The sequence below is a fragment of the Megalopta genalis genome, unplaced genomic scaffold, assembly GCF_051020955.1.
Source record: "Megalopta genalis isolate 19385.01 unplaced genomic scaffold, iyMegGena1_principal scaffold0031, whole genome shotgun sequence".
In the NCBI taxonomy this organism is placed as follows: Eukaryota; Metazoa; Arthropoda; class Insecta; order Hymenoptera; family Halictidae; genus Megalopta; species Megalopta genalis.
Genome location: NW_027476100.1, coordinates 1,552,387 through 1,667,550, shown reverse-complemented (window position 1 = coordinate 1,667,550; position 115,164 = coordinate 1,552,387). Strand labels below are relative to the sequence as shown.

Here is a 115,164-nt window from a genome sequence, read left to right as displayed (position 1 = left end):
TTTGAGAGCTTAATTTATTGAGAGCTTCCATCTCTATAGCTCTGGTCACCGTAGCTCTAAGAGATGTAAAACTTTCATATCTTAACATTCTCCTCATCTCTTCATTGGCCAACGCCGTCACAAACTGAGAGGCGGCCATACGATCCCGAACATCCATTGGACATTCTGAGAAAGCGTATTGCGCCAGCCTCTCAATCTCCGCGGCCAATGCAGAAATTGACTCCCCTTGCCGCTGTTTATAATTTTGAAAAAGAACGTAATTTAGCTTCGAAAAGATTTTTCTACCAAACCGAAACTCGATTGCCGAAACTATTTCTTGGAAGTCAAAATACTTATCGGCGGGAAGAGAAGTCAGTACTCCTCGAGCCGGACCATCCAACGAAGCAATTAAAGCCGCAGCTTTCTTTGCTTCGTCCCGGCCATTTACATTCGCAACCATTTCAAATAGAATTCGGTACTCATCCCATGACGTGGAACCGTCATAACGTGTCGGCTTCACGGAATATCCTAATCCAGTTACGAAGCGTGTAGATTCACGACACGCAGGCAAGGATGACACCGACTGTGAAGCAAATACAGGAACACTCGGAGCAATAGGTATACTCGCGTTATATACACTATTAACATTATTTACAACAGTGTCCGCACTATTTACACGCGCCTCCGAGTGTTCCACAGACGAGAATGCCGCAGAATTTAAGACAGAATTTCGCAATGAATCCGATAGCACCTGTGGCATTGGTTCTCAAGACCCTTGCTATCCTCTCTTCCATGCGAGCCTCTCGTTCGGAAGCAGCGGACTGTTCCCGTTCCTCGCGCTGAAGCCTGTCCGCTTCCAGTCGCGCCTCGAACTGTCTCTGCTGCACCTGCAGTTGCTCGCATAATTCTTGTCGGAGGTTTGCAAACAGGATCTCCAATGTCGGCGTGACATTTCCGATCGATTCTTCGATCCCGGACGAGCCCACAACGTTGCGAATTACTGCACTTCTCTCGCGTCGCGGCATTTTATTTACAATAGAGTACATAAACTATAATACAACTAATTCGATTATGTTAGAGATCTTTGAATTAGATGGTGTTGATCGCTCGACGGTCCGATCCCGACTCTTCGATTGTCCGTTGATAACACACCTCCGTGGCAACCCCTCTCTTCTATTTTTCTTTAAGGAGTTGCTCACAACAGGGCCGTTTCACATTACAGCGACTTGATTTGGACAAGTCGCCGTAACAATACTATTACGTTGCTTTACGTTGTTATACATTGTTCTTACGATGTTTAGTATTGTTTTACATTGATTGACGTTGTGTTACGTTGTTTTTCTTTGTGTCGCATTGATAATTAACGTTGTTTTACGTTTATGTACTTTGTTTCACGAGGTTCTTTGAAATAGTATTACGTTGTTTTACGTTGTTATACATTGTTTTCATATTGCTTTATATTGTTTTACATTACCTTTATCTTGTGTTACGATGTTTTACTTCGTTTCGCATTTACGATTTACGTTGTTTTACGATGCTTTCCGTTTTTTGCATTGTTCCGCGTTGTTGTTTAAAATAGTATTACGTTGTTTTACGTTGTTATAAATTGTTTTTACGTTGTTTTATATTGTATTATATTGATTTACGTTGTGTTACGTTGCTTTTCTTTGTGTCCTATTGATAATTAACGTTATTTCACGTTGATATACTTTGCTTCACGTGGTTCATTAAAATAGTATTACGTTGTTTTACGTTGTTATACATTGTTTTTAAGTTGTTTTATATTGTTTTACTTTCTTTTACGTAGTGTTACGCTGAAACGACGTGAAAACAATGTATAACAACGTAAAACAACGTAATACTGTTTTAAACAACAACGAGGAACAATGCAAAGTACGTAAAGCATCGTAAAACAACGCAAATCATCAATGCGAAACAAAGTAAAACAAGGTAACACGACGTAAATCAATGTAAAACAATATAAAACAACGTAAAGTCAATGCATAACAATGCAGATCAACATAGTACTGTGATAAACAACAACGTGAGGCAACGTAAAACAACGTAAAGCAAGGTAAAAGAAAGTAAAACAACGTAAAAACAATGTAAAACAACGTAACATAATGAAGAAAAGCATAGAACAACCTGAAAAGCAATGAATAGCAACGTAAAGCAATGTAATACTCTTTTAAAAACAACGCCAAACAAGGCAAACGACGTAAAACAATATAAAACAACGTAAAAACGATGTATAACAGCGTAGAGCAACGTAATACTGTTTTAAACAACAACGTGAGACAACGTAAAACAACGAAAAGCAAGGTAAAAGAACGTAAAACGAGTAAAAACAAAGTAAAACAACGTAAAATAATTTAAACCAACAATGCGTGACAAAGTAAAGCAACTTGACGCAACGTAAGACAACGTAAAGCAATATAAAACAACCAAAAAACAAAGCATAACAACGCAGAAGAACATAAAACTGTTATAAACAACAACGTGAGACAAGGTGAAATAACGTAAAGCAAGGTAAAACACGTAAAACAACGTAAATGATGAATGCGAAACGAAGTGAAACAACGTAAAGGAGGAGGTTGGTAAGGTGGAGGGAGGTAACAGGCGGAGGTAGAGATAGAGATAGAGGTACATACGTAGCGGTAGAGGTAGAGGTACATGCGTAGAGGTAGCGTTTGAGGTAAATGCGTCGAGGTAGAGTCAGAGGTACATGCGTATAAGTAGAGGTAGAGAAACATGCCTAGAGGTGGAGGTGGGGGTACAGGTTTAGAGATAGAGGTAGAGGCAGAGGGAGAAGTACAGGCGTAGAGATAGAGATAGAGGTAGAGGTAGAGGTAGAGGTACGGCCGTAGAAAAAGTGGTAGAGGTAGAGGTAGAGGTACATTTGTAGAGGTAGAAGTAGAGGTACAGGCGTAGAGGTCGAAGTAGGGGTACAGGCGTAGAGGTACATACGTAAAGATAGAGTTAGTGGTACACGTAGGAGTAGAGGTAGAGCCAGAGCTAGAGGTAGATGTAGAGGTACAGGCGTAGAAGTTGGGGTAGAGTTATAGGCCTAGAGTTAGTGGTACCGGCGTAGAAGAAGAGGTAGAGGTAGAGCTACAGGCGTAGACGTAGAGGTAGAGGTTGAGGTCGAAGTAGGGGTACAGGCGTAGAGGTACATACGTAAAGATAGAGTTAGTGGTACACGTAGGGGTAGAGGTAGAGCCAGAGCTAGAGGTAGATGTAGAGGTACAGGCGTAGAAGTTGGGGTAGAGTTATAGGCCGAGAGTTAGTGGTACCGGCGTAGAAGAAGAGGTAGAGGTAGAGCTACAGGCGTAGACGTAGAGGTAGAGGTTGAGGTAGAGGTGGAGGTACAGACGTAGACGTAGAGGTAGAGGTACAGGCGTATAGGTTGGAGTAGAGGTAGAGTTGGAGGTAGAGGTAGAGTTGGAGGTAGAGGTAGAGGTGGAGGTAGAGGTAGAGGTAGAGGTAGATGTAGAGGTACAGTAGTAGAGGTTGAGGTAGGGGTAGAGGTAGAGGTACAGGTACAGGCGTAGATATAGTGGTAGAGGTACATGTGTACTGGTAGAGGTCGAGATACAAGCGAAAAGATAGAGGTAGAGGTAGAGGTACATGCGTAGAGGTAGCATTTGAGGTAAATGCGTCGAGGTAGAGTTAGAGGTACATGCGTAGAGGTAGAGGTAGAGGTACAGGCGTAGAGGTAGAGGTAGAGGTACAGGGGTAGAAGTAGAGGTATATGTACAGACGTAGACGTAGAAGTAGAGCTAGAGGGAGAATTGCAGGCGTAGATATAGAGGTAGAGGTAGAGGTTCATGCGTAGAGGAAGAGGTAGAGGTTCAAGCGTAGAGGTAAGGGTAGAGGTAGAGGTAGTGGGACAGACGTAGAGGTAGAAGTCGAGTTGTAAGCGTAAATGTAGAGGTAGAGGTAGAGGTGGAGGCACATGCGTAGAGGTAGAGGTTGAGGTAGAGTTAGAGGTGGCGGCACATGCGTAGAGGTAGAAGTTGAGGTGGAGGTACATGCGTAGTGGTAGAGGTAGTGGTGGAGATAGAGGTAGAGGTAGATGTACAGGCGTTGAGGTAGTGGTAGAGGTACCTGGCGCAAGGGTAGAGGTAGAGGTAGAGGTAGGGGTACAGGCGTAGGGGTAGAGGGGATGTTCGGACACTTTTGGAAAATGTAATGACATTGAAACGTTAAGAGGCTCAATTTAGCAGACAATCGCCGAAACAATATTTTCATAAATTAAAATTGGTTGAAATGGTAAAGAGAAATTTAAAACAGAAACCATACCTTTTTAACTTTTTTTATTTGAGTGATTAAATTATGTATAACATGTCATAAAAGGAATCCAATTGTTAATTCAATCTATTGGTTAACTCTATAAAGAAATAATTGTACCGTACGAAGAAATAATTGCGTAATTATGAAGAAATAATTGCGCATGAGGTACAGTAAATTCTCTCCAATTGTCCCTCAGCTTCGAAATGAAAATGGACAATTTAGGAAGAGGAGATACGATTATTCGAGCATCGTGGCTCGTTTTTATAGTAAACAATTGTAAAAACAAGCCACAAGATCTTTTATTACTCGTGTTTAATAATCGTAATAATCGAAATTAATAATCGTAATAAATATCGTATTTAATAATCATATCTCCTCTCCCAAATTGCCCATTTTTGTGCACAATCTGTGCGTCAATTAGGTAGAATTTACTACAGTTTCGACTAATAAATGTACAATCCTATATTCCACGGTCGGCTAATAGCAAACCCGGAATCAAGGACGCATTTCCCAGAATCCTCTTAACGAAGGAAGCGGAACCCTTCCGGAGGTGGAAATTTCCACGGTGGCCTGGATCCTCGGAGCGAGGGTGGTGCGAGAAGGGGCTGGGCGAAGGGGACGGAGACAGCAATCCGCGAAGGAGGACGCGAAAAGCGATGGGAAAACGTGGCGTCGTACGGGAGTACCGAGGATTGGTCGAAGAAGAGGGGCGAGCGAGATCGCGAGGGTGGGAGATGTGGAAAGAAGATAAAAGTAAGACTTACCCTTGCCAGAGTTCCGCTTCCTCGCCCGTGTTTCCATGACGTTGACCCGAGAGGTTCCTCCGTCGTCGACGAAGAGAACGACGCCCCGCGCCACGCTGCCCGGAGGCGTCGTCCCGCTGACGTTCGAACTCGCCGCCGACGCGCGAATACGTGCCTCGATCGCGTGTGTCGTAGCCTCATACCAGACCTCCCGCTCTGCGAACAGACATTTTTCTCCATTCAGGGAATGATTTGTATCGTAATCCCCTCTCCCCCCACGAGCATCGAACCTATCTTAATTGAATCTATAGTCCGGGCGCGCTCGAATGAGCTATGAATTTACGTGGAAAAGGATCACTCGTCGGAAACGGCTTCTTATCTTAGCTTGTAATGATGTTGATAACGGAGAAAATTTACTTTGGCGAGTTTCTCGATTTTCATTACCCGTAGAACTCCGTTTTTGCGAGGTCGACGGCAGGCTATAGAATCTGCGCAGGGTGGTGGGGCCAGTTACTGAGTGCTAGTAAATTACTTTGTGTTTTGTTTATATTCGAACGTAATTAACTTCTTTTTTTTATTAAGCTGTGTAACACCCTACGGGTTTATTAACAACATATTTTGTAATATATTATTACAAAATTAATATCACGTGTACAATATATTGTACAATATTATTACATATTACTTTGGATATATGAAACTTGTCAAGTATTGTATCTAACGCTCAAGGATAACAATTAACTTCATGTTTGTCGAATAAGGTATATCACATTTTTGTATTTAAATTGAAATTGATTGTTTATTTGTTAAAATAAAACATGCAAAAGACAAAAGTTCTTAAAATACGGAAAATGTTTGAATTTTTAGTACTGAATTAGCGAGACCTCCTGTCAAGAGCTTGCGAAAAAGCTTAACAAAATGGCGAACGAATGAAGATCAATGTTCGGTAAAATAAATCGTTGCAGTCCCTTTGAAAGGTGTAAGTTATTGTAATTGTACTGTATATGTTTGATTTTCTTCATATTTTGTTTAAATACTTCTATGAATTACAAATATGATATAAATATCGATGTATATATCCTTCTTTAAACAGTTAGTTGTCTTCGACAAGTATACTCGTCATGAAGAAATGGCCATAATCTATGTTACGACGAGTATACTCGTTACGAAGAAATAGCAAAAATTCATGTCACGACGAGTATACTCGTCACGAAGAAATAGCAAGAATTTATGTCACGATGAGTACGTTTGTCATGAAGGAATCACAAAAATTTATGTTACGACGAGTATACTCGCCATAAAGAAATAACAAGAATTTAGGTTACGAGTATACTCGTCACAAACAAGTAACCGATTAACAGTGCTGTTAGATTGCTTTCAACTTACCAAAAATCGCAAAAATTAAAACGAACGTATAGTCAACTCTTGTTTGTTGCTCTCAAGATAGTGAATGTTTATATCGTATAAATAAAATATTGCATAAAATTCTCTGCATTTAGTGTTTCATATTCCGCCGATCGCTCTCGCCACACACGCATAAAATCCGCAGCCCGCTCGTTACACTGTCAGCCATATTGAATCTCCGTCTGTTCCGCCGATTCCCTCGACGCTAATGTATTAAACGTTTAAATATTTTAATGCGGCAAATGGACATTCTCGATAACGGAAACCGAACTGTATCAAGATGTTATTAGCTGCCGAGGGGGATTCGCGAGCGCTGAAAACGTGGAACGACGATGATGCTAATCTTTAAGTACCGTGCTTCTTCCCGGGCCAGCTCGGCTACGTTGGAATTGTCATGTTGCAGGCTGAAATCGCGCCCCCTGTCTGCGACAGAAGCGTTTCTCGTTTGAATGCTGCCGAAGGGGCTGGATATATTAATTGAATCTGTTAGTAAAACGGACCGAGTCCAAATGATTCCGCGGAAGTCGTTTGCCGCTGTTACCCGAGGAAAAAAGATCGCCTCGCCAGCGCGACGAAAGCCGCCCTGAGACCCCTAACGGTCATATGAGCGCTGGCTTTTAATACGGGAAAATTACGTTAACCGAGTCAAAAAAGGAACAGAACGACGGAGATTAGAGTCTTCTAAGGGTCGCGTAAAAATCGTGGAATTTCGCCGAGAGTCTGATAACATTCAGGGCGACTCGAAGGGAGAATAACCAACGGAAATCGTCGACTCTTAAAGCGTCCGATAAAATGGGAAAATAGAATGCATCGAACGGACAAAATTCTTATCAATTATCACAACGTTAAATTAATTTCTCCGGCCGTGTTTCACTCGATTATTATGTCTGACCGCTTCGCCGTACACAGATGCAACTAATTTTACATAATTAAATTGTACTTAACATTACTCGTGTTATACGAATTCATTTGATAATTAACCAACCGGCACGGAAATAATCAACGATCTAATTGTACGAAATTCTTTTCTTTTCTTTTTTGCAATTATGTGGAGCGGATTTGTTAAACTCACTAATTATTTTAATTGTGCACACTCGTTATACGTCTACGATAAATTGTCTGAAAATTTTATGAAAAATTGAAATTGTAAGCATTAATTGCAAGATTCTGGAGCTACGTAGAGATTTCATTCGTTTTCGAATTATTTTATTCTGTTGAAAATAAAATAACGGTATTTTTGTATCATTTACTTAATTTTTCTTCTCCGTTTTCCGTTTGACCTACTCATTTTTGTCACAAATGCATAAAATCCGCGCTCTAATGATAAGAGCACACGTTCCAACCGGCGTAAAATAACTTTTGTTCGTCCTCGCTGTATCCTTCGTTTTATTAGTTTATAAAAGTAACAATGCGATATTTGTTCTGATTTTTAACAAATATTATTGCAACGTTTGCTGCAAGTAACATATAAATTGAATAAATAACTCGTAAATGTATCTCTATACGATATAAATAATCGTAAATTAAAGAATTAGAGACCCATCATTTTTACAGGATCCGTAAATCTAATGTTAACCCTTTGCACTCGAAACTATTTAAACTGTAAATATAATCATTTTTCTCACTTACAGTATTTTTTATTTTATATGATAAAATGCATTTTATGCATATGAAATTGATTCTTGGAACTCACACAACAGTTATTGTTATTATATAATTATTATATAACTATTATATATTATATAATTTTTTTAATCTAAACTTTGTTAATATAAACATTATCTTTAAACGTGATGTAACAAATTTTAGTGGTGCCTCTGAGTCACCACTCGAGTGCAAAGGGTTAATCAAATACATTTACTAGCAGTGTCAAATTTTGTCACGAAGTATTATTTCCGTTCCGTTGCCTACGTGACGGAAGAGAGACCATTCTGGCCGAACATGATAATGTGATTATCAGACAGTGGCTTGTTATACCATCGCAGCGTGTTTAGGGCAACCTGATGTGCAACTAGACGGAACAGTTGACGCAGAAAGTTGGCCAGATTTGTGCAGGCGGAGATTTTGTTCGATGGCAGCGTCGCAGAAAATGTATTATGGTGAACGACTGTTTCCTGGAAACTGCGCCACTCCAGGATCTCGTCGTTACGGTTTGCTTATAAACACATTGCCGGCTAGTAGCCACTAATGGGTAAGTTTAAACTGCGCCCTACCTACCAAACTACCATATCCTGTCGCGATATTGGCCAACCCCGTATCTCCATGAAAGCAAGATCCGATACACGTCGTGCTACAGAGTTACAATCTGTGCACCCCTTCGGAGACATGTTTCTACTCCGGAACTACATTAAGGAAAGCACCTGCCGTGTAAATGGCGCTACAGTACTATCAACGGAGTGTTCGCGTGTCTACAGAGTGGCCCGAAAGTAACGATAATATTTTCTACTAAATCTTGAAGTTATATCGAAGTTATATATATATATTACTAACGAGCCCACAAAATCTTGAATCTCTCAGGGTGTCCCGAAAATGTCTCGTAATCCGGATATGGGAGGTTCCTGAGGTCATTTGAAGCAACTTTTTCCTTTGCGAAAATTTTCTCCGAACCTTCGTTTACGAGTTATTAACGAAAAACACTGACCAATAAGAGGCGAGCTCGGCCGGCGCGCGGTGGCCCAGCCAACGAGTGCACGGTGCCCAGTTCCGCTCATTGGCTCGGCCGCCTCGCGTCAAATGATTTCGCCTCTGATTGGTCATTGTTTTTCGTTAATAACTCATAAACGAAGCCGCGGATTGCATCTTCGCTAAGGAAAAAGTTGCTTCAAATAACTTCAGGAATTCTCTACTTTCGGATTGCGAGACATTTTTGGGACACCCTGTATTTGCTATTCGTTTCAACTGCACTTTGCACTTTCTTCTGTTCCTCAACATCACAGCCTGGCGAAAGAACGGTTCAACAAAATGAATTGAATATATTATTGATATATAATTGAATATTTGAATCCGCAAATATTTGACAGTATTAACCAGTTAGAATTAACGTGCGCTACAAATTAAAAACACGAAATCTCGTTTTTTTACGTGACAAAGATCAATGTTCGAAAGTTTAACGTTGTCAATAAATATAACGGGATAAATCGAAATTTTCTTCTTTATTAACATGTGTGCTATCAACATTACAAATCGATAACGATTCCGTATTTTCTGCAAAGAGAATTAAATTAATTTTACGAAGGCAGTTAATTACAGTCACATAAACCCTACCGTTAATATTCAGAAAATTTGCGATTCTACTTGATTCGACATTTTCCATATTTCGTGCAACGGACGTGGCGCATTTAATAAAATATTGTATGCCATGCTTCTACTAAGTTTGTTTTTGTTTTTGAAAACGATGAATCGACGAGAGAAACTGCAGATATGTAAATTACTCTCTTCGTGCACAAAGGAGAGAGGGAATACGTGTAGTTTCATTTTTACTAGGAAACATTTAAATCACGCAACACGGTGCACGGAATAGTTATGAAACAATACTGAAGTTATTCTTTTATTGTGCTCAGCATTGCAGAATATATTGCAATGCCCGAAACGCGTGTATAAACTTTTATTCAGGAATATGCATCACTTTTGTCCGCATGAAGCAACAACTTTTATCAAGATCAGTGAAACGAAATGAATCCTCTTTTGATAATCACTTCGGAATCAATGCAAAACTGTATGAAAAGTTTGTACTGTTGCACTGAGCAACAAGGTTCAAATGGATATTTTATAAGGAATATAGACAAAAGGCATTATTAAAAAATATTGAATATAAAACATAAAGTGCAATACTTTGACCATTATTTCTGCAGAGTGTAAATGGTACGGTATAAATTACTTCAAATATTATTTATTTTGTATTATATACATAATATAAATATATTTGTATACTATTGTATTATATATATGTTACCGTGAATGACCGAAATTGGAGAATGTCGACTTTCACCGGTGAATGTCAACAGATACCAAATACGTCGGTGAAAAATCCAATATTTCATTACATTGTTGTACATTCGGACCCTCTCCGGTGTGTGTCGACAATCACAGATATGTTCTGGTAGAGGTCCAAAACCTGTGTTGAAGACACCTGTGTGAAGTGTTCCACAAATAAATGCAATTTTAAAAGCAAGGGACTCTTGTGCAATTCAAAGTGTCATAATAGTTTAAGTTGTTGCAATAAATAAGATTTGAATCACATAAGTAAGTAATTTTTTTATTACTATTATTTTCTTTTCTCATGTAGAATGTACCGTGTATTTTAAATTCTTGGTCATTCCTTTCAGAAAGAGAGGCGAAAAAGTTACGTCACCCTTGTGGCGTTTTATAGCAACTGAATTACGGAGAAGAAAATATAAATCTCCAACATGTTCAACATTCACCATTAGTGCATGGTGAATGTCATCATTTACCGGTGTAAGGCAGAAATAAGGGTATTTAGCAAATATGTCGGACATACACCAAGCGACTATGTGAATGTTGACATTCACCGGTGAAAGTCGACATTCTCCAGATTTCGGTGTTTCACTGTAACATATACAGTACAAAATAAATAATACTTGAAATATATAATTAAAATGTATAGTATAATATATAATAAAATATTATATATATTACAATATTATAATATTATACTATATAATATATATAATAAAATATACACTATAATATATATTTCTTATAGTATAAACAGAATTAGTAACAAATGATAAATAAACGAAATTGATAACAACTGATCGCCAATATTTATGCAGCATAATTTATTATTCCATTCTTACATAGCAGTGAATCGTGTAAAAAGAAACAATCGCTGCTGTATATTGTAACATAATTGCATTGGAACCTCACTAGTTGCAGTTTCGATACCGGCACGTGATTCGCCTCGGTTGAATGTGATCAAAATACGTCGGTGGCTGTTGTGTAATTACGGGAAACACGTGGCACAAGGTACTACGTTGTCTAACATAGTAGCATCGATAGTATATAGTGGAGATGAGTGATTCCGTGTAGTTGAATGATCGCCTCGATAATTCCAGGAACTTGGTCACTTGCAGATTTCATGTGCTTTTGTGCAACTATCGGGGCTCTACCGCGCAATAGATGAAATTCCATTGAAACAGGAATGCCAATAATGTTCAATTTATAGAATGATTCGTTTACTTTCCAGACGACACGAAAATAAACGAATATTTATTTGCTGTAGCTCGTACATTATTGTTAGACTGCGGATCTTCAGGCGAAATAAAAATTGTTCGTATCAATTGCAAGAGAGTCGAAATCGAATGATTATATTTTTTCTAAACTAAACCTACCAAGCCGGTCAGGATGACCGGTTTTACATTTTGTATTTTAAAATTCCTGAAGTTATAGAGACTTTTTCATAAGAAATTATTAAATGAATTTCACAGTCCGAGTATTCGTTGTAATAACAATTATGGGAAGTCTAAATAGATTCGGTTTTATCGTTCTTACAGAGAAATTCGTCGCTTTTAGTGCTCGGTAGGTATAGTGTTAAAAAATCTAATAAGCTAAAACTATAATACATTGACATTCATAAATACTTTTAATTTGTCTGCTGATTTAAATTCGTTGCTGGGCTAGTAATAACTCAGCTTTCACATAGAGATGTACCAAGGAAAATGGCTATTTCAAAATGACCGTACAAAATTCTCGAGATTTTAACAAAACAAATCATCATTCGAAATTCTGAATCAACGGCGGCAACATGGAATGCCTCAGGGCCTTTCCTTCGCGTGATTGGACTGCGACAGCTCGCAAATAGTAGATTTCATTTCCGAACTCCCTGCAGTAGTATCATAGCTGATTCTACGCAATTTGGATCCTGAACCTCTTCTCGGCGCCGCTCAAGTGTCGCAGGAATGGTCGAATGTCTGTAGGTCGGATCCGAACCTGGGATGAACCGCAATGCGTTAAAAAGAACGCGCGGAGAGGAAAATGAAAGAACGTTTCCTTGGTGAAGGTATTGAGGAGCTGAGAGTGACGGTTCGAAGGAATCTACCTAATCCCGCGCTGGTGCAAAGAATTGTGGCTCACGCTTGGATCAAAGCCGAGGAGGTATTTCGACGAATACCGCGAGGTTTTTCAAACCATGCTGACAATAGGAATGGGGTGAAGACTGTTGCAATAAGACGCGGCAGATGTATTAGAATGGCGTACAATAGAATATTCTATTTTGACAAGCTTGCGGTAGCAAGGAAACTTTCGTGAATTTTTGTACAAAAATGGCAAAAGAAAGGCGAAATTTCTTACGTCAACTATAAAATGCATTCTGGTCAACGTGCGACAATATTACAAAGATATTATGAATTAATCTTTGAATTGCTACAGAAAGATAATGAATCAATTTTTGTTATGCACGTTTATGTGAATTTTAATGGGTAAAAATCAGTTCAATAGTAGTAAAAACGCAGATTTTGCTGTTCCGTAACGTGGAGCAAAGAGAACTTGTCACCAATTTTATTTTGATTTGCTCGAGGCAACTTTTTCTATCATCTCCAATTTATTGTCTAAAAGGAAGAATATTTCAAGCTTATTGTGTAGAATATAGTACAAAATCAGGACACGCGTTCAAAAATACCAATTTTACCCTTTATAAAATAATGTTACTGAAAATTTTAATTTGTCGAGCTTGCAGCGGACAAGTATTCGTATTATTTTTAATATTTCTGTTACAGAAGTTTTGCATAAAATGCAAAAGCTTCATTCTGTAATACGCCACGATGCATTTATTTTACATTGACGATCTTTCTAACTAAGAACGGCTTTTCAAGCTTGACGAAATAATTCCGTGTCAGTTCTATATATCCCCACATGTTTGACATGGAACTGTCGAAATTATTTCTACAATTATACGCCCGGAAATAATAAGGAATTTGTATAGCTACGTATCACGGTCCCAGCTCGCATGCACTCGTGATATTGAGAGCTCCGAAGCCACATTCGTAGAACACAACTTACGGAGAGGAGTTTCACCTCCGGTCAAGTTCTATGTGGTCGGGTCGCAGTGGAAACTGCTGAGCTCCGCGCAGGTGCGAAAAGTTGCTCTACATATGAGGTACGAAGCCAGGGCAGTGTTTCCGACAATTCCTCGAAATCTGCCAAAACGGATTTAGGATAACATAAGCTCCTTAGTAGTAATACGTAGAAAATGCATCAGAATGTTGTACCACTCTTCGGAGAACATATTTCAGCAGAATGCTTAAACGCGATTGTTGAAATAAATTATTACAGTCTTCGTTGAAAACGAAGATTATTTTTAACTTTAACATGGAAATAATTGCTGTCACTGTGAAAGTTTCTAACGTTGATCGACGCGAATAAGAAAAGAGTGGAAAATTGATTGAAGAATAAATCAAACGGTACAAAATATTGGATGTTCTTCTGTTTACACGTCAGAAACTATATCACATAATTTCTTTATTCCGTATCTTATAAAAATATATATAATTTTATATTAATATTGTCTTTATATATATAGTGTTATTAAACAGTATATTACTATAATAATTATAATAATATTGTATATATGTTCCGGCCGAATCGCGGACCGCGGGTCAACGCACGTTCGACATTCGATGTACGCCGTCTCGCCGTTTTTGTCGAATAAATGGCGAGGCGGCAAGACAATAACACGATCGACGTGCGTTGGCCCGACCGTCAAACGCTCGCCTCGGCCGAAATGTATACGCGGTGTTTTTGCCTTAGGAGGCAATGACCGGCCTTCGACGCCTGACGATGCTTCTCCTTGAACATCGGCCAGGTGTCTGTATATACTGCCGCAAATTTGATAACGGGGGATTTTTGTCGACAACATTATCGCTTATAGACCAGTATTATTCTGCGCCCTTGCGCCCATACGAAGCCGTGCTTCCATTTTATAGTCTAAGTGAAGCCGTGCTTCACTTCGTAACAAATTCGTAGCCGTGCTACACTTTATACGTCGAACGGAGCCGTGCTCCAAGAATTGTAAATGAGGACTGTGGAGTGCAACAAATAAATCGTGTCGTCTCCTCACGACTTCCGGCGGTTATTTTGTGCCGTGCGCAACAATATATATACAAACAAAGTTAGTATAAAATTTAATATATACCTTTATAATTATTATAATAATATACTGTAATATAATATATTATACTTATATATATATATACTATATTATAATAATATAATAAGTTATTAGACACTGTATAATTATAGTAATTATAAAGCCAGACGTCCGTTCTATCGAATAGAATACATTTTACCAATAGTGACAGTAACCCTACAACAATTGCATTCTCATTTCACAGTATGCCTGAATGCAAGTTTCTTCTAAATTAAGTACAATTCGATAGAATTATGTGGAAAGTGTATGTCCAGTCGAACTCGCTCCTGATTGGTCGAATCACTGTTCCGGAACGGTCACCGAAGCGTGAAGCGTGACCAGGGATATATATATATATATATATACCCCAAATTTTGGCAAATGGCTCATTCGTCGCCTTGTATCTGCATCAGCAATATGGAGTACTTCAGGAAATTCCTTAATGTGATGGGATCGCTCGACCCTACTAAGGTGGATTTTATTTCCGAACTTCCGCCGGAGGTGTCGCAGTTGATCCTACGCATGTTGGATCCTCGATCTCTGCTTTGCGCTGCTCGAGTGTCAGGTAAGTGGTTGAATGTCTGCAAGGATGATCCTATACTCAGACGAACCGCGAGACACTACAAGCAGCGCATAGTGCAGAGAAAGAGAGAACGTTTTGCTGCGGCTGTTGTTAAAGAACCGAGGGCGACGGTACAGAGAGCAGTTCCATTTCCTGCTCAGGTGAGAATGGTCGCACCTCATGTACGAGCTCGGCCAGCTTTGACAAATTCGACGTGTGCTCGAATGCGTTGCAGGTCTATTAGATTGTAGTGTTTTTTGTATTAATAAATTGTTTGACCTGACATTTGCTCCTTTCAGCAAATAAATACTATTATTATTATTATTTAGTTAAGTAAGTGTACATAACTTTTAATTTTTTGATGTATCTTGACCAGTTTCTTTAATAGAAGCAATATTTTTTTAGGTTTATCATAGGACTATTAATAATAAATTGTATCTTGTATAGTTGTATTTTGACCAGCTGCTTCTATAGTAACAATTTTTTTCTAATTAGTTCTAATATGACGTAACTAAGATTAACTTAACACCATATTTGACGATCTCTGCAGCCAATGCGAGTAAAGAGCAACTATAGCAGATCTCTACACCGACAGAATGAAAGTTCACTTATCCGCATTTCATACGTATATACAGAGTGTTTAAAACGTTTTAAAGACGTCTGGTGTAGAACATTCGCGACAATCAGAACAATCAGAACTTTCAGAAGAGTTCTCCAAACATTAACGGCAGTCACTGTATCGCCATTAACGTTCGTACAACTATTAAAACACAATAACTTTTTTAGAACTGGACCAATCGACTCGAATTTTATTAAAATGATTTTGCTATTGCTTGAAATGACAAAAAAACGAATAAAAAAGCTCATGTTCGATCATTCAAACTCGATTTACTCGGAAACTACGTGCCGTACAAAAAGTAGCTATTTTATATTTTGTTTCATGTTTTTCACAAAGAATCACCTGGCGCCCGGTTGTGCACATCTTTCAGGGAGTTTACATTTTATGTCATGTGAAAGTACAAAGGGCCCTCTTTCAATCCATCCCGAGGTGAATTTTTGGCGGAAGAAGGACGAAGGAATAAATTCTGGTACGTTCAAATTCATTTAAATGCAGGAGGATCAACTGCATGAAAGTCCAATTTATGCAGTGCAATTGCTGCTACTGGGCTACGAGGAGCGAATAGAGGAACTTTTGAAGATTTGAATTCTCTTAATCCGTGGATCCGCGTGCAGCTGTAACGGCAACACGAGTCCTATCCGCGCATTACGTCGACTCGTTGCGATTAATCCACCGAAAAACAAGGCAGCGCAATTTGTATCTCTCCGTATATCTCGTATTTATACGGGAACGTGTAACCAGCATGCATTCCGGCGGACAGGCGATGTACGCTGTGTTTCGCGTTACACAAGGTGTTTATACATGTACGATTTAGATCTGTCTCAGGAGAAAAAAAAAGTAGGAGTACGCTTCTCGCACGCATACAATGTTTGCAGACTTTTATGCGAAATAAATTTCTTTTAGAAAACACGTCTTACAGCAAAGTATCTTCGCCGATAACTTTAGTTAGTTACAAACGACGCGCGAATCTTTTTAAACTATCCTCTTATCGTTCTCAGTCATAAAAATATCGTGAAACTATCAATCTGAATTCGAAACGGTCGTCAAACGTCTAACAAGTTCGCGCGAAATGATTATTAGATTTACCGGAAAGTTCTGTCCGTTTTTGAATTGAAATATAACACAATTTTCATACATTTAATACTATTTATTGTAGAATATACTTTCCATCGTTACTTATGACTTCATGCCAGCGCGATGGCAACTTCTAAATGCCATTTTTAAAAAATGATTTATTTCTAGAAGCAAAAAACTCAACTAGTGCTTGGTTGACATCAGCTTCAATTTTGAATTTTTTTTCCTGTAAAAATGTTTTGCAAAGAGAGAAACAAGTGATAATCGGAGGGTGCTAGGTCTGGAGAGTATGGTAGATGTGACAGAATTTGCCAGCCTAGCTCTGCGATTTTCTAACGAGTCGCCAAAGCAGCATGTGGTCTGGCAATATCATCGGTAGCCATGTTTTCACGATCGCGTCTCGCTTAATAATGACATGAGACATCTTTTTTCATTTTATTTAGGAGAGTACATGTGTGTAAATGCGATGGTAATGAGAGATAGTCATATATGTCTCAAATCAACATGTGCATATGGATTGAAACTTGAAGTGACACTATCGGACAGAACATTCCGGTAGACCTAATAAAACGGAACGTGGTCCGTTGCTGCTGCAAACGAAGACGCTACATCGAGTGATCGAAGCCGATTATAAAAACGAGCGTACACGGCGCGATCCATAGAATATTTTAGCCGACGGTTTACCGTCCGAACGATTTTTTCGCCGTGTCGTTAACCTGAACACTGTGAATGGTTGATGCTTGGACGACGAGAGCTACGGATTTATGGCCGCTTGGTAGTCGGTGATGCACGTGTGCACGGTCCGGCACCGGAATTTATTATGACGTTCTTTACTGCGTCTCTCGATCTCCTCTAATCTTTCTCTTGCGGCCTGAATCAACTGGTCGTGTCGTTTCCTCCATTTGGTTACCAAGGTTACATAGGTTGTGCCTGGAGTGGAGCTAACTGCTGATGGTACGTTAGCCGTTCGTCCAAACGTCAGTTCGAAAGTTGTCCGTCCGGTAGATTCGTGGACACTAGTGTTGTAGGCGAGTGTGATGGGCTTTACAACTTCGTCCCATTCGAGTTCTGTGTGCTCCGCTGTGGCTGTTTTTAGGAGATCTTGAATCACTACATGAGCTCGTTCAAGCGATCCGTTGCTCTGTGGGTGCCAAGAGGTTGTCTGGATATGTTGTATCCCGAGATTCTCCTAAAACTCTTGCATTACCTGGCCGATAAAGTTTGCACCTTGATTGGTGAGTATAGCTTTTGGTGTTGAAAATGTGTATACATAGTTTTCGAGTAACCCGTTGACCACGTCTTCTGCTCTGGTCGCAGTGAGGGGAACGAGTATGAGGTATTTCGTGAGCTGATCCTGGATGCTGAGGATATGTCGGTTGTTTCTCCGTGTGACTGGCAGTGATCCGAATATATCCATAGCGATTTTGTCATTAGGTTGTAGTGGTGTATCTGTAATAATGTCGGGGTGTGCGAATGGCGTACGTTGTGTTTTGTTGCGTTGACACACGTCGCAGGTCGTAATGTATCGCCTTACGTCCTCGTCCATTCCTCTCCAATCGTAGTTCATTTTGATTCTTCGAAGTGTCCTTGTGTCTCCAAAGTGTCCACTTGTCGGCGTACCATGATTTTCTGAGATGATCAGTTGCTTTTCTTCTGATGTGAGCCTTGTGTTTCGCTTGGTTGGGACAGCGGTGTTCTTCTTTTCTTCAGCCGTGAATTGCAGCATCGCAAACAGGCGGTCTTGCTCTCGCGGCGTGATAGATTTTGTTTCTCCGCTGTTTCCAAAATGAGGCTTCGTGAAGGTAATTAATCCACGCTTCCTCGTTGAACGTTTCTCGTGGGGTGAGAATCACGTCTTGCTTGGCAGTGGCCACGTAGCTGGCCATTGAAGGCGTCTCGACTGCCTCCCAAGCGACCATGGGGTTGAACTCTGTCGTTGTATGAGTTCGTCCAGTTCTTCTTCATTGGTCATGTTCACCCTGGACAGGGCGTCGGCGGCTTGGTTTTCTTTGCCCTTTTTGTAGTCGATCTCGTAATCGTAGCTCTCGAGGAGCAGTGTTAGTGCACAGCACTAATGTCTTTATGACACGGACGTGCATAACCGGCTGTTTTTCGAGCCCAGGTTTTTTGGGAAATCGTTTCTCTCGGTCTCGATGGCCGGGACTAGTTATAGAGAAGGAAAGGTTCCGAAGGGTCAGCCTGACATTGTTTTATGACGGTCATGCCTGGAGGAACTTTCCTGTCTTTGCCGGGGCCTTGCGCTCGTCTGCTTTGAAACGGACCAGCTGATTGGCTATTGCCAAAATCGGGCAGGACCAATCGGCGAATAGTGTAGGTGCGTTGGAGGGATGGTAGTCTGCTACGAGCGAGGGTATTCTCTGATAGAGCTTCAGAGTTGTAATAGAAGTCGTAGCATCAAGACATCCTGACCAAGGGTGTACTGTAGTCAGGGGCTCAATACAAAATAGCAGGCAGAATCCGGTTCTTTATTTTATACAGTCCACAAATATAGCGTCATAATTCGTCGCTATTATTGACGACGCTGTGACGTCCCAACATTTTGGTCCTTCGTGCCGGATACTTGCGGATCGAAACTTTAGTCCTTGGGTTTTCTCAAGCTGGTATTCGGCCTCTGTTTTCAACTGGTGATCTTTAGAGGAAGATTTCATCAAGCACGTTACAACCTACGCCTCTTGGATATTTTGGAGACCACGAAGCTGCCGTTCAGACACGGACATCCTCGTTGACGGAACAGTGGGACTCTCCGAAGGATACAACTCTCGCATGGTCAAGAAGTCTACGATTAGTCAACTACGCTAACAAGGCTCGTTTCTAGGAAATCTCAAAACATCGTTGAGATTTCATCAAGAACCTCACAACCTACGCCTCTTGGATATTTTGGAGACCACGAAGCTGCCGTTCAGACACGGACATCCTCGTTGACGGAACAGCAACACCAAGGCTCCTTTCTACGAAATCTGAAATCATCGTTGAGTGAGTAAACGAATCATCTTCCACTCCCAATTTCCTTCCTGTCGTATTCTACTTCCATTAAAATGGCATCTGAAAGTAATAAATCACAAGTTTTGAAAAACTTGAAAAGGAAGCGTGCTACCATTAAGTCGCAAGTAACGCGTTTAGGAGCGCGCGTTGAAACTACGGAAGGTTCAACGCTCAACTCCCTCGAAACCCTCACCACTAGATTAGATCAGCTTCTTAGTGCGTATGAGGACACACAATTTGAGATAGAAGGCGAAGATGTTTCCTCAGATCATGACGCGGAGAGAGACACCTTTGAGAAGCATCACGCTACCATCATGAATTCAATAAATTTACGCAAAAATTCATTGAGAAACACGCATAGACCCAATCTCGCAATTAGGAATTCAACAGAATCTCCAAATACTAATAAGGTGACACAAGCTAGCTCTTTACTGCCACAAATTCAAATTAGGCCATTCGACGGCAACCCATTAGAATGGAACAGCTTTCGCGATACATTTGATTCGCTGGTCCACCAGAACGAAGATCTACCGGCCGTACAGAAATTCCACTTACTTAAAAACGCCTTATGTGGAGAAATAGCGTCGGTGATCACCCCGCTGACTGCATCAGAGGAGAATTATATAGTTGCTTGAGAATTATTGCAAAAACGTTGCAACAAACGTCGGCAAATTGTGTATGCACATTTAAAGTCTTTGTTGGAATTACAAGACGTTAAGGTAGATTCCCCGGACAGATTGCGCGTGTTAGCCGAGCAAGCTGAAGTGCACGTAAACGCTCTGAAGGCTCTGGAACAACCTGTGCAACATTGGAGCACATTTTTAGTTTATCTAATCAGTAACAAGTTAGATAGGAATACCCGCAGAGCTTGGGATCGCACGTTAGAAAATCACGAGTTGCCGCAATTTGGACAGCTAGTCGAATTTATAAATAAACATGCGCGCGGAGACGAACGGGACAATAGCTTTGCTCGCCCGAATCAGCAAACCCAAATAGTAACGCGTTCACGCGAAAAACAACGCCATTTAGGGCAAACTTTCGTAACCACCAATTCGCGAATTGCGTGCAAAATTTGCAAAGGAGAACATTTTGTTTCAAGCTGTCCGAAACTTTTAGAAGTAACCCCTGGAGATCGCTTAGGCATCGTCAAAAGGGGAAAATTATGCATCAATTGCTTGCGGAGCGGCCACACAGTCGCCTATTGTAGATACACTAACTGCAAAAAGTGTGGTAAAAAACATCATACTCTTCTACATATTGCGGAAAGGGAAACTAATAGTCAATCAGAGATTGAGAGACCCTCCTCCCCATCACCCACGCCACAAACTTCGAGATCCTTTGCCGTTAATAGTTGCAACGAAGTATTATTAGGGACAGCGATCGTTACCTTTGTAGCTCGCGATAAGAGTGAACACGATTGTCGTGTGCTGTTAGATAGCGGTTCACAAACAAATTTCATAACCGAAAGAATGGCCGATAAGCTACAATTGAGAAAACGGGAAATAGATTCTTCGGTAGGTGGAATTGCCAATGTCGAGACCCGCGTCAAATATCTGGTCAATGCCGTAATTAAATCACGCACCACCCAATTTAATGATACGGTAACTTTAGTGACGCTTCCTTCCATCACTGGAATGCTACCTTCGCGCCAGGTAAAACGTACCGAAATTGATATTCCGACCGAAATAACGTTAGCTGATCCTGAGTTCAATATTCCGGGCCCAATAGATGCAATTCTCGGGAATCAACTGTCTTTCACACTTTTATGTTTGGACGAATCAAACTTTGTGCACAAAATATTATCATTCAAGAAACATTAGTAGGTTGGATAGTCACGGGAGCTACAACCAAACAAGAACAAGTAGCAAAGGGAAAACCCTCAAGATCACTGCACGCATCCTCCTTAGACAATGCGCTAACAAAGTTTTGGGAGATAGAAGAAATAGCAGAGCGCAAAAATTTATCTAGCGAAGAACAGGCATGTGAAAATCACTTCGTTGAAAATACAGTTCGCGATGTACATGGACGCTATATCGTGCGCTTGCCATTTAACGATAGGAAAAATTTCATAGGCGAATCTCGAGGTCTTGCTCTCAAGAGATTTTATTCACTCGAACGCAAATTCTGCAAAGACCCTGATCTTCTTATACATTATAAACAATTCCTGTCAGAATATCTAGCATTAGGCCACATGACAGAAGTCAGTGATGCACGAGATGGCAAGGAGTTTTACTTACCGCACCACGCGGTAATAAAGGAGTGCAGCTTCACTACTAAGGTCAGGGTAGTTTTCGATGCCTCGGCTAAATCCTCATCGGGCGTATCCTTAAATGACGCACTTTTGGTCGGTCCCACCATTCAAGATAACTTATGGGCAATTTTACTACGATTTCGCTTTCACATGTTCGTCCTGACAGCAGACATAGAAAAAATGTTTAGGCAGATTAAAATGCATCCCGATGATGCGAAATTTCAAAAAATATTATGGCGCGATTCGAAGGAAGAGTCAATCAAAACGTTCCAATTAAATACGGTCACGTATGGAACCGCTTCGGCTCCTTTTTTAGCGGTACGATGTCTACAGCAACTAGCCGAAGATGAACAGATCAGATTTCCGAATGCGTCGCGAACCTTTAAAGAAGATTTCTATGTCGATGATTTGCTCACCGGCGCATCTACCTTCAATGAAGCAATCAACTTACGCAATGAGTTGATTGATTTAGCTAGAAATGGGGGCTTCCATCTACGTCAATGGGCCTCAAATAACCAACCATAAGTTGATTAGCGATTTAAAGGACCATGACGATCGACAAGCGATATGCTTAGATCTCAGTCAGACAAAGAAAACTCTGGGAGTTTTTTGGAATCCATCCAGTGATTCCGTAACTTACGCGGTAAACTCCTTTAGCGAAACTAGACTCACTAAGCGACTAGTTTTATCTCAAATAGCGCAATTATTCGACCCCCTTGGACTTCTCGTGATTATACGGGCAAAAATAATTATGCAAGACATTTGGAAGTCGAAAGTCACTTGGGATCAACCAATTCCGCAGGATATAGCCGAGGTGTGGTTAGAAACCAGAAATGAACTGGCTCAATTAGACAATTTTTCGTGCCCTCGGAGGGTAATGTTAGAAACCTCACGAGAAATACAACTCCACGGCTACTGCGATGCTAGTGAAAGGGCCTACGGCGCTTGCATATACATTCGTACCCTAGACCACTCAGGTAGGGTACGGGTCTCTCTATTATGCGCAAAATCCAAAAAAAGTAGCCCCTCTTTAAATCCTATCATTACCGCGGTTAGAGCTTTGCGCGGCTAGGTTATTAACGTGATTGTATAAGGAGGTAGCGAAGGCGTTGACCAATATAACTTTTGACGCGATTAGGTTTTGGTCAGATTCAACTATTGTGTTGCAGTGGATTAGGACAGCTCCACATTTGCTGAAAACCTTTGTAGCCAATAGAGTCAGCGAAATTCAAACAGACTCGGACCCACGTAACTGGATGCACGTATCAGGACGTGATAATCCAGCAGATTATATTTCTCGCGGACAATTGGCATCCACATTTATGAATAATAAGGTATGGCTAAACGGTCCTGCGTGGCTCTCCCTAGACGAATGCTTTTGGCCACAATTGGACATTCCGCAAAGAGAAATTCTCGAGCGGAAAACCACAATAACGTTCCTTGCACGAGAAGGAACGAATGACCTGTTAACGCGATACTCTTCCATTGTGCGACTTAATAGAATTGTAGCTTACACACTACGATTCATTCACAATTGTAGATCGAAAAACAGACTTACGGGAAATTTATCAACTACAGAAATTCGCAAGGCGCATTTAGTTATCATTAAACAAGCCCAGTTAGAGGCATTTCCGATAGAAATAAACTGTTTGGAACGAAAAACAGCTATGCCCAAAGGGAGCAGAATATTAAATTTAAATCCATTCCTCGATCAGGATAAGCTTCTACGAGTAGGAGGTCGGCTAAGACATGCCCCATTAAGTTACTGTCAAAAATACCCATTGTTATTACCCCATAGGCACCATGTTACAAATTTGATAATTGAAAGCGAGCACCTACGTCACTGGCACGCAGGCACACAGGCAACTCTTAATGCGGTCCGACAAATTTATTGGCCAATAGATGGAATGAGAGCCTCAAAGATCGTCATACATAAATGTATATGGTGTTTTAGAGTAAAACCAAAGGTCCCAGCATATATAATGGGCGACTTACCCAAGAATAGAGTCACCAGGGCACGACCGTTTCAAAACGTAGGCGTGGATTATTGTGGTTCATTTTTTATAAAGGAAAAAAAGGTTCGTAATCGTTGCAAAATCAAGACGTACGTAGCGATTTTTGTATGCTTCGTGACCAAGGCCGTTCATCTAGAACTTACATAGGACCTTACCACTGAATCTTGCTTAGGAGCATTCAAGCGATTCTTTGCCAGAAGAGGAAAGGCCACGAACATTTACTCCGACAACGGCACTAATTTCGTCGGCGCCAAAAACGAAATCACAGAAGTTCAAAGATTTCTCAGCTCCAACGAGCACAATAGTAAAATTAATCGTTTTTTTTTTTTTTTTTTTTTTTTTTTTATCTGACCAGGGAATTAATTAGCACTTCTCTCCGCCTCGGTCTCCACACTTTGGTGGATTATGGGAGGCCGCCGTAAAGTCTTTTAATCAAGATCAAGGTTATGTCAAGGTTATGTCAAGGTTCGTGCCCTGGAGGCCGAGAATGCCGTCCTCAGGGGGCAAATGACGGAGCTGCGGGCGGAGGTGGCCCGGCTCCGGCAGGTGGTGGAGGCGAGAACGGCTGCTGCCGCAATGCCTCCGCCGCCGCGCCCGGAGAGGGCTCAGTATCGCCGCCGATCGTCGCCGCCCGGGACTGCCAACGCTCCGGGCAAGAAAAGTCCTCGCCCCCACCTGAGGCTGCGCCCGCAGATTTTCTGGTGCAGATAAGCGCCCTGATAGACGCCAAATTGGCGTCATTCAGGAGGGAGCTCGCGCCGCGAACGGACTCGGCCCTGCGATCGGTGGCACCTGGGCCGTCCGTCCCCTCACAGTCTTCGGACAGGGTGGGGCGGAAGACGAAGAAGAAGAAGAAAGGTGGGAAAGCTGGGGCGGCTATAGCGGCCCAGACGGAGCCCGCTCGATCGCGAGCAGAATTGGCCCCACCCTCCGCCGCGCCTCCACCCCAGGAGGCGTGGTCCCAGGTAGTTGGCCGGAAGGCCAAAAAGGCGGCTGCCAAGGCCACTGCGGCCGCGAATAGAAAAGGACGGGTGGTCCCGGCGGCCCCCAGGAAGACACCCCTGCCTCCTCGACCACCACGCACAGCAGCGGTTACCATAACGGTTCCGTCTGGCGTGGACATTACTTACGCGCAGGCGATGGCCACTGCCAGGTCCAAGGTGGACCTGGCAGAAATTGGCATCGCCTCGCTGAGGCCGCGAAGGGCGGTGACTGGGGGGTTAATTTTGGAGGTCCCTGGCACCGATGGGGCCGCCAAGGCCACCGTCCTCGCCACAAAAGTGGCGGAAGCGCTGGCAGGCACCGGCGTAAAGGTCGCGCGTCCGGTCAAAAAAGCTGACCTTAGGGTGCGCGGCCTGGTCGATTCGACCACGCCGGCGGAGGTCGCTGCGGCTGTTGCCAGCGTGGGCGGGTGCAGCGAGGGGGACATCAATACCGGCGAAATCCGGTCTTCCCCCTCGGGTTTGGGCACCCTCTGGGTCCGATGTCCTGCCGCGGCCGCTCGCAAGGTTGCTGTCGCGGGCCGGATAACCGTCGGCTGGACCCAGGCAGCCGTGGATGCCCTGAGTGCCCGGCCTCTGCAGTGTTACCGTTGCCTTGGTGTTGGCCACACCAGTCAGCGGTGCACTGCTGCCGAGGATAGGTCCGACTGCTGTTATAGATGCGGCAGTCGGGACCATAAGGTGGCAGCCTGTACGGCCACGTCCAATTGTCCGCTTTGTGCGGGCGCGGGCAAGCCGTCTGGTCACCGCCTCGGCAGCCGGGCATGTCCTGCCAGTGCGGGGCGAGGCAAAGTAGGCGGCCAAAGGCCGTCTGCCAGACTTAATAAAAAAGGGAAGGTAACCACGATGGCCAAGGCAGCGACCACCGTGGCCAGCAACGGAAAGGCAGCATCGCCTGATGCTACCGCCGCGCCCGCGGGGGCGGATGGGGCCATTAAAGTTCCAGACGCCACCGCATCCGCGGCCGTGACGGCGATGGACACGGCTGTGTAATGGGGCCCCCGGGCCCGATAATACAAGTTAACCTCAACTGCTCGGCCAGAGCGCAGGATCTCCTGTTTCAATTCCTGGCCGAGCGGGGTGCCGGGTTGGCAGTCGTGGCGGAGCCGCACAGGGTCCCCAAACATCCACATTGGATGGGAGACTCGATTGACTCCGCCGCGATTATTTGGGCTGGGAGGCCGGGGTCCCCGCCGTGCTCGCTTATCGAGCGCGGCCTGGGATACGTGGCCGTTGATTGGGACGGCACCGCGGTTGTGGCGATATACGCACCTCCAAGGTGGTCCCTCGAAGAGTTTGAGCAGTATCTGGACGGGGTAGGGAGATGCGTCTCCCGCTGCCATCCCCGTCCGGTGCTGGTGCTGGGGGACTTCAATGCCAAGGCCACGGCTTGGGGTTCCCCCGGGACTGACTCGAGGGGCCGGGAGGTGCTGGATTGGGCGGCGGGACTGGAGCTCCGTCTCCTGAACACGGGCTCGGTCCATACGTGCGTGCGGCATAACGGGGGGCCCATCGTTGACCTTTCGTGGGCAACGCCCCCGGCCGCGCGCCGTATTACGGGGTGGAGGGTGGCGGAAGGGGTCGAGACGTTGTCTGACCACAGATACATAATTCTCGACCTCTCCGCCGCCCCACCATCGACATCCCGTCGTCGCCCCGCCGATGAAGGTTCGCCTCAGCCGCGGTGGGCGCTGAAGCGCCTCGACCAGGACGCTCTGATGGCGGCAGCACACGTCGTGGCCTGGCCAGCAACACCGGCCGGGCCAGTCGACGGGAATGGGGAGGCCCATTGGTTTCGGGGCGCAATGACGTCGATTTGCGACGTCGCCATGCCCCGGGCTAGGGTCTTCCCGAGGAAGGCGGTGTACTGGTGGTCGCGCGCGATAGCGGAATTACGCACCGAGTGCGTCCGCGCCCGACGCCAGTACGCTCGCGCCCGTCGACGACGACGTACGGACGACGTGCTGGCTGCCCAACTGTACGGGCGATATCGGGAGAAGGTGGTCGCCCTGCAGCTGGCCATCAGGCGAGCGAAGGACCAGGCCTGGCGCGATCTCCTCGGCTCTCTGAACCGAGATCCGTGGGGGCGCCCATACAAGATGGCTTTGGGACGATTGCGTCCCTGGGCGCCCCCCGTGACGGAGAGCCTGGATCCGGGGCTGCTCGGGCGGGTCGTGGACGCTTTATTCCCCGTTAGCGGGGAGGCGTCCCGGCCCGTCCATGAGCCAGAGGAACATGAGTGGTCCCCGGATCTTGAGGTCGCGCCGGAGGAGATTTCCGGGGTCGTCAAATGGCTCCGGGGCAAGAATACCGCCCCGGGGCCGGACGGTATCCCCGGCCGGGTCTGGTTGCTCGCCGCGGGCGTCCTGGGGGAGAGGCTGAGGAGCCTCTACTCTGGGCTCCTGAGGTCGGGGACGTTCCTCGACCTATGGAGAGAAAGTCGGATGGTCCTCTTGAGGAAGGATGGGAGGCCGGGGGATTCTCCCTCCGCGTACCGGCCCATTTGTCTCCTGGATGAGGCGGGCAAGATCTTCGAGAAGATCATTGTTGCCCGCCTCTCCAGACACCTGTCCCGCGACGGCCCCGATCTGGCGGACTGCCAGTTTGGCTTCCGGGAGGGGCGATCGACGGTTGACGCTATCGACCGTCTCAAGTCCCTCTCGGACAATGCCGTGGCAAGGGGCGGGGTGTGCTTGGCGGTGTCCATTGACATCGTCAATGCGTTCAACACCCTGCCCTGGTCCGCCATTAGGGAGGCCCTCGTTGATCACCAGGTGCCTCCCTATCTGAGGCGGGTGATCGGGGCCTACCTGCGGGACAGGTGGGTTGAATACCCGGGCCGGTGCGGGATGATACTGAGGAGGTGGGATCGGCGACGGGAAGAGAGAATTGAACCCGGTTACAATTAGACTATCTTTATTTACAGACGGAACTAAACTCGCGACGCTCGCGTACCGTTCCCGATGAGGGTTCTTACTGAACTAACCATTCGCTCACCGATGCATCCCATCCACATCATTCTTTCTCATTCTCACGGTTCGCTTTCACTCTGTCCTGGCTAGACGCATTCATTCTACGCGACACTCAAACCAATCGTCTGACATTCGCTCGACGCTAACGCACAGCATGCAGCCCGGCCCATTCGTCCAAACATTCTTACGCCTTAAAACTAAACACATGGCGGAGACGTGGCGCCGGCTTGTCGCCGCCACATCACCCCCCCCCCCCCCGCCAGTGATTGACTCGATCACGAAACTTGCAATCGGTCCGGGAAACGCACTCTTCTTCCGGACCGTGTGGTGCGTAAACCCGCACCTGGTGGTACTACTATGGGGGGCGGCACCGCCGGACCCCGAGATGGTGGCGATGGTTGGGGCGGCTGCCCCGTAAACTCGCTCGGAGTGGGTGGTGATGGTGGTGTTGGTGGCCCCTCGGACTCTCCAGGTAACGCTGGCTGTGTTGCCCCTGGTATCGTCGCCCGTGCTGGATCTGTAGCCAGCAAGTACGCCGGCTTTAGGCGATCTATTGTCACTGTAACCGCCTTGTCCCGGATACTGAGGGAGTAAGTCCGGTCCCCTCGCTCGAGGACCCTGTATGGGCCGTCGTATGGCGGCTGGAGGATTCCTCGCACGGCGTCGTTCCGCACAAACACATGCTCTGCCGTGGCGAGGTCCTTGAAAACGAAAACTCGTTTCGTCGAGTGATTGCTGCCAGGCGTTGGGGCGAGGGTCGCGAAATGCTTTCGTAATCCCGCGACAAAATCCCCTGGCAGCGGCAGCGACTCCGCTCTCTGTGGGACCAGGAATTCCCCTGGTAGGCGCAGTGTCTCGCCGTAGACCAGCTCAGCTGCGGTGGATTGTAAGTCCTCCCTCCAGGCTGCGCGGATGCCCAGCAAGATGGTGGGAAGAACCTTTGTCCAGCTGACGTTTTGCTGGTAACGGATTGCTGCCTTAAATTGGCGGTGGAATCTCTCCACCATTCCGTTTGCCGCCGGGTGATAGGCCGTTGTCCGCCAGTGGGCTGCACCTGTTAGCTGTGACAATGCCTGAAACAAGCGCGACTCGAATTGTCGACCCTGGTCGGTCGTCACGCGCAACGGGGTTCCGAACCGTGAAATCCAACCCTCGTAAAAGGCGCGTGCCACGGTCGAAGCTTCTTGATCCCGAATTGGGAAAGCCTCGGGCCAGCGCGTAAAACGGTCGACGCAGGTTAAACAGTACCTGAACCCCTCTGAGACCGGAAGAACTACAATGTCTATGTGCACGTGCTCGAATCTTCCGGTCGGCGCGTCGAAACTTCCCGGCGGCGCAAAAACGTGCTTGTTTATTTTGGCGCGCTGGCACGGAACGCAACCGCGAGCCCAACTCCGGCAATCGGCTTTAACGGACGGCCACACATATCGTTCCGTCACGAGTCTCACCGTTGCTTTAACACCTGGATGCGCCAAGCGGTGCATCGAGTCGAATGCGGCTCGCCTGAATTGTCCCGTGACGAAAGGTCGCGCAATCCCGGTAGACACGTCACAGATCACTTCAGTGTTCGAATCGGGCGGGCGTATCCGTTTTAAACGTAAATTGTTTTTTATTCTCCCGCTCATGTACGCCTGAAGTTCCGCGTCGCGCTGCTGAGACTCCGCCAAATCGGTGTAGCTGAAAGACTCTACCACATCTTCCAACCTGGATAGCGCGTCGGCGACGACGTTGTCCTTCCCGGCGATGTGGCGGATGTCGGTGGTGAACTGCCCGATGAAATCCAGGTATCTAAATTGCCTGGGAGAACATTTCTCGGGCTTTTGTTGGAAGGCGAATGTCAACGGTTTGTGGTCCGTGTAGATGGTGAATGTTCGCCCCTCCACCATGTGTCGGAAATGCTTGATTGCCGAGTAAATGGCCAACATTTCCCGGTCGTACGCGCCGTAATTCCGCTCTGCAGCGCTGAGCTTCCTGGAGAAGAAAGCCACCGGCTGCCAATCCTTTCCGACCCGCTGCTGCAGTGCCGCACCTGCAGCAAAATCGGACGCCTCGCAGAACAAGGCGAGTGGCGCGTCGTCCCTCGGATGCGACAATAACGCCGCCTGCCTCAAACTGTCCTTCGCCTCGGCGAAAGCCGCGGTAGCTTCCTCGGTCCACGCCAACTTGGCGTTACCCTTGATGCCGTCGTGCAGTAGGTTATTGAGGGGCGCTTGTACCTGCGCAGCCCTGGGCATGAAACGCCTATAGAAATTTAGCATACCCAGGACCTGCCTCAGCCGTTTTGCGGTGGTCGGTTGGGGGTAGTTGGTGATCGCCTCCACCTTTGATTCCAACGGGCTGGTGCCTTTGGACGATACGGTGAACCCCAGGAATTTAACCTGCGCCTGGCCGAAAATGCATTTCGCCCCGTTGACGGTCACGCCGTACTTGTCGAGGCGTGAAAAAACTTCCTCCAAGTGGCGCAAGTGCTCCTCTTCTGTCGACGATGCCACCAGTATGTCGTCGATGTACGCGTACACAAAATCCAAGCCGCGCAGCACCTCGTCGATGAAACGTTGAAACGTTTGTGCCGCGTTTCGCAATCCGAACGACATACAGGGGAACTCGAATAGTCCGAAAGGGGTGGTTATCGCGGTTTTGGCGATGTCCTCTGTGGCCACTGGAATCTGGTTATACGCGCGCGCCAGATCTATTGTGGAGAACACCGTCTTCCCGTGAAGCGCGTGAGAAAAGTCCTCGATGTGCTTCACGGGGTACCTATCCGGCACCGTGCGCGCATTTAAAGCTCGGTAATCCCCGCACGGTCGCCAAGCGTCCTGTTCTTTTTTGGGCACCATATGGAGAGGCGATGACCACGCACTTTCCGACGGTCGCGCGATGCCGAGACGCATCATCGTCTCGAATTCTTGTCGCGCGTGCCTCAAACGATCCGGCGCGAGACGCCGGGGCCTACAAGCCACAGGCGGACCCGGCGTTGTGCGGATGTAGTGCACCGTTTCATGTTGCACTTGCACGGGTGTCCCCACTGGTCGCGTAATGTTCGGGAAACGTTGCAGTAATTCGTGGAATTTCGAATCACCGAAAATTGTCTTCACCGAGGGCGCCGATGGCCCGCACTCGCGCACTGAGCGTCCTGGCACCGTCATCGACGTCACCTGGTCTAAAAGTTTGCACTTTCCGACGTCCACCAATAGTTCGTAATGCGCGAGGAAATCTACGCCTATAATCGGCTTTGACACGTCGGCCACCACGAAACGCCATACGAAAACGCGACGGAGCCCGAAGTCGAGGCTCAGCGTAACCGTCCCGTACGTGGCAATTTCCGACCCGTTCGCCGCATATAAAACGTAAGATGCGCGTTCGCGGAACCCGCGAGTTTTCGATCGAGGAAAAACGCAGAGATCGGCACCGGTGTCGATTAAAAACTGCGTTCTCGTTACTCGATCGGTGACGAACAAACGGCGCGATGGTGGGCAGTGGTCGCTGGCCGTCATTAACGACTGCCCATCTCGTTTCCCGACGCGGACCAATTGCATGGGTGTTCGCAACGGAACGCGTTCGCGCCGAACTTGTAGTGGTAAAAACACTTCCCGCCTCGTAGCGCGGTTCGTCGTTCTCGGGATAGCGATCGCGCTCGGCCCGGGGTGGATGGTCGCCGTTGGGAAAAACGCGGACCGGGGTTTATCTCGCGACGAATTGCTGCGAGCTCCTGCCGAAACGTCGCCGTGAGCTGTGCCATCTTCGAGCACAGTTGTTCCTCAACTTCGCACATATCCCTCGACGGCCGTGCGACGGCACCCGCAGAGGCCTCGGCTACCCGCGTGCGTGGGCCCATCGTGTCAGCGATGGTGTCGGCCAAGTCGGCCACTCGGTCGAGCTCGACGTCTCGCTGCGTCGCCAGGATGACCTGCATGCTCGCGGGGAGCCGGCCCAACCACAAGGTACGCAGTATCTCCTTCGACACGGCTGTTCCTCCCAAGGTCCGCAGGTGACGTAAGAACTGCGACGGTTTGCGGTCGCCCATCTCCTCGTGCTCGAGGAGACGCCGAGTCTTCTGCTCCTGCGACGCCCCGATCCGCCTTATCAGCTCTGTCTTGAGCCTAGTGAACGGCTCAGCCGGGGGATTCAAGATGATTTCGCGGACCTCGGCCGCGTATTCTGGTTTGAGCGCGCCCAGGACGTACCCGAACTTCGTCTTTTCGGTCGTAACGCCGCTCGTCTCGAAACTCGCCTCGACCATCGCGAACCACAGCTCGGGGTCGGTCGGCGAAAATTCCGGTATTTTCACCGCGACGCGGCTGACTGTCGATACGGGCGGGGATGCCATCGTACCGAATAAACGTGCGAATGTCCGTGTTCTCTTCCGAAAACTCCCGATCCACTGCCACGAAACCACGAACGAAATGCGACTGCAAAATTCGTGTCGTTCGCTTCCTTTAGATCACGTCGGGGTCACCAATGAGGAGGTGGGATCGGCGACGGGAAGAGAGAATTGAACCCGGTTACAATTAGACTATCTTTATTTACAAACGGAACTAAACTCGCGACGCTCGCGTACCGTTCCCGATGAGGGTTCTTACTGAACTAACCATTCGCTCACCGATGCATCCCATCCAGATCATTCTTTCTCATTCTCACGGTTCGCTTTCACTCTGTCCTGGCTAGACGCATTCATTCTACGCGACACTCAAACCAATCGTCTGACATTCGCTCGACGCTAACGCACAGCATGCAGCCCGGCCCATTCGTCCAAACATTCTTACGCCTTAAAACTAAACACATGGCGGAGACGTGGCGCCGGCTTGTCGCCGCCACAATACGGAGGGAAGTGGACCGCGGGGTCCCGCAGGGGTCCGTTTTAGGACCGCTCCTGTGGGACCTGGGTTACAACGCGGTCCTCGAGAAGGCCTCCCTGCCCGACGGTGCCACCCTCGTCTGCTACGCGGACGACACGTTGGTGGTCGCCGTCGGGGACACCTTCGAGAGGACCATCCGACGAGCGGAGGTTGCGGTGGCAGCCGTCGTCGCGAAGATCCACGATCTGGGGCTGAAGATGGCCCCGGAGAAGGCCGAGGCCGTCTGGTTTGGACGGCCTCGGTCGCGGCCACCGGCCGGATCGTGGATCTGGGTTGGAGGAGCCTGCGTCGAGGTGAAGTCCGAGATCAAGTATCTCGGACTGATCCTCGACAGCCACTGGAGATTCGGGGCGCATTTCGGCCGCCTCGTCCCCCGAGTTGAGAGGGCGGCGGCCTCGCTCGGCCGCCTGTTGCCCAATCTCGGGGGACCGGATAACATGGTGCGTCGCCTATACCTAGGCGTGGTGCGGTCCATGGCCTTATACGGTGCCCCAATATGGGCGCCGTACGTGATGACCAGCCGGCGCAACACGCTGTTGTTGCGCCGGCTGCAGAGGCGGATGGCCATCCGCCTCATAAGAGGTTACCGCACCACGTCTACCGTGGCGGCGCTTGCTCTGGCGGGAGAACTTCCCTTCGAGCTTCAGGCGGCGGTGCGCGCCTATGTTTATAGGCGCACAAGCAACTCCAGCCGTGCGCGAGGGGCCCCGCCGGAGCGAGAGACGGTCGAGGGCTTCGAGCTCCAGGCCCGGAGACTAGCGCTCGCCAGATGGCGTACCGAGCTTTGCTCCCACGCCGGCGAGCGCGTCCCCGGGGCTCTCCTGCCGCACTTCACCTCGTGGCGGGAGAGACGGCATGGCAGGCTCTCCTACCGAGCGACGCAGGTGTTCACCGGGCATGGCTGCTTCGGTGTCTACCTGTGTCGCATCGGGCGGGAAGCGACGACGGTGTGCCACCATTGTGGCGCGGAGGAAGACTCGGCGCAGCACACGCTGGAGGAATGTCCCGCCTTTTCAGCGCTGCGCCGAGTCCTAAAACGAGAAGTCGGCCACGACCTCGCACTCTCCAGCCTAGTTGGGGCCATGCTGGAGAGCCCGGGGAAGTGGGCGGCAGCAATCTCTTTTTGCGAGGAGGTTATGTCGCGGAAGGAGGCTGCCGAGCGGGATCGGGAGCTAACCGATCCCGCCCGACGTGCCCGGGGACGGCGTGCGCGCCCACGCCGAGGAACCCCGGGCAGCTGAGAGTAGGCTGGCGGCGGGTGTACCAGAACATGCTGGTTTCATTGCGCGCCGCCCGCCAACAGAGGAGGACCTCCACTGTTGGGAGTTGGGGATGACGAGTCGCCTGAAGGAGGCGAGGATTAACTGTGATCCTCCTCCAATATACACGTCGTCCCCCCGGCGGCCGTTGTGATCAGGGCGGGGGCCCTGGTCACCTATCGCGCGGTCGCCGTATCGGGGCGGTGCGGGGTGCGACCCCTCGCGCCGCCGAATTTAAATGGATTCTAGGGAGGAGGATTTATCTCCCCCCGGGACGCGGCCGGCCATCGTTACCATCTTGATGGCCGGCCAGGCGAGGGGGAGCCGCCGTAGTGTTCTTCAAGAGTTCCCGTGGCTCCCCCGTTGAATCGCCAGCGATCGGTAGAGCGTCCTCAGGTCGCCGTGGAGGTTTTGGTGGGTCAATCCCCACACTACCCTCGTCCCGCTCCCCCGGGCGGGGCGGGGGTGTCTGGCGAGCAGATTTCCTCCACGTAAAATAAAAAAAAAATGTCAAGGTTATTGATATTATTCTTCATATTTCTCTCTAACAAACATATCCCTTACGTCCTTTAACACGATTATTATTTATTAAATTAGCTTTGCGAATCAATCGTTGAACCGTGTTCAAACACGGAATTATTTAAATTAAAATATCATTTACGCACTTTGTTAATCTTCACTGTACACCTTGTTTAAAAATTTCATATGTTGACCTTGACATAACCTTGACATAACCTTGATATGTCAAGGTTACACACAAGGTGTCATGCACACTAGAAAATTAAAACGGTCGTTGCGCTTAAATTACTTACTATTTCGGGACCGAAAAGTTAGTAAATATTCTTCAGACGTTCTAAAGTAAAGGTGAACAGCGTTTTTCTTAAAAATATCACTGTTACGTAGTAAACAAAAATCCGGAAAGTTCTCGCTTCGTGATTTGTTCAATACTTCGAACGCGACTCGAGTCCGTCCCGACCATCTGTCAAAGCCTCGTGCTGCGGGCTCTCGATTTTCGCGCCGTCACCTCTCATTGGTCAATGTTTTCCGTTAATAACTCGTAAACAAAGCAGCAGATTGCATTTTCACAAAGGAAAAAGTTACTTGAAATGACCTCATCTACCCCTCATTTTCGGCTGTTAAAATAATTGTGGAACACCCTGTATACATATATATATGTATATCTATATATGTATATATTATTATTATTATTTATATATACACATATTAATACTAGATTTATTACGGAACCCGTAAAAATGGCGGATCACTAATTTTTTAATTTACAATCGTTCACACCGTAAAGATACATTTACAAAAAATATTGTTATACTAGAGAAATAATTTTTGTACACGATTTCAGATCACCGTGGACCGAGCGAGGCTGACCATGTACGCTGAAGCAAGCTTTTTTGGGAAGTCCTCGAGAGAACTGTCATAACTTACTTATTCCTGCATATTTTTAAATAAAAAAGCGATACGATTAGCAGTAAAAAGCCTGCTCTTTCGAACAAAGGGCATTTCCGGGAGAAATGCCCTTATAGCCCTGATAGTGCTAATAATATGCGTAATTGCAAATAATGAAGCCGTAACAGCCGACATTAGGATAGCGGAGCCGTTTACTGTGGGGTAGGCAATTACCGTGCCGTCAATTTATTTTCGAAACATAATTTACCTTATATTTCTCGAATGAGATATTACATCTGTCGGTTTGAATTCGATTAATTGTTTATTCGTTAAAATTGTGGGCCGCGAGCTGAATCGAAGCACGAATTTCGCGGTACCGATTATGAATAGGACATTGCCGCGGTGCAATGACGTTGAAACGGCGATCGATCGATGCACATTGAGGCATGGCACTGGTTCGAGAGGTTTTATAGGTGCGCGCAGTGCAAAATGTTGTTCCACGTCGAGATTCGACGTTTCTGGAAATTATTGACCGCGTGAAATCCATTCACGGAGAACTTCTCTTTCTCGCGTCGGCCGTTTCGTATCGCGTTCGTCTCTTCGCTGCGTTGTTAAACGCCGAGAAGGGGAGGCCGATTCGAATTGCTAAATATAAGCGATATTTTATATAAGGCGATATTTTATTCGAGTTTCGACGAAGCGGTTGTTTTTACGAATTGCAAACGACTGGATGATCGGGCCGCCCCAGCGTGCACCAGACAGGAATAATTTATTTGTATCGTGAATATTTATAACGCCGCGAATTGGATCCGTTAATTATGCAAACAGGGTGTTCCAAAATTATTTAAATGTTATATCGCCGTTAATGCCGGAATGTGTTTTAAAGTAATTAAAATACGACTGTTCACTAGGTGTCTTATATATTGTATTATATATTTTTTATTATGTGTTTTATATTGTACATATTTTATTACATATCATATTATAATATATTGTATTATATATATATTTTATTACATATTATATTATAATATATTATATTTTATGTATTTTATTACATATTATATTATAATATATTATATTGTATATATTTTATTACATATTATATTATAATATATTATATTGTATATATTTTATTACATATTATATTATAATATATTATATTTTATATATTTTATTACATATTATATTATAATATATTATATTGTAAATATTTTATTACATATTATATTATAATATATTATATTGTATATATTTTATTACATATTATATTATAATATACTATATTATATATATTTTATTATACATTATAGTATCTTACATAATTATACTTATGACCAGGAATGTACACCACATCGATATCGATAGACCAAAATTTACTAATCGAATTCATTTTGCCTAAATAAAAAATGTATTCATTTCCAAATAACCTCGCTCGATCACCGCACATTTTTGATAAAATTGTACGATCAGCACGAACCTTCAATTCGTTTCGACGATGTCTTAACGATATTATCGATACCATCGACAACCCGATTGGTAATCGATAGTAGCGTCCCTACGGCCGCAGTTTCGGTTGAGGTTGCAAAACGTGAGCGCCGGTGAGACCGGTGACTAGTTTTCGAAATTCAATTCCATGCAAATCAAAATTCTCATTGACGAAGTTCCGTGGCAAAATCTAGTCGGCCGAGAGCCACGCCCCGTTTAATATTATCCGCGCGAATATATACGGTGTAGAAGTGTGTACACAGAGAGTGCGTACACGTAGCGTGCGTGAAAGATGCGATTTACATACGGCCGCGGATACGGATAAAGGACGAGCTCGGGACCAGAGCAGAGCAGAGCAGACGAGAGCAGAGCAGAGCAGACGAGAGCAAAGCAGAGCAGACGAGAGCAGAGCAGAGCAGACGAGAGCAGAGCAGAGCAGACGAGAGCAGAGCAGGGCAGACGAGAGCAGAGCAGGGCAGACGAGAGCAGAGCAGGGTAGACGAGAGCAGTACAGGGCAGACGAGAGCAGTACAGGGCAGACGAGAGCAGTGCAGAGCATACGAGAGCAGAGCAGAGCAGACGAGAGCAGAGCAGAGCAGACCAGAGTAGAGCAGAGCAGACGAGAGCAGAGTAGAGCAGGCGAGAGCAGAGCAGAGCAGTCGAGAGCAGAGCAGAGCAGTCGAGAGCAGAGCAGGGCAGACGAGAGCAGTGCAGGGCAGACGAGAGCAGTGCAGAGCAGTCGAGAGCAGAGTGGAGCAGGCGAGAGCAGAGCAGAGCTTGTACCTGAACTTCTATCACTACCTCTTCCACTATCTCTACCTCTACTATACTTCTACCGCTACGCCTGATCCTCTACCTCTACCACTTCATCTACGCCTGTACCCCTACCACTACGTCTGCACTTCTACCTTAATCTCTACGTATGTACATCTACATCTATCTCCACCTCCACCTCTACCACTACATCTACCTCTACGCCTGCACCTATAACTCTACGTCTACGTCTGTACCTCTACTTCTACCTCCACCTCTATCTCTACGCCTGTACCTCTACCTCCGCCTCTACGCATGTACCACTACCTCTACCTCTACGCATGTACCTGTACCTCTATCTCTACCTCCACCACTATGCCTGTACCACTACCACTATGTCTACGTCTGTACATCTACCTCTACCTCTAACTCTTCCTCTACATCTACCTCTACCTCTACGCCTCTACCTCTACCTCTACCTCTACTTCAACGTCTACCTCTACCTCTACGCATGTACCTGTACCTCTATCTCTACCTCCACCTCTATGCCTGTACCACTACCACTATGTCTACGTCTGTACCTCTACCTCTACCTCTAACTCTTCCTCTACATCTACCTCTACCTCTACCTCTACTTCTACGTCTACCTCTACCTTTGGGCATGTACCACTACCTCTAACTCTACCTCTAACTCTACCTCTACGCCCGTACCTCTCCCTCTCCCTCTGTATCTGCGCCTGTAATTCTCCCTCTACTTCTACCTCTATCTCTTTCTCTACGCCTGTGCCTCCAACTCTACCTCTACCTCTACCTCTACTCATGTGCCTCCAACACTACCTCTACCTCTAACTCTACCTCTACCTCTACCTCTACCACTACTTTTACGGTCGTAACTCGTCCTCTACCTCTACGTCTGTAGCTCTACCTATATATCTACCTCCACCTCTACATCTACCTCTACCTCTACCCCTACCTCTACCTTTGTGCCTGTAACTCGAACTTTACTTCTACCTCTACCTCTACCTCTACCACTACGCCTGTACCTCTACCAGTACCTCTTCCTCTACGTCTACGCATGTGCCACTAACTTTACTTCTACCTGTACCACTACCTTTACGCCTGTAACTCGACCTCTACCTCTACGCCTTTTCGTCTACATCTACCACTACATCTACATCTACATCTACATCTACCTCTACCTCTACGCCAGTACCTCTACCTCTACGTCTGTACCTATATCTCTACCTCTTCTTCTGCGCCTGTGGCGCTAACTCTATGCCTGTACCTCTACCTCTACCTCTACGTATGTACCATTACCTCTATCCTTACCTACCCCTCTACCTGTACCCCTAACTCTACGCCTGTAGCTCTACACCTACCTCTACGCGTCTACTCATACTTCTACATCTACGCATGTGCCACTACCTCGACGTCTACGTATGTACCTCTACCTCTACCACTAACTCTACCTCTACGCATGTACCTCTACCTCTACCTCTACGCACGTACCTCTACTTCTACGCACGTACCTCTACCTCTACCTTTACCCCTACCTCTACCTTTGTGCCTGTAACTCGAACTTTACTTCTACCTCTACCTCTACCTCTACGCATGTACTTCTACCTCTATCTCTACCACTACCTCTATCTCTTCCTCTACTTCTACCTCTACCCCTGCGCCTGTTCCTCTACCTCTACTTCTACATCTATCTCTATCCGCACCTCTACCTCTACCTCTACGCCTGTACCTCTACCTCTACCTCTACCTCAAGCTCTGCCTCTACCACTACCTCTACCTCTACGCCTGCCCCTCTACCTCTACGTCTGCACCTCTACCTCTTCACATGTACTTCGACCTCTACGACGGTACCTCTAACTCTCCGCCTTTATCTCTACAACTACTTCTACGTCTGTACCTCTACATATACCTCTAGCTCTACATCGACCTCTACGCCTGTAGCTCCAGCTGTACCGCTACCTCTACATCTAGCTCTACGCCTGTACTACTCCATCTACCTCTTTCCCTACATCTACGCCTTACCTCTACCTCTACCTCTACATCTGCATCTACGCCTGTACCTCCACCTCTACCTTAACCTCTACGCCTGTACCTCTACCTCTACCTCTACCTCTACGCCAGTACTGGTCCATCTACCACTTCCTCTACCTCTGCGCCTGTAATTCGACCTCTACGTCTACGTCTGAACCTATACCTCTACCTCTACCTCTACGTCTGAACCTATACCTCTACCTTTACCTCTAAGCATGTACCTCTACCTCTACCTTTGCGCCTGTATCTCGACCTCTACATATACGCCTGTACCTCTACATCTACCTCTACCTCTACGCATGTACCTCTACCACTACCTCTACGTATGTACCTCTAGCTCTATCTTTACCTCCACCTCTTCCTCAGCCCCTACGTCTGCACCTGTTCCTCTACCTCTATGTCTACGCCTGGACCTCTACCTCTACCACTACCTCTACCTCTACCTTTACCTCTACTCCTGTACCACTAACTCTACTTCTACCTCTACCTCTACCTCTAACTCTACCTCTACCACTACCTCTATACCTTTACCTCGACCCATACCTCTGCCACTACCACTACATCTGTCCCTCTACCTCTACCTTAACCTGTACATCTTCCTCTACCTGTACCTCTAGGCCTGTACCTCTACCTCCACCTCTATATCTACGAATGTACTTCTCCCTCTACCTCTACCTCTACATCTACCTCTACGGCTGTACCTCTACCTCTACCTCTACACATGTGCCTTTACCTCTACCTCTACCTCTACATATGTGACTCTACCTCTACCTCTACCTGTACTTCTACCTCTACCTCTGCCTTTACCTCTACGCCTTTACGCCAACCACTACCTCTACGCATGTACCTCTAACAATGTAAAAACAACGTATAACAACGTAAAACAACGTAATACTGTTTTAAACTACGACGCGAAACAAAGCAAACAACGTAAAGCATCGTAAAACAATGTAAATCATGAATGCGAGACAAAGAAATTCAAGGTAAAACAACGTGAAACGACGTAAATCATCTATGCAAAACCAAGTAAAACGACGCAACGCAACGTAAAGCAATGTAAAACGATATAAAACAACGTAAAAACAAGGTATAACAACGTAAAGCAACGTAAGTCATCAATTTAACACAAAGAAAAACAATGTAACACAACGCAAAGCAATGTAAAACAATATAAAACAACGAAAAAACAATGTATAACATGGTAAAACAATGTACCACTGTATTAAACAACAACGCAAATCAAAGCAAACAGCGTAAAGCAACATATAACAATATAAGGAGACGTAAAGACAACGTATAACAACGTAGAACAACGTAATACTGCTCTAAACAACAAGGTGAGACAACCTAAAACAACGTATAGCAAGGTAAAACAACGTAAAACGACGTAAAAACAAGGTAAAACAACGTAAAACAACGTAAAAACTAAGTAAAACAATGTAAAACAACGTAAATCATCGATGCGTTAGAAAGAAAAACAAAGTATAACAGCGTAAAACGACGCAAATCATCAATGCGGAACAAAGGAAAACATCATAACACAACGTAAAGCAATGTAAAACAATACGAAACATTGTAAAAAAAAATGTATAACAACGTAAAACAACGTAAAACTGTTTAAAATAATACCGCGAAACAAAGCAAACAACATAAATCGTCGTAAAACAACGTAAATCGTCAATGCGGCACAAAGAAACACAACGTAAAACAACGTAAATAACACTGTCCGACACGATTTTTGGGTTCCTATAGCCACTATGAAATTCTTGTAGAACTTTACTTCCTGAACATCAATCCGAAAACCGAATTGCTCCATCACCCTCAGTTTTTTAAATAAATGAACTTTTGTACAAACCCAGAACTTTCGACAGAAATTAGGTATTGCATGAAGAGTGTAAACGTTAGAAGGTTCTAATTGGTGTTAAAAGATAGAGGAGAGTTTCCCGAATATAGTGGCATGCAATTTATTAATTGTTTTTGATCCTAAATAGCAATAAATTAATGTCAAAGTGTAAAAAAGTGTCGGCGTGAGCAGTTTCTGCGCAATATTTTTGTATTTTTACGAAAATTTTTTGTTCAGCACGAAAACTCTACCCAGGAACGGATTCTGTAGACATTTCTGAAGAAGGAACGTCCCGGTAAAAGTGTCGGAACAATGTACATTTCGAGTGGATCGAGGAAATGTTCGTCGGCAACATGTGCACGGCGTTTTGCCGCCATGTCCTTCCCTGCTCGCTTCTCTCTGTCCGGCAGAGCCGAAGCTATGCGTAATCAACACCGATGGAGGGATCCAATGGGGCACCCATTTTTCGTAAATAATATTTGAATTTTTTAGTATTTCAATGTTCTGTTTTTTTTTACATATTTCTGTGAATAATATTCACCAAACTGTGAAGAACCTTTTAATTGGTTTCAATTAACAAACCTTCCATTGTAAATAGCACAAAATAAAGAAAAAAGAGGAAAGTAAAAATACTTTGTATTAAATTTAGTATTACCTGTAGCAAAAATAGTTAAAAATGCCTTCGTTCTGTTTTTCGTTTGTGCGTTGTGTCCTTGTCATCTGTCATAAGGCACCAACAATAATCCGCCAACATCGTTGTTAGTTTCTTTCCGTGGTATCGCTTTTCCATCGTGGTTATGTCGTGATGAAATCGTTCACCGTGTTCGTCACTCACATCACCAAGGTTCGATGGGAAAAAATCCAAATGAGAATGTAAAAAATGCATTTTGAAGGACATGTTGCACCCAAGTCTTTTACAGTTTTGTAGTAAATTATCCACGACGATAACATAATTTTTTGATTTTTGCTTGGCAAGAAAATTTTTTAGTGTCAGTGTAATTGAAATCCACACTGCTTTTTCTGTTTAACTTAATTTGTCTGTAAGTTCATTGTCTGTCATTAAAGTTCTTATCTGAGGTCCTACAAACACCCCTTCTTTTACTTTTGCTTCTGATAAATAAGCAAATCTTGATTTTAAGGTCACTTGATACAAGTGTCACACACCTAACCTCAATAGCGTACTTTAACAGCTTTTCAAACAATTCTATAGTAATAACAATTTCAAAGAACAATATTACATCGAAACAATTACATAAATACAATTTTCTACAGGCATTTACAAAAACGTTCTAAACAGAACAATCAAAAACTAACGCTACTAGTCAAATCACCAAAAAATAACTAGACATTGGCACCGTAACTCAACCATCCGCCATGTTGCACTAACGGTCGCAATTGTATATCGAGTCGTTCCAAAGTCAAAGCTCCCCTTATTAGCTCGGAACATCATCATCATCGACAACGGATAAGTTCCACTAACCTAACCTCAATAGCGTTTAGCACGATCAACTAGGAAAGTAGCGCACGCAGTGCAGGCCAATGGTTACCATGAATCCGGCGTCATCCGTTCCCGCACGACTATAACTACCGGCGGGGGGCCAAGAATCGTAAGAGCGGTGATTAAATGGTAATTTCGCATCGACCAGCTGACGAATCCAGGGGTGACCGCCGATGTGATTGCGAGGGACGCCCTGGACTTAATACGGCAGGACGTCGGCGGCCGTCACGGAGAGCTGCTGGGCAAGCTTTTTAATTTACTGAGACACCCCCGTCCGAGAGATCGGAACTACGCGGTTCGCTGCTTCCGATAGCACTGCTCTCAGTCTTTTTCACTTTAACGGTAAGCCCCGGGACTTAACCTCACCCATTCGTGTTCTATGACCGCGAAGATTAAACGTTCCCCTATCCGACTATCTGCTTTGACACAACCCGAAATTCCCCCCGACTGTCTCACTCTTCAATCCTGGACTAATCCTTCGCGCGAATAGATCGTTTTCGCGCCATGTTGTTTAAGAATGATGGATTTTGGTACCTCAGACTTCACAATCGTAGGTTTTGATGTTGCAGATCACGGTGTGATAGATTCTGGGACACTAGACCACAATAACGTTGATTTAGGGATCCTAAATCATGGTAGCATAGATTTTGGAACACTGGATTATAGTAACATAGATTACGGAACACTAGATCATAGCAACATAGATTTTGTAACACTAGATCATAATAATATAGATTATGGAGCACTAGATCATAGTAACATAGATTACGGAACACTACATCATAGCAACGTAGATTATGGAACACTAGATCATAGCACCATAGATTTTGGAACACTAGATTATAGTAACATAGATTTTGGAACATTGAATCATACTAACATAGATTTTGGAATACTAGATCATTGTAACATGGATTACAGAACACTAGATTACAGTAACATATATTTTGGAACACTGGATCATAGCAACATAGATTTGGAACACTAGATTATAGTAACATAGATTTTGGAACACTAGATCATAGTAACATAGATGTTGGAACACTAGATTATAGTAACATGGATTACAGTGCACTAGATTATAGTTACATATATTTTGGAACACTAGATCATAATAACATAGATTATGGAGCACTAGATCATAGTAACATAGATTACGGAACACTAGATCATAGCAACATAGATTTTGGAACACTAGATTATAGTAACATAGATTTTGGAACACTGAATCATAGTAACATAGATTTTGGATTACTTGATCATAGTAACATGGATTACAGAACACTAGATTATAGTTACATATATTTTGGAACACTGGATCATAGTAACATGGATTTTGGAATACTAGATTATAGCAACATAGATTTTGGAACACTAGATCATAGTAACATAGATGTTGGAACACTAGATTATAGTAACATAGATTGTTGAACATCACATCATAGTAACACAGATTTAGGGGCCGTAGATGGCGATAGCTCAGTTTTAAAGATCCTAGACGATATCATCCCAGTTTTTAAGCATCCTAGACGGTGACATCTCAGTTTTAGGGATCCTGGATAGTGACATTCCAGTTTTAGGGACCCTAGATGGTAGCATTCCAGATTTAGGGACCTTAGATGAGGTGACATCCCACATTTTGGGTCTCTCTTTTGTGAATCCCCAGGAAAACATATACTTCCAAAGAATACTCTAGAATACTATCTTCAACTTTAACACCCCTTGATCTTAGTTTCAATGCGTCGGTACACTAGCTTTAAGAGGCATAGACTTTGTCATCCTAAATTTTATTACTCTAGGTTTTAACATCCTAGAATTTGGCAGTGCGTATATTGGTACTGAGGGCTCAGAAAAACTGAACTGGAAAATATCGACTGTCCTCTTGACTGACTCGGGTCTCTTATTTATATTACGTCCCCCAAAAAGGCCACGCCTGTTTTGGGGGACTCGCTGTCTTCTTTTACCCCCGTTTAGTTTAGCGGGGGAGACAGCCATCGATGAACCCTCGCTGTAGGGGTGCGCTGGCCGTTCGGCCAGGCAGCGGTACGCGGCCGGCGGCTTTCTCCGCGACCAGGCATGCAGTACATCTGGCAGTGATAAAAAATAAAGAAACAAAGGAATTTCCGGTTCTTGCAAACGTCAAGGACGTTTTCTCTCCGTCGACCCCTTGACATCTGCAAGCGGACAGTTTTATGGTTATTACGGTCGCCGACCGTGTGCCGCTACAGTACCATTGATACTGCATTACCACATTAGAGTTTTGTTCCCTATATTTATGAATCCAGATTAGATTGCTTTAAATCATTTTCTCCCTATTTGAGCTATATATAATTCTATGATATAATATCGTCCCTGGGAATTTAATATTTCAGGTTTAATAGCCCTCTCTAGAACAAACGATCTAGGATCCCAGAAATATAACCGTAAAGGTTAAAGGTTGCTTTAAATTATCTTCCTTTTAGTATAAATTCTGCACTTGTGGAATACTCTACTTCTATGATATAATGGTCTCCCCAAGGGCTTAACATTTGGGGTATGGTACCTGACCAGCGAACGAGGTAGAATCCCAGAAATATAACCATAAAGGTTAAAGATTGCTTTATATCATTTTCCTTTTCATGTAAATTCTGCACTTGCGGAATCCTCTAATTCTGCGATACAATAGTCCCCCTAAGGATTTAATATTTGGATCGCGGTACCACCGACTCTGTTCGGGCTATTTCCGAATTCTAGCACATTATAATAGCCCCCTACGGCTTTAATATTTGAGTTTTCACTCACTTAACTAGCAGATGACGTAGAATCCCAGAAATACGGCCACTGAGAGAGAGAGGTTACACGTTGCTTCGAAATTATCTTACCCCCAGATGGGGTTGAGCTAAATTTTCAGATTGTGTTATTCTCTTTAATTTTACACTGCTTCTCCTAGGGCTTCAATATTTTAATTTTGGCATGCCTGTAGGGTTCCAAATATTTACTATGACATGACTATGATATGATTTTCTGCTAAGATTCTAATGGCCTTTTTCTTCTAGTAAGATATACAAACCTTAATTTGTATCTAGTTCTTTAGTATATAACCCTCTTCTATAAATAATTTCTTCGTTATTTCTAAATTTTTATCGAATGAGTTTAGGTTAGAATTAAGATTATTCTACTCACATTCTAGTGACCTTTTCCTTCTAGTGAGATGTACAAATCTTAGTTTGTATATAGCCTTCTTCTATAAATAATGTCTTTGTTATTTCTAAATTTCTAGTCAATGAGTTTAGGTTAGGTATAACATCATTAATCACTCCAGTCTTGGTACTGCAGAAGATTCTTCTATTATTATCAGTATGACTTCCTAGAGGCCATTTTAAATTAAGCCAGTAAGAAACCTTTTTACTGGATCTTCTTACTGTAAGCATCTTTTTTATAAGGATCTGTTCTTTTAACCCAGGAGCCCTGCTTGGTCGATTCAGGTTAAGTGTTAATGGAATTTCCTATTTTCGTCGTCCGCTAGCGAGATAACCAACCTGAAACCATTAATCACCACAGACTAGATGCTACACGAGGTTCCAAAAACATCGCTATATCTTTTCGATAGGTACCTTTTAGTGAATTGTCCAGTTAGTGAATTAGTCCAGTTGGTCTAATAACACGTGTAAGCATTCAGCTGAAATTGTCCTAAAACATACACAAATGTTCTCTTGCATACAATTACTAATTCAAGATATTACTATTAAATAAAAACATTTATCGCGTCAGTATTATTACGATTTTAAAATATATCGACATTAATGGACATTTAAATATAAAAATTAGATATACAAATCTGTATAAAAATGTAATTTTTCTTAGCGAATTTACTAGCGAGTTTTCTAGTGACTTCCCCAGTAAAGTTTCTAGAAAAATCATCCGTCAAAGATGTTCAACTGATTAAACATTGATGGAAATTTATACATAAAATACATAAATCTGAATAGACCTAGTAATTATATGTAGTAAATTTCTTAGTATATCTCCTAGTTAGTTTCTCATGATTTTTCTACCGAACTTTATATCGAAAATTTAAAAAATATGGGAACATCGATGAAAAATTATACATAAAATACATAAATCTGAACATAAAAAATAATTTTTTCTAGTGATATTCCTAGTCAATTTTCTGGTGTACTTAATACCGAAGATTCTAAAACATATTAAAATTGTTGGATATTTGTACGTAAAATACAACCAAGTTATTTTTTCTAGTAAAATTCCTAACGAATTTCCTACTGAATTTTCTCTTGCCGTTAAAGAGCCAAAGACAAAAATTGCCCAACGGTGAAATTCGAACGGAAATCTCGGGATTTCATACCAAAACTGTAAGACAAAGAGATCTATTTCTTTCGCTGATGTCATCTGGCCCAGAGCGTTGCTCTCCGGGGCAAGTTAATGAACGGATGTAGGTCGGGCAGATTCTATTTTTATTTATCGCTGCCGAATTCGATCAGTCCGGGCTCTTGTTAATTAATATTCGAGACCGGGAGGATTATACTTTGTCGGGTTGTAAAAACGCTCACGATTCAACGGGCTCGCAAGACTGATTCCTCGAATCGAAGGAGAACAAATCGTGGTCTAAATTACATAGATTTTCCCGGGGATTGATCGATCGTCTACTATTGCAGCCAGCTGACCTGCTGAAATGGAAGCAAGTAGCGACCAGATTCAGCGAATTAATTACCGAAGCCCCTGACCAACTGCAGCTGAATGAAGATCGATCGCACGACATGGTAACCGTGGACGACAACGCCGGAAACGCGACCACCGGCTTAAGAAGCCGGAACCGCGTATTGGCGGCGTAAAGAAGGACAAATGGGAGCGTCAAAGTTCAGATAAATCAGGATCAAGATCGAAAGAAAGCACGGCGTTAAGTCTCCCCCCCTCTCTCTCTCTTTCTCTTTCTCTCCCTCTCTTTCTTTCTCTCTCCTTCACCCTCTCTCTCTCCCTCTCTTTCTTTCTCTCTCTCTCGGCCGATTAGCATTACCTTCTGTAAATTACAATACTAATATAACGCTAATAATAATAGTAAATTTATATAATTATAAATAATATAAATTATAATTATATTTATATAATTATAATAAATATAATTATGTATTATTAAAAATTTTGAAACATGTTCCTGTACATGATTTTCACATGTACAGTGGCCCGCAAAAATTTTCGTACGCCTTTTAAAACCCACCTGACAAAAATTGAAGTCGTTTAGATCAGCTTTAAAAAAGGTTACTGCTTTTTAAAAGATGTGCACGCGAACACTTTCGCGAACCACTGTATGTCCATAATGATATGAACATTTAGTAATAAATGAATCTGAAAATGAATCATGATAAAAATTTACTACTGAACAAATTAGAAAGTCTATATGTTTTTGATCAATTGCTAGTAATTTGAATCGGAAAATGAAAATAGCGAATAATTTAGTACCACACGAATTTAAAAATATGTAATTGCGAATGTATAATAAAAATTTAGTACTGGACTAAAAGTAAAAAATATATACTTTCGAGCATTTAGTGACAAATTAATGTGACAATACATAATTTTTGAAAATACAGTACCAAATAAATTTAACAATGTACAATTTCGAACATTTAGTAGCAATTAAATATAACAATGTACAATTTCAAATCTCCTGTACCAAGTAAATTGAACAATATACGATTTTGAACGTTCACTAATAAATAAATCTGAAAATAAACAATTGTAAGCATTTAATGGTAAACAAAATTAAAAACTATATACTTTCGAAGAGTTTGAAGCATGAGTATATTATTCTGAAAGTTTATATAATAAATAAATATGAAAATAAACATATTTGAATGCTTAATAATTAATAAATTTGCAAAAATCTAAAATAAATATCGTTATCAAAAATGCATGAATTCATGAGTGAATATATTTAAAATAAATATCGTTATTAAAAATTCATGAATATGATTAAAATAAATATCGTTATTAAAAAAATTCATGAATTCACGAATGAATGAATCTAAACAAAATATTTTTATCAAGAATTCTGTCATTGTGATTGGCTCGGTGATTCCGGTGTCGCATTAAACACCGTTAAGAAATAAAAGTTTCCTCTCGGAGCAGGATCAAACGAAGCTGGAAGAACAACGAGATTACAAAAACTTTGTGCGCGCTTCGGCGACCGGTTTGCTTTTTAACTTAAAAATACGACTTCACCTGCTTCCGTAATCCGACATTTTTGCCGATTAAATGGAAGATCGTTCTATTAACGCACGTGCTTATATAGAAGAGCAAAAACAATGACAGCGTTGTTCGACATGGCACCTCTCGCTGTCTACGACAAGGATCTGAAAGGACAACTCGCATTTGCTATTGAAGTATAATATTTACGGGTACAATGATGGGGAAAAATCGAATACTTCGAGCAGTCTCACGTTGTCTCACGAGACAACGCGATTTTTACGGACACTCGATTGGAGCTACGCTGACGCAATTTCACATTTCCCATCACGTAAGCAATGCTTGTTTTCGAATCGTGGCCTCTGTTCCCGGGGCAGGATGTTACATTCTCGAAAGTAAATCACAATTCGATTACGGTACTTGTCCAGTAATAACACTTGAAACTCTCGAAACGTTCAGGCGCAGATAACGTTTTTCTTGCTCGAACAGTTTCGGCGAATATCGCTGGAAACGTTGCATTTTTAAACATTTTTTACATCTAAGCTCTGACGATTAACCCACTTTAACTATTTGGGGCACAGGATTTCAGAAAATAAAATAGACCCATGTTGCACAGAAATTTTATTGCGTTTTAAATTAAACAGAATTTGTATGTATTTATTAACAAGGGAATCGCATAATAATATGCGTCATATAATCGTATAATAATAAATAATCGTATAATATATATATTGTTACGGCGACTTGTCCAAATCAAGTCGCTGTAATGTGAAACTGCCCTGTTGTGAACAACTCCTTAAAGAATAATAGAAAATAGGGGTTGCCACGGAGGTGTGTTATCAACGGACAATCGAAGAGTCGAGATCGGACCGTCGAACGATCAACATCCTACTTCTGAAAGATCTGAATTGTTATTGTATCGAATTGTGTTATAGTTAATATTCTTTATTGTAAATAAAATGCCGCGACGCGAGAGAAATTGTGTACTTCGCAAGAATATTATAATCGTATAATAATAAGTTGAACATGACAAAATTATCATATTTGAAGCATGACATTTTTGGTTCGGTTTTTATATTATAATTAAATACCATACATAAATATGTAATGTAGAGCTTATAGTAACTATCTATTACTTACTCGGTCTTTTGTTTTATACACTATAAAAAGAATGTTTTTCTTTCTTTTTATTCATGCAACCTGTCGCAATCCCCATTTGGGACTTTTTAAAAAATATAAAATATTTTAACAACGAAACATAATTTGTATATAATCATATTGTTACAAAATTTTTTGTGTATATACATAACTTTTGCCGTCAAAAATTTCCAAAAAAAATTTTGCAGTTGGTCGAAAAAATGCAACGGAGACCGCAGCTCGCGAGTTCATTTCTCGCGCAGCTGAAATATCATCCTTTGAACCTTCCCGGTCATGGCGGAGCGCGAACGTAAAACCGAAACGGCGGCCCGGAGTATTTTCATTTTAATAACGAATTTATACAAATGCTCGTCGGCGATCTCGGATATCAGGAATTTCGCCGTTTTCAATTCGAATCGATAGAGATATTAACCGCCATTACATTGGACGAGAGTTCCGACGCGGTGCCGAGCAACGCTGTTCGCCTAATCAGCCGCCATCCCACGGGAGTTTCCGGAAGCTTTACGCATTTATTTTCACTGTGCGCGGTTTCTTTAATCACACGCCATTAAATATGTAAACTGCTCTCCGCCAGCGGTTTGAATTCGATTCTCATCGCCGGCAGCTTTTGAATTTCCCGCGCTCGACCGCGGCATCCATCGGCCATTTTCGTTTGAAACTTAATTTTCTTGGAATCGTTGATCCGGGAACGATCTTCTGGCGTGTTTCCTACGAATTGGTTCATTTAGCTCGTCAGCTGAATAGCAAATTAATTTGCAACGTTGTAGACACTTGATTAAAATGTTTAATAAAGAATTGTCTAGTTTTCATTTTTACTTATTTATATTTGTAACAATGTCGTAGTTGATTCGGCAGTACGTGTGCTAAGAATATGTATAATAATGTGATATTATTTATAACATTTATTAACTTGCGACATTTTATCGATATGATTAAATTATTTAATAAAGAAGTTTGGCGACGGTCGTTGTGTGTGTTTGGTCGAGAAAAGGAGAGGGGAGACGTTTCGTCCGGGGCCCGCTAGAGGACTCATCGGTAAGGCTATCCTAGCGGGCCCTTGCCTTAGACGTGGGGGTAGGACGAAGTTTCTGTATATATAGGGATCGAGGCGGATCTGTTACTAGCGTAAAGAGGAGCCCTCTGCTGGCGGGTCTGTAGGTAGCCGCCACAGAAGTTTCTATTTTCAATCGTTATTTGTCCATATCTGCAATAATGTTAATATTGTCCTTAGTAATAAAAGATCTCGTAGCTTGAATTGTTATTTATTCATGTTTATAATACTGTTAATATTGTTACTAATATTGTTAATCTGCAACATTCTATATATCTAATTAAATTATCAAATAAATAATTTCTTAGTTTTGGTTATATTACTTATTTATATCGATAATAATGTTAATATTGCATTTAAATGTTGTGATCAATTTTTCCATATTTACATACTTAGAATTTTGATTAAAATTATTATTAATTTAATAACATCAGTAGAAAAATTTATTTCTAAAATTCTTAAATTATCGAAATTCGATGAAATTTATATTTAAAGTAGCTTCACCTATTTGTTCAACATTAATTACCAGTATATCAATCGAATTCAGTCAAATTCCATTTTATTTAATTGCAGAAGAATCAGAAATAGTTTCTGGACGTATTAGAAGATTATTTGGATGAATTTTTCTAGGTGCATATTTAACAATTATTTCTGTCTTCGATAATTATTATATTTTTTTAAAATCCTGTTACTATATAAGTTTGAAAACCGAGATTTCTAATACATTAAAAAAAGATGTCGTCTGTTAAATGCTGTTTCTAAAGGAATTCTTTCAATCAGGTATTATCGAAATAATTTTCTTCGTTTTTCAGACTTGAATTAAATCACAGAGAGCACGCCGCATTCCAGTGGATGGTAATTAATTAGGCTTTTATTCTGCAGCAAGTACACAGAATTTATAAGCCTCGAGAAAATTTCGTTATTGCGGATACACGGACGGAGGAGGGTAGTAACAGAGGCGCCGGTGCGCTCGAAACGTGTTTGAAACTAATTTGCTACACTTCAGCTCATTAAAATAATTATTCGACGTAACGGTAATTATGCAACCGTTACAGCTTGCTGCTTGCCCTTTTCCCGTGCTGTCGACGCTATCAATCTTCCAATGAAACAAACGTGTCTAATCTTTCTCCGGTTTCAATCAAGTATAATTTTATAAAACAAATTTTCATCAGACAATTAAGTTTTTAAAGCATTCGAAACTTGTTTTCGCATATACCTGCAAATAAGTTCACAAATAGATGGAGAACATTTCTGTACATAATTTCTAAAATAAATGACGAAAACAGTATTCTACAATTGTCGAAAAAAATGGAGAAAATAATTTTGCACAAATTACAAAATAAATGTAGAAAATAGTTTTGAATAATTGTCAAAATAAATGAAGAAAATGATGATATATACTGTAAGATATTTTAATGATTTTTAACGAATTCTGTACTATTTTATACAATTCTATACTATTCTGCACTATTCTATACTATTGTAGTATCGTAATTTAATGGGTACGTTTAGGACGAGGAGGAATGTTAGGCATAGGAGACCGTAGTTTTAAGTCTTTGTATTTATGGTAGGCAATAGAAGAGAAACTTTGGCGAAGGCCGGGTCAGATGAAAAAAACCCTTGGCGACGGAGAGCCGGCGGATGCGATTGTCACGTTTTTAGAAAAGGCAGGCATTGCGTCGAAGGAGCGTGTTTGGAGTGGACAGAGAGTGTTCGAGAGTCATCGAGTCAGGAGTGTTGCAAGTTGTAAAATTAAGTGAAGTAGTTGTAATCCTAGTTGTAGGTACGGTACGCGATATTTTCTGTCTTCACCACGTTTAGTCCTTTCCTAATCGATACAGATTCTATATTGTTTAAATATTAGACAATTTCTACATAATTTTTAGGGCTCAGCCGGGATTTGAGGAAAATGTAGCGCTGAATGATAACAATGATATTGTGACTGTAGGAGTTGAGAGTTGAACTTTAGTTGTTGTGTTGTGCATTGATAAACCTTTTAAGATGTCTGAAGGAAACGATACCGTTATCGAAGTATCACAAGCAAGCCTATCTGCTGACAAATTAGAGGAAATTTTAACAATGAAGTTAACCGAATTAAAGGAAGAATTGAAGAGTAGCAAACTGAGGACGTCGGGAAATAAGAAGCAATTACAAGATCGGCTTAAAGCAGCCATAATGTTGCAAATCGAACATGCCGAAGAGGAAGATGATATTGATGGCAGTGAAGATGAAGAAGAAGAAAGCGATGTGAGACGGTGCGTGCGACGGATGCAGGCGTTAACATTCAGGGATGTTGAGGAGTCCATGCGTACATTTAGCGGAGACGATAAAGCAAACATTCGTTGTTGGCTCGAAGAGTTTGAAGACATGGCGGAGCTATGTGAATGGAGTGAAGTACAAAAAGTTATTTATGTGAAGCGGTTATTGCGTGGATCGGCGAGATTGTTCGTTGACTATGAAAAATGTTGTCGCAAATGGATCGAGATGAAGCGAGCATTGGAATCTGAATTTGCTAAAACTGCAGATACGTACAAGATACATACAGAGTTGTCACGTAAAATTAAAAAATCGAACGAGTCGTATCAAGAATACATTTATCAAATGTTGGAGATTGCGAAGCAAGCGGACATGGAAGTATCAACAGTTATTAAGTATATTATTGACGGAGTTCAGGATTTCGAGATAAACAAAACAATATTGTACGGTGCTAGAAATATACGTGAGTTGAAAGAAAAATTCGAAATTTACGAAGACATGGAGGAAAAATCAAGAACGAAAAACAGGCGACCTGAGGGGAAGAAGAAGATGACCGTCCATGGAACCTCATCACAAGGTGAATCACAGCAAGAGGCACGGCAAGAAATACGGCGATGTTTTTTGTGTGGAAACCGATACCATACGGCTGCAAACTGCCCGACGAAAGAAAGTGGACCCGAGTGTTTTAAGTGTCAAGGCTTTGGGCATGTTGCGTCAAGCTGTAACGGTGCGAATGGACCAGCAAGGGTTGTGAGTAGTATGTCTGAAGCGTCGAGGAAGAAGCGAGTTAAAGAGGTGCAAGTCGGAAATTGTAAGTTGACAGCGTTTATAGATTCTGGAAGCGATCTGAATTTGATGCGTGCGGATTATTATGTTAAAATTGGTGCTCCTAGATTGAATAATATGATTTTGCAATTTCGTGGTGTCGGAGCAGAGAGCAACCACACATCAGGGGAATTTTCAACAACTATTGCAATAGATCCGATAACATATCCAATAAATATACACGTTCTACCCAATACCTTGTCGTCCCTTAGTTTAATAATCGGTACAGAATTTTTAGATTCCGTAGAACTAAGTATGAAAGGAGGAGAAATTTTTATTAAAAAAATAGATTTGCCGGAAATATTTAATGTCAATGTCGAGGCTATAGTTGACAATGTAGATTTATCACACATTGCGGTTCCTGAACACAGAAATGTTATAGAAGATTGTGTTGCAAATGATAAACCATCTAAAACGAAAGAAGTAGGGATTAAAATGAGCTTGATACTGCAAGACGAGATCCCAGTGTACGAGAGACCGCGAAGATTGTCTCCCGGGGATAAATCTGAAGTTGATAAACAAATAACGTCATGGTTGAAAGATGAAATAATTCGAGAGTCTTGTTCATATTACGCAAGTCCAATTGTACTAGTAAAGAAGAAGGATGACACAACCAGAATTTGAATTGACTACACACAGCTTAATAAAAAAAATGGTAAAAGATAGATATCCCCTACCTTTGATAGAGAATCAATTGGATTTATTAGGAGGCGCGAAAGTATTTAGTACGTTGGATCTCAGAAATGGATTTTTTCATGTTTCCATTAATGAGAATAGCAGAAAATATACCGCCACCGTAACTCCCACCGGTCATTATGAATTTTTAAAGGTTCCGTTTGGGTTATGTAATTCGCCAGCCGTCTTTCAAAAGTATATAAATGCAGCTTTCAAAGAGTTAATTGCAACCGGGGTCGTTTTGACATACATGTGTTTCGTTTAAATTTGAATCTAAATCACGTGTTTCGTATCAATTTGAAGTTAAATCGTTTGTTTGGTATGCATTTGAACTACATCATGTACTTCGCATGGATGTGAAGCTAAATCATGTATTTCGCATAGATTTGAAGATAAATCGTTTGTTTCGCATGGATTTGTGGCTTAGTCTTTTGTTTCCATAGATTTCAAGTATTTCGCATGTATTTGAAGCTAAATCGTATGTTTCGCATGGATTTGAACCTATATCATTTATATCGTATGCATTTGAAGCTAAATCGTATATTTCGCATGGATTTATAGCTTAATCGTTTGTTTCCATATATTTGAAGCTAAATCATGTGTTTCGCATGGATTTGAAGCTAACTCGTTTGTTTCACCTGCATTTGAAGGTACATCATTTATATCGCAAGCATGTGGAGCTAATTCATTTTTGTCGCATGGATTTGAAGCCAAGCCTTCTACTTCGCATTGATTTGATGCTAAATCATGTGCTTCGCATGGATTTGAAGCTATCTCGTTTGTTTCGTCTGCATTTGAAGCTATTTCATTTATATCGCAAGTATTTGAAGCTATACCATTTCTTTCGCATTGATGTGAAGCTAAGCCTTCTACTTCGCATTGATTTAAAGCTAAATCATGTGTATCGTATGGATTTGAAGCTAACTCGTTTGTTTCGCCTGCGGTTGAGTCTAAATCATGTATATCACAAGTATCTGAATCTAAACCATCTGTTTTGCGAGAATATGAAGCTATGAAGCTAAACCATGTGATTCGCATGAATTTGGAGCTAAATCATGTGTTTCGCATAGATTTGATGCTAAGCCTTCAACTTCGCATTGATTTGAAGCTAAATCATGTGTTTCGCAGGGATTTGAAGATAACTCGATTGTTTCGCATGATGTTGAATGTATATCACGTATATTCGCAAGTATTTGAAGCCAAATTATTCTGTTCGCATGGATTTGAAGCTAAGCCTTCTACTTCGCATTGATTTGAAGCTAAACCAAGTGTTACGTTTGGATATGAAGCTCACTCGTTTGTTTCGCATGCAGTTGAAGCTAAGTCATGTATAAATCAAGTATTTGAAGCTAAACCATTTGTTTTGCATGGATTCGAAGATAAGCCTTCCACTTTGCATTGATTTGATGCTGAGTCATGTGTTTCGCTTGAATTTGAATCTAACTCGTTTGTTTCGCATGCTGTTGTAGCTAAATCATGTATATCACAAGTATTTGAAGCTAAACCATTTTTTTTCGCATGGATTCGAGAATCAGCCTTCTACTGCGCATTGATTTGAAGCTAAATCAAGTGTTTCGGTTGGATTTGAAGCTAAGTCGTTTGTTTCGCATGCATTTGAAGCTATATCACTTATATCGCAATTATCAGCAGATAAATCATTTGTTTCTCATGTATTTGAAGCTAAGCCTTCTACTTCGCATTGATTTGAAGCTAAATCATGTGATACGCATGAATTTGAAGCTAACTCGTTTGTTTCGCATGCAATTGAAGCTAAATCATGTTTATCACAAGTATCTGAATATAAACCACCAGTTTCGCATGTATTTGAAGCTAAGCCTTCTACTTCGCATTGATTTGAAGCTAAATCATGTATTTTGCATGGATTTGAAGCTAACTCGTTTGTTTCGCATGCAGTTGAATCTAAATCATGTATATCACAAGTATTTGAAGCTAAACCATTTGTTTCGCATGGATTCGATAATCAGCCTTCTATTTCGCATTGATTTGAAGCTAAATCATGAGTTTCGCATGGATTTGAAGCTAACTCGTTTGTTTTGCATGGATTTGAAGCTAACTCGTTTGTTTCGCATGCAGTTGAAGCAAAATCATGTATATCACAAGATTTGGAAGCTAAACCATTTGATTCGCATGGATTTGAAGCTAAGCCTTCTACTTCGCATTGATTTGAAGCTAAATGAAGTGTTTCGCTTGCATTTGAAGCATACTCGTTTGTTTCGCATGCATTTGAAACTATTTCATTTATATCGCAAGTATTTGAAGCTAAACCATTTGTTTCGGATGGATTTTAAGATAAGCGTTCTACTTCGCTTTGATTTAAAGCTAAGTCATGTGTATCGCATGGATTTGTAGCTAACTCGATTGTTTCGTCTGCATTTGAAGCTATATCATGTATATCACAAGTATGTGAAGCTAAACCATTTGTTTCGCATGGTTTCGAAGATAAGACTTCTACTTCGCATTGATTTGAAGCTCAATCATGTGTTACGCTTGGATTTGAAGCTCACTCGTTTGTTTCGCCTGCATTTGAAGCTATATCACTTATATGGCAAGTATATGGAGCTAAATAAGTTTTGTCGCATGGATTTGATGCTAAGCCTTCTCCATCGCATTGATTTGAAGCTAAATCATGTGTTTGACATGGATTTGAAGATATCTCGTCGCCTGCATTTGAAGCTATGTCACTTATATCGCAATTATCTGAAGATAACTCATTTGTTTCTCATGTATTTGAAGCTAAGCCTTCTACTTCGCTTTGATTTGAATCTAAATCACTTGATTCGCATGGACTTGAAGTTAACTCGTTTGTTTCGCGTGTATTTGAAGCTAAATCATGTATATCACAAGTATTTGTAGCTAAACCATTTGTTTCGCTTGGATTTGAAGATAAGACTTCTTCTTAGCATTGATTTGAAGCTAACTCGATTGTTTCGCCTGCATTTGAAGCTATATCACTCATATCGCAATTATCTGAAGATAACTCATTTTTTCTCTTGTATTTGAAGCTAAGCCTTCTACTTCGCTTTGATTTGGAGATAAATCATGTGTTTCACATGGATTTGAAGATATCTCGTCGCCTTCATTTGAAGCTATATCACTTATATCGCAATTATCTGAAGATAAATCATTTATTTCTCATGTATTTGAAGCTATGCCTTCTACTTCGCATTGATTTGTAGCTATCTCATGTGTTTCTCTTGGATTTGAAGCTAACTCGTTTGTTTCGCATGCAGTTGAAGCTATATCACTTATATTCGCAAGTAGTTGAAGCAGAAACTTTCGTTTCGCATGGATTTGAAGCTACGCATTCTACTTCGCATTGATTTGAAGCTAAATCATCTGTTACGCTTGGATTTGAAGCTCACTCGTTTGTTTCACCTGCATTTGAAGCTATGTCACTTATATCGCAAGTATTTAAATCTAAACCATTTGTTTCGCATGGATTTGAAGCTAAGCCTTCTACTTCGCATTGATTTGAAGCTAAACCAAGTGTTACGTTTGGATATGAAGCTCATTCGTTTGTTTCGCATGCAGTTGACGCTAAATCATGATTATCAAAAGTGTTTGAAGCTAAAGCATTTGTTTCGCATGTATTTGAAGCTAAGCCATCTACTTCGCATTGATTTGGAGGTAAATCATGTGTTCCGCTTGGATTTGAAGCTAACTCGTTTGTTTCGCATGCAGTTGAAGCTAAATCGTGTTTATCACAAGTATCTGAATATAAACCATCTGTTTCGCATGAATATTGAGCTAAACCATCTGTTTCGCATGAATTTGAAGATAAGCCTTGTACTTCGCATTGATTTGAAGCTAAATCATGTGGTTCGCATGGATTTGAAGCTAACTCGTTTCCTTGGCATGCAGTTGAAGCTAAATCATGTACATCACAAGTTGTTGAGGACTCATCAGATGGATGACGGAGATCCTCTGAATATTGCACTTGGTGCCGACTACCTCGAAGGACCACCCACTGTAGTGGGACTCTATTTGTAACGCGCAACCTAACCGTTACGCGTATCTCTATATGTGTTCTGTTCTGTTCTGTCTGAAAGTCTGTCTGTTCTTCTGTGCTTTCTGTCTGTCTTGTCTGGTGTTGTCTGTGCTTTCTGTCTATCTGAAGTTGTCTGTCCCTAGAGGACCGGAGTCATGCCTAATATGACCTCGGTCCTCCCTACTTCTCTTGACCTAGGGTGGGCGGCAAGGAATTACGGTCCAATCAGTGCAATCCCGAATCCAGTGAAACGGCCCCAAAACGGTGGGCCGGGAGTTAGGAGGGAGAGTGGCAAAATAACTTCTGCTAGCCATCCCGCGCTGATGGGCCTACGTGCCCGAACAATGCCAGACCCAACCGTAATTGACTGGACCGTAGTCAAGGACCAGGAGACGTTATGACGGTGCCACATGTGCCCGGGAACGGCCCGGGACAGACCCATACCGTCCGGGTACCCAAGCACATGGCCCCTGCCATAAATCCTGGCCACTTGGCCGTAACACAAGTATTTGAAGCTAAACCATTTTCTTCGCATTGATTTGAAGCTAAACCATTTGTTTCGCATGGATTTGTAGCTAAACCTTCTACTTCGCATTGATGTGAAACTAAGCCTTCTACTTCGCATTGATTTGAAGTTAAATCATGTGTTTCGCTTGGATTTGAATCTAACTCGTTTGTTTCGCATGCAGTTGAAGCTAAATCATCTGTATCATAAGTATTTGAAGCTAAACCATTTCTTTCTCATTGATGTGAAGCTAAGCCTTCTACTTCGCATTGATTTGAATTTAAATCATGTGTCTCCCTTAGGTGCGAGGCAAAATCGTTTGTGTCGCATGCAGCTGATCTAAATCATTTATATCACATGTATTTGAAGCTAATCCATTTGTTTCGCATGATTTCGATGATAAGCCTTCTACTTCGCATTGATTTGAAGCAAAATCATGTGTTACGCTTGGATTTGAAGCCCACTCGTTTGTTTCGCCTGCATTTGAAGGTACATCATTTATATCGCAAGCATGTGAAGCTAATTCATTTTTGATGCATGGATTTGAAGCTAAGCCTTCTACTTCGCATTGATTTGATGCTAAATCATGTGCTTCGCATGGATTTGAAACTATCTCGTTTCCTTGGCATACAGTTGAAGCTAAATCATGTACATCACAAGTATTTGAAGCTAAACCATTTTCTTCGCATGGATTTGAAGATAAGCCTTTTACTTCGCATTGATTTGAAGCTAAACCATTTGTTTCGCATGGATTTGTAGCTAAACCTTCTACTTCGCATTGATTTGAAACTAAATCATGTATTTCGCATGGATTTGAATCTAACTCATTTGCTTCGCATGCAGTTGAAGCTAAATCATGTGTATCAGAAGTATTTGAAGCTAAACCATTTCTTTCGCATTGATGTGAAACTAAGCCTTCTACTTCGCATTGATTTGAAGTTAAATCATGTGTTTCGCTTGGATTTGAATCTAACTCGTTTGTTTCGCATGCAGTTGAAGCTAAATCATCTGTATCATAAGTATTTGAAGCTAAACAATTTGTTTCGAATGCATTTGAAGCTAAGCCTTCTAGTTCGCATTGATTTGAAGCTAAATCATGTGTTACACTTGGATTTGAAGCTAAGCCTTCAACTTCGCATTGATTTGCAGATAAATCATGTGGTTCGCATGGATTTGAAGCTAACTCGTTTCCTTGGCATGCAGTTGAAGCTAAATCATGTACATCACAAGTATTTGAAGCTAAACCATTTTCTTCGCATGGATTTGAAGATAAGCCTTTTACTTCGCATTGATTTGAAGCTAAACCATTTGTTTCGCATGGATTAGTAGCTAAACCTTCTACTTCGCATTGATTTGAAAATAAATCATGTATTTCGCATGGACTTGAATCTAACTCGTTTGTTTCGCTTGCAGTTGAAGCTAAATCATGTGTATCAGTAGTATTTGAAGCTAAACAATTTCTTTCGCATTGATGTGAAACTAAGCCTTCTACTTCGCATTGATTTGAAGTTAAATCATGTGTTCCGCTTGGATTTGAATCTAACTCGTTTGTTTCGCATGCAGTTGAAGCTAAATCATCTGTATCATAAGTATTTGAAGCTAAACCATTTCTTTCTCATTGATGTGAAGCTATGCCTTCTACTTCGCATTGATTTGAAGTTAAATCATGTATTTCGCATGGATTTGAAGCTAACTGGTTTGTTTCGCCTGCATTTGGAGGTACATCATTTATATCGCAAACATGTGAAGCTAATTCATTCTTGTCGCATGGATTTGATGCTAAGTCTTCTACTTCGCATTGATTTGATGCTAAATCATGTGCTTCGCATGGATTTGAAGCTATCTCGTTTGTTTCGTCTGCATGTGAAGCTATTTCATTCATATCGCAAGTATTTGAAGCTAAACCAATTGTTTCGGATGGATTTGATGATAAGCTTTCTACTTCGCATTGATTTAATGTTAAGTCATGTTTATCGCATGGATTTGAAGCTAACTCGTTTGTTTCGCCTGCGGTTGAGTCTAAATCATGTATATCACAAGTATCTGAATCTAAACCATCTGTTTTGCAAGAATATGAAGCTATGAAGCTCAACCATGTGATTCGCATGAATTTGAAGCTAAACCATTTGTTTCGCATGGATTTGAAGATAAGGCTTCTACTTCGCGTTAATTTGAAGCTCACTCGTTTGTTTCGCCTGCATTTGAAGGTACATCACTTATATCGCAATTATCTGAAGATAAATCATTTGTTTCGCATGCATTTGAAGCTAAGCCTTCTAGTTCGCATTGATTTGAAGCTAAATCATGTGTTACCCTTGGATTTGAAGCTAAGCCTTCTACTTCGCATTGATTTGATGCTAAATCATGTGCTTCGCATGGATTTGAAACTATCTCGTTTCCTTGGCATACAGTTGAAGCTAAATCATGTACATCATAAGTATTTGAAGCTAAACCATTTTCTTCGCATGGATTTGAAGATAAGCCTTTTACTTCGCATTGATTTGAAGCTAAACCATTTGTTTCGCATGGATTTGTAGCTAAACCTTCTACTTCGCATTGATTTGAAACTAAATCATGTATTTCGCAAGGATTTGAATCTAACTCGTTTACTTCGCATGCAGTTGAAGCTAAATCATGTGTATCAGAAGTATTTGAAGCTAAACCATTTCTTTCGCATTGATGTGAAACTAAGCCTTCTACTTCGCATTGATTTGAAGTTAAATCATGTGTTTCGCTTAAATTTGAATCTAACTCGTTTGATTCGCTTGGATTTGAAGCTAACTCGTTTGTTTCGCATGCAGTTGGAGCTAAATCGTGTATATCCCAAGTATTTGAAGCTAATCCATTTGTATCGCATGTATTTGAAGCTAAGCCTTCTACTTCGCTTTGATTTGGAGATAAATCATGTGTTTCACATGGATTTGAAGATATCTCGTCGCCTGCATTTGAAGCTATATCACTTATATCGCAATTATCTGAAGATAAATCATTTATTTCTCATGTATTTGAAGCTAAGCCTTCTACTTCGCATTGATTTGTAGCTCACTCATGTGTTTCTCTTGGATTTGAAGCTAACTCGTTTGTTTCGCATGCAGTTGAAGCTATATCACTTATATTCGCAAGTAGTTGATGCAGAAACTTTCGTTTCGCATGGATTTGAAGCTACGCATTCTACTTCGCATTGATTTGAAGCTAAATCATCTGTTACGCTTGGATTTGAAGCTCACTCGTTTGTTTCACCTGCATTTGAAGCTATGTCACTTATATCGCAAGTATTTAAATCTAAACCATTTGTTTCGCATGGATTTGAAGCTAAGCCTTCTACTTCGCATTGATTTGAAGCTAAACCAAGTGTTACGTTTGGATATGAAGCTCACTCGTTTGTTTCGCATGCAGTTGACGCTAAATCATGATTATCAAAAGTGTTTGAAGCTAAAGCATTTGTTTCGCATGTATTTGAAGCTAAGCCTTCTACTTCGCATTGATTTGGAGGTAAATCATGTGTTTCGCTTGGATTTGAAGCTAACTCGTTTGTTTCGCATGCAGTTGAAGCTAAATCGTGTTTATCACAAGTATCTGAATATAAACCATCTGTTTCGCATGAATATTGAGCTAAACCATCTGTTTCGCATGAATTTGAAGATAAGCCTTGTACTTCGCATTGATTTGATGCTAAATCATGTGTTTCGTATGGGTTTGAAACTAACTCGTTGTTTCGCCGGCATTTGAAGCTAAATCATGTATATCATAAGTATTTGAAGCTAAACCATTTGTTTCGCATGCATTTGAAGCTAAGCCTTCTACTTCGCATTGATTTGAAGCTAAATCATGTGTTACCCTTGGATTTGAAGCTAAGCCTTCTACTTCGCATTGATTTGAAGCTAAATCATGTGGTTCGCATGGATTTGAATCTAACTCGTTTCCTTGGCATGCAGTTCAATCTAAATCATGTACATCACAAGTATTTGAAGCTAAACCATTTGTTTCGCATGGATTTGTAGCTAGACCTTCTACTTCGCATTGATTTGAAACTAAATCATGTGTTTCGCATGGATTTGAAGCTAACTCGTTTGTTTCGCCGGCATTTGAAGCTAAATCATGTATGTCATAAGTATTTGAAGCCAAACTATTTGTTTCGCATTGTTTCGAAGATAAGCCTTCTACTTCGCATTGATTTGAAGCTAAATCATGTGTTACGCTTGGATTTGAAGCTCACTCGTTTGTTTCGCCTGCAGTTGAAGCTATATCACTTATATCACAATTATATGAAGCTAAATAATTTGTGTCGCATGGATTTGATGCTAAGCCTTCTACTTCGCATTGATTTCAAGCTAAATCGTGTGTTCCGCATGGATTTGAAGCAAACTCGTTAGTTTCGCCTGCGGTTGAGTCTAAATCATGTATATCACAAGTATCTGAATCTAAGCCATCTGTTTTGCAAGAATATGAAGCTATGAAGCTCAACCATGTGAAACGCATGAATTTGAAGCTAAATCATGTGCTTCGCACGGATTTGAAGCTAACTGGTTTGTTTCGCCTGCATTTGGAGGTACATCATTTATATCGCAAACATGTGAAGCTAATTCATTCTTGTCGCATGGATTTGAAGCTAACTCGTTTCCTTGGCATGCAGTTGAAGCTAAATCATGTACATCACAAGTATTTGAAGCTAAACCATTTTCTTCGCATGGATTTGAAGATAAGCCTTTTACTTCGCATTGATTTGAAGCTAAACCATTTGTTTCGCATGGATTTGTAGCTATACCTTCTACTTCGCATTGATTTGAAACTAAATCATGTATTTCGCATGGATTTGAATCTAACTCGTTTGCTTCGCATGCAGTTGAAGTTAAATCATGTGTATCATAAGTATTTGAAGCTAAACCATTTCTTTCTCATTGATGTGAAGCTAAGCCTTCTACTTCGCATTGATTTGAATTTAAGTCATGTGTCTCCCTTGGGTGTGAAGCAAAATCGTTTGTGTCGCATGCAGCTGATCTAAATCATTTATATCACATGTATTTGAAGCTAATCCATTTGTTTCGCATGGTTTTGATGATAGGCCTTCTACTTCGCATTGATTTGAAGATAAATCATGTGATTCGCATGGATTTGAAGCTAACTCGTTTCCTTGGCATGCAGTTGAAGCTAAATCATGTACATCACAAGTATTTGAAGCTAAACCATTTTCTTCGCATGGATTTGAAGATAAGCCTTTTACTTCGCATTGATTTGAAGCTAAACCATTTGTTTCGCATGGATTAGTAGCTAAACCTTCTACTTCGCATTGATTTGAAAATAAATCATGTATTACGCATGGACTTGAATCTAACTCGTTTGTTTCGCTTGCAGTTGAAGCTAAATCATGTGTATCAGTAGTGTTTGAAGCTAAACAATTTCTTTCGCATTGATGTGAAACTAAGCCTTCTACTTCGCATTGATTTGAAGTTAAATCATGTGTTCCGCTTGGATTTGAATCTAACTCGTTTGTTTCGCATGCAGTTGAAGCTAAATCATCTGTATCATAAGTATTTGAAGCTAAACCATTTCTTTCTCATTGATGTGAAGCTATGCCTTCTACTTCGCATTGATTTGAAGTTAAATCATGTATTTCGCATGGATTTGAAGCTAACTCGTTTGTTTCGCGGGCATTTGAAGCTAAATCATATATACCACAAGTATTTGAAGCTAAACCATTTTTTTCGCATGGATTCGAGAATCAGCCTTGTACTTCGCATTGATTTGAAGCTAAATCAAGTGTTTCGGTTGGATTTGAAGCTAAGTCGTTTGTTTCGCATGCATTTGAAGCTATATCACTTATATCGCAATTATCAGAAGATAAATCAGTTGTTTCTCATGTATTTGAAGCTAATCCTTCTACTTCGCATTGATTTGAAGCTAAATCATGTGATTCGCATGAATTTGAAGCTAACTCGATTGTTTCGCCTGCATTTGAAGCTATATCACTCATATCGCAAATATCTGAAGATAAATCATTTGTTTCTCCTGTATTTGAAGATAAGCCTTCTACTTCGCATTGATTTGAAGCTAAATCATGTATTTTGCATGGATTTGAAGCTAACTCGTTTGTTACGCCTGCATTTGAAGCCAAATCATGTATATCACAAGTATTTGTAGCTAAACCATTTGTTTCGCATGGATTCGATAATCAGCCTTCTATTTCGCACTGATTTGAAGCTAAATCATGAGTTTCGCAAGGATTTGAAGCTAACTCGTTTGTTTTGCATGGATTTGAAGCTAACTCGTTTGTTTCGGATGGATTTTAAGATAAGCGTTCTACTTCGCTTTGATTTAAAGCTAAGTCATGTGTATCGCATGGATTTGAAGCTAACTCGTTTGTTTCGCCGGCATTTGAAGCTAAATCATGTATGTCATAAGTATTTGAAGCCAAACTATTTGTTTCGCATTGTTTCGAAGATAAGCCTTCTACTTCGCATTGATTTGAAGCTAAATCATGTGTTACGCTTGGATTTGAAGCTCACTCGTTTGTTTCGCCTGCAGTTGAAGCTATATCACTTATATCACAATTATATGAAGCTAAATAATTTGTGTCGCATGGATTTGATGCTATGCCTTCTACTTCGCATTGATTTCAAGCTAAATCGTGTGTTCCGCATGGATTTGAAGCAAACTCGTTAGTTTCGCCTGCGGTTGAGTCTAAATCATGTATATCACAAGTATCTGAATCTAAGCCATCTGTTTTGCAAGAATATGAAGCTATGAAGCTCAACCATGTGAAACGCATGAATTTGAAGCTAAATCATGTGCTTCGCACGGATTTGAAGCTAACTGGTTTGTTTCGCCTGCATTTGGAGGTACATCATTTATATCGCAAACATGTGAAGCTAATTCATTCTTGTCGCATGGATTTGATGCTAAGTCTTCTACTTCGCATTGATTTGATGCTAAATCATGTGCTTCGCATGGATTTGAAGCTATCTCGTTTGTTTCGTCTGCATGTGAAGCTATTTCATTCATATCGCAAGTATTTGAAGCTAAACCAATTGTTTCGGATGGATTTGATGATAAGCTTTCTACTTCGCATTGATTTAATGTTAAGTCATGTTTATCGCATGGATTTGAAGCTAACTCGTTTGTTTCGCCTGCGGTTGAGTCTAAATCATGTATATCACAAGTATCTGAATCTAAACCATCTGTTATGCAAGAATATGAAGCTATGAAGCTCAACCATGTGATTCGCATGAATTTGAAGCTAAACCATTTGTTTCGCATGGATTTGAAGATAAGACTTCTACTTCGCGTTAATTTGAAGCTCACTCGTTTGTTTCGCCTGCATTTGAAGGTACATCACTTATATCGCAATTATCTGAAGATAAATCATTTGTTTCGCATGCATTTGAAGCTAAGCCTTCTAGTTCGCATTGATTTGAAGCTAAATCATGTGTTACCCTTGGATTTGAAGCTAAGCCTTCTACTTCGCATTGATTTGAAGCTAAATCATGTGGTTCGCATGGATTTGAAGCTAACTCGTTTCCTTGGCATGCAGTTGAAGCTAAATCATGTACATCACAAGTATTTGAAGCTAAACCATTTTCTTCGCATGGATTTGAAGATAAGCCTTTTACTTCGCATTGATTTGAAGCTAAACCATTTGTTTCGCATGGATTTGTAGCTATACCTTCTACTTCGCATTGATTTGAAACTAAGTCATGTATTTCGCATGGATTTGAATCTAACTCGTTTGCTTCGCATGCAGTTGAAGTTAAATCATGTGTATCATAAGTATTTGAAGCTAAACCATTTCTTTCTCATTGATGTGAAGCTAAGCCTTCTACTTCGCATTGATTTGAATTTAAGTCATGTGTCTCCCTTGGGTGTGAAGAAAAATCGTTTGTGTCGCATGCAGCTGATCTAAATCATTTATATCACATGTATTTGAAGCTAATCCATTTGTTTCGCATGGTTTTGATGATAGGCCTTCTACTTCGCATTGATTTGAAGCAAAATCATGTGTTACGCTTGGATATGAAGCTATCTCGTTTGTTTCGCATGCAGTTGAAGCTAAATCATGTTTATCACAAGTATCTGAATCTAAACCATCTGTTTCGCAACAATATGAAGCTATGAAGCTAAACCATGTGACTCGCATGAATTTGAAGCAAAATCATGTGTTACGCATGGATTTTAAGCGATCTCGTTTGTTTCGCCAGCATTTGAAGGTACATCATTTATATCGCAAGCATATGAAGCTAATTCATTTTTGTCGCATGGATTTGAAGCTAAGCCTTCTACTTCGCATAGATTTGAAGCTAAATCATCTGTTACGCTTGGATTTGAAGCTCACTCGTTTGTTGCTCCTGCATTTGAAACTATGTCACTTATATCGTAAGTATTTAAAGTTAAACCATTTGTTTCGCCTGAATTTGAAGCTATATCACTTATATTGGCAAATATTTGAAACTAATTCATTCGTTTCGCATGGATTTGAAGCTAAGCCTTCTACTTCGCATTGATTTGAAGCTAAATGAAGTGTTTCGCTTGGATTTGAAGCATACTCGTTTGTTACGCACGCAGTTGATGCTATATCACTTATGTTCGCAAGTATTTGAAGCTAAATCATTCGTTTCGCATGAAGTTGAAGCTATGCCTTCTACGTTGCATACATTTGAAGCTAAATCATGTGTTTCGCCTGGATTTGAAGCTAACTCGTTTGTTACGCCTGCATTTGAATCTAAATCATGTATATCACAAGTATTTGTAGCTAAACCATTTGTTTCGCATGGATTTGAAGATAAGCCTTCTTCTTCGCATTGATTTGAAACAAACTCGTTTGTTTCGCCTTCATTAGAAGCTGTATATCACAAGTATTTGAAGCTAAACCATTTTTTTCGCATGAAGTTGAAGCTAAGCCTTCTACGTTGCATTGATTTGAAGCTAAATCATGTGTTTCGCATGGATTTGAAGCTAACTCGTTTGTTTCGTCTGCATTTGAAGCTATTTCATTTATATCGCAAGTATTTGAAGCTAAACCATTTGTTTCGGATGGATTTGAAGATAAGCCTTCTACTTCGCTTTGATTTAAAGCTAAGTCATGTGTATCGCATGGATTTGAAGCTAGCTCGATTGTTTCGCCTGCATTTGAAGCTATATCATGTATATCACAAGTACTTGTAGCTAAACCATTTGTTTCGCATGGATTTGAAGATAAGACTTCTTCTTCGCATTGATTTGAAGCTAACTCGATTGTTTCGCCTGCATTTGAAGCTATATCACTCACATCGCAATTATCTGAAGATAACTCATTTTTTCTCATGTATTTGAAGCTAAGCCTTCTACTTCGCTTTGATTCGGAGCTAAATCATGTGTTTCGCTTGGATTCGAAACAAACTCGTTTGTTTCGCATGCAGTTGAAGCTAAATCATGTATATCACAAGTATTTGAAGCTAAACCATTTGTTTCGCCTGGATTTGAAGCTATGCCTTCTAGGTCGCATTGATTTGAAGCTAAATCATGTGTTTTACATGGATTTCATGCTTATTCGTTTGTTTCGCCTGCATTTGAAGCTATTTCATTTAAACCGCAAGTATTTAATGGTAAATCATTTTTGTCGCATTGATTTGATGCTAGGCCTTCTACTCCGCATTGATTTGATGCTAAATCATGTGTTTCGCATGGATTTGAAGCTAACTCGTTTGTTTCGCTTGCAGTTGAAGCTATATCATTTATATTCGCAAGTATTTGAAACTAAATCTTCATTTCGCATGGATTTTAAGCTAAGCGTTAAACTTCGCATTGATTTGAAGCTAAATCATGTCTTTCGCTTGGATTAACGCTAAATCGATGGTTTCGCATGCAGTTGAAGCTTAATCATGTATATCACAAGTATTTCCTGCTGAACCATTTGTTTCGCATGAATATTAAGCTAAACCATGTGTATCGAACGAATTTGAAGCTAAATCATGTGTTTTGCATGGATTTGAAACTAACTCGTTTGTTTCGCCTGCATTTGAAGCGAAATCATGTTTATCACAAGTAGTTGAAGTTAAACGATTTGCTTCGAATAGATTCGAAGATAATCTTTTACTTCGCATTGATTTAAAGCTAAATCATGTGTTTCGCATAGATTAGAAGCTAACTCGTTTGTTTTGCATGCAGTTGAAGCTAAATCATGTTTATCAGAAGTATGGGAAGCTGTAGCATTTGTTTCGTATGGATTTGAAGCTAAGCCTTCTACTTCGCATTGATTTGATGGTAAGTCATGTGTGTTCCGTTCTCGTAAACGTTTCATGCCAGTACAACTATCCGTATTTTTCAACCCATGAAACAAGTAATCAGACACTCCACAGCACATCTGCGCCGCACATTTGCTCCGGCACGGAAGAACAAATTCCGTCGAGTTTTCGTCGACCAGGTTTACGACACGGATTCGACAATAGGATAAAGACCTTTTTTACGTCTGGCGACCATCCGGCCTCCAAAACTAATTTTCGGCTATTCCACCAACCATAACGTGTCGTAAACCTAGGATTTCCGAAGGGTCATCTCGAGCCGAGTGCGTAACACGGTACTCGAGGCTACCGTGAGTTGACCTGGAGGAATTTCCGTTGTGTCGTCGAAGCCGGCGGAAACCCTTCGACCGTGTCATAAAACAATCACGTCCTCTCCGAGACCAGTCGCTCTCGGGGAATTGCTATAATTTAAAAGGGCACTGATAGGACAAACATAACTTTCTGCAAAAACCAATCAGTGCACGTCTCTATCCGGGAAGGGGGAGCTTCACAAAGAAGCTTCCTCAATAAAAAGGCCGGTACATCGCGAGGCGCAAATAGTCTTCAACAATCATTAGACACCACACAGACTGAAAACACTCCATGTACTATAACTAGTATTCTAAATTAAAGTCGTTATTTCTGTTAAAAAGTGCAACAGTCAATACCCTTCACTACCAGCTCTGTTACTTTAAGTGGGCACAGAGCATCGCGAACCACATTGTCAAATTAGAGTCGGGAATTTACAACCCCCGTAGACCGAACAACGGTCGCAGTGTCGGTGCACGAAAAACAATGTGTCTCGCAAGGATTTCAAACTAATTCGTTTGTTTCGCATGCAGTTGAATCTAAATCATCTATAAAACAAGTATTTGATGCTAATCTATTCGTTTCGCATGGATTTGATGCTATGCATTATACTTCGCATTGAATTGAAGCTGAATCATGTGTTTCGCTTGAATTTGAAGCTGACTCGTTTGTTTCGCCTGCATTTGAAGCTAAATTATGTATATCACAAGTATTTGAAGCTGAACCATTTGTTTCGCATGGATTTGAAGCTAAGCCTTCTACTTCGCATTTATTTGAAGATAAATCATGTGTATCGCTTGGATTCGAAACTAAGCCCTCTACTTCGCATTGATTTGAAGCTAAATCATGTGTTTCGCTTGCATTTGAAGCTAACTCGGTGGTTTCGCATGCAGTTGAAGCTAAATCATGTCTATCACAAGTATGTGAAGCTAAACCATCTGATTCCGATGGATTTGAAGCTAAACCTTCTACTTCGCAATGGTTTGAAGCGAAATCATGTGTTTCGCATGGATGTGATGCTAACTCGTCTGTTTCGCAAGCAGTTGTAGCTAAATCATGTATATCACAAGTATTTGAAGCTAAAGCATTTGATTCGCATGGATTTGAAGATAAGCCTCCTACTTCGAAATGATTTGAAACTAAATCAAGTGTTCCGCTCGGATTTGAAGCTAGCTCGTTTGTTTGGCATGCAGTTGAAGCTAAATCATGTATGTCACAAGTATTTGAATCTAAACCTTCTGCTTCGCATGAATATAAAGCAAAACCATGTGTTTCGCATGAATTTGAAGCTAAATCATGTGTTTCGCATGGATTTGAAGTTAACTCGTTTGTTTCGCATGCATTTGAAGCTATATCACTAATTCTCCCAAGTATTTGAAGCTAAACCATTCGTTTCGCATGGACTAGAAGCTAAGCCATCTACTTCGCATGAATTTGAAGCTAAGTCGTGTGTTGCGCTTGGATTTGAAGCTAACTTGTTTGTTTCGCATGCAGTTGAAGCTAAATCATGTATGTCACAAGTATTTGAAGCTAAACCGTTTGATTGGCATGGGTTTGAAGCTAAGCCTACTACTTCATGCCAAGCACATGATTTAGCTTCAAATCAATGCGAAGTAGAAGGCTTAGCTTCAAATCCATGCGAAACAAATGGTTCTGCTTCAAATACTTTTGATATACATGATTTAGCTTCAACTGCATGCGAAGCGAACAAGTTAGCTTCAATCCAAGCGAATCACATAATTAAGCTTCAAATCAATGCGATGTAGATGGCTTAGCTTTAAGTCCATGCGAAATAAATCGTTTAGCTTCAAATACTTGTGATATACATGATTTAGCTTCAACTGCATGCGAAACAATCGAGTTAGCTTCAAATCCAAGTTAAACACATGATTAAGCTTCAAATACATGCGAAACGAATTGTTTAGCTTCAGATACTTATGAAATACATGATTTAGCTACAACTGCATGCGAAGCAAACGTTTTAGCTTCAAATCCAAGGGAAACAAATGATTTAGCTTCAAATCAATGTGAAGTAGAAGGATATGTTTGAAATCCAAGCGAAGAACATGATTTAGCTCCAAATCAATGCGAAACGATAGATTTAGCGTCAAATACGTGCGAATATAAGTGATATAGTTTCACATGCAGGCGAAAATAACGAGTTAACTTCAAATCCATGCGGAACACATTATTTAGCTTGAAATAAATGCGAAGTAGAAGGCGTAGATTCAAATCCATGCGAAACAAATGGTTTAGCTTCCAATACTCTCGAAATATATGATAAAGCTTCAACTGCATGCGAAACAAACGTGTTAGCTTCAAATCCATGCGTAACACACGATTTAACTTCAAATAAATGCAATGTAGAAGGTTTTGCTTCAAATCCAAGCGATACACATGATTTAGCTTGAAATAAAAGCGAAGAAGAAGGCTCAGATTCAAATGCATCCGAAACATATGGTTTAGCTTCAAATCAATGCGAAGTAGAGGCTTAGCTTCTAATACATGAGAAATCATCTTCAAATCCATGCATAACAAATGGTTTAGCTTCAAATACTTGTGACATACATGATTTAGCTTCAACTGCATGCCAAACAAACGAGCTAGCTTCAAATCCGAGCGGAACACTTGATTTAGTTTCAAATCAATTCGAAGTAGGAGGCTTATCTTCAAATCCATGCGGAACAAATGTTTCAGTTTGAAATACTTGTGATATACATGATTTAGATTCAACTGCATGCGAAACAAACGAATTAGCTTCAAATCCAAGCGAAATACATGATTTAACTTCAAATCAATGCGAAGAAGGAGGCATAGTTTCAAATCCATGCGAAACAAATTGTTTAGCTTCAAATACCTTTGATATACATGTTTTTGCTTTAACTGCATGCGAAACAAACGAGTTAGCTTCAAATCCAAGCGAAACACACGACTTAGCTTCAAATTCGTGCGAAGTAGATGGCTTAGCTTCTAGTCCATGCGAACCAAATGGTTTAGCTTCAAATACTTGTGATACACATGATTTAGCTGCAACTGCAGGCGACACAAACGAGTTAGCTTCAAATCGAAGCGAAACACATGATTTAGTATCACATCAATGCAAAGTACAAGGCTTAGCTTCAAATCCATACGAAATATATGATTTAGCTTCAAATTCATTCGAAACACATGGTTTAGCTTAATATTCATGCGAATGGAATGGTTTAGATTCAAATACTTGTGATATACATGATTTAGCTTCAACTGCATGCGAAACAAACGAGTTAGCTACAAATCCATGCTAAACACATTATTTAGGTTCAAATCAAAGCGAAACACATGATTTTGCTTCAAATCGATGCGAAGTAGAAGTCTTAGCTTCAAATCCATGCGAAGCAAATGGTTTAGTTTCACATACTTGTTATATATATAATTTAGCTTCAACTGGAAGCGAAACAAACGAGTTAGCTTCAAATCCATGCGAAACGAATGTTTTAGTTTCAAATACTTGCGATATAAGTGATATAGCTTCAAATGCAGGCGAAACAAACGAGTTAGCTTCAAATTCAAGCGAAACACATGATTTAACTTCAAATCAATGCGAAGTAGAAGGCATAGCTTCTAATCCATGCGAAACAAATGGTTTAGCTTCAAATACTTGCGATATACATGATTAAGCTTCAACTGCATGCCAAACAAACGAGTTAGCTTCAAATCCAAGAGAAGCATATGATTCAGCTTCAAATCAATGCGAAGTAGAAGGCTTAGCTTCAAATCCGTGCGAACCAAATCGTTTAGCTTCAAATACTTGTCATATATATAATTTAGCTTCAACTGCAATCGAAACGAACGAGTTAGCTTCAAATCCATGCGAAACGAGTGTTTTAGTTTCAAATACTTGCGAATATAAGTGAAATAGCTTCAAATCCATGCGAAACTAATGATTTAGCTTCAAATGCTTGCGATATAATTGATGTAGCTTCAAATGCAGGCGAAACAAACGAGTTAGCTTCAAATTCAAGCGAAACACATGATTTAGCTTCAAATCAATGCGAAGTAGAAGGCTTAGCTTCAAATCCATGCGAATTAAATGGTTTATGTTCAAATACTTGTGATATACACGATTTAGCTTCAATTGCATGCGAAATAAACGAGTTAGCTTCAAATCCATCCGAAACACATGATTTAGATTGAAATAAATGCGAAGTAGAATGCTTAGCTTCAAATGCATGCGAATCAATAGGTTTAGCTTCAAATACTTTTGATATACATGATTAAGCTTCAACTGCATGCCAAACAAACGAGTTAGCTTCATATCCAAGAGAAGCATTTGATTCAGCTTCAAATCAATGCGAAGTACAAGGCTGAGCTTTAAATGCAAGCGAAACACATGAGTTAGCTTCAAATTAATGCGAATATGAGTGATATAGCTTGAACTGCATGCGAAACAAACGAGTTAGCTTCAAATCCATGCGAAACAAATGGTTTTGCTTCAAATCAATGCGAAGTAGAAGGCTTAGCTTCCAATCCATGCGAAACAAATGGTTTAGCTTCAAATACTTGTGATATACATAATTTAGCTTCATACGCAGGCGAAACAAACGAGTTAGCATCAAATACAAGCGAAACACATGATTCAGCTTCAAATCAATGCGAAGTAGAAGGCATAGCATCAAATCCATGCGACACAAATTATTTAGCTTCATATACTTGCGATATAAGTGATATAGCTTCAAATACAGGCGAAACGGACAAGGGAGCTTCAATTCCAAGCGTAACACATGATTTAACTTCAAATCATTGCGAAGTAGAAGGCTTATCTTCAAATCTATGCGATACAAATGGATTAGTTTCAAATACTTGGGATATACATGATTTAGCTCCAACTGCATGCGAAACAAACGAGTTAGCTTCAAATCCAAGCGAAACAAACGAGTTAGATTCAAATCCAAGCGAAACACATTATTCAGCTTCAAATGAATGTGAAGTAGAAGGCTTAGCTTCAAATCGAAGGGAAACACATGATTTACCTTCAAATAAATGCGAAGTAGAAGGGTTAGCTGCAAATCTGTGCGAAACAAATGGTTTGGATTCGGATACTTGTAATAAACATGATTTAGCTTCAACTGCATGCGATTCAAACGAGATAGCTTCAAATCCAAGAGAAACACATGATATTAACTTGAAATCAATGCGAAGTGGAAGGCTTTGCTTCAAATCCATGCGAAACAAGTGGTTTAGCTTCAAATACTTGTGATGAACACGATTTAGAGTCAACTGCATGCGAATCAAACGAGTTAGCTTCAAATCCCAGGCAAACACATGATTTAACTTCAAATGAATGCGAAGTAGAAGGCTTAGCTTCAAATCGAAGGGAAACACATGATTTAACTTCAAATCAATGCGAAGTAGTTGGCTTAGCTTCAAATCAATGCGAAACAAATGGTTTAGCTTCAAATACTTGTGATAAAGATGATTTAGCTTCAACTGCATGCGAATGAAACGAGTTAGCTTGAATTCCGAGGAAAACACATGATTTAACTTAAAATCAATGCGAAGTAGAAGGATTAGCTGCAAATCTGTGCGAAACAAATGGTTTGGATTCGGATACTTGTAATAAACATGATTTAGCTTCAACTCCATGCGATTCAAACGAGATAGCTTCAAATCCAAGAGAAACACATGATATTAAATTCAAATCAATGCGAAGTAGAAGGCTTTGCTTCAAATCCATGCGAAACAAATGGTTTAGCTTCAAATACTTGTGATGAACACGATTTAGAGCCAACTGCATGCGAATCAAACGAGTTAGCTTCAAATCCCAGGAAAACACATGATTTAACTTCAAATCATTGCGAAGTAGGAGGCTTAGCTTCAAATCCATGCGAAACAAATGATTTACCTTCAAATACCTGCGGTTTAAATGAAATAGCTTCAAACGCTGGCGAAACAAACGAGTTAGCTTCAAATCCATGGGAAACACATGAGCTAGCTTCAAATCAGTGCGAAGTAGAAGCCTTAGCTTCAAATCCATGCGAAACAAATGGTTTAGGTTCAAAAACTTGTTTTATACATGATTTAGCTTAAACTGCGTGCGAAACAAACGAGTTAGCTTTAAATCCATGCGAATCACTTAATTTAGCTTAAAATCAATGCGAATTAGAAGGATCAGCTACAAATCTATGCGAGGTAGAAGGCATAGCATCAAATCCATGCGAATCAAATGGTTTAGGTTCAAATACTTGTTTTATACATGATTTAGCTTAAACTGCATGCGAAACAAACGAGTTAGCTTTAAATCCATGCGAATCACATAACTTAGCTTAAAATCAATGCGAATTAGAAGGATTAGCTTCATAATCCATGCGAATCAAATGCTTTAGTTTCAAATATTTGTGTTATACATGATTAAGCTTCAACTGCATGCCAAACAATCGAGTTAGCATCAAATCCAAGCGAAACACATGATTCAGCTTCAAATCAATGCGAAGTAGTAGGCATAGCATCAAATCCATGCGAATCAAATGGTTTAGGTTCAAATACTTGTTTTATACATGATTTAGCTTAAACGGCATGCGAAACAAACGAGTTAGCTTCAAATCCATGCGAAACACATGATTTAGCTTCAAATCAATGCGAAGTAGAAGGCTTAGCATCAAATCCATGCGACACAAATTATTTAGCTTCATATACTTGCGATATAAGTGATATAGCTTCAAATACAGGCGAAACGAACAAGGGAGCTTCAATTCCAAGCGTAACACATGATTTAACTTCAAATCAGTGCGACGTAGAAGGCTTAGCTTCATATCCATGCGAAACAAATGGTTTAGCTTCAAATACTTGTGATATACATGATTCAGCTTCACCTGCATGCGAAACAAACGAGTTAGCATCAAATACAAGCGAAACACATGATTCAGCTTCAAATCAATGCGAAGTAGAAGGCATAGCATCAAATCCATGCGACACAAATTATTTAGCTTCATATACTTGCGATATAAGTGATATAGCTTCAAATACAGGCGAAACGGACAAGGGAGCTTCAATTCCAAGCGTAACACATGATTTAACTTCAAATCATTGCGAAGTAGAAGGCTTATCTTCAAATCAATGCGATACAAATGGAATAGCTTCAAATACTTGGGATATACATGATTTAGCTCCAACTGCATGCGAAACAAACGAGTTAGCTTGAAATCCAAGCGAAACAAACGAGTTAGATTCAAATCCAAGCGAAACAAATTATTCAGCTTCAAATGAATGCGAAGTAGAAGGCTTAGCTTCAAATCGAAGGGAAACACATGATTTAACTTCAAATAAATGCGAAGTAGAAGGGTTAGCTGCAAATCTGTGCGAAACAAATGGTTTGGATTCGGATACTTGTAATAAACATGATTTAGCTTCAACTGCATGCGATTCAAACGAGATAGCTTCAAATCCAAGAGAAACACATGATATTAACTTTAAATCAATGCGAAGTAGAAGGCTTTGCTTCAAATCCATGCGAAACAAGTGGTTTAGCTTCAAATACTTGTGATGAACACGATTTAGAGTCAACTGCATGCGAATCAAACGAGTTAGCTTCAAATCCCAGGCAAACACATGATTTAACTTCAAATGAATGCGAAGTAGAAGGCTTAGCTTCAAATCGAAGGGAAACACATGATTTAACTTCAAATCAATGCGAAGTAGTTGGCTTAGCTTCAAATCAATGCGAAACAAATGGTTTAGCTTCAAATACTTGTGATAAACATGATTTAGCTTCAACTGCATGCGAATGAAACGAGTTAGCTTGAATTCCGAGGGAAACACATGATTTAACTTAAAATCAATGCGAAGTAGGAGGATTAGCTGCAAATCTGTGCGAAACAAATGGTTTGGATTCGGATACTTGTAATAAACATGATTTAGCATCAACTCCATGTGATTCAAACGAGATAGCTTCAAATCCAAGAGAAACACATGATATTAAATTCAAATCAATGCGAAGTAGAAGGCTTTGCTTCAAATCCATGTGAAACAAATGGTTTAGCTTCAAATACTTGTGATGAACACGATTTAGAGCCAACTGCATGCGAATCAAACGAGTTAGCTTCAAATCCCAGGAAAACACATGATTTAACTTCAAATCATTGCGAAGTAGGAGGCTTAGCTTCAAATCCATGCGAAACAAATGATTTACCTTCAAATACCTGCGGTTTAAATGAAATAGCTTCAAACGCTGGCGAAACAAACGAGTTAGCTTCAAATCCATGCGAAACACATGAGCTAGCTTCAAATCAGTGCGAAGTAGAAGCCTTAGCTTCAAATCCATGCGAAACAAATGGTTTAGGTTCAAATACTTGTTTTATACATGATTTAGCTTAAACTGCGTGCGAAACAAACGAGTTAGCTTTAAATCCATGCGAATCACTTAATTTAGCTTAAAATCAATGCGAATTAGAAGGATCAGCTACAAATCTATGCGAGGTAGAAGGCATAGCATCAAATCCATGCGAATCAAATGGTTTAGGTTCAAATACTTGTTTTATACATGATTTAGCTTAAACTGCATGCGAAACAAACGAGTTAGCTTTAAATCCATGCGAATCACATAACTTAGCTTAAAATCAATGCGAATTAGAAGGATTAGCTTCATAATCCATGCGAATCAAATGCTTTAGTTTCAAATATTTGTGTTATACATGATTAAGCTTCAACTGCTTGCGAAACAAACGAGTTAGCTTCAAATCCATGCGAAACACATGATTTAGCTTCAAATCAATGCGAAGTAGAAGGCATAGCTTCATAATCCATGCGAATCAAATGCTTTAGTTTCAAATATTTGTGTTATACATGATTAAGCTTCAACTGCATGCCAAACAAACGAGTTAGCATCAATTCCAAGCGTAACACATGATTTAGCTTCAAATCAATGCGAAGTAGACGGCTTATCTTCAAATCCATGCGAAACAAATGGTTTTGCTTCAAATCAATGCGAAGTAAAAGGCTTAGCTTCCAATCCATGCGAAACAAATGGTTTAGCTTCAAATACTTGCGATATATATGATTTAGCTTCAACTGCACGCGAAACAAACGATTCATCTTGAAATCCATGCGGAACACATGATTTAGCTTCAAATCAATGCAATGTAGAAGGATTAGCTTCGAATACATGAGAAACAAACGATTTATCTTCAGATAATTGCGGAATAAGTGATATAGCTTCAAATGCAGACGAAACAATCGAATTAGCTTGAAATCATTGCGAAGTAGAAGGCTTATCTTCAAATCCATGCAAAACAAACGGTTTAGATTCAAATACTTGTGATATACATGATTTAGCTTCAAATGCAGGCGAAACAAACGAGTTAGCTTCAAATCCATTGGAAACACATGATTTAGCTTCAAATCAATGCGAAGTAGACGGCTTATCTTCAAATCCATGCAAAACAAATGGTTTAGCTTCAAATACATGTGATATGCATGATTTTGCTTCAACTGCATGCGTAACAAACGAGTTCGCTTCAAATCCAAGCGAAATACATGATTTAGCTCCAAATTCGTGCGAAGTAGAAGGCTCAGCTTCAAATCCAGGCGAAACTAATGATTTAGTTTCAAATATTTGTGTTATACATGATTAAGCTTCAACTGCATGCCAAACAAACGAGTTAGTATCAAATCCAAGCGAAACACATGATTCAGCTTCAAATAAATGCGAAGTAGAAGGCATAGCATCAAATCCATGCGAATCAAATGGTTTAGGTTCAAATACTTGTTTTATACATGATTTAGTTTAAACTGCGTGCGAAACAAAGGAGTTAGCTTTAAATCCATGCGAATCACTTAATTTAGCTTAAAATCAATGCGAATTAGAAGGATCAGCTTCAAATCAATGCGAGGTAGAAGGCATAGCATCAAATCCATGCGAATCAAATGGTTTAGGTTCAAATACTTGCTTTATACATGATTTAGCTTAAACTGCATGCGAAACAAACGAGTTAGCTTTAAATCCATGCGATTCACATAACTTAGCTTAAAATCAATGCGAATTAGAAGGATTAGCTTCATAATCCATGCGAATCAAATGCTTTAGTTTCAAATATTTGTGTTATACATGATTAAGCTTCAACTGCATGCCAAACAATCGAGTTAGCATCAAATCCAAGCGAAACACATGATTCAGCTTCAAATCAATGCGAAGTAGAAGGCATAGCATCAAATCCATGCGAATCAAATGGTTTAGCTTCAAATACTTGTGATATACATGATTCAGCTTCACCTGCATGCGAAACAAACGAGTTAGCATCAAATACAAGCGAAACACATGATTCAGCTTCAAATCAATGCGAAGTAGAAGGCATAGCATCAAATCCATGCGACACAAATTATTTAGTTTCATATACTTGCGATATAAGTGATATAGCTTCAAATACAGGCGAAACGGACAAGGGAGCTTCAATTCCAAGCGTAACACATGATTTAACTTCAAATCATTGCGAAGTAGAAGGCTTATCTTCAAATCTATGCGATACAAATGGATTAGCTTCAAATACTTGGGATATACATGATTTAGCTCCAACTGCATGCGAAACAAACGAGTTAGCTTCAAATCCAAGCGAAACAAACGAGTTAGCTTTAAATCCATGCGAATCACATAACTTAGCTTAAAATCAATGCGAAGTAGAAGGCATAGCATCAAATCCATGCGACACAAATTATTTAGCTTCATATACTTGCGATATAAGTGATATAGCTTCAAATACAGGCAAAACGGACAAGGGAGCTTCAATTCCAAGCGTAACACATGTTTTAACTTCAAATCATTGCGTAGTAGAAGGCTTATCTTCAAATCTATGCGATACAAATGGATTAGCTTCAAATACTTGGGATATACATGATTTAGCTCCAACTGCATGCGAAACAAACGAGTTAGCTTCAAATCCAAGCGAAACAAACGAGTTAGATTCTAATCCAAGCGAAACACATTATTCAGCTTCAAATCAATGCGAACTAGAAGGCTTAGCTTCAAATCGAAAGGAAACACATGATTTAACTTCAAATAAATGCGAAGTAGAAGGGTTAGCTGCAAATCTGTGCGAAACAAATGGTTTGGATTCGGATACTTGTAATAAACATGATTTAGCTTCAACTGCATGCGATTCAAACGAGATAGCTTCAAATCCAAGAGAAACACATGATATTAACTTCAAATGAATGCGAAGTAGAAGGCTTAGCTTCAAATCGAAGGGAAACACATGATTTAACTTCAAATCAATGCGAAGTAGGAGGCTTAGCTTCAAATCCATGCGAAACAAATGATTTACCTTCAAATACCTGCGGTTTAAATGAAATAGCTTCAAATGCAGGCGAAACAAACGAGTTAGCTTCAAATCCATGGGAAACACATGAGTTAGCTTCAAATCAGTGCGAAGTAGAAGGCTTAGCTTCAAATCAATGCGAAACAAATGGTTTAGCTTCAAATACTTGTGATAAACATGATTTAGCTTCAACTGCATGCGAATGAAACGAGTTAGCTTGAATTCCGAGGGAAACACATGATTTAACTTAAAATCAATGCGAAGTAGGAGGATTAGCTGCAAATCTGTGCGAAACAAATGGTTTGGATTCGGATACTTGTAATAAACATGATTTAGCTTCAACTCCATGCGATTCAATCGAGTTAGCTTCAAATCCCAGGAAAACACATGATTTAACTTCAAATCATTGCGAAGTAGGAGGCTTAGCTTCAAATCCATGCGAAACAAATGGTTTGGCTTCAAATACTTGAGATAAACACGATTTAGAGTCAACTGCATGCGAAACAACCGAGTTAGCTTCAAATCCAAGCGAAACAAACGAGTTAGATTCAAATTTAAGCGAAACACATGATTAAGCTTCAAATCAATGCGAAGTAGAAGGCTTAACTTCAAAATCATGCGATAAGAATGATTTCTCTTCAAATACTTGCGAATATAGGTGATATAGTATCATATGCAGGCGAAACAAAAGAGCTAGCTTCAAATCCAAGCGATACAAATGATTTAGTTTCAAATCAATGCGAAGTAGAAGGCTTAGCTTCAAATCCGTGCGAATCAAATGGTTTAGCTTCAAGTACTTGTGATATATATGATTTAGCTTCAACTGCTTGCGAAACAAACGAGTTAGCTTCAAATCCATGCGAAACACATGATTTAGCTTCAAATCAATGCGAAGTAGAAGGCACAGCTTCATAATCCATGCGAATCAAATGCTTTAGTTTCAAATATTTGTGTTATACATGATTAAGCTTCAACTGCATGCCAAACAAACGAGTTAGCATCAAGTCCAAGCGAAACACATGATTCAGCTTCAAATCAATGCGAAGTAGAAGGCATAGCATCAAATCCTTGCGAATCAAATGGTTTAGGTTCAAATACTTGTTTTATACATGATTTAGCTTAAACTGCATGCGAAACAAACGAGTTAGCTTTAAATCCATGCGAATCACTTAATTTAGCTTAAAATCAATGCGAATTAGAAGGATCAGCTTCAAATCAATGCGAGGTAGAAGGCATAGCATCAAATCCATGCGAATCAAATGGTTTAGGTTCAAATACTTGTTTTATACATGATTTAGCTTAAACTGCATGCAAAACAAACGAGTTAGCTTTAAATCCATGCGAATCACATAACTTAGCTTAAAATCAATGCGAATTAGAAGGATTAGCTTCATAATCCATGCGAATCAAATGCTTTAGTTTCAAATATTTGTGTTATACATGATTAAGCTTCAACTGCATGCCAAACAATCGAGTTAGCATCAAATCCAAGCGAAACACATGATTCAGCTTCAAATCAATGCGAAGTAGAAGGCATAGCATCAAATCCATGCGAATCAAATGGTTTAGCTTCAAATACTTGTTATATACATGATTCAGCTTCACCTGCATGCGAAACAAACGAGTTAGCATCAAATACAAGCGAAACACATGATTCAGCTTCAAATCAATGCGAAGTAGAAGGCATAGCATCAAATCCATGCGACACAAATTATTTAGCTTCATATACTTGCGATATAAGTGATATAGCTTCAAATACAGGCGAAACGGACAAGGGAGCTTCAATTCCAAGCGTAACACATGATTTAACTTCAAATCAGTGCGAAGTAGAAGGCTTATCTTCAAATCTATGCGATACAAATGGATTAGCTTCAAATACTTGGGATATACATGATTTAGCTCCAACTGCATGCGAAACAAACGAGTTAGCTTCAAATCCAAGCGAAGCAAACGAGTTAGCTTCAAATCCATGCGAAACACATGATTTAGCTTCAAATCAATGCGAAGTAGAAGGCATAGCTTCATAACCCTTGCGAATCAAATGCTTTAGTTTCAAATATTTGTGTTATACATGATTAAGCTTCAAATGCATGCCAAACAAACGAGTTAGCATCAAGTCCAAGCGAAACACATGATTCAGCTTCAAATCAATGCGAAGTAGAAGGCATAGCATCAAATCCATGCGAATCAAATGGTTTAGGTTCAAATACTTGTTTTATACATGATTTAGCTTAAACTGCATGCGAAACAAACGAGTTAGCTTTAAATCCATGCGAATCACATAATTTAGCTTGAAATCAATGCGAATTAGAAGGATCAGCTTCAAATCAATGCGAAGTAGAAGGCATAGCATCAAATCCATGCGAATCAAATGGTTTAGGTTCAAATACTTGTTTTATACATGATTTAGCTTTAACTGCATGCGAAACAAACGAGTTAGCTTTAAATCCATGCGAATCACATAATTTAGCTTGAAATCAATGCGAATTAGAAGGATCAGCTTCAAATCAATGCGATGTAGAAGGCATAGCATCAAATCCATGCGAATCAAATGGTTTAGGTTCAAATACTTGTTTTATACATGATTTAGCTTTAACTGCATGCGAAACAAACGAGTTAGCTTTAAATCCATGCGAATCACATAATTTAGCTTAAAATCAATGCGAATTAGAAGGCTTAGCTTCATAATCCATGCGAAACAAATGCTTTACCTTCAAATACTTGCGGTTTAAATGAAATAGCTTCAAATGCAAGCGAAACAAACGAGTTAGCTACAAGTCCATGTGAAACACATGATTCAGCTTCAAATCAATGCGAAGTAGTAGGCTTAGCTTCAAATCAATGCGAAACAAATGGTTTAGCTTCAAATACTTGTGATAGACATGATTTAGCTTAAACTGCATGCGAATAAAAGAGTTATCTTCAAATCCAAGCGAAAAACATGATTTAACTTCAAATCAATGCGAAGTAGTAAGCTTAGTTAAAAATCAATGCGAAGCAAATGTTTTAATTTCAAAAACTTGTGATATTGATAATTTAGCTTCAACTCAATGCGAAACAAACGAGTTAGCTTCAAATCCATGCGAAACACATGATTTAACTTCAAATGCTTGCGATATAAATAAAACAGTTTCAAATTCAGGCGAAACAATCGAATAAGCTTCAAATCCATATGAATCAAATGAGTTAGCTTCAAAACAATGCGAAGTAGAAGGCTTAGCTTCAAATCGAAGGGAAACACATGATTTAACTTCAAATCAATGCGAAGTAGAAGGGTTAGCTGCAAATCTGTGCGAAACAAATGGTTTGGATTCGGATACTTGTAATAAACATGATTTAGCATCAACTGCATGCGATTCAAACGAGATAGCTTTAAATCCAAGAGAAACACATGATATTAACTTCAAATCAATGCGAAGTAGAAGGCTTGGCTTCAAATCCATGCGAAACAAGTGGTTTAGCTTCAAATACTTGTGATGAACACGATTTAGAGTCAACTGCATGCGAATCAAACGAGTTACCTTCAAATCCCAGGAAAACACATGATTTAACTTCAATTGAATGCGAAGTAGAAGGCTTAGCTTCAAATCGAAGGGAAACACATGATTTAACTTCAAATCAATGCGAAGTAGAAGGGTTAGCATCAAATCCATGCGAATCAAATGGTTTAGGTTCAAATAGTTGTTTTATACATGATTTAGCTTAAACTGCATGCGAAACAAACGAGTTAGCTTTAAATCCATGCGAAACACATGATTTAGCTTAAAATCAATACGAATTGGAAGGCTTAGCTTAATATTCATGCGAATCAAATGGTTCAACATCAAATACTTGTGATATACATGATTTAGCTTCCACTACATGGGAAACAAACGAGGTAGCTTTAAATCCATGCGAATCACTTAATTTAGCTTAAAATCAATGCGAATTAGAAGGATCAGCTTCAAATCAATGCGAGGTAGAAGGCATAGCATCAAATCCATGCGAATCAAATGGTTTAGGTTCAAATACTTGTTTTATACATGATTTAGCTTAAACTGCATGCAAAACAAACGAGTTAGCTTTAAATCCATGCGAATCACATAACTTAGCTTAAAATCAATGCGAATTAGAAGGATTAGCTTCATAATCCATGCGAATCAAATGCTTTAGTTTCAAATATTTGTGTTATACATGATTAAGCTTCAACTGCATGCCAAACAATCGAGTTAGCATCAAATCCAAGCGAAACACATGATTCAGCTTCAAATCAATGCGAAGTAGAAGGCATAGCATCAAATCCATGCGAATCAAATGGTTTAGCTTCAAATACTTGTTATATACATGATTCAGCTTCACCTGCATGCGAAACAAACGAGTTAGCATCAAATACAAGCGAAACACATGATTCAGCTTCAAATCAATGCGAAGTAGAAGGCATAGCATCAAATCCATGCGACACAAATTATTTAGCTTCATATACTTGCGATATAAGTGATATAGCTTCAAATACAGGCGAAACGGACAAGGGAGCTTCAATTCCAAGCGTAACACATGATTTAACTTCAAATCAGTGCGAAGTAGAAGGCTTATCTTCAAATCTATGCGATACAAATGGATTAGCTTCAAATACTTGGGATATACATGATTTAGCTCCAACTGCATGCGAAACAAACGAGTTAGCTTCAAATCCAAGCGAAACAAACGAGTTAGCTTCAAATCCATGCGAAACACATGATTTAGCTTCAAATCAATGCGAAGTAGAAGGCATAGCTTCATAACCCTTGCGAATCAAATGCTTTAGTTTCAAATTTTTGTGTTATACATGATTAAGCTTCAAATGCATGCCAAACAAACGAGTTAGCATCAAGTCCAAGCGAAACACATGATTCAGCTTCAAATCAATGCGAAGTAGAAGGCATAGCATCAAATCCATGCGAATCAAATGGTTTAGGTTCAAATACTTGTTTTATACATGATTTAGCTTAAACTGCATGCGAAACAAACGAGTTAGCTTTAAATCCATGCGAATCACATAATTTAGCTTGAAATCAATGCGAATTAGAAGGATCAGCTTCAAATCAATGCGAAGTAGAAGGCATAGCATCAAATCCATGCGAATCAAATGGTTTAGGTTCAAATACTTGTTTTATACATGATTTAGCTTTAACTGCATGCGAAACAAACGAGTTAACTTTAAATCCATGCGAATCACATAATTTAGCTTGAAATCAATGCGAATTAGAAGGATCAGCTTCAAATCAATGCGATGTAGAAGGCATAGCATCAAATCCATGCGAATCAAATGGTTTAGGTTCAAATACTTGTTTTATACATGATTTAGCTTTAACTGCATGCGAAACAAACGAGTTAGCTTTAAATCCATGCGAATCACATAATTTAGCTTAAAATCAATGCGAATTAGAAGGCTTAGCTTCATAATCCATGCGAATCAAATGCTTTACCTTCAAATACTTGCGGTTTAAATGAAATAGCTTCAAATGCAAGCGAAACAAACGAGTTAGCTACAAGTCCATGTGAAACACATGATTTAACTTCAAATCAATGCGAAGTAGTAGGCTTAGCTTCAAATCAATGCGAAACAAATGGTTTAGCTTCAAATACTTGTGATAGACATGATTTAGCTTAAACTGCATGCGAATAAAAGAGTTATCTTCAAATCCAAGCGAAAAACATGATTTAACTTCAAATCAATGCGAAGTAGTAAGCTTAGTTAAAAATCAATGCGAAGCAAATGTTTTAATTTCAAAAACTTGTGATATTGATAATTTAGCTTCAACTCAATGCGAAACAAACGAGTTAGCTTCAAATCCATGCGAAACACATGATTTAACTTCAAATGCTTGCGATATAAATAAAACAGTTTCAAATTCAGGCGAAACAATCGAATAAGCTTCAAATCCATATGAATCAAATGAGTTAGCTTCAAAACAATGCGAAGTAGAAGGCTTAGCTTCAAATCGAAGGGAAACACATGATTTAACTTCAAATCAATGCGAAGTAGAAGGGTTAGCTGCAAATCTGTGCGAAACAAATGGTTTGGATTCGGATACTTGTAATAAACATGATTTAGCATCAACTGCATGCGATTCAAACGAGATAGCTTCAAATCCAAGAGAAACACATGATATTAACTTCAAATCAATGCGAAGTAGAAGGCTTGGCTTCAAATCCATGCGAAACAAGTGGTTTAGCTTCAAATACTTGTGATGAACACGATTTAGAGTCAACTGCATGCGAATCAAACGAGTTACCTTCAAATCCCAGGAAAACACATGATTTAACTTCAATTGAATGCGAAGTAGAAGGCTTAGCTTCAAATCGAAGGGAAACACATGATTTAACTTCAAATCAATGCGAAGTAGAAGGCATAGCATCAAATCCATGCGAATCAAATGGTTTAGCTTCAAATACTTGTTATATACATGATTCAGCTTCACCTGCATGCGAAACAAACGAGTTAGCATCAAATACAAGCGAAACACATGATTCAGCTTCAAATCAATGCGAAGTAGAAGGCATAGCATCAAATCCATGCGACACAAATTATTTAGCTTCATATACTTGCGATATAAGTGATATAGCTTCAAATACAGGCGAAACGGACAAGGGAGCTTCAAGTCCAAGCGTAACACATGATTTAACTTCAAATCAGTGCGAAGTAGAAGGCTTATCTTCAAATCTATGCGATACAAATGGATTAGCTTCAAATACTTGGGATATACATGATTTAGCTCCAACTGCATGCGAAACAAACGAGTTAGCTTCAAATCCAAGCGAAACAAACGAGTTAGCTTCAAATCCATGCGAAACACATGATTTAGCTTCAAATCAATGCGAAGTAGAAGGCATAGCTTCATAACCCTTGCGAATCAAATGCTTTAGTTTCAAATATTTGTGTTATACATGATTAAGCTTCAAATGCATGCCAAACAAACGAGTTAGCATCAAGTCCAAGCGAAACACATGATTCAGCTTCAAATCAATGCGAAGTAGAAGCATAGCATCAAATCCATGCGAATCAAATGGTTTAGGTTCAAATACTTGTTTTATACATGATTTAGCTTAAACTGCATGCGAAACAAACGAGTTAGCTTTAAATCCATGCGAATCACATAATTTAGCTTGAAATCAATGCGAATTAGAAGGATCAGCTTCAAATCAATGCGAAGTAGAAGGCATAGCATCAAATCCATGCGAATCAAATGGTTTAGGTTCAAATACTTGTTTTATACATGATTTAGCTTTAACTGCATGCGAAACAAACGAGTTAACTTTAAATCCATGCGAATCACATAATTTAGCTTGAAATCAATGCGAATTAGAAGGATCAGCTTCAAATCAATGCGATGTAGAAGGCATAGCATCAAATCCATGCGAATCAAATGGTTTAGGTTCAAATACTTGTGATATACATGATTTAGCTTCCACTACATGGGAAACAAACGAGGTAGCTTGAAGTCCATGCGAAACACATGATTTAGCTTCAATCAATGCGATGTAGAAGGGTTAGCTTCAAATCCATGCTAAACGAATGATTTAGCTTCAAATGCTTGCGAATATAGGCGATATAGCTTCATATGCTGGCGAAACAAACGAGTGAGGTTCAAATCCATGCGAAGCACATGATTTGGCTTCAAATCAATGCGAAGTAGAAGGCTTAGCTTCACATCCATGCGATACAAATGGATTAGCTTCAAATACTTGGGATATACATGATTTAGCTCCAACTGCATGCGAAACAAACGAGTTAGCTTCAAATCCAAGCGAAACAAACCAGTTAGATTCAAATTTAGCGAAACACATGATTAAGCTTCAAATCAATGCGAAGTAGAAGGCTTAGCTTCAAATCCGTGCGAATCAAATGGTTTAGCTTCAAATACTTGGGATATATATGATTTAGCTTCAACTGCATGCGAAACAATCGAGTTAGCTTCAGATCCATGCGAAACACATGATTTAGATTCAAATGAATGCGAAGTAGAAGGATGATATTCGAATCCATGCGAAACATATGGTTTGGCTTCAAATACTTGTGATATACATGATTTAGCTTCAACTGCATGCGAATCAAACGAGTTATCTTCAAATCCATGCGAAACACATGATTTAGCTTCAAATTGATACGAAACACATGGTTTAGTTTAATATTCTTGCGAAACAAATATTTTAGTAACAAATACTTGGGATAAACATTATTTAGCTTCAACTGCATGTGAAACAAACGTGTTAGATTCGAAGACAAGCGAAACACAGGATTCAGCTTCAAATCAATGCGAAGTAGAAGGCTTAGATTCAAATCCATGCGAAACGAATAGTTTAGCTTCCAATACTAGTTTTATACATGATTTAGTTTCAACTGCATGCGAAACAATCGAGTTATCTTCAAATCCATGCGAAACACATGCTTTAGCCTGAAATCAATGCGAAGTAGAAGGCTTAGCTTCAAATTCAAACGAATCAAATTGTTTAGATTCAAATACTTGCGAATATAGGTGATATAGCTTACAATGCAGGCAAAACAAACGAGTTAGCTTCACATCCATGCGAAACACATGATTTAGCTACAAATCAATGCGAAGTAGAAGGCTTAGCTTCAAATCCATGCGAAACAAATGATTTACCTTCAAATACCTGCGGTTTAAATGAAATAGCTTCAAATGCAGGCGAAACAAACGAGTTAGCTTCAAATCCATGCGAAACACATGATTTGGCTTCAAATCAATGCGAAGTAGAAGGCTTAGCTTCACATCCATGCGATACAAATGGATTAGCTTCAAATACTTGGGATAAACATTATTTAGCTTCAACTGCATGTGAAACAAACGTGTTAGATTCGAAGTCAAGCGGAACACATGAATTAGCTTCAAATCAAAGCGAATTAGAAGGCTTAGCTTCAAATCCGTGTGAATCAAATGGTTTAGCTTCAAATACTTGTGATATACATGATTTTGCTTCAACTGCATGCGAAACAAACGAGTTAGTTTCAATTCCATCCGAAATACATGATTTAGCTTCAAATCAATGCGAAGTAGAAGGCTTAGCTTCAAATCAATGCGAAACAAGTGGTTTAGCTTCAAATACTTGTGATGAACACGATTTAGAGTCAACTGCATGCGAATCAAACGAGTTAGCTTCAAATCCCAAGCAAACACATGATTTAACTTCAAATGAATGCGAAGTAGAAGGCTTAGCTTCAAATCGAAGGGAAACACATGATTTAACTTCAAATCAATGCGAAGTAGTTAGCTTAGCTTCAAATCAATGCGAAACAAATGGTTTAGCTTCAAATACTTGTGATAAACATGATTTAGCTTCAACTGCATGCGAATGAAACGAGTTAGCTTGAATTCCGAGGGAAACACATGATTTATCTTAAAATCAATGCGAAGTAGGAGGCTTTGCTTCAAATCCATGCGAAACAAATGGTTTAGCTTCAATTACTTGTGATGAACACGATTTAGAGCCAACTGCATGCGAATCAAACGAGTTAGCTTCAAATCCAGGAAAACACATGATTTAACTTCAAATCAGTGCGAAGTAGAAGGCTTAGCTTCAAATCCATGCGAAACAAATGGTTTAGCTTCAAATACTTGAGATAAACACGATTTAGAGTCAACTGCATGCGAATCAAACGAGTTAGCTTCAAATCCCAGGAAAACACATGATTTAACTTCAAATGAATGCGAAGTAGAAGGCTTAGCTTCAAATCGAAGGGAAACACATGATTTAACTTCAAATCAATGCGAAGTATAAGGGTTAGCTGCAAATCTGTGCGAAACAAATGGCTTGGATTCGGATACTTGTAATAAACATGATTTAGCTTCAACTGCATGCGATTCAAACGAGATAGCTTCAAATCCAAGAGAAACACATGATATTAACTTCAAATCAATGCGAAGTAGAAGGCTTTGCTTCAAATCCATGCGAAACAAGTGGTTTAGCTTCAAATACTTGTGATGAACACGATTTAGAGTCAACTGCATGCGAATCAAACGAGTTAGCTTCAAATCCCAGGCAAACACATGATTTAACTTCAAATGAATGCGAAGTAGAAGGCTTAGCTTCAAATCGAAGGGAAACACATGATTTAACTTCAAATCAATGCGAAGTAGTTGGCTTAGCTTCAAATCAATGCGAAACAAATGGTTTAGCTTCAAATACTTGTGATAAACATGATTTAGCTTCAACTGCATGCGAATGAAACGAGTTAGCTTGAATTCCGAGGGAAACACATGATTTAACTTAAAATCAATGCGAAGTAGGAGGATTAGCTGCAAATCTGTGCGAAACAAATGGTTTGGATTCGGATACTTGTAATAAACATGATTTAGCTTCAACTCCATGCGATTCAAACGAGTTAGCTTCAAATCCCAGGAAAACACATGATTTAACTTCAAATCATTGCGAAGTAGGAGGCTTAGCTTCAAATCCATGCGAAACAAATGATTTACCTTCAAATACCTGCGGTTTAAATGAAATAGCTTCAAATGCAGGCGAAACAAACGAGTTAGCTTCAAATCCATGGGAAACACATGAGTTAGCTTCAAATCAGTGCGAAGTAGAAGGCTTAGCTTCAAATCCATGCGAAACAAATGGTTTAGCTTCAAATACTTGAGATAAACACGATTTAGAGTCAACTGCATGCGAAACAAACGAGTTAGCTTCAAATCCAAGCGAAACAAACGAGTTAGATTCAAATTTAAGCGAAACACATGATTAAGCTTCAAATCAATGCGAAGTAGAAGGCTTAACTTCAAATTCATGCGATAAGAATGATTTCTCTTCAAATACTTGCGAATATAGGTGATATAGTATCATATGCAGGCGAAACAAAAGAGCTAGCTTCAAATCCAAGCGATACAAGTGATTTAGTTTCAAATCAATGCGAAGTAGAAGGCTTAGCTTCAAATCCGTGCGAATCAAATGGTTTAGCTTCAAGTACTTGTGATATATATGATTTAGCTTCAACTGCTTGCGAAACAAACCAGTTAGCTTCAAATCCATGCGAAACACATGATTTAGCTTCAAATCAATGCGAAGTAGAAGGCATAGCATCAAATCCATGCGAATCAAATGGTTTAGGCTCAAATACTTGTTTTATACATGATTTAGCTTTAACTGCATGCGAAACAAACGAGTTAGCTTTAAATCCATGCGAATCACATAATTTAGCTTGAAATCAATGCGAATTAGAAGGATCAGCTTCAAATCAATGCGAAGTAGTAGGCTTAGCTTCAAATCAATGCGAAACAAATGGTTTAGCTTCAAATACTTGTGATAGACATGATTTAGCTTAAACTGCATGCGAATAAAAGAGTTATCTTCAAATCCAAGCGAAAAACATGATTTAACTTCAAATCAATGCGAAGTAGTAAGCTTAGTTAAAAATCAATGCGAAGCAAATGTTTTAATTTGAAAAACTTGTGATATTGATAATTTAGCTTCAACTCAATGCGAAACAAACGAGTTAGCTTCAAATCCATGCGACACACATGATTTAACTTCAAATGCTTGCGATATAAATAAAACAGTTTCAAATTCAGGCGAAACAAACGAATAAGCTTCAAATGCATATGAATCAAATGAGTTAGCTTCAAAACAATGCGAAGTAGAAGGCTTACCTTCAAATCGAAGGGAAACACATGATTTAACTTCAAATCAATGCGAAGTAGAAGGGTTAGCAGCAAATCTGTGCGAAACAAATGGTTTGGATTCGGATACTTGTAATAAACATGATTTAGCATCAACTGCATGCGATTCAAACGAGATAGCTTCAAATCCAAGAGAAACACATGATATTAACTTCAAATCAATGCGAAGTAGAAGGCTTGGCTTCAAATCCATGCGAAACAAGTGGTTTAGCTTCAAATACTTGTGATGAACATGATTTAGAGTCAACTGCATGCGAATCAAACGAGTTACCTTCAAATCCCAGGAAAACACATGATTTAACTTCAAATGAATGCGAAGTAGAAGGCTTAGCTTCAAATCGAAGGGAAACACATGATTTAACTTCAAATCAATGCGAAGTAGTTAGCTTAGCTTCAAATCAATGCGAAACAAATGGTTTAGCTTCAAATACTTGTGATAAACATGATTTAGCTTCAACTGCATGCGAATGAAACGAGTTAGCTTGAATTCCGAGGGAAACACATGATTTATCTTAAAATCAATGCGAAGTAGGAGGATTAGCTGCAAATCTGTGCGAAACAAATGGTTTGGATTCGGATACTTGTAATAAACATGATTTAGCTTCAACTCCATGCGATTCAAACGAGATAGCTTCAAATCCAAGAGAAACACATGATATTAACTTCAAATCAATGCGAAGTAGAAGGCTTTGCTTCAAATCCATGCGAAACAAGTGGTTTAGCTTCAAATACTTGTGATGAACACGATTTAGAGTCAACTGCATGCGAATCAAACGAGTTACCTTCAAATCCCAGGAAAACACATGATTTAACTTCAAATGAATGCGAAGTAGAAGGCTTAGCTTCAAATCGAAGGGAAACACACGATTTAACTTCAAATCAATGCGAAGTAGAAGGGTTAGCATCAGATCCATGCGAATCAAATGGTTTAGGTTCAAATACTTGTTTTATACATGATTTAGCTTAAACTGCATGCGAAACAAACGAGTTAGCTTTAAATCCATGCGAAACACATGATTTAGCTTAAAATCAATACGAATTAGAATGCTTAGCTTAATATTCATGCGAATCAAATGGTTCAACATCAAATACTTGTGATATACATGATTTAGCTTCCACTACATGGGAAACAAACGAGGTAGCTTGAAGTCCATGCGAAACACATGATTTAGCTTCAAATCAATGCGATGTAGAAGGGTTAGCTTCAAATCCATGCTAAACGAATGATTTAGCTTCAAATGCTTGCGAATATAGGCGATATAGCTTCATATATTGGCGAAACAAACGAGTGAGGTTCAAATCCATGCGAAACACATGATTTGGCTTCAAATCAATGCGAAGTAGAAGGCTTAGCTTCACATCCATGCGATACAAATGGATTAGCTTCAAATACTTGGGATAAACATTATTTAGCTTCAACTGCATGTGAAACAAACGTGTTAGATTCGAAGTCAAGCGAAACACAGGATTCAGCTTCAAATCAATGCGAAGTAGAAGGCTTAGATTCAAATCCATGCGAAACGAATAGTTTAGCTTCCAATACTTGTTTTATACATGATTTAGTTTCAACTGCATGCGAAACAATCGAGTTATATTCAAATCCATGCGAAACACATGCTTTAGCCTGAAATCAATGCGAAGTAGAAGGCTTAGCTTCAAATCCAAACGAATCAAATTGTTTAGATTCAAATACTTGCGAATATAGGTGATATAGCTTCCAATGCAGGCAAAACAAACGAGTTAGTTTCACATCCATGCGAAACACATGATTTAGCTACAAATCAATGCGAAGTAGAAGGCTTAGCTTCAAATCCATGCGAAACAAATGTTTCAGCTTCAAATACTTGTGATACACATAATTTAGCTTCATACACAGGCGAAACAAACGAGTTAGCTTCAAATTCAAGCGGAACACATGAATTAGCTTCAAATCAAAGCGAATTAGAAGGCTTAGCTTCAAATCCGTGTGAATCAAATGGTTTAGCTTCAAATACTTGTGATATACATGATTTAGCTTAAACTGCATGCGAAACAAACGAGTTAGCTTTAAATCCATGCGAAACACATGATTTAGCTTAAAATCAATACGAATTAGAAGGCTTAGCTTAATATTCATGCGAATCAAATGGTTCAACATCAAATACTTGTGATATACATGATTTAGCTTCCACTACATGGGAAACAAACGAGGTAGCTTGAAGTCCATGCGAAACACATGATTTAGCTTCAAATCAATGCGATGTAGAAGGGTTAGCTTCAAATCCATGCTAAACGAATGATTTAGCTTCAAATGCTTGCGAATATAGGCGATATAGCTTCATATATTGGCGAAACAAACGAGTGAGGTTCAAATCCATGCGAAACACATGATATGGCTTCAAATCAATGCGAAGTAGAAGGCTTAGCTTCACATCCATGCGATACAAATGGATTAGCTTCAAATACTTGGGATATACATGATTTAGCTCCAACTGCATGCGAAACAAACGAGTTAGCTTCAAATCCAAGCGAAACAAACCAGTTAGATTCAAATTTAAGCGAAACACATGATTAAGCTTCAAATCAATGCGAAGTAGAAGGCTTAGCTTCAAATCCGTGCGAATCAAATGGTTTAGCTTCAAATACTTGGGATATATATGATTTAGCTTCAACTGCATGCGAAACAAACGAGTTAGCTTCAGATCCATGCGAAACACATGATTTAGATTCAAATGAATGCGAAGTAGAAGGATGATATTCGAATCCATGCGAAACATATGGTTTGGCTTCAAATACTTGTGATATACATGATTTAGCTTCAACTGCATGCGAATCAAACGAGTTATCTTCAAATCCATGCGAAACACATGATTTAGCTTCAAATTGATACGAAACACATGGTTTAGTTTAATATTCTTGCGAAACAAATATTTTAGTAACAAATACTTGGGATAAACATTATTTAGCTTCAACTGCATGTGAAACAAACGTGTTAGATTCGAAGTCAAGCGAAACACAGGATTCAGCTTCAAATCAATGCGAAGTAGAAGGCTTAGATTCAAATCCATGCGAAACGAATAGTTTAGCTTCCAATACTTGTTTTATACATGATTTAGTTTCAACTGCATGCGAAACAATCGAGTTATCTTCAAATCCATGCGAAACACATGCTTTAGCCTGAAATCAATGCGAAGTAGAAGGCTTAGCTTCAAATTCAAACGAATCAAATTGTTTAGATTCAAATACTTGCGAATATAGGTGATATAGCTTCCAATGCAGGCAAAACAAACGAGTTAGCTTCACATCCATGCGAAACACATGATTTAGCTACAAATCAATGCGAAGTAGAAGGCTTAGCTTCAAATCCATGCGAAACAAATGATTTACCTTCAAATACCTGCGGTTTAAATGAAATAGCTTCAAATGCAGGCGAAACAAACGAGTTAGCATCAAATGCAAGCGAAACACATGATTCTGCTTCAAATCAATGCGATGTAGAAGGCTTTGCTTCAAATCCATGCGAAACAAATGGTTTAGCTTCAAATACTTGTGATATACGTGATTTAGCTTCAACTGCATGCGAAACAAACGAGTTAGCTTCAAATTCAGGCGAAACAATCGAGTGATCTTAAAATCCAAGCGTAACACATGATTTAACTTCAAATCAATGCGAAGTAGAAGGCTTACACTTCACATCCATGCGATACAAATGGATTAGCTTCAAATACTTGGGATATACATGATTTAGCTCCAACTGCATGCGAAACAAACGAGTTAGCTTCAAATCCATGGGAAACACATGAGTTAGCTTCAAATCAATGCGAAGTAGAAGGCTTAGCTTCAAATCCATGCGAAACAAATGGTTTAGCTTCAAATACTTGAGATAAACACGATTTAGAGTCAACTGCATGCGAAACAAACGAGTTAGCTTCAAATCCAAGCGAAACAAACGAGTTAGATTCAAATTTAAGCGAAACACATGATTAAGCTTCAAATCAATGCGAAGTAGATGGCTTAACTTCAAATTCATGCGATACGAATGATTTCTCTTCAAATACTTGTGAATATAGGTGATATAGTATCATATGCAGGCGAAACAAAAGAGCTAGCTTCAAATCCAAGCGATACAAATGATTTAGTTTCAAATCAATGCGAAGTAGAAGGCTTAGCTTCACATCCGTGCGAATCAAATGGTTTAGCTTCAAATGCTTGTGATATATATGATTTAGCTTCAACTGCGTGCGAAACAAACGAGTTAGCTTTAAATCCATGCGAAACACATGCTTTAGCCTGAAATCAATGCGAAGTAGAAGGCTTAGCTTCAAATCCAAACGAATCAAATTGTTTAGCTTCTAATACTTGTGAATATAGGTGATATATCTTCCAATGCAGGCGAAACAAACGAGTTAGCTTCACATCCATGCTAAACACATGATTTAGCTACAAATCAATGCGAAGTAGAAGGCTTAGCTTCAAATCCATGCGAAACAAATGGTTTAGCTTCATATACTTGCGATATAAGTGATATTGCTTCAAATACAGGCGATACGAACAAGGGAGCTTCAATTCCAAGCGTAACACATGATTTAACTTCAAATCATTGCGAAGTAGAAGGCTTATCTTCAAATCCATGCAAAACAACTGGTTTAGATTCAAATACTTGTGATATACATGATTTAGCTTCAAATGCGGGCGAAACAAACGAGTTAGCTTCAAATCCATGGGAAACACATGATTTAGCTTCAAATCAATGCGAAGTAGATGGCTTATCTTCAAATCCATGCAAAACAAATGGTTTAGGTTCAAATACATGTGAGGTGCATGATTTAGTTTCAACTGCATGCGTAACAAACGAGTTCGCTTCAAATCCAAGCGAAATACATGTGAGGGCTCAGCAAGACTAAACTGGAAAATATCGACTCTTCTTGACTGACTCGGGTCTCTTATTTATATTACGTCCCCCAAAAAGGCCACGCCTGTTTTGGGGGACTCGCTGTCTTCTTTTACCCCCGTTTAGTTTGGCGGGGGAGACAGCCATAGATGAACCCTCGCTGTAGGGGTGCGCTCGCCGTTCGGCCAGGCAGCGGTACACGGCCGGTGGCTTTCTCCGCGACCAGGCATGCAGTACATCTGGCAGTGATAAAAAATAAAGAAACAAAGGAATTTCCGGTTCTTGCAAACGTCAAGGACGTTTTCTCTCCGTCGACCCCTTGACATCTGCAAGCGGACAGTTTTATGGTTATTACGGTCGCCGACCGTGTGCCGCTACATCACCCCCTTGCCAGTGATTGACCAATCGCGATACAATTCTTATTTCTACAACAAAAACAAAAACTTGCCCTGCGACATGCCATACGACGCTATATGCGATACTCGCTACATCCCACTCTCTCACTCATTCATAATAGTATCTTATTTTTGCAATCTGCAATCTATCCGGAAACCTCACTCGTCTTCCCGACCGTGTAGTTCGCACCTCTTGTTCCGGAGCAGACACTGTCGGTTCTGACCGCGGTACCTGCATTGTTTGAGTCGCTTCATTATCAACGGCATCATTAACAACGTACGCCGGCTTTAATCTATCAATACTAACATTAACAGGTTTATCCTTAATATTTATCACAAAGTTTTTTGGGCCCCGGGATATGACCTCGAATGGTCCATCGTACGGTGGCTCCAATAAAGTTCGTACTTTATCATTCCGGATAAACACTTTTTCACACACTGTTAAGTCTTTATATACAAAAATCCGCTGCGCATTGTGGTGACTACCTGAGGCTGGGGTGATCCCCCGGAAATGCTGACGTAGTTCCTCGGCAAAATTGGAAACGTCATACTCGCCTTCTATTTGACGCGGTGCTAGGAACTCACCAGGTTGACGCAACGTCTCCCCATACACAAGTTCTGCTGCCGTTGATTTGGTATCCTCCTTCCAGGCTGCGCGTAAACCCAGCAATATGGCAGGAAGGGCCCTCGTCCATTGAACGTCTTGGTGGCAACGAATGGCAGCCTTCAACTGTCGATGGAAACGCTCCACCATGCCGTTCGCCGCTGGGTGGTACGCTGTTGTCCTTAAATGTGTTGTCCCTGTTAACTCGTTCAAATGCTTGAACAAGGACGATTCAAATTGTCTTCCTTGGTCGGTTGTTACTCTAAGAGGGGTCCCAAATCGAGCAATCCATCCCTCGTAGAACGCTCGTGCCACCGTTTGTGCTTCCTGATTTATCATCGGGAACGCCTCCGGCCACCGGGTATACCGGTCCACGCAGGTCAAACAATACCTCTGACCTTCCGACATCGGCAACACTACAATGTCAATATGCACATGTTCGAACCTTTCCGACGGCGCAAACTTTCCGAGCGGCGAATGTACATGCCTGGACACTTTTGAACGCTGGCAAGAGACGCACGCTCGCGCCCAACGCTTACTGTCCGTTTTTATTGACGGCCATACATATCGTTCCGTCATTAATTTCGCCGTCGCCTTAATTCCGGGATGTGCAAGTCTGTGCACCGTATCGAACGCTGCGCGGCGGAATGTTCCCGTGACAAATGGCCTCGCAATGCTCGTCGACACATCACACCATACAAAACTGTTTGACCCAGGAATTCGCATTTTTCTTAGCACTAGAGCACTCGCACACTCGCCTCGCACGTAGGCCGAGAGTTCGCTATCGGTGTCTTGTGCCTTCGCCAATTCTTCGTAATCGAGAAGTTCTTCGACTTCCTCGATCCTGGATAACGCGTCGGCAATAATATTGTCTTTTCCGGCAACGTGACGGATGTCGGTAGAAAATTGACTTATAAAATCTAGGTACCGGAATTGCCTCGGCGAGCACTTTTCCGGTTTTTGGCGAAACGCAAACGTTATCGGTTTGTGATCGGTGAATATAACAAACGCACGTCCTTCCACCATATACCGAAATTGCTTAATTGCTAAATATATAGCTAATAGCTCGCGATCGTAGGCCCCGTAATTCGTCTCCGCCGCGCTGAGTTTTTTTGAAAAAAAACCTATCGGTTCCCAACCGTTCCCGGTGTCCTGCTGTAAAACCGCGCCAACCGCGAAGTCTGAGGCATCGCAGGTAAGCGCAAGGGGGGCGCCAATCTGCGGGTGCGCCAGCAAGGTGGCCTGTGCCAAGGCTCTTTTTGACTTCTCAAACGCTACTACCGCCTCTGCATTCCAATGAATCGGTGTGCGACCCTTCGCGTTACCTGACAGCAAATTATTCATCGCTGCCTGCACCTGTGCAGCCCTAGGTATGAATCGTCTGTAAAAGTCCATCATACCTAAAAACTGCCTCAGCTGTTTGGCTGTAACCGGTTGGGGGTATTCTACGATCGCGCGCACCTTACATTCTAGAGGTTTTGTGCCCTTATGTGATACTGAATAACCTAAAAATTCTACCTCGGGTTTTCCGAACGTGCACTTGCCCGGGTTAATTACTATACCGTACGACTTCAGCCTATTAAATAAAATGTTCAAATGTTCGAGGTGTTGCGCTTCGGATTCCGACGCTACGATGATATCGTCTATATACGCGTACACGAAATCTAGTCCTCGAAGCACCTCATCGATAAATCTTTGAAAAGTCTGTGCCGCGTTGCGTAACCAGAACGGCATCCCCGGAAATTCGAACAGTCCGAATGGCGTCGTAACCGCCGTCTTATACACATCTTCGGGCGCAACCGGAATCTGATTGTACGCACGCACTAAGTCTATTGTTGAAAACACCTTTTTCCGAATAAGTTTTGCGCAAAGTCTTCAATATGCTTTACCGGGTACCTATCCGGTACTGTGCGGTCATTGAGTGCCCGGTAATCTCCGCACGGTCTCCACTCTCCTGATTCCTTCTTTGGCACCACATGTAACGGAGATGACCAGCTGCTTTCGGACGGCCTCGCAATCCCCAGCTTCACCATTTCGTCGAACTCCTTCTTCGCTGCCTTGAGTCGATCCGGTGCCATCCTCCTTGGTCTGCAATTAACCGGTTGACCTGGCGATGTCCGGATATAATGTACCGTTGTATGCTTTTTTATAACAGCCGGGATTCCCTCTGGTCTCGTGATTTCGGGAAATTTCTGCAACAGCTCCAAGTATATGGAATCCCCCGAAACCGTTTTCACGCTGGGAATGTCGCTAGCACTTCTACCTACCGGTTGCCCGGGCACTGACAATGAAGTTATATTGTCTATCAACCGGCGATTCCGAATGTCTACCAGTAAACCATAATGGTACAAAAAGTCTACGCCGATAATTGGCTTAGATACACTGGCTACCACAAATCTCCACGTAAACTCGCGACGTAAACCAAAGTCCAACGTCAACGTGGTTGTACCAAACGTTGTAATTTCGGACCCATTTGCCGCGAACAACACATAATCCGATTTCTTCCCGGGGCCACGAATCATGGATCGTGGGTACACGCAAAGGTCGGCTCCTGTATCGACCAGGAATTGCGTTCTAGTCGTCTTGTCGGTCACAAATAGACGGCGCGGCATCGGGCTCAAGTCATCTGCCGTCATCAACGACTGCCCGGTTCGTTTCCCTGCATCGAGTTCCATTTGCACGGTGGAATACATCGATTCGCACTCGCTCCCCAACGCCAATGGTAAAAACATTTACCCTGCCTCTGTTCCGTGCGTCTTTGCGACACGGAGCGTTGACGGGGCTCCCGACGGGCAGGCGATCGGGGGCGATACCGGCGATCGAAACGCGAAGGACGTTCATCCCCAATCAACTCGTGTCGGATCGCCGCAATCTCCTGCTGGAACGACAGGCTGATTTGTGCCATTTTTAAATTTATGAGTGCCTCAAGGTCTTGAGGCGCGTTGCTCGGTGCCGCGGCTGCTGCAGTAAATGCCGACGCCTCCGCTACCTGAGTTCGGGGGCCCATCGTCTCGGCTATCGCATCTGCCAGGTCAGCCACCTTATCCATCTCCGCGTCCTTCTGGGTCGCTAAGATTACCTGCAAACTACTAGGCAACCTACCCATCCACAGCGTACGCAAAACACTATCTGACACGTTGTTGCCAGCCAGTCCGCGCAAGTGTCGCAGAAATTGAGACGGCTTCCTGTCTCCAATTTCCTCTGATTCCAGCAAACGTCGCGTTTTCTGCTCTTGCGACGAACTGAGAATTCGAATGAGTTCCGTTTTTAACCTCTGGTACTGTCCAGTATTTGGCGGGTTCATTATAATGTCGCGGACTTCCGCGGCGTACACAGGATTCAATGCTCCTAACACATACCCGAATATTGTGGCTTCGGTCGTAATACCCGATGCCTCGAAACTGCGTTCGACCATTCCAAACCACATTTCTGGGTCCGACGAACAGAATTCGGGCATCCGAACGGCCACTCGCGACACAGATGCTTCCGCGGACGCGCCTCGCGGGTACGACGCAGCCTCGTTAGGGGTAGCCATTACTAACTTTACTATATCTGTTTATCAAAGTACACTTGTACACCGTTATTCGCGCGATCACGTCGGGGTCACCAATTGAGGGCTCAGCAAGACTAAACTGAAAAATATCGACTCTTCTTGACTGACTCGGGTCTCTTATTTATACTGCGTCCCCCAAAAAGGCCACGCCTGTTTTGGGGGACTCGCTGTCTTCTTTTACCCCCGTTTAGTTTGACGGGGGAGACAGCCATCGATGAACCCTCGCTGTAGGGGTGCGCTGGCCGTTCGGCCAGGCAGCGGTACGCGGCCGGCGGCTTTCTCCGCGACCAGGCATGCAGTACATCTGGCAGTGATAAAAAATAAAGAAACAAAGGAATTTCCGGTTCTTGCAAACGTCAAGGACGTTTTCTCTCCGTCGACCCCTTGACATCTGCAAGCGGACAGTTTTATGGTTATTACGGTCGCCGACCGTGTGCCGCTACACATGAGTTAGCTGCAAATTCGTGCAAAGTAGAAGGCTTAGCTTCAAATTCATGCGAAACTAATGATTTAGATTCAAATTCTTGTTTTATACAAGACTTAGCTTGAACTGCATGCGAAACAAACGAGTTAGCTTCAAATCCATGCGAAACAAATGGTTTTGCTTCAAATCAATGCGAAGTAAAAGGCTTAGCTTCCAATCCATGCGAAACAAATGGTTTAGCTTCAAATACTTGCGATATACATGATTTAGCTTCAACTGCATGCGAAACAAACGATTCATCTTGAAATCCATGCGGAACTCGTGATTTAGCTTCAAATGAATGCAATGTTGAAGGTTTAGCTTCGAATACATGAGAAACAAATGATTTACATTCGGATAATTGCGATATAAGTGATACAGATTCAAATGCAGGCAAAACAATCGAGTTAGCTTCAAATCCAAGCAAAACACATGATTTAGGTTCAAATCAATTCGCAGAAGAATACTTAGCTTCAAATACATGCGAATCAAATGGTTTAGGTTCCAATACTTGTGATATACATGATTTAGCTTCAAATGCAGGCGAAACAAACGAGTTAGCTTCAAATCCATGCGGAACACATGATTTAGCTTCAAATCAATGCAATGTAGAAGGATTAGCTTCGAATACATGAGAAAGAAACGATTTATCTGCAGATAATTGCGGAATAAGTGATATAGCTTCAAATGCAGACGAAACAATCGAATTAGCTTCAAATCATTGCGAAGTGGAAGGCTTATCTTCAAATCCATGCAAAACAAATGGTTTAGATTCAAATACTTGTGATATACATGATTTAGCTTCAAATCAATGCGAAGTAGACGGATTATCTTCAAATCCATGCAAAACAAATGGTTTAGCTTCAAATACATGTGATATGCATGATTTAGCTTCAACTGCATGCGTAACAAACGAGGTCGCATCAAATCCAAGCGAAATACATGATTTAGCTCCAAATTCGTGCGAAGTAGAAGGCTTAGCTTCAAATCCAGGCGAAACTAATGATTTACTTTCAAATATTTGTGTTATACATGATTAAGCTTCAACTGCATGCCAAACAAACGAGTTAGTATCAAATCCAAGCGAAACACATGATTCAGCTTCAAATCAATGCGAAGTAGAAGGCATAGCATCAAATCCATGCAAATCAAATGGTTTAGGTTCAAATACTTGTTTTATACATGATTTAGCTTAAACTGCGTGCGAAACAAACGAGTTAGCTTTAAATCCATGCGAATCACATAATCTAGCTTAAAATCAATGCGAATTAGAAGGATCAGCTTCAAATCAATGCGAAGTAGAAGGCATAGCATCAAATCCATGCGAATCAAATGGTTTAGCTTCAAATACTTGTTTTATACATGATTTAGCTTAAACTGCATGCGAAACAAACGAGTTAGCTTTAAATCCATGCGAATCACATAATTTAGCTTAAAATCAATGCGAATTAGAAGGATTAGCTTCATAATCCATGCGAATCAAATGCTTTAGTTTCAAATATTTGTGTTATACATGATTAAGCTTCAACTGCATGCCAAACAAACGAGTTAGCATCAAATCCAAGCGAAACACATGATTCAGATTCAAATCAATGCGAAGTAGAAGGCATAGCATCAAATCCATGCGAATCAAATGGTTTAGGTTCAAATACTTGTTTTATACATGATTTAGCTTAAACTGCATGCAAAACAAACGAGTTAGCTTTAAATCCATGCGAATCACATAATTTAGCTTGAAATCAATGCGAATTAGAAGGATCAGCTTCAAATCAATGCGAAGTAGAAGGCATAGCATCAAATCCATGCGACACAAATTATTTAGCTTCATATACTTGCGATATAAGTGATATAGCTTCAAATACAGGCGAAACGAACAAGGGAGCTTCAATTCCAAGCGTAACACATGATTTAACTTCAAATCATTGCTAAGTAGAAGGCTTATCTTCAAATCCATGCGATACAAATGGATTAGCTACAATTACTTGGGATATACATGACTTAGCTCCAACTGCATGCGAAACAAACGAGTTAGCTTCAAATCCAAGCGAAACAAACGAGTTAGATTCAAATCCAAGCGAAACACATTATTCAGATTCAAATCAATGCGAATTAGAAGGCTTAGCTTAATATTCATGCGAATCAAATGGTTCAACGTCAAATACTTGTGATATACATGATTTAGCTTCAACTGCATGCGAATGAAACGAGTTAGCTTGAATTCCGAGGGAAACACATGATTTAACTTAAAATCAATGCGAAGTAGTTGGGTTAGCTGCAAATCTGTGCGAAAGAAATGGTTTGGATTCGGATACTTGTAATAAACATGATTTAGCTTCAACTGCATGCGATTCAAACGAGATAGCTTCAAATCCAAGAGAAACACATGATATTAAATTCAAATCAATGCGAAGTAGAAGGCTTTGCTTCAAATCCATGCGAAACAAGTGGTTTAGCTTCAAATACTTGTGATGAACACGATTTAGAGCCAACTGCATGCGAATCAAACGAGTTTGCTTCAAATCCCAGGAAAACACATGATTTAACTTCAAATCAATGCGAAGTAGGAGACTTAGCTTCAAATCCATGCGAAACAAATGATTTACCTTCAAATACTTGTGATGAACACGATTTAGAGCCAACTGCATGCGAATCAAACGAGTTAGCGTCAAATCCCAGGATAACACATGATTTAACTTCAAATCAATGAGAAGTAGAAGGCTTAGCTTCACATCCATGCGATACAAATGGATTAGCTTCAAATACTTGGGATATACATGATTTAGCTCCAACTGCATGCGAAACAAACGAGTTAGCTACAAATCCATGGGAAACACATGAGTTAGCTTCAAATCAATGCGAAGTAGAAGGCTTAGCTTCAAATCCATGCGAAACAAATGGTTTAGCTTCAAATACATGTGATATGCATGATTTAGCTTCAGCTGCATGCGTAACAAACGAGTTCGCTTCAAATCCAAGCGAAATACATGAGTTAGCTCCAAATTCGTGCGAAGTAGAAGGCTTAGCTTCAAATCCATGCGAAACTAATGATTTAGCTTCAAATTCTTGTTTTATACAAGATTTAGCTTGAACTGCATGCGAAACAAACGAGTTAGCTTTAAATCCATGCGAATCACATAATTTAGCTTAAAATCAATGCGAATTAGAAGGATCAGCTTCAAATCAATGCGAAGTAGAAGGCATAGCATCAAATCCATGCGAATCAAATGGTTTAGGTTCATATACTTGTTTTATACATGATTTTGCTTAAACTGCATGCGAAACAAACGAGTTAGCTTTAAATCCATGCGAATCACATAATTTAGCTTAAAATCAATGCGAATTAGAAGGATTAGCTTCATAATCCATGCGAATCAAATGCTTTAGTTTCAAATATTTGTGTTATACATGATTAAGCTTCAACTGCATGCCAAACAAACGAGTTAGCATCAAATCCAAGCGAAACACATGATTCAGCTTCAAATCAATGCGAAGTAGAAGGCATAGCATCAAATCCATGCGAATCAAATGGTTTAGGTTCAAATACTTGTTTTATACATGATTAAGTTTCAAATGCAGGAGAAACAAACGAGTTAGCTTCAAATCCATGCGTATCACTTGATTTAGCTTCAAATTGATACGAAACACATGGTTTAGTTTAATATTCTTGCGAAACAAATATTTCAGTAACAAATACTTGTGATAAACTTTATTTAGCTTCAACTGCATGCGAAACAAACGAGTTAGCTTCAAATCCATTCGAAACACATGATTTAGCTTCAAATCAATGCGAAGTAGAAGGCTTAGCAACAAATCCATGCGACACAAATTATTTAGCTTCATATACTTGCGATATAAATGATATAGCTTCAAATACAGGCGAAACGAACAAGGGAGCTTCAATTCCAAGCGTAACACATGATTTAAGTTCAAATCAATGCGACGTAGAAGGCTTAACTTCATATCCATGCGAAACAAATGGATTAGCTTCAAATACTTGTGACATACATGATTCAGCTTCACCTGTATGCGAAACAAACGAGTTAGCATCAAATACAAGCGAAACACATGATTCAGCTTCAAATCAATGCGAAGTAGAAGGCATAGCATCAAATCCATGCGACACAAATTATTTAGCTTCATATACTTGCGATATAAGTGATATAGCTTCAAATACAGGCGAAACGAACAAGGGAGCTTCATTTCCAAGCGTAACACATGATTTAACTTCAAATCATTGCGAAGTAGAAGGCTTATCTTCAAATCCATGCGATACAAATGGATTAGCTTCAAATACTTGGGATATACATGATTTAGCTCCAACTGCATGCGAAACAAACGAGTTAGCTTCAAATCCAAGCGAAACAAACGAGTTAGATTCAAATCCAAGCGAAACACATTATTCAGCTTCAAATCAATGCGAATTAGAAGGCTTAGCTTCAAATCAATGCGACACGAATGATTGATAATCAAAAACTTGCGAATATAAGTGATATACCTTCAACTGCATGCGAAACCAACGAGTTAGCATCAAATGCAAGCGAAACACATGATTCTGCTTCAAATCAATGCGAAGTAGAAGGCTTAGATTCAAATCCATGCGAAACAAATGGTTCAGCTTCAGATACTTGTGATATACATAATTAAGTTTCAAATGCAGGAGAAACAAACGAGTTAGCTTCAAATCCATGCGAAACACATGATTTAGCTCCAAATTGATACGAAACACATGGTTTAGTTTAATATTCTTGCGAAACAAATATTTCAGTAACAAATACTTGTGATAAACTTTATTTAGCTTCAACTGCATGCGAAACAGACGAGTTAGCTTTAAATCCATCCGAAACACATGATTTAGCTTAAAATCAATACGAATTAGAAGGCTTAGCTTAATATTCATGCGAATCAAATGGTTCAACATCAAATACTTGTGATATACATGATTTAGCTTCCACTACATGGGAAACAAACGAGGTAGCTTGAAGTCCATGCGAAACACACGATTTAGCTTCAAATCCATGCTAAACGAATGATTTAGCTTCAAATGCTTGCGAATATAGGCGATATAGCTTCATATGCAGGCGAAACAAACGAGTGAGGTTCAAATCCATGCGAAACACATGATTTGGCTTCAAATCAGTGCGAATTAGAAGGCTTATCATCAAACCCATGCGACACAAATGATTTAGTTTCATATACTTGCGATATAAGAGATATATCTTCAAATGCAGGCGGAACAATCGAGTGATATACAAATCAAAGGGTAACACATGATTTAACTTCAAATCAATGCGATGTAGAAGGCTTTGCTTCAAATCCATGCAAAACAAATGGTTTAGCTTCAAATACTTGTGATATACAAGATTTCGCTTCAAAATCATGCGAAACAAACGAGTTAGCTTCAAATGCAGGCGAAACAATCAAGTGATCTTAAAATCCAAGCGTAACACATGATTTAACTTCAAATCAATGCGAAGTAGAAGGCTTAGCTTCACATCCATGCGATACAAATGGATTAGCTTCAAATACTTGGGATATACATGATTTAGCTTCAACTGTATGCGATTCAAACGAGATAGCTTCAAATCCAATAGAAACACATGATATTAACTTCAAATCAATGCGAAGTAGAAGCCTTAGCTTCAAATCCATGCGAAACAAAGGATTTACCTTCAAATACCTGCGGTTTAAATGAAATAGCTTCAAATGCAGGCGCAAAAAACGAGTTAGCTTCAATTCTCAGGAAAACACATGATTTAACTTCAAATGAATGCGAAGTAGATGGCTTAGCATCAAATCGAAGGAAAACACATGATTTAACTTCAAATCAATGCGAAGTAGTTGGCTTAACTTCAAATCCATGCGAAACAAGTGGTCTAGCTTCAAATACTTGTGATAAACATGATTTAGCTTCAACTGCATGCGAATGAAACGAGTTAGCTTGAATTCCGAGGGAAACACATGATTTAACTTCAAATCAATGCGAAGTAGAAGGCTTAGCTTCAAATCCATGCGAAACAAATGGTTTAGCTTCAAATACATGAGATATGCATGATTTAGCTTGAACTGCATGCGAAACAAACGAGTTAGCTTTAAATCCATGCGAATCACATAATTTAGCTTAAAATCAATGCGAATTAGAAGGATCAGCTTCAAATCAATGCGAAGTAGAAGGCATAGCATCAAATCCATGCGAATCAAATGGTTTAGGTTCATATACTTGTTTTATACATGATTTAGCTTAAACTGCATTCGAAACAAACGAGTTAGCTTTAAATCCATGCGAATCACAAAATTTAGCTTAAAATCAATGCGAATTAGAAGGATCAGCTTCAAATCAATGCGAAGTAGAAGGCATAGCATCAAATCCATGCGAATCAAATGGTTTAGGTTCATATACTTGTTTTATACATGATTTAGCTTAAACTGCATGCGAAACAAACGAGTTAGCTTTAAATCCATGCGAATCACATAATTTAGCTTAAAATCAATGCGAATTAGAAGGATCAGCTTCATAATCCATGCGAATCAAATGCTTTAGTTTCAAATATTTGTGTTATACATGATTAAGCTTCAACTGCATGCCAAACAAACGAGTTAGCATCAAATCCAAGCGAAACACATGATTCAGCTTCAAATCAATGCGAAGTAGAAGGCATAGCATCAAATCCATGCGAATCAAATGGTTTAGGTTCAAATACTTGTTTTATACATGATTTAGCTTAAACTGCATGCGAAACAAACGAGTTAGCTTCAAATCCATTCGAAACACATGATTTAGCTTCAAATCAATGCGAAGTAGAAGGCTTAGCAACAAATCCATGCGACACAAATTATTTAGCTTCATATACTTGCGATATAAGTGATATAGCTTCAAATACAGGCGAAACGAACAAGGGAGCTTCAATTCCAAGCGTAACACATGATTTAAGTTCAAATCAATGCGACGTAGAAGGCTTAACTTCATATCCATGCGAAACAAATGGATTAGCTTCAAATACTTGTGACATACATGATTCAGCTTCACCTGTATGCGAAACAAACGAGTTAGCATCAAATACAAGCGAAACACATGATTCAGCTTCAAATCAATGCGAAGTAGAAGGCATAGCATCAAATCCATGCGACACAAATTATTTAGCTTCATATACTTGCGATATAAGTGATATAGCTTCAAATACAGGCGAAACGAACAAGGGAGCTTCATTTCCAGGCGTAACACATGATTTAACTTCAAATCATTGCGAAGTAGAAGGCTTATCTTCAAATCCATGCGATACAAATGGATTAGCTTCAAATACTTGGGATATACATGATTTAGCTCCAACTGCATGCGAAACAAACGAGTTAGCTTCAAATCCAAGCGAAACAAACGAGTTAGATTCAAATCCAAGCGAAACACATTATTCAGCTTCAAATCAATGCGAATTAGAAGGCTTAGCTTCAAATCAATGCGACACGAATGATTGATAATCAAAAACTTGCGAATATAAGTGATATACCTTCAACTGCATGCGAAACCAACGAGTTAGCATCAAATGCAAGCGAAACACATGATTCTGCTTCAAATCAATGCGAAGTAGAAGGCTTAGATTCAAATCCATGCGAAACAAATGGTTCAGCTTCAGATACTTGTGATATACATAATTAAGTTTCAAATGCAGGAGAAACAAACGAGTTAGCTTCAAATCCATGCGTATCACTTGATTTAGCTTCAAATTGATACGAAACACATGGTTTAGTTTAATATTCTTGCGAAACAAATATTTCAGTAACAAATACTTGTGATAAACTTTATTTAGCTTCAACTGCATGCGAAACAGACGAGGTAGCTTTAAATCCATCCGAAACACATGATTTAGCTTAAAATCAATACGAATTAGAAGGCTTAGCTTAATATTCATGCGAATCAAATGGTTCAACATCAAATACTTGTGATATACATGATTTAGCTTCCACTACATGGGAAACAAACGAGGTAGCTTGAAGTCCATGCGAAACACACGATTTAGCTTCAAATCCATGCTAAACGAATGATTTAGCTTCAAATGCTTGCGAATATAGGCGATATAGCTTCATATGCAGGCGAAACAAACGAGTGAGGTTCAAATCCATGCGAAACACATGATTTGGCTTCAAATCAGTGAGAATTAGAAGGCTTATCATCAAACCCATGCGACACAAATGATTTAGTTTCATATACTTGCGATATAAGAGATATATCTTCAAATGCAGGCGGAACAATCGAGTGATATACAAATCAAAGGGTAACACATGATTTAACTTCAAATCAATGCGATGTAGAAGGCTTTGCTTCAAATCCATGCAAAACAAATGGTTTAGCTTCAAATACTTGTGATATACAAGATTTCGCTTCAAAATCATGCGAAACAAACGAGTTAGCTTCAAATGCAGGCGAAACAATCAAGTGATCTTAAAATCCAAGCGTAACACATGATTTAACTTCAAATCAATGCGAAGTAGAAGGCTTAGCTTCACATCCATGCGATACAAATGGATTAGCTTCAAATACTTGGGATATACATGATTTAGCTTCAACTGCATGCGTAACAAACGAGTTCGCTTCAAATCCAAGCGAAATACATGTTTTAGCTCCAAATTCGTGCGAAGTAGAAGGCTTAGCTTCAAATCTGTGCGAAACAAATGGTTTGGTTTCGGATACTTGTAATAAACATGATTTAGCTTCAACTGTATGCGATTCAAACGAGATAGCTTCAAATCCAATAGAAACACATGATATTAACTTCATATCAATGCGAAGTAGAAGCCTTAGCTTCAAATCCATGCGAAACAAAGGATTTACCTTCAAATACCTGCGGTTTAAATGAAATAGCTTCAAATGCAGGCGCAAAAAACGAGTTAGCTTCAATTCTCAGGAAAACACATGATTTAACTTCAAATGAATGCGAAGTAGATGGCTTAGCATCAAATCGAAGGAAAACACATGATTTAACTTCAAATCAATGCGAAGTAGTTGGCTTAACTTCAAATCCATGCGAAACAAGTGATCTAGCTTCAAATACTTGTGATAAACATGATTTAGCTTCAACTGCATGCGAATGAAACGAGTTAGCTTGAATTCCGAGGGAAACACATGATTTAACTTCAAATCAATGCGAAGTAGGAGGGTTAGCTGCAAATCTGTGCGAAACAAATGGTTTGGATTCGGATACTTGTAATAAACATGATTTAGCTTCAACTGCATGCGATTCAAACGAGATAGCTTCAAATCCAAGAGAAACACATGATATTAAATGCAAATCAATGCGAAGTAGAAGGCTTTGCTTCAAATCCATGCGAAACAAGTGGTTTAGCTTCAAATACTTGTGATGAACACGATTTAGAGCCAACTGCATGCGAATCAAACGAGTTAGCTTCAAATCCCAGGAAAACAAATGATTTAACTTCAAATCAATGCGAAGTAGGAGGCTTAGCTTCAAATCCATGCGAAACAAATGATTTACCTTCAAATACTTGTGATGAACACGATTTAGAGCCAACTGCATGCGAATGAAACGAGTTAGCTTCAAATCCCAGGAAAACACATGATTTAGCTTCAAATCAATGCGAAGTAGAAGGCTTAGTTTCACATCCATGCGATACAAATGGATTAGCTTCAAATACTTGGGATATACATGATTTAGCTCCAACTGCATGCGAAACAAACGAGTTAGCTTCAAATCCATGGGAAACACATGAGTTAGCTTCAAATCAATGCGAAGTAGAAGGCTTAGCTTCAAATCCATGCGAAACAAATGGTTTAGCTTCAAATACATGTGATATGCATGATTTAGCTTGAACTGCATGCGAAACAAACGAGTTAGCTTTAAATCCATGCGAATCACATAATTTAGCTTAAAATCAATGCGAATTAGAAGGATCAGCTTCAAATCAATGCGAAGTAGAAGGCATAGCATCAAATCCATGCGAATCAAATGGTTTAGGTTCATAAACTTGTTTTATACATGATTTAGCTTAAACTGCATGCGAAACAAACGAGTTAGCTTTAAATCCATGCGAATCACATAATTTAGCTTAAAATCAATGCGAATTAGAAGGATCAGCTTCATAATCCATGCGAATCAAATGCTTTAGTTTCAAATATTTGTGTTATACATGATTAAGCTTCAACTGCATGCCAAACAAACGAGTTAGCATCAAATCCAAGCGAAACACATGATTCAGCTTCAAATCAATGCGAAGTAGAAGGCATAGCATCAAATCCATGCGAATCAAATGGTTTAGGTTCAAATACTTGTTTTATACATGATTTAGCTTAAACTGCATGCGAAACAAACGAGTTAGCTTCAAATCCATGCGAAACACATGATTTAGCTTCAAATCAATGCGAAGTAGAAGGCTTAGCAACAAATCCATGCGACACAAATTATTTAGCTTCATATACTTGCGATATAAGTGATATAGCTTCAAATACAGGCGAAACGAAAAAGGGAGCTTCAATTCCAAGCGTAACACATGATTTAAGTTCAAATCAATGCGACGTAGAAGGCTTAGCTTCATATCCATGCGAAACAAATGGATTAGCTTCAAATACTTGTTATATACATGATTCAGCTTCATCTGTATGCGAAACAAACGAGTTAGCTTCAAATTCAATAGAAACACATGATTTAACTTCAAATCAATGCGAAGTAGAAGGCTTAGCTTCAAATACATGCGAAATAAATGATTTACCTTCAAATACTTGCGGTTTAAATGAAATAGCTTTAAATGCAGGCGAAACAAACGAGTTAGCTTCAAATCCCAGGAAAACACATGATTTAACTTCAAATCAATGCGAAGTAGAAGGCTTAGCTACAAATCCGTGCGAAACATGTGGTTTAGCTTCAAATACTTGTGATAAATGGGATTTAGATTCAACAGCATGCGAATCAAACGAGTTAGCTTCAAACCCCAGGAAAACACATGATTTAAATTCAAATCAATGCGAAGTAGGAGGCTTAGCTTCAAATCCATGCGAAACAATTGATTTACCTTCAAATACCTGCGGTTTAAATGAAATAGCTTCAAATGCAGGCGATACAAACGAGTTAGCTTCAAATCCATGCGAAACACATGATTCAGCTTCAAATCAATGCGAAGTAGAAGTCTTAGCATCAAATTCATGTGAAACAAATGATTTACCTTCAAATACTTGCTGTTCAAATGAAATAGCTTCAAATGCAAGCGAAACAAACGAGTTAGCTCCAAGTCCATGCGAAACACATGATTCAGCTTCAAATCAATGCGAAACAAATGATTTAGCTTCAAATACTTGTGATAGACATGATTTAGCTGAAACTGCATGCGAATAAAAGAGTTATCTTCAAATACATGCGAAAAACATGATTTAACTTCAAATCAATGCTAAGTAGAAGGCTTAGCTTCAAATCGAAGGGAAACACATGATTTAACTTCAAATCAATGCGATGTAGTAGGCTTAGCATCAGATCAATGCGAAACAAATGGTTTAGCTTCAAATACTTGTGATAAACATGATTTAGCTTCAACTGCATGCGAATCGATCGAGTTCGCTTCAAATGCAAGAGAAACACATGATTTAACATCAAATCACTGCGAACTAGTAGACTTAGCTTCAAATCAATGCGAAACAAATGATTTAGCTTCAAATACTTGTTGTAAACATGATTAAGCTTCAACTGCATGCGAATGAAACGAGTTAGCTTGAATTCCGAGGGAAACACATGATTTAACTTCAAATCAATGCGAAGTAGAAGGCTTAACTTCAAATCCATGCGAAACAAGTGGTCTAGCTTCAAATACTTGTGATGAACACGATTTAGAGTCAACTGCATGCGAATCAAACGAGTTAGCTTCAAATCCCAGAAAAACACATGATTTAACTTCAAATCAATGCGAAGTAGGAGGCTTAGCTTC

At 40.4% G+C, this 115,164-nt stretch overlaps 1 protein-coding gene across 1 annotated transcript; it reads right to left on the bottom strand.

Moving 5' to 3' along the window:
• Positions 1–42,381: 42,381 nt before the first annotated feature.
• On the bottom strand, positions 42,382–102,767 carry LOC143261036 (uncharacterized). Its single transcript, XM_076527637.1, has 6 exons — positions 102,068–102,767; positions 101,129–101,891; positions 99,991–100,808; positions 99,115–99,648; positions 42,742–42,854; positions 42,382–42,678 (listed from the first exon to the last, which is right to left on the bottom strand). Exons 1-6 carry the CDS (start codon positions 102,765–102,767, stop codon positions 42,382–42,384), a joined length of 3,225 nt encoding a protein of 1,074 aa, XP_076383752.1.
• Between the last annotated feature and the right edge of the window lie 12,397 nt (positions 102,768–115,164).

What these genes read in the sequence shown, in the direction of transcription:
- LOC143261036 (XM_076527637.1), bottom strand. Translation starts at nt 102,767, where the DNA reads ATGGCTACCCCTAACGAGGCTGCGTCGTACCCGCGAGGCGCGTCCGCG. An exon ending in CGAGTTGATTGGGGATGAAC is followed by an intron (nt 101,892 to 102,067) that starts GTCCTTCGCGTT and finishes AACTCGATGCAG; the next exon opens with GGAAACGAACCGGGCAGTCG. An exon ending in GACCGCACAGTACCGGATAG is followed by an intron (nt 100,809 to 101,128) that starts GTACCCGGTAAA and finishes TTTATTTAATAG; the next exon opens with GCTGAAGTCGTACGGTATAG.